This window comes from Monodelphis domestica, chromosome 7 (genome assembly GCF_027887165.1).
Source record: "Monodelphis domestica isolate mMonDom1 chromosome 7, mMonDom1.pri, whole genome shotgun sequence".
Classification (NCBI taxonomy): domain Eukaryota; kingdom Metazoa; phylum Chordata; class Mammalia; order Didelphimorphia; family Didelphidae; genus Monodelphis; species Monodelphis domestica.
In genome coordinates this window covers 180,719,468-180,861,501 of record NC_077233.1, presented here as the reverse complement: position 1 = coordinate 180,861,501, position 142,034 = coordinate 180,719,468, and the positions used below count along the sequence as shown (strand labels likewise).

The 142,034-nt window shown below is 37.5% G+C and overlaps 1 pseudogene; it reads left to right on the top strand.

The window, feature by feature from the left end:
• Positions 1–36,737: 36,737 nt before the first annotated feature.
• Positions 36,738–131,516, top strand: LOC100619411 (polyadenylate-binding protein-interacting protein 1-like; annotated as a pseudogene).
• The last annotated feature ends 10,518 nt before the right edge of the window (positions 131,517–142,034 follow it).

Here is a 142,034-nt window from a genome sequence, read left to right as displayed (position 1 = left end):
GAAGCCGTTTGTGATTCTCCACTTCCCAAATTTATGCTATGGTTATAATACACACACACACACACACACACACACACACACACACACACACACACACACACCACACATCTGTGGTCTCCCCCAATAGAATGAAAGACCCCAGTCTCTAGGACAGTGTCTGGAACATAGCAGGTGCTTAATAGATTCTTATTCAGTGATGAATTGGCTTTAGTTGCCATTTTGTCTAACATCATTTTGACTCACCCTTACATTCTTTTTCCATCTCCATATGCATTCATTTTGTCAATTTCTTTGTTATGTTATATGATCTTTGAGATATGCTTCAATCAGAGGCAAACACACTCCTTTGATCTGACAATCATGCTTAACTAAAGCAAATTCAGATTATATCATTTTGAGGGACTGAGGGACTATTTCATTATATTAAGCTTGCAGTCCACTAAAACTCAGGTATTTTCCCACAAAAACAGTTGTGATGTTATATAGCCCCCATTATCTACTTATAAAACTTTTTAAATATAATGGTAGGACTATAAATTTATTCTTTTTAAGATTCATTTTTCTGGATTGGACCTATCTTTTTAATATGTAAATTTCTTTTTGAATCCTGATTCTGGCAATCAGTATCTTAGTTAGCCCCCTAAACTCTGTGTCATCTCAAAAATTTGCCAAGCCTGCTAGGATGGGCTGGGAACTGAATTAGATCTTATTTCAAATGGCATATTTCAAGTTAATCAGGATCTCTGCCCAGGTTAATGATCTAGGATATCAGTGCATGCTTTCAGATGAGCAATTATCCTGCAGGAAGAGGTGTCCCAAGGAATACCTAAAATCTGGAGTTTCTAATGAAACCTCGAGCTACACATTTTTCACTTGGAAGGGGGAGGTAGGGGATATCCACCAAGATTATTTTCTCAAGATGATGTCAACATTCATTGAAAGGAGCCTCACTATGGATCCTTCCCTGTTTGAAAAATCTTATCATCTTTCAAATTTTGTAGTATTTTTATAAAAGAAAATCAAGCAATAACTAATAAAATGAAAAGGGAGATTATATCATCTCTCAATAAAGCAAATGCTTACTTGCATACTTAGGCTCTAATTATTATATCATGACCGATTAGAACTTTGCCTATAGCACACACCATCTCTGCCTTCTTTCAAGTCACTGATTTTTTTTAAATGTCCAAGTTGACATCTTTAATAACAATGATATCAATTACACCAATTGATGTCATTAAAAACTGTTCTTTGTTCTAGCCAGTTCCAAATCCATCTAATTATATTATTTATTGCCTGACCCACATACCTCCACAAGAATAACATAAGGGACTTTGTAAACTGCTTTGCTAAGGTAGGGAAGGAGTTCGTAACCTTTTTTTGTGTATCATAATCCCCTTTAGCAATCTGGTGAAGCCTATGGACCTCTCCTCAAAATTTTCTTAAATGCATAAATGTATAGGAGTAAAAAGAAAAACTTTCAAAATAATTAGCAAAATTTAAGAAATAAATTTTGATTCAATAATATACATTCTTCTTTATTAATGCATTAAATAACAAGAAAATACATTTTTAAAATAAGCAAGTAAAAGTTACACCTTATTTTTAAGATATCACCATTAAGGTCGTTGCTCAGCTCAAAAAATAACTTCCAATTATGAGGTCTTCTTTGACAAGGCAACACACATGTCACATTGAACATCCAATAGATTTTTACCTATAATGTGATATAAATCTATAGGTGACAAAGTCACTATTGCTAAAACTACTATGGTCAGTTATTTAGATTCATAATTAAAGGAAATGCTAAAGCTCAGTTAGAGGTTGGTGAAAATCAAGAATTTTTCCCCATCCAATTTTACAAACTCCTTAAGGCCAATCCATGGAGACCTCAAAGGTTCATGGATTCCAAGTAAGGTGTTTATGAACACCTGATATAGAGGGAATTTGCATAGATGAATGAGGCAAACTTACTTCAGATGACTGAGGCTTCTTCTGTACAAAAGAAACTGTGAAGGTAGAGATGGAAAAGATGAACAGCCCATTGACCCGGAGGCCATAAAGATGAGATAAAGATGAGAATAGGTGCCGCACAGAAAGAGGGACACCATGCCACATTAGGAGAGATGGATATGCTAAAAACAGCTCTAGTCATGCAACCAAAGAGAAGACAGAGCCTCAGCAACAGAAAGAAGCAAAGGAAACATCTTTAATGACAGTAACATAGCAGAGAACTAAATCTGAGAGAGACCTATACAAGCAAGGAACCTTTGTGAAGCAAGGAAACACTAAGCCTCAAGGTGAAGAAGCAAATACATAGAGCTTGTCCTAGTAGCCTACTGTGAATCACATAAGACTATATAGTTTATTGAAGGTGGGACTTCTGAGGTGAATTGGGGGGTGGGGGGGGCTGTTTAACATTCCAGAAAGAGGAAAATAATTTACCAAATTGTTGATGGACATGAAGCTAAACCTTTCTCTACTTTATGTCAGGTTAAATGAAATATGGTGGAGAGTTTATGTATTTTTATCTTGAGTATATACAGAAGTGAGAATCTTTTTTCTAAGGAGAGCAAAAAAAGCAAGATATTCCTGGAATTTCTTTGACTGCGAATGCAAGCCTGAAAATGTTTGTGAGGGACCTCCTCTGAAAATAAATCTATATCCTGATCTGTTAAAAGTCATGAGCTGGTTCCTGACACAAAATCCTAGGGAAACAATATAGCATGCCCTTGGTAGTGATATAGTAAATATCAAAAAAGGAAATAAGGTTAGCCTAGCATTACCTAATCTTGATGAAGCCATGTGGGATCTTTGTAACCATGGTTTCCTTCCTTAGATGTGTACTATCCCTTTAGTGATGTGTCCTAGAATTTTGTCCCAAATCAAAATTAAACTCACTCAAGTCCATCTTGCACTCCGCTATCAAACTGATCTTGAGGTCCAACCATATCAGCTCCCTATTCAATAAATTCCATTAGCCCCTTACACTTCCAGGATCAAATATAAAACTCTATTTGTCCCTTCATCACCTGGTCCTATCCAACTGTCCAATCCTCTTACTTAGCAATTGAGAAACTCTGACCATCTTGCAGTTTCTCACACAAGATATCCCATCTCCTCTGTACATTTTCACTAGCTACCCCCACTCCATGCCCGGAAATCTCTCCCTCCTCATTCCCACATCCTGACTTCCCTAAAGTTCTAGCTGAAATTTCATCTTCTACAAGAAGCCTTTTCCAATACCTCTTCATTTGAGTGTCATCTTCCTGTGATTATTTTCAATTTTATCCTGTATTTATCTTATTTCTACATAGTTGCTTACATGTCTGTGAGCTTGAGAACAGTGACTATCTTTTGCCTTTCTTTGTATCTCTATTACTTAGGACAGTTCCCAGCACATAGTAGGTCTTTAATAAATACTTATTGGCTAACTGAAAAGACATTTCCCCTTCTCCACCCCTACCTCATCTCTCTAGTTCTGAATGATCTTTCAAAAATCACCAAGAATGACTCAGTGATCCGAGCTACCAGTTCTCTTCATATCCTAGAATCCGGAACCTGCTGGTTTAAAAGTTCTCAATCTAAATGATTGTGTTATTTTACTTGCTCCTTACTTATCTTGGTTGTCAGTGCCCTATTTGCCATTTTTATTAAAATCCAAAGATCATTCTCCTTGGCAGACAAAATAACCAAAGTATGAGTTGAGCAGCTCTGCCTTCTGCCATTAATTATCATCGTCCTATTCACCCCCAAGCAAGAATTTCAACCCTTCTTTGATCCTCTTCTTTTCCCCAATGTAGCTAAAGAAAACTTTTTTGTTGTCCTTATCTTCCCTCACCAGCTGCCTCTCATTCTGAGCTATAGTACTTTAGACACTATTCTCTTAGGACTATGCCTCTGTATTATCTGTGCCTTCCTTTCCTACACTTGTTTCCATCTTCTCACCCAGCAATAGAACTACTTATATTTGTAACTCAAAGAGGACAAGGAAAGAGGAAAAGGACACATATGTAGAAAAATATAGACATCTTTTAAAAATAAAAAAGTAGTCAATGAGTTCCATGTGCATCCACATCCCCTTTTCTTCCTCCCTGGGATAGAGTTCAAATTTTCATTCTTATGAAATTTCATCCCTCTTGTCTATTTTCCCCTTTTGGAATTTAATGTCAATTCTATCCTTCCTCTGAATCTGGTCTTTCAAAATTTTGGCTGGATACCAAATTATACTTAACTTTTCTTTTTCCTATATAAAATAAGTAGAAGATAGAATAGTCACCTTTCCATTAGATTCTCATTACTTCCATTCCAAACTATTAATAAAAATCAGATCCAGACTAGAAATTTCCTCTGTTGGTTCTTTCACATTTTGACCAGTGAAATTATCACTAAAGCAAAACAAGAAACATTGGTCATTTTCTTTTTGGCAGAGGGAAAACTTTAAAAGATATCTGTATTATTTTAGCCCCTTCCTATCACCACTGTCACCATTTCCTATTGTGCAAGGACTGTGATCTGTTTTCCAAATTCTCCATCTCTTTGCTATCTCTGTCCAGGGCATTTGAAGTATAGTACATATATTTCGATGATGAGAACTTCTACGTCCATTGACCTTTAGTCACATGTTCTCCCCCTACCACTCTCTTTTACTTTATGATTGCCTTACATAATTAGATCTTTTTAATATACAATATTGTGCTACTTCTGCTTCATGCCTATTAACTTACTCTGTTCCTTCTCAAAGAGATATACCCCTCCACAGTCATATTTTAGTCATGGATGCCTTCCCACCGAGTCTCAGTATTATCAGTGAGGTCCGATATGTTTTCTTACATTAGGATGTCTAGTTTTCTTCTTTCCTTTTCCCCATTCTTGGCATGTTTATACAAGGATATCTAGAATCATGGCTTTTTATTGTCAAATCATTGCTTGGGTCTTTTCTCTTATAAATTTTACAGCTTTTCATCTTCCTGTCTCATAGATGCTCACTAAATGTATGCCTATGCCCAAGCAGTTTTCTCCTTCTCTCTTCCTTTTCAGTTCAAATCTGTTTGGGTTAAATTTGCTAAACTTCAGATAAATGCATTTTTGCAAATCTTTGCTTAATTGCCTACCACTTCTGGCCAAGAGTTCATTATTCTTATATTCTGAAGTTGTGGTCCAGAAAACAGAATTCCATTCTCAAACACCATCTTCTTAACTAACTATTCACTTTCCAGATATGTCTTTCTCTTCTGGTAGCTGTGATAAAAATTTCATCTATGTTCTTAAAATACAGTTTCTTAGTTAAAGCTTCAAAATCTTAAGAAACTCTTCTAGATTCCCTCTGGAACTGTTATTTGTAGCCATGTGCATCACCAAAACTGGACAGTAGTCATTAGGTTTTCTGGAAAGACCACCATAGAGAGCTTCATCAATGACATGTATCTGGTGAATATTAGGACATTAGAGAGTCTACTCTATCCTAACTATTATACATATTACAAGATGAGAGATAGTTTTCCACATGTAGCCTATATATTATGGGCTATGATTATACTGTATCATAATATTTTAGACATATCTTTATATATACCATGCTAACTCTTTGAATGAGCTAAAGGAAAGGTGAATAAGCCCTTAGCTCTCTCTAACTGCTACTTTCATTTTAAAATTAGTTTTCTACCTAGGTTCTTTTTTCATTTTCCTTTGTTTTTTTCTATTTTATTTGTTTGGTTCTCAATTTAATAAACAACTAGTTTCTAAAGCAGTTGAGGTATATAGTCTGTTCTTTACATAATAAATTAATAGAGGAGAACAGGTTTTCATTATTTCCTCAATTAACTCTGAAGGTCATCCCAGTCTATAAATGAACCAGAAAACTGTTTCCCCATAAACTCTTTCTTTGTCTGTCTATCTTTCTGTCTCTCTGCTCTTCCTTTCATAGGTTTTAGTAAGTATCAATGGGGAAGCTAGGTAGCACAGTGGATAGAATGCCAGGCATGGAGTCAGGAGGACCTGGGTTCAAATCTGATCTCACATACTTCCTAGCTATGTGATCCTAGGCAAGTCACTTAACCCTGATAGCCTCGCCTTTGTTGCTCTTTTTGTCTTAGAATTGATACTAAGGCAGAAAATAAGGATTTTTTTTAAAAATTATAAGATTCAGTACTTTTAACCACATAGTTTATTTAACCATTCAAAAAATAATATGAAGATATAGCTGAATAATATCAGCTGTGAGAAAGATTATAGTCCGGGTCTTCTCCAACTATTAATTACAACTGCTGACTTCAATACTAGAACCAGAGCCCCACCATTCAATTCAGCTCTCTCAGGATGGCAGCCAGGCTCTGAAGCACTGTTTTTAGGATTTCTTATCTACATCATATCTTTCCCACAAGATAGAGATTAAAGTAGCTTCTCTCAAAATATCTTTAGTTTTTCTCAAAGGTGATAATTGACTCAAAACAGAAGTTCTCCTTGTCCTTTCTATCCCTCAGTATTTCTCAGCAGGATAGTTCACTACCTCCAGAAGATGGATCTTTCCAAGATTCCTTTTTTTTCTCTTAAAGACAGAGTAAGAAAAATCAAAGTCTCTATGACTTGGGCTATTTAATCTAGAGTTACAGATAGATAGAACCAGTCTTTTTGGAAACTGATAGATCAGATCATGGTAGAGGTATCAAATAAAATATTAAGCAAATTTAGGTATGAAAGGAACCTAGATCATTTCATCATTGTCTGCACCCTTGCCATAGTGAGCAAATCCAGTGGTTGACAATCCAGAATCAAAAGGAGCTATCATAAATTTCATTGAACTTGTAGAGGAACTCTTCCTTATTCTCCAATCAAAAAGTCTTTTCTATGAGGCATAAGGTGTGGTCCAGTGGGCAGGCTGACCCACCAAGAGAGATATAACAAAGGCTACTTCAGCCTGGCATGTAGGAATAAGCTCAACACTGAAGGCCCACAGAAGACTTGCACTGGACAAGTGATGCTGGCAGTCCCTCTGCCTGACTGGGAAGAGACTAGGGAATTCATGGTGATACCATTAGAAAGGCTACTTGTGGGGACAGCTGAGTAGCTCAGTGGATTGAGATCAAGACCAGAGATGGAAGGGCCTGGGTTCAAATCGACCTTAGACACTTCTTAGCTGTGTGACCCTGGGCAAGTAAGTTAACCCCCATTGCTTAGCCCTTACCACTCTTCTGCCCTGGAACCAATACTCAGCATTTATTCCAAGCCAGAAGCTAAGGGAGAAGAAAGAAAGAAAGAAAGAAAGAAAGAAAGAAAGAAAGAAAGAAAGAAAGAAAGAAAGAAAGAAAGAAAGAAAGAAAGAAAGAAAGAAAGAAAGAAAGAAAGAAAGAAAGAAAGAAAGAAAGAAAGAAAGAAAGAAAGAAAGAAAGAAAGAAAGAAAGAAAGAAAGAAAGAAAGAAAGAAAGGAAGGAAGGAAGGAAGGAAGGAAGGAAGGAAGGAAGGAAGGAAGGAAGGAAGGAAGGAAGGAAGGAAGGAAGGAAGGAAGGAAGGAAGGAAGGAAGGAAGGAAGGAAGGAAGGAAGGAAGGAAGGAAGGAAGGAAGGAAGGAAGGAAGGAAGGAAGGAAGGAAGGAAGGAAGGAAGGAAGGAAGGAAGGAAGGAAGGAAGGAAGGAAGAAGGAAGAAAGGAAGAAAGGAAGAAAGGAAGAAAGAAAGAAAGAAAGAAAGAAAGAAAGAAAGAAAGAAAGAAAGAAAGAAAGAAAAGAAAGAAAGAAAGAAAAGAAAAGAAAAGAAAAGAAAAGAAAAGAAAAGAAAAGAAAAGAAAAGAAAAGAAAAGAAGTACTTGATTTTATGCACTGTGAGGGCCACCTATTTATTTCTTCTAAGGTGCTATATGTTAATGAGATCATAGTTTACAGAATCTGGTCCCTCTATTCCCTTAGTTGCAAGGTCTTTTGGTTCCCCTGCCCTTTATCCGACCCCTATAAATCAGTAAATCTCAGGGCAGTCAGTAGCTCAGTCATCATTTAAGACACAAATTAGGAGAAAGATAAAGGTTGTACTATAAATTAGTAATGTGGACTTCCACCCCTCATAGTGACAGGGTAAATAGATTTCAATGATTATGGGAAATCATCAGAACTGGATGACACAGACCCATTCAAACGAATACCCTTGGTTTGGGGCTCTGGCTCTTGTGGTTCCCTCCCTCTTCTCTCTGAGTATTTTTTAGTTATACGGGCAGACTACAGCTCTTTCAGAACTCTGCTGAACAATTATCTCCTATCTTTAAGGATTCTGTTATCATAGCTCTCCAGATACTGAAAATATTCTTGAAATATCATAACTAGGATCCAAAACTGCACAATATCTCTAGCCAGCTATACATGCAGGGAATATCTACCTCTCTTACCTCTAGAACTTGGTTTCCAAATGCATGCATACTTCAAAATTCATCCAATCTGAACACAGAATAAACCCTGAGAATTTACATTCAAATGTCCTTCTTCCTTTACACTCAATGCCAAATATGCTTTTAAGAATTATCTTCAGAAGGCCACCCTTGGATGCCATTCCTCTTTTCCACTCATTTCCTATCAATCTATTTTCATTCTGCAGATACCCAGTGACTGATCCACACTAAATTACCTCTTGTACTTCCCACTCCCCACTAACCCTACTTCATTCACTGGGCAGCCACTTCAAAACTCTGTCATGACGATTCCTAAGATAGATCTTAGACCCTCTTACCAAAAAATGATGAACTTCAGCAAAAAGCACTGAGAATAATCACCAAATATGAGCAGCTATAAGATCTGTTTGCATTCTATGCATAGTAGAATATCTACAGAGGAACACTTAGAGAAAGAACTTAACCTGTGGGAAAAGGGCATAATCTAAAAGAGAGAAACCAGAGTCTGTGTGAGAGCAAACCAAAGTCCACCAGTAATAACCAATCTAATGAACCTACTGGTAAGGGATGGGGAGCAGAAAAAGGAATCCAAAGCAATATTCTAAAGCTGGGGAGCCTAGCTTAAAGAAGGGACTAAGAGAAAATGAATGTAATTTGGGTAATGTCTACTATGTCATAAACATCATGCTAAGTGTTTTTCACAATTATTTCATTTGATCCTTATGCAACAGCCCATTTTGCAGCTGAGGAAACTGAGGCAAACAGAGGTTAAGGATTTGCCTAAGGTCACACTTCTGCTAAGTGTTTGAGGCTAGATTTTGAAATTAAGTCTTCCTGACTGCAGGAAGGACATTCCATAGAGAGCAATAATATGGTCCAACAAAATAATTATGCTTTTCTTGCTCAAGACATTCTTTTATGGCAGTGGCATATTTACTGAATTGACTCCATAAGTTAGTGCTCACAATACCATTTCTTTGTTCTTCCAAGAATGTATTTCCATGGGCCTAAAAGGCAATTCTTAGATCCTTAACTCTATTGAGCTCAATTCAATTCATTTTAGTAATGAATACTAACAAATATATTATTGAATGAAACATGTATTTAATGAAACTTTATTTTCTGCTCTTTAATTATTAGAACATTGTGTAGGAATCAAATAAATATTTTAAATAAGAGTATATATTTTGACAACCTACTGTTTTTAGAATGCAGGTGTTGGTTTTCCCCACTCCAATAGCCCTCCCAACAGTTCATATAATACAATCAGATGTCGTTTCACAAAGGTAGCTGAAAAATGCAGTTTGGGCATAGAAGAGGGTAGTGAAATGAAATTCCCCATTGGAGGGGCACCTGAAAGGAATATACCAAAGAGAGAGTTTTTTTTTTCATGGTAGTAGGGAAAAATAAAGATGAGGGTGAAATGGCAGGTTTCTGGACTGTGGCAGAGAAAATAGAAGAGAGGAAATCAAGAATAATATCAATAAACTGTCAGGGTACCACAGAGATCCAAACACTGAGGAATTTTAAGATAAAGAAGCCTAGCTTAGAAAAGAACAGTCTAAAATAAAAAGGTTTCATTTGTGGCTTTAAATTTTATATTCAATTGTTCCTACTCCTTTTTAAAGAGTACTGCACTGCCTAGATGTGATCATAAACATAGTCTTATAAAAAGAAGAATGTTGCATGGTCCCATACTGGGGGACTGAATCCAAAGTGCTCTTTTATATTGATGAATGGAATGAATTTTAAAGAAAACACTAAAAGAATCAATATACCCGTGTTTCAGCCTAGAGTAATAATTGCATTTATTTGCATCAATGGAACATGAATCTTAATTTAGATTATTTATGGAATCAATGTATTATAGGGTTACAGTAATGGAATCTTAGTGCATCATAATGAGGTGGTTAAGTAGAATTCATCATTCAGCTAACCAATAAATTCCTTTTTCTCCTTAGCAACTATTGACTTGAATTTTTTTTTCAGAATATGTCCATCGAAAATCCTAAAGATGATTTTAAGTCCTTGTTAGTGGGCAGTTCATTTCAATTCAATAAGTATTTATTGGGCGTTTACCCTTGAATGAGGTCTGTGCTAGGTATAGGAAGGGGGGTTGTAAAAGGACAAAACTGAAGTAGTGCCTTCCCTCAAGGAGTTTATATTTTCTTACAGAAGATGTGGAACAAACATAGAGAAATGATACAAGTTATTTTAAGATGGAGATTTCACCAGAAACTGAAGTTTTGCATAGAAGCTCTATACTTTGATCTTTGTGATTTGAAAGAGGCTAGGGATTCCAAGGAGCAAAGGTGAAGAAATAATTCCTTCCATTCACAGAGGACCTCTACTAAGTCATGGAGGTGGGAAATTAAATAGTACCTACAGGGAACCCCTAGTAGTCCTATTTGTCAGGAAATAAGAGTATGTGAAGAGAAGTATTATTGAAGGGAGTGGAACTAAAAGAAGTAAACATTTATTAAGCTCCTATTATATTAAGAAAGATAACTGGGAGGAATACTACAATAGGCTTAAAATGCCAGGTTCAGAGTTTTATATTTTATCCTAGTGGAAATAGAGAAGTACTGAAGTTTTCTGAATACAGGGTTACTATAGTCAGAGCTATGTCTTAAATATATCAATTTAGATGAATAATCTTTTCATTTATAAAAACTCCCAAGTAATTAGCCTTTCCTTTAGGAACTTTGTATAGAGACTTATCCTAATGTGGGTATTTTATGATTGAGTGATAGTGTCACAGTGATTCCCCAAGTAAAGGTTCACCTAATGCTTGACTGTCATTTAAAGGTTTCATTGATACAACTTCAATTACTTTTCTTCTTTAAAAACCTCTTAATTTCTGTCTTATAATTGATACTGACTTTCAGTTCCAAGACAGGAAAGCAGTAAGGGCTAGGCAATTGGGGTTAAGTGACTGACCCAGGATATATCTAAAGCCAGATTTGAACCTAGGATCTCTCATCATGAAGGCATGATTTCAATTACTTTTCTACTCTTTTGTCATACATTTATTTCCTCTTTGACACTGTGTTCCAATAATAAGGGAATAGACAACTTGAGATTCACAAAATAATATTCATTTAACAATGTATTTATTGCTATTAATTATTGAGATAATACCAATTTACTTTGGTGAGCACAATCTAGCTAGCCCTCTCTATTCCAGGCTTCTCTGGGTGTTTTTTTTTTCTTAATAGCTCTTTATTCCTACACAGGTTCATATTTAAACAAAACTTTGCAGTAAGTGAATTCTCTCCTTAGGGTCCTCCCATCTGTTTAGTCCCTAAGCTTGGGTAGCTTCAATGTCCCTGCTCTCTCCAACTCCTTTCTATCAAAATCTTTAGTCATATAACTTTAAGGTTACAAATATTGTGTTAAATTCACTTATATCATTTGTTAGTGTATGACAAGTTGATGTGTTACTCCTCCTGAGTGTCACTCATTTTAACATGGAATGATGCTTAACCAAAAGGAATGATCTCAAACAATGGAACTGCAAGCATCAGCAAAGACTAGGGAGGAGCTATCTTTGGGTAGCAAGGAGGCATTCTGGGCACTCCTCGTAACCAAAGTATGTAAGCAGCCTCCTATTCTATGTACTCATCAAGCCAATCCTACCTACTAGATAGTAAGTATAACTTGTATCACTTACTATGTCTAGATGTTTAATAGTTAATATTTATCCTGAGTCCAAAAAGAAATAGGATAAGTTACAGGCAATAGAAGAGCCAGTAGAAAATGCTAATTTAAATAACAATTGTATTTAAGATGCAGAATCCAATTATTAGAGGCTTTTTAAAGTTATTTATTAATTTTGAAAACTTGTAACCCAAAGCAGAATTTACCCTAACATGATTTGTTCAGAGCATCCTGTAAAGCAGCTGCTTTACTTTCTGGGGAATTAAATCAAAATGAGATAATTTGGGAAAGTAGATGAAGAGTTAGCCCTGGAGAGACCCCTCCAGACAGAGCCAGTGATCTGTTTCCAAGTGACAACATTATGCAGCCTGTTCCAAAGATCATGCAGGTCCCAAGAGCCTTGGTTTTATGAAAAAGACACTGGAGTCTAGAAAGTCTAGAAAGGAGTTTCAGTAAGATCAGTGCTTTATGGAACTAAATCTGGAGAGGAACTCAGCAGTCATCTATTAGAACCCTCTTTTTTACAAATAAGGAAACTGGGATCCTAAGAAAAGTGATTTTCTTAAGATCACAAAAGAAGTAAGCCTCAGGGACAAGTCTAGAACCCAAGTCTTTGATCCCAGAGCCAGTGCAAGTTGTAGCTATCATTTTGATAATTTCCCAGTCATCTATTCCAGTGATTTCAAGTAACATCTCTATGCAATTGTCTAAGCTATTAAAGTTTAAAACTGCACTAAGATTTTTGAGACACCCTGTATATACAGACTATTTCTCCTGTAATATGCAGTCCTGCATTTTCAACTGCCTGAGAGAAGCGCTAGATGCTAGGATGTTAATCCCACATGCCCCAAACTTAACTCATTCTTCCCCCTGGGATCTTGACCATTCTCCACACTTCTATATTTCTATTGATGACAACACCATCCCACCAAAAACCCAGACCAAAAATCTCAGGCATATTTGACTCTCTCCTTTCCCTTATCTACACAGGTCCTAATGTTTCTCTTTCTGTAATATTTCTCACTTTCATCCACTTTTTCCACTTGTGTCATCGCCCTGTTCAACTTAGCTTAAGCTTTTAAGTTTCCTCATTTGTAAAATGAAGATTATAGTAACACCATGTTGTGACAATCAAATGAGATAATATCTATCTATCTCTCTATATATATATATACACATCTTCAACTCTTATTTTAATATAGAATATGTATGAAATATAATATGTGCTTTATATACATATATATACATATAATTTTAACCCTTTCTTTCTGTCTTAGGATCTACACTAAGTATTGGGTCCAAGGCAGAAGAGTGGTAAGGACTAGACAATTGGGGTTAAGTGAATTGCCCAGGATCCCAGGGCTAGGAAGTGTCTGAGGATAAATTTGAATCCAGGACCTCTTATCTCCACGTGTGGCTCTCTATCCACTGAATCATTTAGTTGCTCCAAATGTAATATATTATGTACATCTGTATGTATATATATATATATATGCATGTGTATGAGTATGTATATAATATGTGATACATATATTAGCTATTTTTATTATTTCCTAGGAATCTTCCCTCATTTTCCCTCAAACTCCAGGGGAAAGTGATTGTTCACTTTTCATACTTTCTTAGTTCTTTCATATGCTATCTTCTGTCACTTACCTGCATTTGTCTATAGGGTTAATCCCTTCTATCAGATCCTTAAAGACAGGGAATGTATTATTTTTCAACTTTGTATCCCCATCACCTAGTCCAATACTTCCTTGTAGGTACTTAATGATTGCTTGCTTAATTGAACTAGCTTAATTAACCTAGTTGAAGATGAGTTTTGATTTTACAGGTAGTCTATTTCTTCTTCTGTTAATATCTCTCCTTAAAGTAGCAACTTGCTGAGCCTTAACAGCTGGAGTTTCTGTATCATTTACCCTTTTTAAATAATAATGATGTCTTCTATATACATAGCATTCTGAACTTTTCAAAGAATATTTTACATTTGCTACCATTAACTCCTCACAGCAATCCCACAAAGAAAGCAAAACAAAAATTCCTGTCCCATTTTACAGATGCACACCTAAATCCCTGGGAGATAAGATGAGGAGTCTATCCAAAGCATTATAACCTAGGTGCCTCATGGGGCTGTTATGAATATCAAATGAAAGAATGGGAGTGAGAATCTTCTGTAAACTGCATTGCCCCAAGGAAAATTTGGGGTTATTGTTGGAAGAGAAAGAATAATATTTATGCATTACCTCTGTGCCAGGCATTTTGCTAAATGCTTTTTACAAATACAAAACAATACAATACAAATACAAATTTGATTCTTACAACAATTCTACAAGGTAAGCACTATTATTTAGCCCCATTTTACAACTGAGGAAACTAAGGCAAACAGTCACAGTTGCACAGTTAGGGTCTGAAGTTGGATTTGAATTCAGGTCTTGCTGACTCTAAGCCCAGAGTTCTATTTTACTGTGATACCAAATTAAAAATTCATCTCCCCTTAAAAGGGTTCATCCCTAAAATTAAGTGAAAAGGAGTTGGGAGGAAGAGGAGAATTCAAGAAAAAATGAAGAAGATGATGCTAAAAGGGGAATACTAGAACACCAAAGATAAAAACTGTATTTTGTCCTTTAGTGTGGCATTTCTAATTCTTCCTGTGTCCCCCTACACACACACACACACACACACACACACACACACACACACACACAATTCCAACCTGATTAAGATTACTTTTAAGAAACCAAAGTCACTGAAACCTATGTAATCATATAGAAAGAACCCCCGGCTCAGAGTTAAAAGAGAACTGAAGACAAATCCCAGCTCTAAAATTGATTAACTATATAGCTTAAGATGAAGGACTTTGCTTCAGCATATTCATCTGTAGAATGAGTATTCTTAGACAATCACTCTCAGGATATTGTAAATACTATACTTCACAGGTCTCAAAGAACTCTGTTAATGGGAACTACTATTATCTTTGTATGAAATCATATATTGCATATTATTTTATATAATTTAACAAATATATTATTATATCACATGAACTATTATATTAATTATTATAATTTTATTTTATAACATTATTTAATAAATGTAATATTATGATAAAATACTACATAAACATGAATTATTATATAAATATCCCATGCATGCCTCAGAAGTACTGACTGGATTACATTCTAAACAGAAGATTCAGCTGGCAAGAATATATCAGCTACAGAGTTTTTTAATTTGGGAACTATCCTAATGCAGTTTCAGAGGCCCAGTTTCCAGTCCCAGCTCTGTCACTCATTAGCTTCATGACCTTGAGCAAATCACTCTCTGGGCTTCAAGTTCCTCATCTATAAAAGACATTCCTCTTCAGGCTGCTCTAGCCATTTTATATCATGTTCTTTATCCTAAAAGCACTCCCCAGCTCCAGAATTCACACACTGGAAGTACCCTGTACCCCTGAGGCTTCTCTATCTGATTGCCTCCTCCTAGTATCTCCATTTAAGGAAAGTTGGCCAGGCCAAGCTAATCTCTCATTCCTCTACTGGCTACAGTAATAACTCTCTCTACAACACCTTTGCCACACTTTCCTTTTTCAGTTCCCTGTGATATTGTCTTCTTCCCTTAAGAACATAAGCTTCGGGAGGGTAGGGACTCTTCATTCTGCTTTCATTTCTACAGTATTCCTAGAATTTAACACAGTTCCTAAAATACAGTAACCACTTTTTCATGCCTTTTGATAAATAGACTGAACTAAACTGTCTCTCTTCTAGATTCAAAATTCTTGGATTTTATGATTCTTTTAGTATGAAAAAGTCAATATAGTGTGAATTGAAGGGTATCATAAATACTATGCCTATGCCAGAAGAGCTCTTCCACCCAAATTCTATGCAGTTTTTCACCATTAATCATTTGTCCCTTTGGACTAGGTTTTGCCCTTTCCAGATGTCTTCCTTTAAAAAAAAAAACTGCACACACCTCTGAGAAGGTATTAATTCTTCACTATAATGTAGTTTCCTAGATGTTTTCCTCTTTAAAAGAGAGTGATCAGAGAGGAAGCAAGAGAAAACCAAGTAGAAAGGGCAGAAGAAGGGGAAGGTAAAAGTATTGAAGGCAAACTTTAGCAACTATTCACCTTTGTGGAATGTCACCCCTTTGCTCCTGAGTGCCATTTTTGTAAGTTGGACACCTTTCAACCCTGCCAGGTAAATATATTAGAAATTCTTTCTATGCTATTGCTTTGTAAGAAACCATTTTCTCTTATTGGTGATCTCTTAATTTTGCCATATATTTGAATAGGCCAACTTTGATCTCTGCCTTTGTTTACAAAAACCCCTCTGCAGAGTCCTGATGAGATATGTGCTATTCACTAAAAGGGTAGAGAAAGACCTGAATGCATAATAGGGAATGAATGTGCCCATCCTTTGTTCAATAATACAATATTTTTCTGAATAATGCATGAGTTGCTTTTCATTTAGGAAATGAGAGAGGATATAATCCCCACTGTGCATCGAGTGAGTATTTTTAAACATTTATAAGCAGGAACCAAAGACAGTGGTAAGAAGCTTAGTGACAACAGAAATAAATGTACCTTGGGATCAGAACAGGTGATAGATGGCTCTTCCATTGCGCTGATCTCTAAGTGGCAGTGGTTAAGTTTGAGGTAGAAGTTGGGCACCCTTCAGTAGGCTTGTCTGGGTACTGAGACTACATTATAATTGTCATCTGTACTACAGCTAAACTCATAGAATGGGAGAAAATGGTCATAAAATGTTAAAGCGGAAATAAACCTCAGAAACATCTAGTCCAAACAGAGAGTCTTTGTTGGAAAGTAGAAAGTGATAAAGTTGAATAGGGAAGGTATTTAGGGCACTCTCAAATTTAATCTCTCCACCAAAGTTTGATATGGTCTCAAAAATCAGTCCCTGTGGTCATACTGGTGAGATCTTAAAGCCCCCAGAAACTCACTAAAAGTTTTCTCTAATGGCAAAAGGAAAGCAAGAGAGGATCCTTGGGTTCTTAGTGCTAACTCTAAGGCTTTAGATGTTTGTTTGTTTTTTTTTTGTCAGGAAGACAACATCTGGGTATGTTTTATGGAAATGTGTTGGCTTCCAGGATTTCCTCAGTTTTTCTCTAGACAGTAATAACCATGGAGGATTAATTTCATTCTCTTATATAAATGCCTCTTCCTCCTGTATGGGATTTTGTCTTTTCTAACAAACCCTGAGATTTCATTACCACCTGCCTTCTAATTACCATACAAAATACAGATTCTAATTTCCCTAGTATGCAGTCCTTCCATACCCTGTTCATTTACACTCTTTCTAAGATAAATAATAGAGAGTAGCTCACATGAGGAAATGCTACCTCCAGAGCCCATGAATAGTTTGAAATTGGCCCTGAGTTCAGTCAATTGGTAAACTTGGGTATTCTTAACATTTCAGTTTCCACCCTTATAACTTGCTTATTAAAGGAATCGTGTTGGAAGATGGATGAGTAGGGTGTGAAGCTTTTTTGCCCTTTTAATGCCCTCCACAAATGATAAAGAAGAACTCCACATATTCAATGCTAAAATTGGAAAAAGCAGACAGGGGTTGGGAATGAAGCTGAACAGCCAGAGGCAACTAGGGAAGAAGGTTTCTGGTTTCCCAGTCTCAATCCCACTACTACAAGTCTTGGTGGCAGATCCAGAGCAAAAAAAAAAAAACATGGAATCAGCAAGTCAGCCTCTCAGAGAAGGAGCTGCTAGCAATCTCACCTTGTTCACTGACCCCAAGTTTACAGCCCAGACTGCCACTGGGTTCTACAAGTGGAGAGTTCTAGGAGCAGCTGTATTAACTGAAGCCTCAGCTCTGGAGGACCCTGCTGGCCCACAGCTAGGAACTGTGGGAGTAGACAACACAGAATTAGCAGGTGCCACTTCCTGAGACCTCACTTCTAACAAATGAGGGACTCTGAGAGCGCAACAAACATGGACTAGACACCTGCTCTGTGCTAGGCTGAGGCAATAGGAGAGATGAAAGTGGGAAGGAATGCACACTAATGAGAGACTTCAGCTGTGTTCACTCCCAGAAGAGTGGAGTCCCTGGTTACTTCCATGAGGGGAGGTTGACCAGAAGTGGCTAATGATTCCTAAGAAAAAAAGAAATAATAAAATAATATCAAAAGAATGAAATAATAGAAAAGATATGTAACATCTAATCACAAAAACAATCAATTTGGAAAATAGGAGAGACAATATAAAAATTCTTGTCTTCCCAGAAAGTTATGATAAAAAAAAAGGAGTTTAGACACCATTTTTCAAGAAATTATCCAGGAAAATTGCCCAGGAATTCTAGAACTAGAGGTCAAAATAGAAATTAAAAGAAACCACAATCACTACCTAAAAGAGACCAAAGGATGAAAATCCACAGGAACATCACTGTTAAATTCCATATCTCCCAGGTTAAGGAGAAAATACTATAAGCAATAAAGGAAAAAAATTAAATATTATGGAGCTACAGTTAGAACAACACAAGATTTAGCAGCTACAACTTTAAAAGAATACATGTCATAGAACACAATATTTCATAGAGCAAAAGAACTGAACAATGATAACATACCCAGCAGAGCTGAGAATAATTATTCAAAATAAAAAAGTGGATATTTAATGAACTAAAGGAGTTTCAACTCTTCCTGAGGAAAAACCCAGATCTTGGTAGAAAATTTGATCTGTAAGAAACATATAAAGGTAATAATGAAAGATTAATTATAAGCAACCAAAAGGTATGAGAAAATGTCATCTATGGCTCCTGAGAATGGCATCATTGTCTGGGTATTTTGAAGCAATCTGTATGGATGGAAGACTCAAGGTCAAGGTAAAAGTAATAGAATGAGTTAAAATGATAGTCAAGTATACCAGGGGAGAAGGTAAGGTGGAACAAATTCCTCATATGAAGGAGGAAGGAGTAGGAGACCTGCTATGGAAAAGAGAAGGGGGGAGTGGAGGGCTGGTAGTACTCTCTCATCAGATCTGGGATAAAGAGAAAACAACATTGAAAATACAAGGGTAAAAATCTTCTTAATATACAGAGAAACAAGAGGGAAGTGGGTTTGGATAAGGGACTAGGAGTTCCGTTGGCAGATACTTAGGGAATAAGAGAAGGGAGGGTGGGTTTATAGCAAGGAAGGTGAGGGGATAAGAAAAGGGACGGATACCTATAGGGGAGCACATTTGGAGAAGTACAGGTATAAGGTGAGGGGGACTAACTTTTAGAACAAGTTAGGTGAAGGATTTTTTAGAAATGAAATCATATCAAGAAATAGGAGGGCACAGTTGGGGGATAAGGAAGGGTTTTTTGTTTTTTTTGTTTTTGAAAGCTTTATTTAATTAATCAATTTGGAACATTTTTCCTTGGTTACAAGAATCATATATTTTCCGTCCCCTCCCCCAATCCCATCCTATAGCTGACACACAATTCCAATGGATTTTACAAATATCCTTGATCAAAACCTATTTCCATGTTGTTGATGTTTGCACTAGGATGATCATTTAGAGTCTTTATCCCCAATCATATCCCCATCCACCCATGTAACCAAGCAGTTGTTTTTCTTCTGTGTTTCTACTCCCACAGTTTTTCCTCTATAAATGTGGATAGTGTTCTTTCACTTAAATCCTTCTGAGTTGTTCTGGATCACTGCATTGCCACTAGTGGAGAAGTCCATTACATTTGATTGTACCTCAGTGTATCACTCTTTGTTCTCCTGGTTCTGCTCCTTTCACTCTGCATCAATTCCTAGAGGTCATTCCAGTTCACATGGAATTCCTCCAGTTCATTATTCCTTTGAGCACAATAGTATTCCATCACCAACATATACCACAATTTGTTCAGCCATGCCCCAATTGGAGGCGTCCCCTCATTTTCCAATTTTTTGCCACCATGAAGAGCACAGCTATGAATATTCTTGTACAAGTCTTTTTCCTTATTATCTCTTTGAGGTACAAACCCAGCAGCGCTATGGCTGGATCAAAGGACAGACAGTTTTTTAGTACCCTTTGGGCATAGTTCCAAATTGTCCTCCAGAATGGTTGGATCAATTCACAACTCCATCAGCAGTGCATTAATGTCTCAACTTTGCCATATCCCCTCCAACATTCATTACTTTCCTTTGCTGTCATGTTAGCCAATCTACTAGGTGTGACATGGTACCTCAGAGTTGTTTTGATTTGCATTTCTCTGATTATAAGAGATTTAGAACACTTTTTCATGTGCTTATTAATAGTTTTGATTTCTTTATCTGAAAATTGCCTATTCATGTCCCTTGCCCATTTGTCAATTGGAAAATGGCTTGATTTTTTGTACCATTGATTTATCCATGAATTTGAATAATTAGACCTCTGTCAGAGGTTTTTGTTATAAAGATTGTTGCCCCAATTTGTTGCTTCCCTTCTAATTTTGGTTGCATTGGTTTTGTTTGTACAAAAAAAAGTTTTAATTTAATGTAATCAAAATTATTTATTTTACATTTTGTAATTTTTTCTCTTGCTTGGTCTTAAAAACTTTCCTTTCCCAGAGGTCTGATATGTATACTATTCTGTGTTCACCTAATTTACTTATAGTTTCCTTCCTTATATTCAAGTAATTCACCCATTCTGAGTTTATCTTGGTGGAAGGTGTGAGATGTTGATCCAAACCCAATCTCTCCCACACTGTCTTCCAATTTTCCCAGCACTTTCTATCAAATAGTGGATTTTTATCCCAAAAGTTGGGTTCTTTGGGCTTATCATGGACTGTCTTGCTGGAGTCACTTACTCCAAGTCTATTCCACTGATCCTTCCTTCTGTTTTGCAGTCAATATCATATTGTTTTGATGACCACTGCTTTACAGTATAGTTTGAGATCTGATACTGCAAGGCCACCTTCCTTCACTTTTTTTCAATTATTTCCCTGAATATCATTTCTATGATTTCTTCTTTAACTAACTGATTTTGGAGTATCCTATTATTTAATTTCCAATTAATTTTTGATTTGCCTCTCCATGTACCCTTACTAATTGTTGTTTTTATTGCATTGTGATCTGAATAGGTTGCATTTATTATTTCTGCTCTTTTGCACTTGTTTGCAATGTTTTTATACCCTAGTGTATGGTGTACCATGTGCTGCTGAAAAGAAGGTGTATTCCCTTGTGTCCCTATTTATTTTTCTCCACATATCTACTAACTCTAATTTTTCTAAGATTTCATTCACTTCTCTTACCTCTTTCTTATTTATTTTTTAGTTTGATTTATCTAGTTCTGATAGAGGAAGGTTCAGGTCTCCAACTAGTATAGTTTTTCTATCTATTTCATCCTTGAGCTCCACTAGTTTCTCCTTTAGAAATTTGGATGCTATGTCATTTGGTGCATACATGTTGAATACTGATATTTCTTCATTGTCTATACTGGCTTTTATCAGGATGTAATTACCTTCCCTATCTCTTTTAACTAGATCTATTTTTAGTTTGGCTTTGTCAGATATCATGATTGTGACTCCTGCCTTCTTCAGTGTAGATGTAGGCAGATCCTGTGTTATCCTAACTATCTTTCCATGGTATCTTAATGACTTCTTCTTAGCAGCTAGTAATATTTTTTCCCTTGGTCTGGTAGTCCTGGAATTTTGCTATAACATTCCTGGCTATTGTCAGTTGGTGATTAAGTATAGGAGGTGCTCTGTGGATTCTTTCAATCTTCACTTTTCCCTCTTGCTCTGGAATGTAGGGGAAGTTTTCTTGGATAATTTCCTGTAGAATGATGTCCAGTCTTTTTCTGTTGTCATGATCTTCCAGTAGACCAATGATTCTTAAGTTGTCTCTCCTGGATCTGTTTTCTAAATCTTCCATTTTGTGGATGAAATATTTTATATTTTCCTCATTTTTTTCATTCTTTTAATTTTGTTTTATAGTTTCCTGCTGCCTTGTAAAATCATTTGCTTCTAGTTGTTGGATTCTAGTTTTTAAAGACTGGATTTTGTCCCTAGCTTTTTGGTCATCCTTTTCCTTCTGATCATTCATCTCCTTTGCCTCATTTTCAAGCTGATTAATTTTCTGTTTCTAGATGATTCATTTTGCTTTTTAAGTTCTTTTCCCAGTTGTTTTCAGACTCTCTTAATTGCATTTTAAGTTCTGCCAAACCCTGTGTCCAATTCAATGGAGTTTCTGTGTTTATGCTTGGTATTCCTTGATCTTCCTCTGTTTCATTTGCTCTTTGTTCATTGCCTAGATAGAAGCTGTCAATTGTAATTTCTTTTTTCTTTTTCTGTTGTTTACTCATATTTTACCCTTCTCCCCCTGCCCCACCCCATAGTTGCCTCTAGTCTTGTTCCTTTCATTATGTGCTGGATCTGTGGGTTTGGGCTGTTCTGTCCTAAAGGGGCTTCTTCTCTGTTCTGCTGATTGATTGTGTTATCAGATCTTCCCAGGCTGACAACAGAATCCAAAAAGGAGCTGGGCTTCCTGCCCTGTTGTCAAGGTTGTTGCCTTTGGTGTGTTGTAGCTTTTGCCCTTGGGGCTTAGTCAGCAAGGCTCTCAGATCAGTCTGTAGGGGAGGGGTGTTGGTTCTTGAGTTTCCCTGCCTCCTAAAGGCTTCTTATCTGCCCTATTGATGAGATTGAGCCAGGGCAGAGGATCTGATCTGCAAAGCTAGATGTGCCCTGAGGCCAAAACCTCCAGAAAGGGAGGGGGGGGAAAGATGGAGTATCTTGGCTGTGACTGGGCTGCCTTCTCTATACTTCTCCTCAAGCTGCCTCTATGCCACCTGTGCTCTATGCCCTGAGAATGGCACAGCTTTGCCGGCACAGTACTCCCTCCAGACTAATACTCTTGTTAGCCCAGAGATTCCAGCCACCACTAGAGGCTCAGTGCTGTAGGTGGTAGAGGGGTCCTGGGACCTTCCTTTTTCCTTCCTCTTAAACCCATGTGTTCTAGAGTTCAGGTTTTTTTTTGGGGGGGTGCCTTTTAAGTTGGGTCCAGGAATTCCCTAGCTCCATCCTGTTGTGAAATTTGGTTTTCAGTCCCCAGGAAGCATTGTGTTTTTGACTGGCGAGAAAGGGTTTATGAAGGTCTGAGTTGTTGCTGTCTCTAAGCTGCCATCTTGACTCTGCCTCCATATCTCTGTCAGGAAGAGTTTTTTTTAAAGATGAATAAAATAAGAATTAAAAGGTAAAGGAGAGAGGATGAGGGACTTTTGGAAAGGTGGACCAATTTGGAACCAGGTTAGCAAAAGGAGAAAGGATTTCAAGGAAGGGATGCCAATTAGAGAGCTACTAATCAAGGTAACAGGACATCTGAAGAAAGATACAACAGAAAGAAAGGAAAAGGGGGACAAAGAGTGAGGAGGAATGAAGTAGTTGGAAATGCAGATAGTAACTATGATACTGACTGTGAATGGGATAAATAGGCTAACTATATCATATTGGGGAGTGGAGGGGAACCATGAATAGTGAAGCATTATCAATAATGGGCCTGTGTGTACCAAGTGTTATAGCATTTAGATGTTTAAAGGAAGTAGCAAATGAGTTACAGATGTAAATAGATAACAAAATAATAGTAATGGGGAAAATAAAGCATAGCTTTCATATTATCCCCATATTCAACAAACTTTAGTAGCTCCCCACCACCGCCTGTATCAAATGTTAAATCTCTGTTTGTCTTTTTAAATCCTTCATAGCCAGTTCCTTCCTATTTCTAGTCTTCTTACTACTTATTCCCCTCTCCATGATCCTGGCACTGACATCCTTCCTGTTCCTTGCACAAGATACTCCATCTCCAGACTCTGGACATTTTTCCTGGTTGTTCCACATCCTGAAATTTTCTCTCTTTTTATCTTTACCTCCTGGCTTCCCTAACTTCATTCACATGTTACCAAGGTTCCTCTTTCTGCAGGAAGACTTGCTTGATCCTCCTTAACTTTAATACCTTCCTTTTATTGATTGCCTCCAACTTTATCTTGTTTATACCTTTTTTTCCATAGTTGTTTATATGTTGTCTCCCCCAGTGGACTGTGAGCCCTTCAAGAGCAGGAACTATTTATACCTTTCTTCATAACCCTAGCACAGCATTGGCAAAGGCGTGGCACCCATGTGGAGCTGGCACCCAAGTTGCTGCTCTGTTCCCCCTCTTCCCAGTCCTCAAGGCATTTTTGCATTCCCCACCCCTCTGTCCTGCTGTTGAAAGCAAGCATTTCCTCCCTCAGCTCTCTTCAGTAATGCAGGGGCTCACAGAGAGCTTGAATTTGCCTTCTAGGCACTGGGGGAAAGTTTGCCAAAGCTGCACCTGGCACATATATGGAAGGAGCTTAATAAATGCTTCTTGACTTAAAAAAAAAAAGAGCCATGTTGTCTCCTTCCTTGAGAGCCATTATTAAGATGCTGTCATAATATTTGTAAAGTTGGACAAAGAAAAAAATTATACTTGTGTTTACCTTCTGGTTCATAAAGCTAATCATTGGGTTGTATTTATGTTTGTCTGTTTGTATATTAACATCCTTTGTGTGATCACTAGACATTTCAACAGGTTTACTGATACAAATAATCTTTTAGATCTAGCCCTCTAAAGTGGAGAGGAAGGAGGTCAATTGCTATTAAGGATCCACAATTGACTATAGCCTAGACTAATTGCTTGCTTGAGAAAACATGGTACTCCCATATAATTGCCAAGAACCACTTTTTATTCAACACCTAAATGAAAAATCAAAACACAAATTCTGAGTCATTGGCTTAGAGTACTAGTTGTCAGTAGTACTAGACTTCTCTTTTTAGACTGGCCAAGCCGAAAGGGACCAGCCACTAGTGACTGTTATTTCCGATTTTGTGCTAATTTTATCTGCCTCATTCTTACTGCCACTGGGTATCTTCTAAAATATATTTCAGCCTTTTAATTAATGTTGTTTTATTATTCACACACCCTGCGGCAGGCTGTAGTTGTAGACATCCAAAAGACAAATAGTGAAAAAAAGGAAAAAATCAATGGGGATGATTAATTTTCATTTTTAAAAAGCCAAATCTCATTGCCTAGTCATATGCTTCTGGCTTAATTATCCTAAATGGAATACTGCAAGTGAAGAAAGAGCTGTTCTCCTCCTTTCCCAAAACAGACTGGCCTTTTCCAGGCTATTGGCCCAATGTCATCCTCCCTCTGGCTTTCTCTGAGAGAGTGACCTATAAAAGCCACTCTCCCAGGCTCTCTTGAGCTCACTGCTGTGGTGTATAGTTGGCAAGAGCCTAGGCAGTAGGTTCTGTGCGGATACTACCCTTGTGGATTTCATGTAAGGGGATGAAGCTGGACCTGAACAAGCTCATGAACTTGGACAAACTTTTACACCCCCATCCCATCCCCATCGTTCACTCCCCTTGTTCTTCCCTCCCTCCCTTTATGCCTATTTTTGTCACATTAGCACCCAATACCTTTATCTGTACTCCTACATAGATGGAAAAGGGATCTAAGAACTTTATTGACTCTAAAATGTTTATTAATCCCACCACCTGCCAGTGCCCTGCCTTCTGAGAGATGAATTTAATCACTTTTTTATGTGTATTAATTCTCTTTTTATTTGTTCTGTTTGTACTTATCTAAGTAAATTTTATGTCCCCCATTAGAATGTACACTCCTTTAGAGTAGGTATTTTTACATTCTCTCTATTTGTATCTCTAGTGCCTAGTAGAGTGCCTGGCACACCATAGGAACTTAATAAATGCTTGCTGAAAGGCAGCTAGGTCTCCACACTTCCTGGCTGTGGTGACCCTGGGCAAATCATTGAACCCAAACTGCCTAACCCTTACTACTCTTCTGCCTTGGAACCAATATTTAGTATGATTCTAAGACAGAAAGTATTTTAATTTTTTTTTAATTTAAAAAATAAATGCTTATTGAATGAATGTTAGTTCAGTGTTTTGAATTGATTTTTTTATCCTTCCTATTCATGATCTGTTTCTAATAGTCAACAATCTTTTATTTCTTGGTATATGTTAACCCAGAGAACATGCCTTTTATCTCCCCTCTAATTTGTGCAGTCAAAACATAGAGAACCTGACTAACCTCTTTATAACAGCCAGAAAAATAGAAATCGAACTCGAAGAATACACAGGAAGAGGCATAAGATGGAGAGGCACACAAATGTTAACATAAATACAGATTCAAAGTTTGCCCTATCCTTTGAAAAAATTAGTGGACACTTGCATAATTGGATTTAAGGGATACTAAAAATATCCAAACTCTCCTTCTCTGCTTTCCTGACCAGACTTATCATAATACCTGAAATTCCTACTCTTAGACACTGAAATTCTCAAAATTGCTCATTATTTGAGTTTAAGGAATAATTTCTAAAAGACGTTAAAATTCAATGTTACTTAGGAAGGGAAATGGTCCTGCAAAGTAAGTAGGAAAGATCTTGACAGTTGCCTGTATGTCAGTTGGGTATGATGTAGATTTTTTAACAAGAAGACTAAAAATGTATTGAGTAGCCTCTAAAATCTATTGGCCTGGGGCAGCCTCACAAAAGAACAAAAACACACCCCTGAGGAAGAAGAAGCCAGGTCAATAAACAAGTATTTTTTTTTAAATGCCTTTTAAATTCCATCCTATGTGTTAGATCAGGGACAAATGATAGCAATAGCATATGCCAGATGCATTTGCATTTTAACAGTGCATTAGAAACAATTCCTTACACTCAAATAATGAGCAATTTTGAGAATTTCAGTAACTAATAGTAGGAATGTCAGATATTATGATGAGTCTGGTCAGGAAAGAAGAGAGGGAGATATTTGGATACTTTTAGAGTATCCCTTAAATCTAACTATTCAAGATATCTACTTATTTTTTCAAAGGACAGAGCCAATTCTGTCTGTATTTATGTGAACATCTGTGTGTGAGGCTTGTCAGTCTGGCTTCTCCTTGTTTGACTATACAAATAAGAGGGTAGGCAAGAGTTGGCAGAAATTCAGTAAATGGCCACTTCTAGGGAAAGGGGAATTCTCTGTCCACAGTAAAGGAACTGAGAGGTAGAGTCAAAAAGCAGACCCACAAGGCACAGCCAGCTTCCAGGGTTACGGACACGGAATGTGTTTCAACCATAGTGCAAACCTAACTCAGAACATGAAATATCCATGGAATGCTGTATTTTCGCCTAGTGTAGAAGATTGTGTTCCTTCATGAATTGGGAATTAGAGACTTGTTCTGTAGCTTATATTCTGATACTTTTTCCACTATTCTTTTTCAATAGATGCTTTGCTATTTCAATGGAAAAATACCCATGAAATTAGTAACAAATCCTCATCTCAATTTTTCACTTGAATCATTGAAAGGGCTAGCCTTGGACAAAATTGTAAAGCAGGCAGAATTGGTTTTCTGTATCTTTCTATTTCTTTGTAGATGCCCCTTCTACTCTTTAGGAGCCATTCAATGAACTCCCATACAATATCTCAAGTTCTCCCTATGTTTTTCTTTCCTTTCCCCACAAAAGCTTTCCTGTTCCTTGATACATTCTCTTAGTTATCATATTCCCTGATATGTCCCTGCTGTACCACCAACCTATCTGAAAAAAAATAATTATGGGCAACGATATCTTAATACATCTTCTCTACTAAGAGCATATGTGCAATTTAGAAGTACTTTTCAACTACACAATAGAATGGGGTGACTAATGGAGGGGAGAGGGGATAGAAGATAGGGAGGAAAAGGATACATAATTTTAGACAAAGTAAGCTTTAGGGAACCATAAATTATACCTCACCCATCAACACCTGGCTTCAACTACCTTATCTGGATCTTGTAAGAAAAGAGGGTTACAAACCTTATGACAGTATATAAGTATGAATACAATAACAGCAATCATAATGATGATCGTGATATAATCATGAAACAGTGTCAACTTGAATATTAGTATAAAACGAGTCTCCACAGTGTTCATTGTAAGGGTTAAAAAATTAATTCTTGCATCATGTAAGAGGAGACATGCATACTTGCCGAAGAAAAGAACAAAAAGAACAGGTTTGAAAGATGGTTTTCTGACCAACATCTAAATCCTTTATTTTGGTTACTGAAATCGAGCAAGAGATATCCCTGTGCAGATAATCTGATTCATCCTATCTGAGATATCTGAAGGAAGTTAACTTCCAAGGAACTGAGTTCACTGGAGCAGCAGCAGCAACAGGAGAATTCAGCCCCGGAGGGAATTGGAGAGCCACCAACTACCTGAACCTTTGATCCTTGTCAAAATACATGCAATACATTGTATGGACATGTGAATATGTATGTGTACATATGTCTATCTGGACATCTATGTGTGTATATGAATATGTGTATGTATAATTGTGAGTACAATGATCCTTCTCCTTTTGCAGGAGTTACATTTCAGAGACTTCTGCAATAGGTAAAAATCCACGAAGTAGCAGGAGAGCAAACAGACTGATGCTATAGTCACTGAGCCAATCAGCACCCAAGATAGAGAACACAGTGCTGTCAGGGGCAGCTGGGTAGCTCAGTAGATTGAGAGCCAAGCTTAGAGATGGGAGGTCCTAGGTTCAAATCTGGCCTCAGACACTTCCCAGCTATGTGACCCTGGGCAAGTCACTTGCCCTTACCCTGGGCAAGTCACTTGCCGAGCCCTTACCACTCTTCTGCCTTGGAACCAATGCACAGTATTGATTCCAAGATGGAAGGTAAGGGTTTAAAAAAACAAAACAGCACTGTGGTTGGCCACTTTTCATAGTGTACAATCTCAGATTGGTAAACTTGTACAAGCAGTAGTGGCATACTGCATTTCCATTGTGTACAGTATGGTATTTGTCCACAAAAATGCCGCCATATAGTGAAGCCACAATAAGTGAACCGCGATAATAATGAGGGACGACTGTATAGTCAAAGAGCTTCCCCTCCTTATAGATAGAGATATCTCGCCACCCATGACTTCTCACCCAAGTCTTTCCATACGTTCTCTAGAAAAGGAAAACAATGGAATACACTGATTCTTTAATGTGCTTATTATTCCAGCAGAGTACTCGGGTGGTTCATTGCCTCTCATCCTTTCTGCATGACTAGTCATACCTATCCTCCAAGGTATATTTCATATGACTTCTCTCAGTCAGGTCATCATTATTACTGTGCTAAGGTGTATTTACTACCTTCTCCATGGGTGTGTATGGGTATGGGTATGGGCATAAAATACGCATATGTGAGTTTTTAGTATATGTGTATAGAAATATGGACATACGTGTGTTTGTTCCAAGTGCCAAAAAAATTTAATAGCTTCTGACTATACTAAGACATTTGGGATATATACATGCACATATATACACATAAATATGTATATTTGTATGTATATGTGTATTTATATATATGTATTGATACATGTGTGAATATATGTAGATGTGTATGTTCTTGTGTGTTTGCATGTATGTATACAAATATGCACACTGAATTTTATATAAAATATATTTACCTGTCTGTATGTTTATTATTTCCATAATATGTTTATATGTGTTTGCATATCTACAGAATATATGCATGTATTTGAGATAGACATAGGAACTATACTAAGACATTTGATATATAAATACACACACATATACCTATCTACATATATTCTATAGATATACATATATACACATACACCTTTATATACTAGGTAAACCTATATATTCTCTATAGACCTATATATTCTCTATAAATCTATGTATTATATATATGTATATATATATATATATATTTGTCAGCATGGAATCTAGAAACCCCAGACTTGGAGCCTAGTAAGATCTGATGAATCCCAAGTTTTAGGACTAGCTTGTAAGTTGGAGACCCCAAAGCTTGTCCTTGTTCCCTGTTCCTCTGAGAATCCACCCTGAAGGGAATCTCAGGCTAGCAGTTTCAGACTGAATAATGGACCCTATGGTAAAAGACAATCCCAGCTAGGTGGGGCTAAGCATAAGCTGAGTGACTCTATTTGCCTTAGAAGCTTCCCCATTGTACCACACACCCCTTTGTTGGGGGGGGGGATCAAACTTAAGACCTTCAGCTTATAAGACTAATGCACTGCCTACTGCACTAAAGAGTCAGTTGGCTTATGAGAGAGAGAGAGAGAGAAAGAGAGAAAGAGAGAGAGAGAGAGAAAGAGAGAGAGAGAGAGAGAGAGAGAGAAAGAGAGAAAGAGAGAAAGAGAGAAAGAGAGAAAGAGAGAAAGAGAGAAAGAGAGAAAGAGAGAAAGAGAGAAAGAGAGAAAGAGAGAAAGAGAGAAAGAGAGAAAGAGAGAAAGAGAGAAAGAGAGAAAGAGAGAAAGAGAAGAAAGAAAGAAAGAAAGAAAGAAAGAAAGAAAGAAAGAAAGAAAGAAAGAAAGAAAGAAAGAAAGAAAGAAAGAAAGAAAGAAAGAAAGAAAGAAAGAAAGAAAGAAAGAAAGAAAGAAAGAAAGAAAGAAAGAATAGATGATTTGCTAAAGGATTTAGAAGTTATCCTCATTTACCATAAAATCACAAATTTAGCTCAGGAAGGGATTTTAGAGGCCATCTAATGCAACCTTTTCATTTCACAGATGAGGAAACTAAGGCCCAGAGATCATGTCTGAGGCCAAACAGCTAGGAAATAGCAGAATCAATATTAAAATCCAGAGCTTCTGTTTCCAAATCAGGTGCTCTTTCTGTTATACCTCACTGCAAAGACTGTTGTCTGCACCAATGCAGAAAGAACCCACATGGATAAATTCAGAGTTGGAGCAATTTCCATTGAAGCACACTCGTGTGTGTGTGCGTGTGTGTGTGCATGCACCTGCAAATACGTGTGTTTAGAAATCAATCATAATGTGATGGAGATAAGAGACAGAGATGTATGTTTTGTGAATTATTCCTTTTCCTGCATCAGAATCTAAAGAAGACAATTGATTGCAGGTGTGCAGCAAAGCTCCCCGGATTTGCTGTACAAACGCACAACAGGGACGCCGGTAGTTTCTTGGTGTGCTCATAGATAGGATTTGTCTGCTGGGGCTTGGGGGTGGGAACCATACCTGGTGACTTATTAGTAACAACTTGCTGCAGTGCAACCCAACATTCCAGGAAGAGATTTTTCCAATCCGAAACCCAAACTGAGGCAATGCCTTTTTTGTATGAGGCAGTCATATTGCAGGCATTTGCAGCAAGCTGATTTCTGCAGAGTTCAGGATTTTGGTTTCTTTGGTGTATTTTTGTGTATTTTTTCTTTTCCCTTAACCTGCCTGCTGTTTTCTGCTTGCAATTCTAATTGCCATTTATTTATGTCCATTCTTTGTCCTGGTGAAAAGACAAAATAAGGACCCATTGGCATCATCCCAGCTGCAGAATCCATACCTGGTTTGGTTTCTGGGCAGGGGCTAGAGAAGCTGGATGCCAGTTACTGGAGACTGGGTTGGGCTTGGAGAAGTTGCCCAACTACCAAGAAAACAAGGCATTTGCAAGATTTTTTTAACCCTTATCTTCCAACTTAGAATCAATGCTGTGTATTGATTCCAAGTCAGAAGAGTAGTAAGGGCTAGGCAATGGGGGTCAAGTGACTTGCCCAGGGTCACACAGGCAGTAAGGATTTGCCAGATTTCTGAAGAAGATGCAATGTGCTCCCTCATTGTCAATCTAAGGAATTTCCAGGCTAAACAACCTTTTTTTAAGGGCAGGCCAATACTCTCATATAGATCATCTTCAATCACCCTCGTGGCAGGATCACTAAGCACTAGCCCAAGGTTTTGCTTTGGCCTTTTGACCTGCTAGGGACACAGCTGACATTTGGGATGGAGGGAGGAATAAGGCTCTTATTTCATTCCTTTCTAGAGGAATAAAGTAGGCAAGGTGCCCCACTGCCTAAACATTAGGACTTATCAGTTATACTGAGTTATACAACTGAGTATATATACTGAGTTGATAGTGTAAAAAAAAATTTGAGTCAAAAGTCAAGCCTTGCTTATACCATTGACTAGCTATATGACCTTGGACAAGCCACCCTCATTCTCCCAGTTTCCTTTAACATCTATAAATTGAGAGGATTGGAGACCCAAAGGGCGCTAAAAGACTGTCTGCCCTTTGATCCAGCCATAGCACTGCTGGGTTTGTACCCCAAAGAGATAATGGGGAAAAAGACTTGTACAAGAATATTCATAGCTGTGCTCTTTGTGGTGGCCAAAAATTGGAAAAATGAAGGGATGCCCTCCAATTGGGGAATGGCTGAAGTTGGTGATGGAATACTATTGTGCTCAAAGGAACAATAAAGTGGAGGAATTCCATGGAGACTGGAAGAACCTCCAGGAAGTGATGCAGAGTGAAAGGAGCAGAACCAGGAGAACATTGTACACAGAGACTGAAACACTGTAGTACAATCAAATGTAATGACTTCTCCATTAGTGTCAATGCAGTGATCTTGAACAACCAGGAGGGAACTATGAGAAAGAACACTATCCACATTTATAGAGGGAAAATTGTGGGACTAGAAACACCGAAGAAAAACAATTGCTTAATTACATGGGTCAGGGGGATATGATTGGGGATGAAGACTAAATCAACATCCTAGTGCAAACATCAGCAATATGGAAACATGTTTTGATCAAGGACACATGTAAAACCCAGTGGAATTGGCATGGGGAGGGCTGGGGGAAAGGAGGGAAAGAATATGATTCTTGAAACCAAGGAAAAATATTCTAAATTAACTAATTAAATAAAATTTTCCCCAAAAAAATAATAATACTGCAAAAAATGAATTAATTAATTGAGCGGATTGGGTGAGATGATCTCTAGGATTCCTTCCCATTCCACCTCTGATTCTGTAAGGGAGAGATGGTGAGGCATATCTCTACCATGGAGGGAAAAGGGGGGGATATGGAATCAGAGGACCTGGGATCTAATCCTACCCCTGCAACCCACCTATTGGGTAACCTCACAGTGCATTAATTTTTCATCCATAAAATGAGTGTTGGGATAAGATGATCTTTGAGATCCTTTCAGTACTGAATCTAGGATCTTATGAATGCTGGATTTACAGGCACAAGATGACCTCAGTTCAAATCCAAACTAATATTTTCTAGCGTGTGACCCTGGGTCACTTAATTTCTATATATGTCAATCAACTCCCTCAAAAGGATATTGAACTACTTTTTGTGGGGTAGGAACCATGACAATAGATTATGAAACAAAACAGACTGAATCCTCAGTGATCTACTGTTCACCTCCTGAGACTTACAATGCTCATCGCTATTATGGGGAGGGAAGGGGTGAATCCAACTCCCCTCAGTTCTTCTGTATTTATATGACTTTTCAGACTGTAAGGGCAGAAATTCTCATGTTCTCTCTCTCTCTCTCTCTCTCTCTCTCTCTCTCTCTCTCTCTCTCTCTCTCTCAGTCTCTGTCTCTCCTCCCCTTCTTCTCTCTGTCTCTGTCTGTCTCTGTCTCTCTATCCCTCTCTCTTCTCCTTCTCTCTCTGTCTTTCTCTCCTCCCCCTTCTTCTCTCTCTCTGCCTCTATCTCTCTCTATCTTTGTCTCTCTATCCTTCTCTCTCCTCCCCCTTATTCTCTCTTTCTCTCTCTGTCTCTCTCTCCTTCCCCTTCTCTCTGTCTCTCTCTCCTCCCCTTCTTCTCTCTGTCTCGCTCTCTCCCTCTCTCTCCTCCCCTTCTCCTCTGTCTCTCTCCCTCTTTCTCTCCTCCCTCCTTCTCTCTGTCTCTGTCTCTGTCTCTCTGTCTTTGTCTCTCTATCCCTCTCTCTCCTCCCCCCTTCTCTCTCTCTGTCTCTCTCCTCCTTCTCTCTCTCTGTCTTGGTCTCTCTCTGTCTCTATCTCTCTCTCCCCCCTCCTCCCTCCTTCTTCTCTCTCTCTGTCTCTCTCTCCTCCTCCTTCTCTCTCTCTCTGTCTTGGTCTCTCTATCCTTCTCTCTCTTCCCCCCTTCTCTCTGTCTCTGTCTTTCTCCCTCTTTCTGTCTGTCTGTCTGTCTGTCTGTCTGTCTGTCTCTCTCTCTCTCTCTCTCTCTCTCTCTATATATATATATATATATATATATATATATAATAGTATATGTACATGCAAATACCCACATGTATCTACATATACACAGATTCAGTTATCTGTCTCTCTCTCCCTCCTCTCCCTTTTTCTTTATCTCTCTACCCCATTTATTCAGTGTGCATAAGAAGGTACCCCCATCCTCAGATACCCAATGTCCTTTATTCCCACCACACTGCTCTTCCCGTGTTCCATACTCTGAACTCTCCTGGGACTTCATCCAAACTGCCTAGTCATATGCTCTCTCCTCTTTTACCCCTACTCTTTGCTTAGGGACATAGAGCTGACTGGATAAACCCATCCTCCAAATAGGATGAATAGGAATGAGTTAACACACTTGGCATTCCTGATTCAAAAGTTTTAACAGAAAAGATGCACAACCACTTTCTGTACTAACTACCCACAGTCATTGTGAAACTTCTCATTGCTGACATCTTGGCAGATCTTAAATTAGACCAAAGCAGCTTCACACATATAAACATGTCCTTGGGATCCTGGGGGAGTCATGCCTGCAAACTAATGAGCAGAATTACAGGATCTCAGAGTGGGAAGGATCTGGAGTAGCCATCGTGTCCAACCCATACCTAAGTAAAATTTCCTTCTCCCATATTCCTGATAAGTGATCATCTGGACTTGGAGACCCCAGACCCCACCAGGGAGGGGACACATGCTACCTCTGATCTTGCTGGCTTCCAGGTATCCCATTCCATTTTGGGTTAACTATCATAATTAGAAAGTTTATCCTAACATTAAATCTAAACTTGCATTTTTATTACTTCACTCATTGTTCCTACTTCCATTTCCTGGTGCCAAGCGAAAAATGAGTTAATTAACTTTATTAATAAAAAATCATTTCTAAATGCTTACTTTATGCCAAGCATTGTACTAAACACTGAGAACACAAATGTAAAAAGCAAAATAATCTCTTCCCTTGAGTACTTTTTATTCTAAGAGAGGGATTATAACACGTATGTGTTGGGTGGCAGGTAGTGGGGTTTTGTTCTGAAAAATTCCAAGGATTAGGAATGGCTGGGCAGCTAGGTGGTTTAGTGGATGGAGAACCAGGCCCCAAAATGAGAGGTCTTCTGTTCGAATGTAGCCTCAGACATTTCCTATCTAAGTGACTCTGAGTAAGTCATTTAACCCCCGATACCTGACCCTTACCAGTCTTCTGCCTTAGAACCAACACATAATATTGATTCTACGTCAGAAAGTAAGGGTTTAAAAAAAAAAAGAATGACTACAGGGAAGAGTTGCTACTTTTTAGGATCAATAGCAGTATTGATTAAACAGGAGAATGAGAAGGGAGCAACATGACTAGAGTAGAATATGAAGTATGACTGGGACAAGCTAGGTATAATACTCACACACTCACCAGTTAGGATGGGGGGGGTGGAGTTTCCTGGGGCCTGAATTCTAAAACTGAATGTGCAGAATTCAGTTCCCCATGGCATGGCCTCTGGAGGTTTGATAGTCTAGAAGTTTCAGCATCATGGTGGAGGACCAGAAGACGTCTGGGGTGAAATATCCCCAGTCCTTCATATATATGACAATTCTTCAAGTATCAGTAGACAGCTACCATCTCCTTCCCCCATTTTCTCTTCTCTAAGTTAAATATTCCTATCCACCTAGACTGGTCCCCCCAAGTCATCATTTCTAACTCCTTCATTATCCTGTTTGCTCCCTACCACATAAATTCCCTTCCAAAAATATAGTACTTAGTTGGGGGCAGCTAGGAAGCTCTAGGCTTCAGAGCCAAGCCCAGAGCTGGAGAGTCTTGGGTTCAAATGTGGCCTGAGACACTAACTAGTTGTGTGACCCTGGGCAAGTTACTTAACCCCCATTGCCTAGCCCTTACTAGTCTCCTGCCTAAGAACCATTACACAGTATTTATTCTAACATGCAAAGGGAGGATTAGGGCAAACAGGATTAAGGGACTTGCCCACAGTCAAATAGCTTATAAGTGTATGAGACTAGAAGTCCAGCACTCTATCCACTGCACCACTTTATTATCTATATCCAAACATTGTAAAGAGCATAAACTATTAAACAGAAGGGTTCTTATTTAACAATGAAGATAACAGGAAGCCTTTAGGTACAGACACTTAAGAAAGGTCATTTCACACAGAAAGAATGGAATGAGCCCATTATAGAGAAGATAGGTTCAAAAAACTAGCAAATGATCTAGTTTTTTCAAAGTAAATTTTATTGATATTTATTTTTTTAAATATTACCTTCTGTCTTAGAATCAATACTAAGAATTGGTTCCAAGGCAGAAGAAAGGGCTAGGCAATTGGGATTAAGTAACTTGCCAAAAACCACAAAACGAGGACGTGTCTGAGATCATATTTGAACCCAGAACCTCCCATCTCCAGCCTGGCTCTCTATCCACTCAGCCACCTAACTGTCCCTTGTTGATATGTTTTCAAGTAGTCTTATATTATAAGTACATGGGTATAAGAGGGGAAGAAATATAAACAAAGATTTGAAAATTTGATTGGAACCAGCTTCTAAAGGACCTTGAATGGGTTCTATAATATTCTAGGCTGCAAAATGCCAAACTATGCAATTTTTACCTTAATAGTTAGACAGGAAGGACTCTTATTTTTAACTGAATTGAATTTGAACAGGCAACAATACCTTTAACCTAAAGAATATATCTCTAATGGTATTTCAGTTATCATTGACAGGCCAGCAGGGAAGATATTTGAGGCTAGGTAGGATGGCTCAGAGGATTGAGGCAACTCTCACGTTCACAGAGGCTGGACTTTACGAAGCTGCCCTGTATGAAGGTCCCATCCCAGGTTGGTAAATTCAGCTACTTTGCCCTTGATGGGAAGGAACTATTTTCTTCCCTTTCAGACAAATATCTCATCTCAGCAGAGAGAATTTGTGTTTGGTCTGGTGTAGGATTGCTGTGAGGATCAAATAAGATAATCTACATGAGATGCTTTGCAAATCTTAAAGTGCTTTCTAAATGCTACTATTATTAAAAAGAAAGACAAACAGTCCCTCTACCCTCAATGAGCTCACAATCTAACGACAGGAGATACCATGAAAATAACTGCATGCAAACAAGGTATGGACGGGATGAATTTGGAGATAATCTCATACAGAAGGCACTAATATTAATAAGTTTTGAAAGAGTTCTTGCAGAAGTTGGATCTTTTGCTGAATCTTTTTTTTTAACCCCTTACCTTCCATCTTGGAATCAATACTGTGTATTGGTTCCAAGGCAGAAGAGTGGTAAGGGCTAGGCAATGGAGGTTAAGTGACTTACCCAGGGTCACACAGCTAGGAAGCATCTGAGGTCACATTTGAACCTAGGACCTCCCTTCTCTAGGCATGGCTTTCAATCCACTGAGCTCCCCAGCTGCCTCCACTTTTGCTGACTCTTAAAGGAAGCCAGCAGGTGTAAATTGAGAAAGAGCTTTTGAGGCATAGAGGATAGCCAGTAAAACTGGTTCCACTTTTCTGGACCTGTATCTTCATCTACAAAAAGAGAGGGTTAGACAAGATCATTCATCTTGAACTTAAGTTTCATGCTAATTAAGTTTAGGCTTGATGTAAGAAAAAAATTTCTAACAATTAGTGCTGAGTAGAAATGGATAGACTGCCTCAGTGGGAGTGAATGACCTCTCCCTGGAGGTCTTCAAACCAAGGCTGGATGCCCACTCCTCTGGTGTATTTTAGAGGAGATTCCTGATCTGGTAGAAGTTGGACTTCATGGTTTCTTTGGTCCTTTCAACCAATCGATAAACCTTTATTAAGGGTTTATTCTATCTCAGGGCACTATGCTAAGTGCTGGGGATACAAAAGGAAGCAAAAGACAGCCCCTTGCCCTCAAGAAGCTTACAATCTAAAAGGGAAGACAACATGAAAACAAATAAAAATTAATATTACATACAGGGCAAAAAGGAAATAATTTAAATAAATAAACAAACAAATAAATGAATGAATGAATGAATGAAATAAAAATAAAGAAGAATTCATCTCTAAGAATTTGCCAGGCTGTGGTACTTTCACAAGACCAGGAGGCAAGCAGAGCAGATATTATTACTAGGCTTGTTTTACATATAGGAAATTGAGATGCAAAGAAATAATGTGACTTTTCTAAGGTAAACCACATGGTTGGAGAGCATGATTTCAATAGTGCTTCAATACGTGGAGTTCTCTACTGAAAATCAGTTGCATGCAACAATCAATTAATTACATCATCTTTTTCAAAAAGAAAAAAACCACTATGGTGCTTGGATGTAGATGGCAACTACAGATCTCCTTTAATACAGTCAGTGAACTGGGTAATTAAAATCTTGCCTCAATAATTCAGGATCTAATTGCAAGGAATGTTTAAGTATTATAGCAACATGCAGAATGCTGTGTCATCACTTCTGATCAGTAAACTATTTTTTTTCAAGAGATTATAATGAATGTAAGGTGGAAGGGGGGGATAAAATAAATCTGTCAGGGCCAAGATGAGGTGTTCCTGGGATGAAATTCATAGACTTAGAGCTAGAAATACCCTTAGTCATCATCAAATTCCATTCCCTCATTTTGCATTGCAAATAATAGGACCAGAGAGGTAAAGTTGCTCAAGGTCACCCAGATAATCCAAGAGCCAGAAATGGAATCAAAGTCCACAGACTAAGAATCCAGTCATGAATTTTCACCATGATTTGGATAGTTTTCCACTTTAAAAAAAAGGCAACACAGGAGAACATGAAAACAGAAAAGTCTTTATAGATGAGCCTGCATTCTGTCTTAAGTCTAAAATGGCCATCAAAGAATATTCAATAATTTAAACACTGTCGAAAATGATAATAATCACAATGATCTGTGTCTCTATGGTACTTTTTCCTCTAATAAAGCACTTCTGCATTTTTTATCTCACCAGACCTACCTCCTACCCAAAGCAGGATACCCAGCTGCAAAATTCCCAACAAAAGGACAGTCTCTGCCTTGACACTCCCAGTAAATACATGAAGTATTTACTGTCTCATTATTAGGCAGTTCATTTCATTTTGGATGTAGTTTGGGATAGTGGGAAAAGTACAGTGACCTTGGACTGGGTTAAAGTATGACTTTGCTTCTTAATAAATGTACATCCACAGGCATCTTTGCTTCTGTAAGCCTCAGTCTTTCAAACTGTAAAAATGGGGAAAAGGTGCTGGAAATAACTACAAAAGGCTGTTGTGATGGAAAGTGCTCTATAAATTGTAAAGCTCTGAAAATGTGAAGAGTTCATTATTCAATAGCTCTAATTAGCTATCCAATAAAATAAAAAAAACTGTTATGGGGCAGCCAAGTGGCAGAGGGGCCAAATGGCTGGACCTGGAATCAGGAAGATCAGAGTCCAAATCCAACTTCAGACACTTTCTAGCTGTGTGACCCTAGACAAGTCACTTAACACTGTTTACCTCAGTTTTCTCATCTATAAAATGAGCTGGAGAAGGAAAGAGCAAACCAATTCAGTATCTTTGCCAAGAAAATCTCAAATGGGGTCCCAAAGGATCTGAGAAAACTATATAACAATTGTTTGAATGTTTATCCTTTATATAGAACTGAGTTTTGTCACCTTTCAGTAAGTTCTAACATCAGTTCTAGATTCTGTGTTCCAAAGATATTTAGAAATGCCTCTGCTACCTAACAAATCTTTCATTAGTCGGCAGTCAAACAATAAGGCATTTATTAAATGCTGCATGCCTACCTACTCCATATTTTCTCTTCTCCAAGTTTATATACATATATATTTATATATATATATGTGTGTGTGTGTGTGTTTATATTTATATATATATTTATACCTGAAAAAGAGAAAATGCATGTATATGTATTTAAACACATAGTTAAACCTTTATCTTCTGTCTTAGAATTAATATTATCTGTTACAAGGCAGAAGAGCAATAAGGACTGGGCAATTAGGGTTAAGTAACTTGGCTAGGATCCTATATCTAGGAAGTGTCAGAGGCCATATTTGAACCCAGGACCTCCCAGCTTCAGGCCTGACTATCCATCTACTGAGCCACCTATCTGTCCCTTTTCCCAGATTATATTATCAGTTCCATCATTCCTTCTATTAATTCCTTCTAATAACCTATTCTAATTAAAATTAAATGAAAATGAAAATAACCTATTCTAATTTTAAAAAATTTTTTAAAATATAAAATAAAATTTGGAAATTTTAGACCATAGCCATACATACAGATACAAACTCTGTGCATCAGCTTGGGGGGAACAAGGCTGGGGGAAGGGGTGTAAAAGAAAGGGAAAAGGGTATTAGGACAGTGGATATAAAGAGAGCAATATCTAAACAAGCTCCCAGAAACTGACTTGAATGTCCTAGTCAATTATAAATAGAAGAAGCCCGAGGTGTCCTTGAGAAAGCTGCTTTCACTTATTTTCTCCACAGTTACCAAAGTTATAGTTCCAGGAACCCTTCTCACTGTTATCAAGTGAGATGATCCCATATTAGCCTAAGCCCTTTAATATTCCCTAGACATAACTGAGTGCACTAAACACACACTGGAAACCATAACAGGATTTTCTCATTCAGAGTAGAATTTGTATATGTCAAGCTCTAGTTTGCTTTTGCTTTGAATTTATATTCCGAGCTTAAGCTATTCCTAAGGGCTGTATAGGATCATAGATCTAGAGAAGGAAAGGGTTTCAAAAGCCATCTAGTCTATCCCCTCCCTTCTTATTTTACAGCTGAGGAAAACAAGGTCCAGGGAGGTTAAACAACTGCATGGTACTCTGGGGAAAACACTCATTTGGAGTCAGCAAATCTGAGTTCAAAAACTGACTTTGCTACTATATTCTGTGTGTGTGCCTCCAGACTTGTAACTTATCATCTACGGACCTCATTGTCCTCATCTGTAAAAGGAGGGGGTTGAGTTAGCCTAAGAACAAGGTAAGCAGGAGGATAGAAAAATGAATCAATGAATGAACATAGGAATGGATTAAAATTTTAAAAATGGCCACGTGTTCACTATGCACACGGCACTGTGCTTTTGTGGCAGGGGAGGTGGCAAGATGATGATTCATGACTTGAGATGACTTGATGGCAAGATGACTTCTGTAGGATTCGAGGTCTAGATAAGTTTACAGTCATTCCATCACCAATAAAGACACTTAAGTCCCAGATCAAGAATTCAAAAGATCCATCCACTAGCAAGGAAAAGAGTGAACTGCTAAGCACAAAAACTTCTCTGAGAAGTTTCACATGGGGATCCATGCTGGTGGAGGTGAATCTTGTTTAAATAAAGCATTAGCAGCAATAGGTCAGTGAGGATCCACAAAGTGAGCCCTAGCACTCTTCAACCAAAGGATGAAAGTCAGGGACAATAGTGAGTGGATATGTCATCAGGACACAGTGTACAGTTAAATTGATGATAGAATAAGCCCCATCTCCCAGATGGCTATCAAAGAGAGTGTCCTTGGTGTGTTAAGCTGAGACTGGTCTTTTCTGTCTGTAGCCTGAGAAGCAAGTATCTTCAGGATTTGGGCAAAGCAAGCTTCCAAAAAAACTGACTTATTTTAAAAAATGGATGCCCAAAAGCCTAGGTAAGTCCAGTGGAACACTTTCTAGAACTCCTCTCCCTAAAGGCATTTCTAACTGGTAGCCAAGAGAACCCTGACAACCTAAATGTCTACTGGCTTTACTTTAGGATCACATTTTAGATCCAAGCAAGAGCTTGTAACTAAGAAGATATGACTGGGGCTTTGTTCTAAGGTTCCAGAATTTAGAAATGGCAGCACTAGTGCCCCTTATTCTAGTAGAAACAGAAGAGATTAGGACCTGGTTAGCAAAAATAATTAGTTATCAGATGAGCCTCTTCACCATTTTTGTTCCTCAAGACCTTAAAGGAATCTCAGACCAGCTCTCCTCTAGGCCTGCTTCATGTATATTTTCCTTTCATGATGGACCCTGATTCACCTGACTATATCTAACTACTTGTCTTGGGAAGTCAAGTTTTCTTATATTTACCCTGATGCAAGGATTTCTGGTTTCAACATTGACCAAACCATCTTTTCTCTTCCTTGATTAGGACTTCGAGTTTTGTTTTATATGTTGCCTTTGTTAACCAGAGTCTCATGCTAGTCATTCTTCTTCCATTCTGTGACTATGATGTTAAATGGCCTGCCTAAGTATCACACAGTGGGTTTGTCTTTCCTAAGCCTTGAAACTAGAAGTCTAGGGCTCAGAATTTATGGAAGGAAGGAAGAGAAAAAAAGAAAGAGACAGGAGGGATCATGAGAGGGTGGGAGGGAGGAAGGAAGGAAGGAAGGAAGGAAGGAAGGAAGGAAGGAAGGAAGGGAGGAAGGAAGGAAGGGAGGAAGGGAGGAAGGGAGGAAGGAAGGAAGGGAGGAAGGGAGGAAGGAAGGAAGGAAGGAAGGAAGGAAGGAAGGAAGGAAGGAAGGAAGGAAGGAAGGAAGGAAGGAAGGAAGGAAGGAAGGAAGGAAGGAAGGAAGGAAGGAAGGAAGGAAGGAAGGAAGGAAGGAAGGAAGGAAGGAAGGAAGGAAGGAAGGAAGGAAGGAAGGAAGGAAGGAAGGAAGGAAGAATTGATGTAATTCTCATCTAGAAAATGCTCCACTTGTGTTGTAACTTCTATTTTTTCCCAGGCATTGACTACCACATCTCTGAGCCAAGAAATGAGTCTCCACAAAAGTCAACAAAACTGCAGACTGTGGCTTGCTCTCAGGCTCTGTTTAGTAAATTTGTTAAAATTACACAAAAATATTTAAATTAGTATAAAAATCTCCCAGTCAATAACGAGCACCTTCTATGCACTTGGGCCATACCAGGTGCTAGAAATAGAGGAAGAGGGACAAGAATCAGTAGTGAGCAACAGAAGCATCAGAAGACTTGGGTCCCTACCTTCAAGGATTTTGCAAAGAGATCATAAAATATTGGTGTCTGAAAGGATCTTAGAGATTACCTAGACCAATCCCCTTTTTACAGATGAGGAAACCAAGGCCCAGAGAGAGTAAGCAATTTGGCCATAGAAGATACAGTGAGTGAGCAACACAGCTAGGACTAAGCTGAAGACCTCTTGACTCCCAGACTTTTTTCACCATAGTACAATACCCTGATGTTCATCTGTAACTTTCAATGGCTACACAGAATGTGGCCAACCACTAAATTTTGCAAAATTAATAATTTCAGCATAAAACACTGCTTTTCAGTGCAGGCAAACTGTGCAAAAGGAATTAGAGGACAAAAAGAATAGAATGAGTTTCTGCTCTCCTAGAGAGCTTCTCAGATGGAGTTAAGAAATACTCTCATTTTCTCCCCATCCCCTCATCAGGCAGAAGTCTCAAATCCATGTTTACTAACATTGATGCAGTTGAAATAAAATATTTAAGGTTAGAGTTATCAACTATCAGATTTGAAAAGGACTTTGAAAGCTATCTAGTCTAGCCTTCACAAGAAAAATATCTACAATATCCTTAGGGTTAATTCTGGGTCATATTTCACTGAATTGGTTCCCACCTTGGACTCTGTTACTGGTGGGCTATATTCGAGGGGTTACTAAAGTAGCTGGAAAACAGATTGTTAAACTTTCATTGTGAACATTTGCACCCCAAAATTCAGCAAATACTATGAAATCAAGGCATGATTTGTTGTTCTGTTTATTGTCTTGATTATGAAAATGTTGAAGAAAATGCTAACAATGCAAGTTAAATTTAAGAGTGTCATACATACATTTTTGTTGGAGAGTCAGTCATTAAACATTTACCAGCATCCCACTGACTCATCTATAAATGGAAAGCAAAAAGGATTGGAAGATCCAGAAGACTAGTAGCAAAGGTTCCAGTAGGTATGCTGGACGTGGAATCAGGAAGACCTCAGTTCAAATTCAACCTCAGTAACTTGCTATCTGTACATTCCTAGAAAAGTCACATAACCTCTGTCTACCTCACTCTCTTCATCTGGAAAATAAGGATAATAATAGCAGCTAACTCCCAAGGTTGTTGTGAGGATAAAATGAAATGCAAGGCATTTTGCAAATCTAAAAGTGCTATATAAAGGCTAACTCTTATCAGTATTATTAAAAACTTGTGCCACATTAATCAGAGAAATTCATTTACCCTAGCATGAAGAAGATGAAGATAGAACTCAGAAGCAGAAATGCTGAGTGTCTCAGGTTTCTTATCTAGGTGCCATGGAAGGAGTGCTGGATTTAGAATCAGGAACTGCATTTGAATCTCTGCTCCGTCCCTTACTAGCAATATGACTTTGGGTAAATCACTTCCCTTCCCTTGACCTCAGTTTCCTTATCCATAAAATGATAGGCTTGGTTGGATTAGATGGAAAGGAAAGGAATAAGCACTGATTTAGCACCTACTAAGTGCCAGATACAGTGTTAAGTGCTTTACAAACAGCTTATTTAATCCTCACAACAAGCCTGCAAGATAGGTGCTATTCTATTTGATAGTGGAGGAAATGAAGCAAACCCAGGTTAAGTAACTTCCCCAGGATCACACGTCTGATGAGTGTCAGGCTGCAGCTGAACTTGGATCTTCTTGGCTCTCTCCACTAGGTCACTATCCATTCAGCTCTAAATCTATGGCTTTTCCTGCCCACACTATATTTTTTTTCCCTATTCTCTTCAGTGCACTGTGGGACCAGTCAGTTTCAACCCAAGAGCAACGATCCAGCTTACAAACTTTGGGGCCACGTTACAATAGGCACCTGCAGGGGAAAAATATTTAAAAGCAAGTGCCAGGTTGGCAGGGCTTTCAGCATCCACCCTCTCTGTCTCGGCTTCTATCCAGGCTCCTTCTTCCATTGTCTCTGATTATCCTGAAGACTAGTTTGTTTGAGTGATATATTGAGAATAAGCCTGGAACTAGCTTTGGAGTCAAAGGACCTGAGCTTGAATCTCAGCACTAACTGTGCAACTATCTGTGTGACTTTGAGAAAGTCACTTAAACTCTCTGTGAACCTCCCAATTCCTCATCTATAAAATGAGAGGGTTGGATCAGATAGTCTCAGAGGTCCCTTTCATTTCTGGTTCTCTGGTTCTATAATGCTTTCTGGCACTAAATTTATGATTGATCAGCCTACAGTTACTTTGGCTGAAAGCACTGATTAAAAACTTTGGCTTGCTACCGCGTGCCTGTGGAATTAACTCTCTTAGATAAACTTGCTCGGTGGCATCCCCCCAACTCTAAAGGCTGAGCGTCAGAGATTAAGATGCCAGGTCATCTGCCTGGGCTAACAGGACCCTCAGCCAGGAAGACCATTTCAGCTCAGTGGCATCTGTTTTTCCCTGTAGAGAAATATAGTATTATCAGAATACTAGAGGAGACAGAGAACTTGAGTCCAAATCCTGACTTTGTCACTGCTGCCTTATGGGACTTGGAGTTCTGACAAGTATTGTCAGACTCCAGGCCTGGGGACTACAAATAAGAAAATGAAACTGGGGTCCTCTGTTTCCTTCCTGTTCTGTCTGTGATCCTCTGAACAATCACGCTGGGAAAGTAGCTGTCACTAATTCTGGCATCCAGATGCGGCAATGACAGGCAGATCAGAGGAGAACATTTGTCAAGGTCAATGTTCGGGAAAAGAGGGAGGAGTAGAACTTGCATTTCATTAAGGACATTTTTATGAATGTAGCACCAGCCCAGAAGACAATGGGCAGGCACTGATATCAACTGCTGTGGAAGATCTCAATTGCTTTAAATCACAAGCCCAACTCCTGGATTGTCATGGATAGAGACACACACAAAACAATCTGACATTGATGAAACACCTAGAATAATATCTAAAGATTCCCAAAGCTAGCATTTTCTATCCTTGTAAGATTCAATTAGGAATCCCAAAATGTGTAAATCTTGGCATTCTTATTGCTCCATAAAAAACAACAAAGTATTAAACACAGACAAATTTCCCCAAATGATCTAGGCTGTGTTTCAGTTGGCAATGGAGATGATACATTTTTTACCATCATAATCATCACTTTGCTGGTGGCATACAACTGCCTAAAGTAATTTCTGCAGAGACCATTCTGTTGGCTGCAAGGCTATAGGATGGGCATTGTACACCTGGGCCAAAGGTCCCATGATCACTTTCTGAAGACAGATGATGGATGACAGCAACAGCTCTCTAGCTAATCTCCTCTCCTCCTGTTTTTCCTTACTCCCACCTATCCTATATAATGCTATTTCAAATAGCATCCAAAGGATGATGGCCAGGATAAAGAAGCAACCAGAGGTGATGCCCCATAAGGTTCACTTTAAGGCACTGGGATGCTCAGAGTAGGGAAAAGACTTATGGAGAAGGTGACAAATGCCCATACAAATTGGAAGGGTCATCATGTGGGAAAGGGAGTAGATTGGTTCTCTCTGGTCCCAGAAAACCAATGGATTAAAGCTAGAATCCCAGGCTCTAAATCACCAGAGATCTCAAAATTTAATCCACACCTGAGCAGAAAGAAGTCCCTTCAACCATATCATCTCCAAGAAATCTCTTACCTCTACTTGAAGATCTCCTGAAACAGCACTTTTTAAAAATGATATTTTATTTTCCCCTGTTACATATTAAAACAGTCTTTGAACATTCACTTTAGGTTCCAAATTCTCCCCTTTCTTGTGACCCTCCCTCCTCCTCCTCTCCCTGAGATCATAAGCAATCTGATATGGATTTTTCATGTGGAATTATGAAATAGCATTTTTAGAGAGCCTTAAATGTAAAAAAAAAAAGGTTTTGTTTGCATCAAACTGAGATCTGCTTTCTTCAACCTCCAATCCTTGTTCCCAGCTTTGCCTTCTAAAACCAAGCAAAGCACATCTAATTCTCTTTCCACAGTAATGGAAATCTGAAGATGGGCCCTGTTAAACCTTCTCTTCTTTAGGCTAAATATCCTCAGTTCCTTCAAATAAACCATCTATGGCATTGTTTTCAGTCCTTTCCTTCTATTAGTCACTCTTCTTTGCATACATTAGTTTGGCAGTGTCTTGCCTAAAACATGGCCCCAAAATAGAACACAATAAACTAAAATACCATTGGAGAATGAATCAGATCTTTTGGTCTGGACACTGATTTTATTACTACAGATAATACATACAACATTAATATAATAATATTATATATATAATAATATAATATAAAATAATTATAATACATTATTACAGAGAATAACATTTCTATAGAAATTTGGGCTTTGAAAAGTGCTTTACAAATATTACTTATCATCACAACAGAGAGGGAAGATGCTGTTGTTGCTTCTGTTTTCCAGATAAGAAAACTCAGGCAAACAGAAATGAAGCAATTTGCCCAGTTACAAAACCAGCAAGTATCTAAGACTGCATTTAATTTCAGACCTTTCTGACTATGGGTCCAACATTCTATCTACTGTACCATCTAGGTACTTCCAGATGAAGATGGAGTTGAGATAGAGTGTCATAGTGGCTAAAGAGCTGGCCTTAAAATCAAGAAAATCTAGGTTCAAGAATTAGTTGTGATAGAGAGTAACTTTGTGACTATGGATAAATCAGTGCCACAAACAAACCTTTAATACCACAAGTTGTTCATTGGCAGTAGAAGAAATTCTCCATTCAAATTCAGTTTAAAAAAAAAAAATCAAAGGGGCAGTCAGGTAGCACAGTGGATAGAAAGCCAGGTCTGGAGACAAGATGATCTGGATTCAAATCTGACATTAGACACTAGCTTTGTGACCCTGGATAAATCACTTAACCCCCATTGCCTCACTCTTGTTGCTTTTATCTTAGAACTGATACTAAGACAGAGGTTAAGGGTTGTTGTTTTTTTTTTTATTAAATCAGATTTTTGACTACTAAAGCAACATATTGACTTGCATTGAGCTTACAGTCTGCTAAAACCTCCAGACATTTTTTCATATAAGCTATTGTTAGCTATATCTCCCTTGGCCTATTCTTAGTTGATTTTTTAAATTATCTGGATATGGCCAAGGCCATCAACACATCGTAAATAAGATCCTAGATTTTTTTAAAAAAAACCTTATCTACTATCTTAGAATTAATACTATGCATTAGTTCCAAGGCAGAAAAGTTGTAAAGGCTAAGCAATTGGGGTTTAGTGACTTGTCCAGGGTCACACAGCTAGGAAGTATCTGAGACCAGATTTGAACCCACATTCTCCTGACTCTAGGCCTTACTCTCAATTCACTGAGCTGCCTAGAATTAATTTTTAAAGAAAGAAGAATGAGGAAAATATGTGGTATATAACTAAAAAGATTTAACTCTCAATTATTTAAATAAGGAATTGAAATTTAAAATAAGTGGATAACAGAAATGACATTAACAATTACAATAACAGTTTCATACAGAAGTTTAACAAGCATAAATTAATTGCCACAACGAGATCAAAAGAGCTCAGAAAGTCTTTTACTGTATAAACATCTTATTTTATTGCCAGAGAGAAAGGAGTGCCAAAAACAACATCAGGTTAAAATATAAACTTACTTGTAAAATCTTATGAAGAAGGATGATGGAAAATGATGAGCAGCATAATTTCGTTAAAAAAGAAAGAGAGAGAGAGGGAAGCAGGGGCAAATAAAACCAGTTTAAAGTAAGCTTGGCAAAATCTCCAAGTAAGCAGGATCATCCCAAGGCATTTGAGGATGAGAATGGAGAGAGAGAGACAAATAGAAGAAAAAAGATTTGTGAAAACCATTTCAACAAAATTTTCTCATGAAAAATGACAATGGACAATTACAAGCAACAGCATCTCAAAACAGAGAATCCATGGAGAGTAAAACCAGCTTAAAGAAAGCTTAGCAAGCTATCCAGCTAAGCAGTTATCCCAAGGGCATAGAAGAATGAAAATGGAAGGAGGACTACAAACAGAAGCAAAATGGAAATGATTTGTGAAAACCATTAAGCAAAGTTTTCTCCATCGAGGACAGTGGAAGCATCATATTTGAATGCTAACATGAAGTCCCAGATATGCTTATGAAGGAAGTAGATATGGCACCCAAAAAAAAAGAACAAAGACAGAAAAAAGAGCTTGAAATTCATCATGAATACAGAGATAGGGACAAAGATAGAAACAGAAATAGCTACTATATATATATATATATATATATATATATATATAAAATATATACCTTGTGTGTGTATGTATATATATTATATATAGCTACAAATAAAATTACAAATAAAATTATCTCGAGACTGAAGTAAGAATATGTTTGTTGATTATATCAGGTTTATTGGTTAGGCCAGCATCATAATTAATAAAATGATATAGCTCTCCATGGCTCTTTCAGAACTAAGGATGACCTAACTGAATCACACAACCTAATAAATAGATTTTTAGGAGGTGATTATTCAGCTCCTCCCTTAAGTAGCCCAAGACATCTTTAATTGGAGATAATTAATTAAGAGGTGGTTCATCAACCTATCCACCTCCCCCTATCCCTACTAGTGGGCAGATCACTTACACTGGAAAAGTCTCATTGTAGAACTTTTCTATTAACCAGAGTCTATAAAAAGACCACATTCCTCAAGACAAAAAAGATGCAAAAATTCATAGCCTGAAATGAAGCCAGGTCTCAGGAATTCTCCCTAATTAATGTATATATATACATATGAAGTGATTTGGGGTATTTATGATCCAGGACCCTGATATAAAAATAATACAGTAAATAAAAAAAATAAATTCCCACAATATATCATGTGGGTGTATGTGGATAAAGAGAGAGAGATAGAGACAGAGACAGACACAGAAGAGATCTATACTGGAGGTGATATAATTTGAGAGTACTGAAGAACCCAAGTTTCTTAATGAAGAAAATATAACAAAGGTGTGGGGGGAAATCTTAAATCATATAAAACAATCAACAAGTATTTAAGTGCCAGGCACTAAGATAAATTCTTATTACAAAGCAAAGCTTACATTCTAATTGGGAAAAGAATAGATAGAAATTAGATAAGATTAAGATAAATACCCATAGATAAGATAAATATAGCAGATGGAAAGTAACCCTAGAAGGAATGACACCAATATCTAGAGGGAACAGAAAAGGTATCCTGAATAAAGTGGTGCTTGAGCTCAATCTTAAGGGAAGACAAAGATTTGAAGAAAAAAGAAGAAAAAAGGAAAAAGAGAACAGTCCGTGCTTGGGGAAAAGTCAAAGGAAAGGAACGTGAACAGGAGTTAGAATGTTGTGGTTCATGAGCAAAAAATAAAATAAAATGGGGAGAATATAGTTAGCTATGTTGGGAGGTGGGTAGAATGTAAGAAGAGAGGAAAGAGAGGAAGGGACCAGGTTGTTAAGGGATGTTGTATTTGATTCTGGAGATAATAGAGATGTTAGAGTTTATGTAGTCAAGACACAATTTAAGGAAATCAGTTTAACAACTAAATAGAGGTTGAGTTGAAGCAGGGAGAGATTTTGACAAAGGAAAACCAATTAGGAAGATAAACAATAGTCCAGAAAAGAGGTGAGGAGGAACTGAACTTGGATGCTGGTTATGTAAATAGAAGGGAGCATATGTGAGAGATGTGGTGGAAAAAGAAATTATAAGATTTGACAGCTGATTTATGTATATGAAGTAAGCAAGAGAGAGGAATTTTAAAAAATGATACTGAGGTTACAATGTTTGGCAACAGAAAGAACAATATTCCCATAAATTATAATAGAAAAGTTTGGAGGAAAAGAAGATTTATGGGAACAGACAAGTTCTTTTTTTTAATACATCTTTGGGCTTAAGAAACTTATAAGGGAGTCAAGATGGCAGCCTAGAGGGAGCAGAAGTTCAGATCTCTGAATACTCTTCCTAACTGATCACAAAGTGAATGCTCCCAGGGGACTAAAAATCAAACTTAAGAACAAGACAGAGCCAAGGAACCCCCCCTGCTGGACTTAATTCAAAAGGTACGCCCCCCCCCCCCAAATAAGCCAGAATCCGAGAACACTTGGGTTTAAGGGGAAGACAGAAGGAAGGTCCCAGGACCCAACCCCCCTCCCACCCAGAGCTCTGAGACTCCAGCAGCAGTGGGAACTTCTGGGCAGGCAAAGATGCTGGTACCTTGCAAGCAAGACAGTGCCAAGTTCAGAGCATCCAACACAGAGGGCAGGAAAGGAGCTAGAGAGGGAGCACAGACATGGCAGCTTGGCCAGAGCTGTGGAGATCCTCCATATTTGCTCCAGCCTTCCAGGAAGTTTTAGACTCAGAGCACACCCAGCCCAAATAAACTGAACTTAATCCCATAAAAAGTCTCCAGAATTCAGGGAAGCCCAGGCTCCACACCCATCCTCTGACTGTTGGACTTTAATCCAATCAAAAGCCTCCAGAGGACAGGGAAGCTCAAACCCCAACAAACCTCCACCAGAGATTATACTGAGAGATCTCCTGTTAAAGCTCCAAGAGGGGAGACTGACAGAAGCCCCCAAAACAAAAAAAAAAATGATAGGAACAAGAGCACAGACAAATACAGGAAGTAAAAAAGGGGTGAAATTGAGCAAATAACAGAAAAAGAAGAAAGAAACTAAAATATACAGATTCTACTCAGCAAACAGAACAGAGGGGGAGAGATCACCAAACAATAAATCAGAAATCCCAGTGAATTGGATACAGGCTGTGGAAGAACTCAAAACACAATTAAGAGAGGCTGAAGACAATTGGGAAAAAAAACTTAAAAATTAAGATAAGTCATCTGGAAACAGAGGCACTTGAACTAAAATGATAAAATAGTGTCTTGAAAGCCAAAATCAACCAACTGGAAAATGAGGCAAAGGAGATGAAAGATGAGGCAAAGGAGATGAAAGACAAGGTAAAGAGGATGAAAGATGACCTTCAAAGAAAATCAGACCAGAAGGAAAAGGATGACCAAAAATCCAGGGATGAAATCCAGTCTTTAAGAAGGAGAATACAACAACTGGAATTAAGTGACCTCACAAGGCAGTAGGACACTATAAAACAAAATGAAAAGAATGAAAAAATTGAGGAAAATATGAGGCATCTCATTCACAAAACAGACGATTTAGAAAATTGTTCAAGAAGAGACAATTTAAGAAACATTGGTCTACCAGAAGACCATGACAAAAGAAAAAGCCTGGACATAATACTACAGGAAATTATTCAGGAAAACTGCCCCAATATCCTAGAACAGGAGGGGAAAGTGGAGATTGAAAGAATCCACAGATCACTTCCTGTATTTAATCCCCAACTGACAACACCCAGGAATGTTATAGCCGAATTAAAAAACTATCAGACCAAAGAAAAGATATTACAAGCTGCCAAGAAGAAACCATTCAGATATCATGGAACAACTGTGAGAATAACACAGAATCTGGCTGCATCCACACTGAGGGACTGAAAGGCATGGAATATGATATTCTGGAAAGCAAGGGAACTAGGTCTACAACCAAGAATCAAATACCCATCAAAACTGACTATATTCTTATAGGAGAAAGTATGAGCATTCAACACAATAGAAGAATTCCAAGCATTCATAAAGAAAAGACCAGACCTGAACAGAAAATTTGATGTCCAAGCACAGAACTCAAGAGAATCATAAAAAGGTAATTTTAAAAAGAGGGAAAAAAGAAAAACAAAACAAAACAACAACAAAAAAAATTTAAGAGACTCAATAAGTTAAAATGATATGTATCCCTATAAGAAAAGAGGTCATTGGTAACTCTTAAAAACTGTTGCTATCACCTGGGCAGCTAGAAATATTACACTTAGAGGGAACAGTGACAAATTGTATAGGATGAAAGGACAAGACATAAATAGGTATACAGATGTTGGTTGTCTCTCGAACCGAGGATGACGATTGTCTTTGTGCGTTTTTGTGCACAAAGACACCTGTGCATGAAGATTTAAGTGGAAAAGTCGACGCACAGAGACAGTCCCACTCTCTCTGCGTTGGAAGCCTGGGTCCATTGGCATGAAAAGTCATTACACATGGAGACTTCCTCAGCTGCATTGGATGGCCGTGTTGTCTTTTGTGCTGCATCACGCCCTAAGCACTCCACAGTGCCTTGCTGCATCACTATCTCAGCCGTTGAACCTTCTTGTTGGTTTCTTCCGCCTGTTCTACCAAAGCAGTCTTCACATGCTGGGTGAGCAAAGCCCTAGTTCACCAGGGGTTGATGTCGACCCGATGGCTACCCTCACAAGGTTTAGCCGGCCTGTCGAAGCCGTTGCCCGGGGTGTGGCCGCTGCCGCATGCTAGAAGCTACTAGGAGCCACAAGTGAGAGCTGGGTGTCAGGTGAGGGTCAGTGGCTGGAGAGCTGCCCTAGAAGGGCACGACAAGCCCTCCATACCAGAGATATTACCCCTCCCTGAGCACCCCATACACCATGGTATACAGATATATATATGCATAAATATATATATATATGTGTGTGTATATATACATATGTATGTGTATATATATATATATATATATATATATATATATATATATATATATATATATATATATATACAACCAGAGTTTTAAAAAAAGAGGTTAATACTAAAAGAAATAGGAAAAGAAACAAATGGGGTAAAGTTATATGTCACAAAGAAGCTCATGGCGGGAGGGGGGAGAACATTGATATACTGTAAGGGTAAAGAGGTTGAAGATAGGAAATACTCAACACTTATGTGCTTTGAAACTAACCCAAAGAGGGAAGAACAATCCAATCCATTGGGGCAGAGAATAGATTTGCACCCTATAAGGGAGTAGAAGGGTAAAAAAATGGACTGGTGGGGAGGGAAGCAGTACAAGGGAGGGAGGGGGAGATTTTAAAAAGACTACAGGGGAAAATAAGGGGGGAATAAGAAGTGAGGGGGGTAGAAAGAGAAGTAAAATAATGGTGGGAACTAAAGGGACTGATTATAAACAAACATTGGTGTAGAAGGAAATAGTGAAAGAAGAAAAGGCAGGACCAGGAGCTGAAATCAAAATGCTGGGAAATACACAGCTAGTAATCATAACTCTGAATGTGAATGGAATGAACTCACCCATAAAATGCAAGTGATAGCAGAGTGGATTAGAATCAAAAACTTTACCATATGCTGTCTGCAAGAAACACACATGAGGAAGGTAGATACACAGAGGGTGAAAGTAAGAGGATGGAGCAAAATCTATTGGGCATCAACTGATAAGAAGAAGTCAGGAGTCACAATCATGATATCTGACAAAGCCAAGTAAAAATAAATCTACTTAAAAGAGATAGGGAAGGTAATTACATCCTGATAAAAGCCAGTATAGACAATGAGGAAATATCTGTACTTAACAGGTATGCACCAAATGGCATAGTATCCAAATTTCTAAAGGAGAAACTAGAGGAGCTCAAGGATGAAATAGGCAGAAAAACTATACTAGTGGGAGATCTGAACCTTCCTGTATCTGAACTAGATAATTAAAACCAAAAAATAAATAAGAAAGAGGTGAGAGAAGCAAATGAAATCTTAGAAAAATTAGAGTTAGTAGACATGTGGAGAAAAATAAATAGGGACAAAAAGGAATACACCTTCTTTTCAGCAATACATAGTACATTCACAAAAATTGACCATGTATTAGGGCACAAAAAAATTGCAAACAAGTGCAAAAGGGCAGAAATAATAAATGCAACCTTCTCAGACCACAATGCAATGAAAATAATAATTAGCAAGGGTATATGGAGAGATAAATCAAAAATTAATTGGAAATTAAACAATATGATTCTCTAAAACTGACTAGTTAAATAACAAATCATAGAAACAATTAATAACTTCATTGAAGAGAATGACAATGGTGAGACATCCTTTCAAAACCTATGGGATACAGCCAAAGCAGTACTCAGGGGGAAATTTATATCCTTGAGTTCATATATAAACAAATTAAGAAGGGCAGAGGTCAATGAATTGGGCATGCAAATTAAAAAACCAGAAAGTGAACAAATTAAAAATCCTCAGATGAAGACTAAATTAGAGATCCTAAAAATCAAAGGAGAAATCAATAAAATTGAAAGTCAAAGAACGATTGATTTAATAAATAAGACTAGAAGCTGGTACTTTGAAAAAACAAAGAAAATAGACAAAGTACTAGTCAGTCTAATTTAAAAAAGGAAAGAATAAAACCAAATTGACAGTATCCAAGATGAAAAGGGAGACCTCACCTCTAATGAAGAGGAAATTAAGGCAATCATTAAAATTACTATGTCCAATTATATGGCAACAAATATGGCAATCTAGGAGATATGGATGAATACTTACAAAAATATAAATTGCCTAGACTAAAATTACCAAAACAACCCCATATCAGAAAAAGAAATTCAACAAGCCATCAAAGAACTCCCTAAGAAACAATCCCCAGGACCAGATGGATTCACAAATAAATTCTATCAAACATTCAAAGAACAACTAATCCCAATATTATACAAACTATTTGACAGGATAAGCCGAAAAGGGGTTCTACCAAATTCTTTTCATGACACAAACAAGGTACTGATCCCAAAGCTAGGCAGATTAAAAATAGAGAAAGAAAACTAGGCGAATCTCCCTAATGAATATAGATGCAAAAATCTTAAATAGGATACTAGCAAAAAGAGTCCAGCAAGTCCTCACAAGGGTTATCCACTATGATCAGGTAGGATTAATACCAAGAATGCAAGTATGGTTCAATATTAGGAAAACTATCCACATAATTGACCATATTAACAAGCAAACTTACAAAAATCACATGATTATCTCAATAGCTGCAGAAAAAGCCTTTCATAAAATACAACATCCATTTCTATTGAAAACACTAGAAAGTATAGGAATAGAAGGGCCTTTCCTAAAAATATTAAACAGTATATATCTAAAACCATCAGCAAACATCATCTGCAATGGGGATAAACTAGAAGCCTTTCCAATAAGATCAGGAGTCAAACAAGGATGCCCATTATCACCTCTATTATTTAATATTGTACTAGAAACACTAGCAGTAGCAATTAGAGAAGAAAAAGAAGTTGAAGGTATTAAAATTGGCAATGAGGAGACCAAGCTGTCACTCTTTGCAGATGATATGATGATTTACTTAAAGAATCCTAGAGAATCAACAAAAAGCTAGTTGAAATAATCAACAACTTTAGCAAAGTTGCAGGATACAAAATAAACCTGCATAAGTCATCAGGATTTCTATGTATCTCCAACCCAGTTCAGCAGCAAGAATTAGAAAGAAAAATTCCATTTAAAGTCACCTGAGACAATATAAAATACTTCAGAATCTATATGCCAAGACAAACACAGGAACTATATGAACACAACTACAAAACACTTTCCACACAGCTAAAATTAGATCTCAACAATTGAAAAAACATTGATTGCTCATGGGTGGGTCGTAAGATCAGGAGTCAAACAAGGATGCCCATTATCACCTTTATTATTTGAGAAAGAAAGAAAGAAAGAAGAAAGAAAGAAAGAAAGAAAGAAAGAAAGAAAGAAAGAAAGAAAGAAAGAAAGAAAGAAAGAAAGAAAGAAAGAAAGAAAGAAAGAAAGAAAGAAAGAAAGAAAGAAAGAAAGAAAGAAAGAAAGAAAGAAAGAAAGAAAGAAAGAAAGAAAGAAAGAAAGAAAGAAAGAAAGAAAGAAAGAAAGAAAGAAAGAAAGAAAGAAAGAAAGAAAGGAAGAAAGGAAGAAAGAGAAAGGAAGGAAGGAAGGAAGGAAGGAAGGAAGGAAGGAAGGAAGGAAGGAAGGAAGGAAGGAAGGAAGGAAGGAAGGAAGGAAGGAAGGAAGGAAGGAAGGAAGGAAGGAAGGAAGGAAGGAAGGAAGGAAGGAAGGAGGGAATTAAAAGGTTATAGAAGCATTGTTTAAAAATTTTTTAAATATATTTATAATTTTTTTTAAGTAACATAAAGAACTTCAGAAGGGGAATAAGACAAGCAGGATAGCCTTGAAAGTAACATGTCGAACTTATTATGTTTTTTTTTTAATCATTAGCCTAATATTGTCAAAGAGGGCTCTCTTCTATACTTTAGTGAATATAGTACGTGCCTTTTATAAGACAGTGACCTGGGGTAAAAGAGAATGAGTTGATGTCAAGGAAATGGCCTGGGATTGAAAAATGTAGACAAGAGCCATAGACCAAGAAACCAAATGGGGTATTGGTAAGAATTCATTCTTAACAAAGTTGCTTATTAATTGTTTGAGTCAAGAGTTGAGAGAGAAGTTTCAGATTAGAATCAATTCAGTCAAATTGTGAATCATAGAATCAACCTGGCAGGAAGGTTAAAAAAAAAAAAGTATAATTTTTCAAAAGACTAGGAACAGACTGAGAAGCCTAATCAGCTTTGCACTGACATCAGTTCTCAATAAATGTCATCTCTGAGATACGTCACTCTGAAAACAGGTCCCTCCTCTTTTGCAATAAACTCTCTAAATTTGTGTCCCTAAAATCTCACCAGAGTTTCAGTCCAATATTATTATCTGTATTATGAGAAATCTTCATTAATACACCTCAGAGGTAACTAGATTTCCTTTGAAGTAGAACTCATTGTCTTCTTCTACATCTGCTTTATTGTAAAAATTCCCTATTTCTGCTAAGGATATTACAATCCTTCTAGTCACTCAGATTCAAAATCTTGAATTCATCCTTAATTCTTCACTCTTTCTTTCCCTACAATAAAATCAGATGCCAAGACTCATACATTCTAACATCATAATATGTCTTAAAATCTATCCCCTTCTTTCCATTCATAGGACCACTACCCTAATGGGCTTCATCCCCTTTAGACTACACTATTATTATTTTCTTTTAAAACCCTTATCTTCTATGTTAGAATTGATAGAATCAGTTCTAAGACAGAAGATCAGCAAGGGTTAAGCAATTGGCATCAAGTGACTTACCCAGGATCACATAACTAGAAAGTGTATGAGGCCAGACTTAGACCCAGGTCCTCCTAACCTCAGACCTAACACTCTATCTTATGTGCTACCTAGCTGCTCCTAGCCTATTCTATTATAATAGTCTCCTAATCAAACTCCTGACTTCCATTCTCTCCTTTCCAATCAATACTTCACACAGTTGCCAAAATAGTCTTCTTAAAGCAAAATTTTAACCATGTCATTTCCTTGCTTAATATGCCTTTCATCTTCTACATATAGTCTACCTTTCCAGACTTTTTTCTTTGTTAAAAATATTTTTTGTCATTAGATATTTCCAAATTATATTTTTTTAAATTTTCAAGTTCCAGATTCTTTCCCTGCTATCTGCTCTTCCCTCAGTCCTTGAGAAGGCAAGCAATAGGATATGATTATAGCTGTGAAGTTACTAAAAACACATTGCAACATTAGCCATGTTGCAAAAGAAAATACACAAAGCAAAACAAGAAACAACAAAGTAGGGAAAAGTTTGCTTCAGTCTACCCCTGATTAGAATTCATCATTCCTCTCAGAAGGGAGATAGCATTTTTCATGGGGTACTTCAGAATTGTCTTGGATAACTGTCTTGATCAGAGTTGCTAAGTCTTTGCAGCTGATCATGATTACAATACTGCTGTAACTGTGTACAGTGTTCTCTCCTGGTTCTGCTCACTTCACTGTATTCATTCATATAAGGATTCTTGGGGGGTTTTCTGAAACCATTCTGCTCATCATTTCTTATAGCACAAAAGTATTTTCTCACAATCATACTCCACAACATTTTCAGTCATTCCTCAACTGATAGGTATCCCTTCAAATTCCAATTCTTTGCTACACACACACACATACACACACACACAAAACCTACTACAACACCCATTCCTATTAAAAACACTAGAAAATAGAGGAATAGAAGGGATAGATAGAAAGGATAGAAGGAATAGAAGGATCCCCAAAATAATAAACAATATTTAAAGCCATCCACAAGTATCATCTGCAATGGGGACAAGTAAGAAGCCTTCCCAATAAGATCAGGAGTGAAACAAGGATGTCCATTATCACCTCTATTATTTAATATTGTACTAGAAATGCTAGCAGTAGCAATTAGAGAAGAAAAAGAAATTAAGGGGATTAAAGTAGGCAGTAAGGAAACTAAACTATCACACTTTGTAGATGATATGATGTTATACTTAAAGAATCCTAGAGAGAGAACAGCTAGATGGCTGAGAGTCAGGCCCAGAGACAGGAGGTCCTAGGTTCAAATGTAACCTCAGATACTGCCTGGCTGTGTGACCCTGGGCAAGTCACTTAACCCCTATTGCCTAGCCCTTACCACTCTTCTGCCTTGGAACCAATACACAGTATTGATTCCAAGACAGAACTTAAGAGTTAAAAAAAAAAAAAGGGAATCCTAGAAAATCAACTAAAAGGCTAGTAGAAATAATTAACAACTTTACCAAAGTTGCAGGGTACAAGAGAAACACATATAAATCATCAGCATTTTCATATATTTCCAACAAAACTCAGTAGCAAGAGTTAGAAAGAGAAACTCCATTTAAAACCACTCTAGACAATATAAAATATTTATCAATCTATGTACCAAGACAAACACAGGAATTATATGATCACAACTATAAAATACTTGTCACATAATTAAAATTGGATCTAAATAAGTGGAAGAACAATAATTGTTCATGGGTAGAACAAGCTAATAAAATAAAAATGACAATCCTATCCAAATTAATTTATTCAGTGCCATACCTATCAAGCTACCAAAAAACTTTTTTTTATAGAATTAGAAAAAATTATTTTAAAGTTCATCTGGAAGAACAAAAGATCAAAAATATCAAGGGAAATAATGGGAAAAAATGTAAAGGATGGGGGCCTAGCAGTACCATATCTTAAACTGTACTATAAAGCAGTGGTCATCAAAACAATATGGTACTGGCTAAGTGAAAGAAGGGTAGATCAATGGAATGCACTAGTGGTATGACTTCAGCAAGTTAGTGTTCAATAAACCCAAAGATCCCAGCTTCAGGGACAAGAACTCACTCTTTGACAGAAACTGCTGGGAAAATTGAAAACATTATGGGAAAAATCAGTTCTAGATCAATATCTCACACTGTATACCAAGATAAATTGAAAATGGGTAAATGACTTAAAAACAGAGAATGAAATGATAAATAAATTAGGTGAACATAGAACCGCATACCTGTCAGATCTATGGGAAAGGAAGGAATTTAAGGCCAAGCAAGAAATAGAGAACATTACAAAATGTAAAATGAATGATTTTGATTACATCAAATTAAAAAGGTTTTGTACAAACAAAACCACCAAATGCAACCAAAATTGGAAGGAAAGCCAAACTAGGAAAAAATCTTTATAACAAAACTCTCTGACAAAGGTTTAATTTCCCAAAAATATAAAGAACTAAGTCAAATTTACACACACACACACACAATCAAGTCATTCTCCAATTGACAAATGTTCAAGGGATATGAATAAGCAGTTCTCAGATGAAGAAATCAAAACTATCAATCAGCACATGAAAAAGTGTTCCAAATCCTTCCTAATTAGAGAAATACAGCTAAAAGCAACTCTGTGGTACCACCTTACACTTAGCAGATTGGCCAATATGCCAGCAAAGGAAAGTTATAAATGTTGGAGGGGATGTGGCAAAATTGGGACACTGATGCATTGCTGGTGGATTTGTGAATTAATCCAACCATTCTGGAAAGCAATTTGGAACTATACCCAAAGGGCTTTAAAAGAATGCCTGCCCTTTGATCCAGTCAAACAACTGCTAGGTTTGTAACCCAAAGAGATAATAAGGAAAAAGACTTGTACAAAAATATTTATAACTATACACTTGGTAGTGACAAAAAATTAGAAAATGAGGGGGTGTCCCTCGATTGGGGAATAACTGAACAAATTGTGGCACCTGATGGTGATGGAATACTATTGTATTGTAAGGAATAATGAACTGGAGGAATTCCATGGGAACTGGACCAACTTCCAGGAATTGATGCAGAGTGAAAGCAGCAGAACCAGGAGAACATTGTACACAGAGGCTGATACACTGTGGTATAATCAAATGTAATGGACTTCTCTACTAGCAGCAATGCAATGATCCAGGACAATTCAGAGGAACTCATGAGAAAGAATGGTATCCACTTACAGAGAAAGAACTGTGGGAACAGAAACACAGAAGAAAAACATATGCTTGATCTAGTAGTTCAATGGGGATATGATTGGGGTTTTGGAATTCAAAGATCACTCTACTGCAAATATGAATAACATCGAAATAGGTCAGCTTCGGGAGGGAAGAGTGGTGGGAAAATTCATGAATCATATAACCATGGGAAAATATTCTAAACAAATAAATAAATTTTTTAACTGCTATAAATATTTTTGTACCTATGGAGGTCCTTTTCCATTTCTTTTTATTTCTTTGGGATATAGACCTTGTAGCAGTTTTACTGGTTAAAGGGAAGGCACAATTTTACAGCCTTTTGGGTTTACTTTCAAATTGTTCTCCAGAAGGCTGGACCAAGTCGCAATTCTAACAGTTTATTAGTGTACCTATTTTCTCACATTTCTTCCAATATTTATCATTTTCCTGTTCTCAAACTTTTTTTTCTTAATACTGACTCTATTTATCTCTTCAAATTTTAAAATGCAGGAACTATTCATGCATACTTTGATCTGTTGTTTTCTCACCTGGGGTTGTTAGTCCTTCTTTAAATAATCTGATGACCCCCATTCCCTGGTTCATCATATTAATGCTGACCTTAATGAAGACACCCAATCATCTTAACCCACTACAGCTTACAATTCCAGAATTCAAGAAATCTCCCAGAGACCTCTTCTCACACAGCAAGCATTAAAGAAATGTACCACCACACCTGGACATTTCCACGCTTAATTTGATATGACTCTTCTTCATTTTTTGTTCTAATCAAAATGACTTACTTGCTATTCTTCAAATCTGATATTCATTTTCCCACTTTTCTGCCTACACACAGTTTTTACATTCCACCTTTAAAATACCGTCTTCTCTCACCTCTGTCTCCTAAACTCCTTACCTTCCTTCATCAAGCAATTTCCCCTATTGCAGGAATACTTTCCAGATGCCCCTCAATGTCAGTATTCTTACTCCTCTCAAATCTCGTTGTATGCTTAATATGTAAGCTACAGGGAAGTAAATATATTTCATTTTGTCTTCATGTCCTAAGGGACAGTGGCTTGAATATAACTAGTATTTAATAACTTTTTCTTTGTTGAAAGGATGAATGAATTCCCTCCAGTTTTCTGACATCTGTAAATTTGATAAAACCAAGAGTATATTACTCAGTGGTTATTTTTGTTGTTTTCCCATGGTTAATCTTGCCCTCTTACAGCTAGGCTGAAAATCATGATGCCTTACAATTCTTTATGGTCCCACAACAGTGCTAGGCACAAAGGAGACACTGAACAAATGTTCAATGATTAATTGAATCACTGTAGTATGATTTTCCATAAGAGAGTTGAATTTTTGATGCTACTAAGATGATGTAAGATGTCTAATTAATCTCCAAAGATAAGGGGCCACCCTCTTCTGGCATGAAATCAGCATTCATTTCATATCCTGCCTGCAAAGCAAATTAGTCAACCAGTGCAGACAAGGTCAGTGAAGATTTACTGGAGGTGTTTATCAGCAGGAAATGATCATCCAAACACAGCAAGCTCCTCTGTGCTTCCACTTGGCAGGTTTGCATTTCCTGCAATGATGGAGCCATCAAAGTTAAAGAGCCTGAAGCCAGAATCAACAAGGTAGGACAAGGGTCTCACTATTTGAATACATCAGTGGCTGTCCTCATCTGTGCTCTAATGATGTCAGTAATATAGGCAGCAATAATGGTGCTACACATGTCCAAAGTATCTAGAACTTTCTCAAAGCATTTTCACATACATGTTCTCATTTAATTCAGTCATTCATCAAAAATTTAGGATATTCATTTATTAAGTACAAGACATTGTACCAGGTACAGTAGAAGATAATCTACAATCTACAACATTCCTACTCTCAAAGAGTTTACAATCATTTGGCCTTCAAAGGATATGCACAGTCTGATTGTCTTTTGGGTGTCCTTCTGATGTGGAGTAAGATCATTGAATTAGAGCTAGATGGAATCTTTAAAATCTTCCAGTGGAGACTCCTTATTTAGAGAGAAGGAAACTGAGACATTGTGAGATGAAGTGACTTGTGAAGGGTGAAACAAGTAGTCTGATCCTGTGGCAGGCACTGGAGATATAAAGATAAAACAAATCCTGCCACCATGGAGCTTACACTCTACTTGGAGAGGGGTTGGATACAATATATATATATATATATATATATATATATATATATATATATATATATACACACACACACACAAGTAAGTAATTATAAGTATGTATAAAGTTGACCACAAAACTCTTGTTTTGTGGTTTGGCTGCATTCTGTAGTTTATTCATAAGCACAGAAACAAAAGGATTTAAATCAAGTATATTAAGCAACTACCACAAGACCACACAGTTGAAGCTCCACCAAGACTTACAACTTATAAGCATATTATTTTGTCATACCCAAACCTAAGTATTTAGGATACCATTCATGTTCTTACTGAGCCTACTGAAAGCTAAAGAGCATCCTCAATTTTTATTCCACTTGTGTCCTAAAACCCTCATTTGGTTTTCCTCAATTACTAATCCCAAAGTTCAAGGTACCATTGGTAGGGGAAACTCAAGGATTAGGGCATTAATGCTTCCTGTGACCATTTTTCCTCATTCTTTCAATGACTGTGACCTCTAATCCTCCCCTATGACTGATTTCCCCCCCAGTGTATTCATCAGCTTGGCAATCTATGACTCCAATTGTTCCTCATCCTCATTGCTTATTCATTGCTAATAAAACAGTGGAGAAAAAAATGAAGGCCAGATGCCAGCATGAAGAAAGACCTCTCTGGCTTCCATTCTCTTCTCCATGAACCATCACTTCTTCATTGTCTACCTAGCCTCATTCTGTGTCATTTCCAATGTATTTGCTACATGTACCTCCTAGGAAACCCGAGCTTTGATGGCATACTTACCTTCAGTGCCAGACTGTAGCAGCTGAGGTCCAGGTCTGAAGTCAAGAAGACCTGAGTTCAAATTCAGCCTCAGATGCTAGCTATGTATGTAGCCCCAGACAGGAAACTTACCCCAGTTTCCTTATCTGGAAAATGTGGATAACAGTAGCAACTACTTCCCAGTATTGCTGTGAGATCAAATGAGATATTTAAAAGTACAATCACAACCTGGCACATAGTAAGCATTAAATAAATGTTATCTATTATTATTAAGAGATTTGAAGGAAGAAAAAGGGCAGAAGAGTATTTCTACCAAGCATATCTGGTCTTATTTTCTACACAAAACATTTATCTAAGCTAGAACAGACTACTCATTATCCCTGGAACAGACTTCCTATATCCATACCTTTGTTCACACTATCTCCTTCTACCTGGACCTAAAAAATACTTTCCCTATCTATTTGAGTCCTATCTTTCTTTCATGTTCCAGATTAGATCCCACCTCTTTTGTAAAGTTTTACCTGAATCACACACACACACACACACACACACACACACACACACACACACCTCATCTTCCTCCTTCTTGCTCATATTTTCTTGGGTTATCTTTCCTGTGTGTATGTTTTGAGGGATATGACAGTTCTTTGTTTTTGCTTTGTTTTGTTTTGGTAGGAGGATTCACAAAGGCAGTTGAAGATTAAATTAATTATTTCTACTTCCTCTGTAAACACAAAGAACAAGTTGACTCTTTTCCTCTTGACAACCCTTCAAATATTGAAAACAGTTATCATTTCTCCAAGCATCTACCATAATTTTTGAAAGCAGCTGAAGGACTGTTCATATGTAATTTATCTACAGTTCTACTGACAGACAAGGTTTGGGAGTTCATTGTCAATAACTGTCTCCTTCTGGAATCATGATAGTTCCAAGAAGGTCCTTGATCAAATTAAGTAATAGTGAGATAAAAGAGTTTCTCTTCCTCCTTGATTTCTTTGATGTTTGGCCCAACTCCAACCCAGCTCTACCTTTCTTCATTGTTTCATCTTGATTGAGACTAACTTCAATTCTTAATCAAGAGGTTAAAGATTCTAAACACATAAGAAGAAAAGGGGGGGGGGAGCTGGGTAGCTCAGTGGATTGAGAGCCAGGCCTAGAGATGGGAGGTCTTAGGTTCAAATCTGAACTCAGACTTCCCAGCTGTGTGACCCTGGGCAAGTCACTTGACCCCCATTGCCTAACCCTTACCACTCTTCTGCCTTGGAGCCAATACACAGTATTGACAAAGAAAAAAAGAAAAGGAGAAAACTGCTACCATGAAGATACTATGATGTAATCATCACTACCAAAATTATTTAGCCTAGAGTTGCAAAGTCAAAGAACCATAGAAACTTAGAGCTAAAAAATATGGACCTTAGAGATTCTACCCAGCTGCCTCATTTTAAAAATTAGGAAAATGATCTCTAAGGAGGTAATGTGACTTGCCCTAGGTTTGCACCTTTTATTTGCTAGGGCAGGGAATCATTTCGGACTCTTTTAAATAATGGAGAAGTTGAGTGAAATATGCTTATTTTGGATTTCTGGTAGACATAAAATAATATTGCCTCAAACCTAGTTTATGAGAAATTCCAATTAGTTATTTATAGCTTGGTACTTTAATTTGTTCTTTATAAGGAAGGTTTCAGAATCTTTAGAAAGATGCAAAACCATCAAGGCTATATACAAAAACAATCAATTCCTTGATTAAAATCTGACAGTTTAATTAATTAGTACTTAATCACTCAACCTTAATTACAATCTACATGGTTATTTGATAATATTCCTAGATTTTCCACTTTGTTGTACACACATGTATTTTATCAGCTGATTACAAAGAGATGAACTTGACCTCAAAACAATGAAAAATGTCAAGAACATGAAAAACTTAATTAACACCCAATTTCTTCTCTGCCGGGATTTTCTCATACTTAATAATTTTGTGACTTAAAAGTTCTTTGAGATCCCCAAGTGAAAAAGACTATTTGCTACCTCCCACCTCAATGATTTTGGCAATTTTCTGAAGTGTTGAATTAATATTCCTGTAATTAACTGGTTCATTAACAAACTCAAGCTCTGAGCTGGTATTTTCAAGATTTCTTTTATCGGAAGGTTAGAGATGAGGGAAAAGGGAAAAGTTTCCAGAATTATGTGGATTGTTGCTAGATTCCAAGAATGACATTGAAGAAAATGAGGTATAAAATTGAAGAATTCCAAAGACAAAAAAGAAAGACTATGATTAAATTCTAAGATTAAAAAGGAACTCAAAATATCATTATGTTAATCTCCTTACCTTCCATCTAATCCAACCTAATTCTTGCAAAATAGACCAGAAGTTAATTCAGCACAATTCAATTCAACATCTATTCATTAAGCATCTCCTCTGTACAAGACACTGTAATAGACAAAAATTAAACAATGCTTGCCCTCAAAATATTTTTCTTATATACTACCGAGGGGCAGAATAAATACAAATACAAGTAGATAAATACAAATATTTACAAAATTATATTAAGTAATTTCAAGAGAGGAAGATCTTTCAGAAAAGGATACATTTTATCACAAGATAGCCCTACTCAAAATCTTTCCAAGGCTTTCTATTGCCTAGAAATTCAAGATCAAATTGCTAAGCCAGAGATATTCAGAGCCCTCAATTGGCTACAACTTATAATAAATTGCTCTGGGCTGGGTATGATAAGGTAGTCCTCTGGTAATTTAGGTCCAATACTGGAACAAACAAGATACTCATACATAATTCATCAATTAACAAAACAAGATTTACTTAGCCAAAACAGGAGGTGATATTTAATAAGGATAGGCAGTGAGAACCCCTTCCATGGATTCAGCTGAGCAATTATCTTATGGGAATTCACCATCAAAACATCTAGAGCCCTTCTAGATCCTTGCAGTTGCGTTGTAGTTAAGGGATGAAGAAATGATGTCAACATTCTGAACATTTAAGTCTCCTTGTGAAGTTTTAACACTTGCTTATCAAGACAATTTTGAATTTCAAAGCAAAGAATCTTACTTTTGAACCTCTGAATCATAGCTCTCTATGGTGATGCAGGATTTTCAAGGGAAAAAAAAAACTAAAAAGAAAAAGACTAACCTATATGGAGAGTTGGGATGAGGGGAGAGGGGAGAAAAGTCTAGGATCCTACCACACATATCTAATTTAACTTACTACATAAAATGGCTACCCAAGCAAGGTTGATCTCTACTCATTGTCCCTGAAACATTTTATCCATTTTACATCCATAAATTTATTCAGAGTTTTTCCATGTCTTTTCCTTTGAAATGCCCTCCCCACCTATTGGTTTACTACTCTTCCATTGGAAGGGATAACTAATAATGTTGGTCTCCAAGGATCTTTGATGACTTCTGGTGATGATCTTGATGTGATCTACCCCAGAGGTGGAAAATATGGGACACATTTGCGTGCTCCTGGTTATTACACCCTGCTACAATATTCTGCACTCATTTCTTCAAGGCTAACCATATAATCTCAACTTCAGTCTGCTAGGGCAGTAGTTTTCAAGTTTGATTATTTATCCCATTGATTATTCATTTATTTATCATATGCAACTATGTTATTACAGGCATCTAGTTCACATTGTGACTGTCGTGGTTTCTATATATTGTAGTTTTAATATTTCACAGGTTGGCATAAGAAATTAAATGAGAATTTGGGGGGGAGGGTTGCAGAACCCACAGATGACACACAAAGGCCAGCAAACAATACAGAAAAAGCTTAGAAACTCAGAAGTATATAAAATATATGTATAGTGTTCTATAATATCAACATATTTTATCTCTTAATGCCATAAATATACACAATTTCCTTTATGGTAAACACCTCATAAGAGAAAAAGAAAAAATTCAAACTTCTCTGGTACAAAGGAAAGGTCAAAAACTTTTACGCAGATTTTCCAGATCACAGGAGTACTAGATCCCTAACCCCTGAGATGTGGAAGGGATACTTATACTTACATTATAAGACATATTAAAAGTAGACATTTTAAAAAAATGAGGCATAGATTAAATGATATTAAGTTTCAATTCATGAAGAGATCATTGGAGTTAATTGAGTAGAGATAAAACAGTTAGATCTGCATTTTAAGATTACCAATTTGGAAGCAATATGGAGTATGGATTGGCATGAAGACAGACAGACTTGAGGCTGGAAGGCCAATTAGGAAGGTATTGAAATAATCTAGGCAAGAGGTGATGAGGACCTCAAGGAGATTGAGAGTTATATGTGTGAAGAGAAAGCTATGAATGTGAAAGATGCTGTAGAAGAAGGAATTTTTAAAAATTTGGCAATGTGGGCTGAGGAAGAATGAGGAATCGAAGATAATATCAAAACTGTGAGCCTGGGCAACTGGAAGAATAGTGGTATTTTTGATAATAATAGGGAAATGAGAAAAGATGATTAATATTGATTAATAACAGGTGAAGGAGGCAGGATAATTTCACTCAGTAACGTCTCCAATTGTCTATCATGGTAAGAGTAGGGTACCATCTTTGAATAGTCCAACTGGTTGATTGAATATCCCTTGGGTCATACTGGACCCCTAATAACAGTTATTTCCCTTTCCCACACCCCAGAGTTACATAACCTTCACTTTAGAGACCACTCTCCTGTATTATAGCAGTTAGAACATTTCCCTGATAAGGTCAGGCTAATGATAAACATGCCTTATTCACAGATGCCATACATGGCTAATAAAGCCAAGCAGAATGCTCCCAGCTTAAGACTTTTTTCCTTCTAAAGTATTTCACAGTCATCAAAACCTTTCCAAGTTGAAATTCCTTCATACTCTCAAGGTGCTCTCTGACGTAGATACCATTTTAAATTAAGACAGAACAAAAGATAGGCTAAAGAGGTTAGTTTAGTATCCTCTATCCCTCTAACCCAAATTCCTGTAATCATTATGCATATCTTTCAGCAACAAGGTTGCAAGCTTTTGTCACATATACTGTCCTTCAAAAAAAACCTCAGTGTCCCTACATTTTAATCTTTTTATTGGATTATTTCAGGGATTCATCCAAATCATTCCACATCAGAGATGTGGTCCACAAGACTATATATAGCCAGCATTATTGAACACTACATTGAGGTCTTGAGCTTTCCTCACAAGGAAAAGTACTTGGAGCTATTAGAGAAACAGATCTGTAATGGGAGCATAACATAAAGTAATGGTAGAAGGTAAGGTCCAAGTCTTTTGTTTCCCCCATGTTATGACTCTAGGTCCTTGAAGCTTGGGGATCATGTAAGTAATCTTCTCTCCACAAAAATCGGTACCACTCCAGAAATTTCCAGGCTTTTTATACTTAACTCCTCCATACATATTATATAATCTATAAAAAGTGACCTACTTGTGGTCTTTTCTTTCTATGTGTTTGCTTTGCCTATCCCCCAAACCTGTAATGTTTTCCTCCTCGCCTCTGTTTATTAGTTTTCCTGGCTTCCTCTAAAGCAAAATTCAAATCCCACCTTCTACAGGACACCTATTGTGATAGCCTGAGTTGCTAGTTCTATCCCTTCTCAGATTACCTTCTTTCTACTCTGTAGGCTTCTAGTAGGTACCTAGCTATTTATTGATCTCTACTAGACTGTGACTCCTTGAAGGCAGGAACTATTTTTTTCCTTTTTTTTTGTTCTAGTGCTTAGTACAGTACCAGACACATAGGAGGTACAGTCACTTGTCATGGCTTCACTGTATCATGGATTTTTTAAAAATATAACTAATTCTATATCTGGGAGTTTTCACTATATGGCGGGATTTTGCAGATGATGGCATACTATTGGCTAATGGAATGAAAGGCAACCAACCACAGCACTGTGTTCTGTATCCGGCACTGATTGGCTCAGTGATTGTAACCTCTGTCTCTTTGCTCTCCAGCAACATCCCAATATCTGATCACTGCAGATAGTGTTGCTCTGCAGTGTTATGTTTTTGTGAAGTTTTCATAAAAGTTTGAATTTATTTCAAGCCCTATGCCACCCAAACATTTTGCGCCTTCTAAGGCTTCTGAAAGAAAATTGTTAAGAGGGAAGGAAGGAAGGAAGGAAGGAAGGAAGGAAGGAAGGAAGGAAGGAAGGAAGGAAGGAAGGAAGGAAGGAAGGAAGGAAGGAAGGAAGGAAGGAAGGAAGGAAGGAAGGAAGGAAGGAAGGAAGGAAGGAAGGAAGGAAGGAAGGAAGGAAGGAAGGAAGGAAGGAAGGAAGGAAGGGAGGGAGGGAGGGAGGGAGGAAGGAAGGGAGGGAGGGAGGGAGGGAGGGAGGGAGGGAGGGAGGGAGCGAGGGAGCGAGGGAGCGAGGGAGCGAGGAAGCGAGGAAGCGAGGAAGCGAGGAAGCGAGGAAGCGAGGAAGCGAGGAAGCGAGGAAGCGAGGAAGCGAGGAAGCGAGGAAGCGAGGAAGCGAGAAAGCGAGAAAGCGAGAAAGCGAGAAAGCGAGAAAGCGAGAAAGCGAGAAAGCGAGAAAGCGAGAAAGCGAGAAAGCGAGAAAGCGAGAAAGCGAGAAAGCGAGAAAGCGAGAAAGCGAGAAAGCGAGAAAGCGAGAAAGCGAGAAAGCGAGAAAGCGAGAAAGCGAGAAAGCGAGAAAGCGAGAAAGCGAGAAAGCGAGAAAGCGAGAAAGCGAGAAAGCGAGAAAGCGAGAAAGCGAGAAAGCGAGAAAGCGAGAAAGCGAGAAAGCGAGAAAGCGAGAAAGCGAGAAAGCGAGAAAGCGAGAAAGCGAGAAAGCGAGAAAGCGAGAAAGCGAGAAAGCGAGAAAGCGAGAAAGCGAGAAAGCGAGAAAGCGAGAAAGCGAGAAAGCGAGAAAGAAAGAAAGAAAGAAAGAAAGAAAGAAAGAAAGAAAGAAAGAAAGAAAGAGTCAGGAGTAAAAAGTCTTCAAAAGTCAAAGCTTTATGAAGAAACTAATAACATCCAGCAAATTCTCTGTTTCCACACTTTCAAAAAGGGAAGAGCAACTATCAACAAAAGAAACTCCCAGATAAGGCAAAGATCCTTGTGACCAGGCCTCTCTCCTTCATTACTCCACTAGACTCATATCCACAGCCAACCACTTCTTTCTATGAGGTTTAATGATCCCATTTCTATTTGACAGCCACTGTTCTATACCTACTGCAGCAAGTAATATGTGAATTCATATATTCCATATACATTCATATGGGCCTAGAGTCAGAAAAATCTGTGTTGGAATGTGATCTCACACATTTAATAGCTATATGACTCTTGGCAAGTCACTTAACCTTTATCTGCTTCATTTTTCTCAACTACAAATTGGATATAATAATAACCTCTTGTAATTGTTATGAAATAATATTTATAAAGCATTTACCACAGAGTTTGAAATGTAGTATACCCGTAATAAATACATATTTCTTTGTTTCTTTCCTTTCTTTTCCCCCCTTTTTATCCTTCCTTCTTTCCTTTCTTCCTTCCTTCCTTCCATGTGTGTTTACCTATACTTTTATTTCATGTTGAACTATTTGACTAAGCTCCTTGAATAAAGAAGGCATTAGACTACTGATTGTGTTAACTCTCCATTTTACTATCAACACCAGTCATTTTAATTACCCAAATTATGGAAATCATACAAACATGATGGGCTCTTACAATAGAAGGGATTTGAACATTTCTTTCCTGGGAAACTTTTTCTCTCCAATATTATTTTCCATTAATTTTGAGATGCATTTTTACAGGATTTTTCATTATTTTCCCAGCATGAATCTAATAGGAACCAAGAAGTACTTTTTAAAAACCCTATTAATGTTATCTAATGGAAATTCTCCCAATATCACAATTGCTTTAGGTTTTTATTTTAGAGTTAACCTTGGGGAGCATTTAGATACTCTTTGGGACATATACAGAAGACTAAGGAAATCTTTCATTTCCACTTCATCGGAGAGCTTTACACGCTTGGCTAGGCTTGGAACTGCTTATTCCTAATTTGTTTCTCTGCTTGGATATTGATTTGACTCACATTGTATATCACAAATGCATATTAATATCAAGCTGTGGAGCCATGGGGAGAATGTGGTTTAATAGTTAATTTTTAGCTCCTGAAGTCCATATACTTTTTTGCTTTTGGCTACTCAACTTGTTGTTGCTGCTCATATTTGAATTTTGTGATTTTTGCAGCAAGAAATTGCTTTCCAAGAAGAAAAGTTTTCAAATGAAGAAGAAACAAAGATGCTAATAATCAATAGAAAAACTTCACCAATAATCAAAGATATGCAAAGTAAAACAAATTTAAAGAACTACTTTGTATTCATCAATTTGGTAAATGTAATTAAAACCATTGAAACTTGATGTTGGCCATTCTGTGGAGATATAGATAGACTTATTCATAGCTATTGGAATTACAAACTTGTAGAAATGTTTGAAAAACTCATGTTAAGTATGCAACAAAGTACAAAGATATGCATGTTGTTTGAACAAAAAATCCACACATATATTCCACCGAGAGGAGGGCAATATGTGACTCAAGTCATTTAGTCCTACTCTACCAGTCAAAATAAATTTGGACAGAATAGCAAAGTAAAAAGCAGGAGGGAAAATCAAGCAACAGAACCAGTGTCACCTCCAGAGACAATTGAGTGAAGACATATGTGCCACTAAGAAGGATATGTGGTCTCTTCTCTGAGCAAATCCCTGGAAAAACTCACCTTTTAAGGTGAGAGAGAGTTTAGACATCAGTGCCTGCTGTTTGAAGACTTCTCCTGCCTAAATCCAACTTGTTTACTGGCATGATCTAAGAAAAATTTTGCTTCTCCTTGCCACATCCTTTCCCTTTGAGGCTTGAAAGATTGCCTCCCTGATACCATTCTCTCTACTTCTATAAATGCTATCAGATTCTAATAGAAGTTCCTGCTGCTTTTCTTCAAGGTTGCTACAACCCCCTGCTTTTTTTTTTCATTTAGAATAAGACAAATACTTGAATTAGTTTGATCTTTTTTAAAACCCATGAAAAACACCAATCTACATAAGCAATATTCACTGCCTTTCATCTTATGGCAATGCTTACATCTGAAAGGGAACAACTTTGTTTAATGAAACCCCAAATTTACCCAAGATAACTTGTCTTGGAGAAACCACCTCCCTTGTCCCAGACTGAACAATAAAGCATGTCTTGCTCACTAGAATCAAATCTTAAGTATCCTTTTTGTCTTCTTAGTTTCTCTTATTATATTACGTATCTGGCTATATCCTCTTTTTCAAGCCTATATGTGACTAGTCAGTTGTTCCTCCTTGTCTAAATTTCCTAGGATATATATAATAGATATAATGTTATTTATATATTATGCATAATATATAAACTAGTTTATATATATATATATATATCCAAGTTCTTTATTTCTATGGAAATTCCCATTATTGATGTCTTTCTTGGAGACTGTTCCCAGAGTCCCAGAGCAATGGCTCTGTGTGGTGGCCATAAGAGCATTGTCTCTCGTCCTAATTAAAGACATGTCTAGTATAACTGCTTTGGCAAGTTCTGCATTTTTTCAGATTGACAAAGAAATGATGTCTGTCCAAACATTTAGAAGAACACGCTCTTATTCAGATTTTTACCTTTGTTAACTCAACTTACCAGCACGAGTGCTCACAAACAAAAGAACTTCTCAGGAAGCTGGAAAACTTCAATGTTTTAGCCCTCAACAGAAAATCCTCAGTCCTTACTCCTAGCTAAGTTAGAGCAAATGAATCTCATATACTCTATTCCTTCCACAGCATTATACAGTGCGCCTCCCACAAGACCAGCACCTCCCACTCATCCTTTTTTTTTAATCTGAGGAGACACACTCACATCCTTTTCCATTTGCTTTTCCAATTCCTTTTATATCTCTCACCCCCAATTTGTTTACCATGAAGCTTTGATAAGTCTAGAAAAGGGAGGAAAAGAATGGAAGCAGTGACAAAGCTAATAGCTTCTCTCAGTGTTCCTTGTTCAGGGCCAACATCATGTGATACCTGTTCAAAAATATTTATAGGAACACTATTTCTAAGTGTCAAAAACTAACCAGGCAACCAAAAAACTTAAAGTTCAAATCTGAATGTCTAACAATAGGAGGATGGTTAAGAAAAAAAAAAGTCTGGTGCATTCATTAATGAAATACTACAATGTGATTAAGATTGAAAAATATGATGACTAGAAAGAAATCTGAAAAGATCTTCATTAAATAATGAAATAGACAATAAAAAAGTAACAAGACATATGCAACCTTAAGAGTAATGGCATCAAAAAATAATCAAAAAATAAATGCTTATGAAAATTTATAGGGATTAACTTAAAGGTCATTATGACCTTTAAGTCAATTATCTAAAAGCATATAGGTGCATAGAAAGTTTAATCTTGATATTTAATTATAAATTTACAATGAAACATTATTAAATAAAAACTGTTGACCATAGATGCTGAAAAAAAAAATACTCCTAGGCCCTGATCTAAATCTTCAAAAAAACCACTAAAGTTAAAATTTTTTCATCTATTTTTGAGGCAGGAAAGGCCAAATATTGCCATTATCCAAAAGTATACAGGCATGAAACAAAAAATGAGCACTAGGAAGCAGATAAGCGTAGGAAAGTTGAGTGGGCTTAGGAAAACCCAAAGGAGTTATTTCTACATGGAAAGGAGTAGGAAAATAATTTTGAGGAGGCATAATAAAGACAACTCTGACTCTAGCCTCTATTTTAACTTAATAAATAGAAAGGAGGCTATCTCCCCTATGCTTGAGGTAATCAGCATAAATTTGGGTAAATATAAAATGAACTGTTTGGTTCACCAGTTGGAGAGAGGATACAGGAGAAAGGAAACCAGAAAGAAAAATGGAAGACCCAGGCAGGACAAAGCTATAATGTTAGTAGAGTGTCCTCTCACATCTTCAATAGAAGATGACTTCTCCTAGAGTCCAACTTCTAGAATACAATTTAGTATAGGATCATGGATCTAGAGAAGCAGCTAGGTAGCACAGTGCCAGGGCTAGAGTCAGGAACTCCTGAACCAGATGCTGCCTCAGCAACTTAATAGTTGTATGACCTTGAACAATCCATTTAGCCCTATTTGCCTCAGTTTCCTCATTTATAAAATGAGCTGGAGAAGGAAATGGTAAACCATTCAAGTATCTTTGCCAAGAAAACCCCAAATAAGGTTATGAAGAGTCAGACATGACTGAACAATAACATAGATACAGAATTAAAAGGGATCTTAAACATCATCTACTCCAACCCCTTTATCTTACTTATGAGAAAATTGAGACTAATGAAGATTGAGTGACTTGTCCAAATGAAATTTAAACTATGAATTCAGTTTCAATGCTTTTCCCCAGTATACCACACTGCTTCCTTAAAGGCTCTGTAAAAAGCCCTAACTGCTCTCCAACCAAAATAAAAATTATTATTTATCATCACTCTCAGGTGTCTGCATGAAAGTTCTTTTAGATCTTTATCCCTTTGTCACTATGAAAAAGATAATTCTCTGAGAAAGAGTGATATATAAACTATTCTCAATATGAATGAAAGTCCCGAGATTAGATTTTATGTTCAGGGGTTAAGAGTATGCCTGGCCTGTGTCAATGGGACAAGAAACACTGAGATGAGAAGAGAGTTTAGTGCAAGGAGTCTGAGAGATTTCAAAATAAATTTCATCTATCATACAATTTTTCTGGAGTTGATATTTGTTCTTCTTCTCTCTTTTTACCTCCTCTCAACTTTCTTTACTAGTCTGTCTGCCTAGGTGATAGTTGCAATCTGGTATCTCCTGGCTACTCAAGATCCTCCAGTTCTATTATTCTCCTGGAAGTTCCTTGTTCTCCATCCTCCACTATGTCGCATAAAAACTTATCTGAGTAATATATGGTAAAATAGGGTAAATAGAGTAAAAATTGGCTCTTTAGTGCAGAGTAGTAATGCATAAGAGAAAAATACAATAAATTAACTCATGAAAACCTAATTAATAACTGATGGGATGGTGTTTTAGAGACATCCCTAAATGTATGGTTACATTAACATGGGACTACTAAAAAACGCAATAATATAGTCTAAAAGAATGAAGACTAAAGAATCTATCCTTTTCAAACCCTCTACTCCTTTCTCGTGAGTTGTTGTAAGAATCAAATGAGATAATATTTGTAAAAAGTGCTTTACACGGTGCCTGGGATATAGTGAGAATTATATAAATATAGATTTGGCAGTTACATGGCATATTGGATTGAGCACTGGGCTTGGAATCAGGGATATTCATCTTCCTGAGTTCTAATCTGGCCTCAGACACTTAACTAGCTTTGTGACCCTAAGCAAGTCACTTAACCCTATTTGCCTTGACTTACCTCATCTGTAAAATGAGCTGGCAAAGGAAATGGCAAACCACTCCAATATCTTTGCCAAGAAAAATCCTAAACCCTCAGAGTCGGACACAAATGAACAACCACTATATAAATAATTATCCTTTTTCCTTACCCTTCTTTCTTCCACTTCTCTCATCTTCTGTAACCACCATCCTACTTTTGGCCATCATCCCTCTTGCTAGATTTTTGAAATAGTATCCTAATCAGCTCTACAGTCCATAACCAACCAATATTGGTCATGATTTCCAAAGTAATCCTCCAAATACACAGCACTAGTCTTGCTGTATCCCATTGCCTAAAGAATGAATTTCAAATTCTTAAGTCTGGCATTATAAACCCTCTACAGTCTGCCTCAATTTACATTTTCTGCCTTATTTCACATGATTCCTCTTCACACTACTTCCTAGAATCTAGACATGTTGGGTTTCCCTCTATTCTTATAGAAAACACCAGTTTCCTTTACTTAGAATGTTCCCCCATGGGATCCCCTCATTTCTGTTTTAGGAAAGCCTGTGTTGAGTCCTGCCTCTAGCACATGATTGCTGTGGAACCCTGGACAAGTCACTTAACCCCTCAAGAGTATCCCAGGAAACTCTCTAAGACTAAAAATTACTTACCAAAGAAGATAAGAGTCTATATTCATAGAGGGAATTTCTCATCTGAAAGTCCTTACACTAATTAAATAGGTTTCATTTTTTAAATACTTTATGTAACATATACTTACACATAAACATAAATTCACATTTATGCATAAACTATGTATGATTCAGAGAGAGAGTCAGAAACCAAAGACTGATGGGAGACTAATTTGGAGGTAAGATGTACTTTCTTTACTATACCCTTTAAATCCCAGTTGTAGGTTATGACACTACCTTACATATACAATTTTAATTCAGGAAGATGAATTGTTCTTTTTTTTTTATTTTTGTGAATAATTTAAATGAACCCCTAAAGGTATCCCCCGATCTGAACTCTAGAGACACCCAGCTTTCAGTTACCTTTCCAAGCTTGGACTTGTCAAAGCCTGAGTTAGTTAATATAATAGGGAATAAAGCTGTACACTCTGCCAGGAAATTATCGGCCCTGGAAGAATGTAGACGAATGTTAAGCCTCATAAAAGGAGGAAACAGTATTGAAAACAAAGCAAGATGTGGGAATAAGCAAAGCTGGAGTTGCTGAAAGAGAGATTCACGGAAGATAAACAAAGCATATTTGATAAAATGGAAAATGAAATTGCAGGCGCCTGGTGGAGTGGTACCAATAATAGGTAAATAGACTCTCCCTCAAAGACTGCTAAATTGCTTGGCAGAGTTTCAAGAACCTCTGAATATGCATTTTCCATTGTATTCAGTTACTCTACATACAAATAATTGGGTAGGTAAGGGAGTTAAATCTTCTTCTCATTGGTAATGTGGCACTTCCTTTCCAATAAATCTCTGAAACAATAGCCTTTCACATTCCAACTCCAAAAAAAGGGGTACAGGGGAGCCTTTATAGAGATGCTGAGGCTGCTCTTTAGCCAGGACCTGGGCTTGGGGCTTTGGAGTGGGGCACGAAGGAGGATGGGGTACACCAACATCTGTTTATATAGATTTTGTGCTTTGATCCCTATAGTGACAGACAGGGCTGCCCTCCATGCATCCTTAGCAGACTGCATTTGCAGGTTGGTATGCATTTATGGACAAGAAAAATGAGCAAGATAACCAGACGCCTGGCCCACATAGATCAGTGACCTCAGCTTAAATCAACTATAAGAATTCTCAATCATAAGGTCATAGATTTAAAGCTAGAAGGCCCTTAAAGACTAGCTAGTGGGAGAATTCTTAACCTTTTTTGTATCAGAGGCCCCTTTGGGCAGTCATCTCAGAATAGCATTGATGTGGGACTCTAGGTTTACCTTGAACCCCCAAATTATAGAAGTGTTTCAGGCCAAATTATAAGCAAGAAAATTAATTTGCTCCCTTGCATTCTTGTGACTAACCCTAAAACATCAAAGAATACCTGATAAGGCCCCCAACATCCAATGGAAAGTCCCTTGAGAGAATTATTCTCCTTGGATTCTTCCTTAGGTTTCAAGAAGGACACAGAGATACACCTCCAGGCTATGCTTTGAAACCATCCTGTTGTATCTAAGACATCTATTTGCCCCCTAAACTATGAGGGTCACGGCCTATGTCTTCAGGACATAAGACACCACTGTGACCTCAATCAAGTGACAAACAACCCCCCCCCATGTGTGCCTGAGTTCAAAGTATCCTCAAGTTACATATTACCTGATGTAAAGTGTATAAAAACTCCAGAGCTGATCTCTTGGAGGAGGCAGCTTTCCATCGATGCTACCCTCCCAGCCAAATTCAACATAATTACAAATTAATAAACTTCTCTTTTTATATTTAAACTAAGTTTTGGAGTCTTGCATTTTTGTGTCTACTTGGAAAAACACAGAACTACTAAAGTAGTCAGAAAAACCAAGTCTTTAATTAGGAAAGAGATAGCTCCAGTAATTGGCCACTATCACAGAAGCAAGTACCAAAAACGACATAGAGTCAAAACCCTGGGGCTCAGAGGACATTATCTCCAGGAGGAATGAAGGCTCTAGACTATTCTCCAAGGAACAATAGAACTGGGGATGTTTTATATCCTTTGGGGAACTCAGGACATTAAACCTACACTGATAGGTTATAAGTAAGCAGGCTAGGGAAAGAGACTAGCCAAAGGCCAGAGAATCATCTACTTACAATGGATACCAAAAGGATGGTTCTTGCACAGGTATTGGTGTTCTTGGGAAAGGATCTCTGATACAATGGGGAAACATCTAAGACTAAGAGGGTAATTAACATTCTATTAGATCTGCTAGCCCCACCTAAGCTGAAATCATCAAGAACTTTAAGGTCTATTGTTCAGTCTGAAATGGGTGAGTCTGGGACTTCCCTAAGGGTGAGTTCTAAGGGAAGCATGGCAAAATTGGGGACTTTAGATTTCAAGGTGACACTTTCAAAGGGTACTCATTCCAAACCCAAAGGGTTCACCTCAAGCCCCCCACAACAGCATGTTTAATAGTTGAAGGAAATGTTAATTTCCAAATAAAGGATTAGTAAAAATAAAGATGCAACTTTTCAGAATCCAAATTCATGGAACCCCAAAATCTTGCTTTCATAAGCAATTCAGTACAATGCAAGAAAGAGAATGGTGAGTTAGATATGGGGGACCTGTTCTCAAGAAGCTGATAGTTAATTAGGCAAAGTAAGACAAATTCCCAGATAATTCTAATGCAAAGTAGAGGGTGAAGAGGCAAGTATTTGTGAGATTTCAAAATGGGGTCCTAATCCACTGTGAATCCCTTTTTGCTTTCATTGTGATAATGTCAAAGTGGTGACAAAGGAAACAAAATGTGATAAGAAAGTTTTAAAACTGTCTAAAATGTTATGGGGTGCAGATGTGTACCCCTGGGGTTTGGTAAGGATACCTTTTGCAAGAATGCAACACTCCAAAACTTAGCTTAAAAACAAAAAGAGAAATTTATTAATTTAGAAAGCAATATTGAGAATGGCCAGGAGGAGAGCAAGATTGAACAGCAAGATGGAGAGCAGTTCCTTGGGAGGACAGCATGAATGGAAAGGCCATTCCCCATGAGGACAGCTTGGACGGAAAGGCTGTCCCCCAGGGGACATCAGTTTTGGGGATCTTATACTCTTTACAACAGATGCTATGTCATGGTGTGGATGTGACCTAGAGTGCTTGTCACTCAGGCATTTGGTGGAGTGAGGTGGTCATCTGACTGGGGTCTGCCTGGAGGCATAAAGATTCCTTAACAAACAGATATCTAGAGATGTAGCCTGATAGACTCAAGGTGTAGCCTGGAGGTGCATCTCTCTGTCCATAATAGTTTGCCTGAGTTTCTGGGAGTACAATGCCCATGTCATCTCCCCCCTCTCCAATTATATAAGGGAAAGGGGGCAATGGTCTCAGTGTTCTGTAACTTCTTCAGAGCTGAGAATGGACATAGAGTTGCCCCTGCCTAACATCCCTGCCTAGGAGAGAGAGGTATTGACTGTAGGCCATGTCCAGAGCATCAGGTAGTTAAGAGCTAAAGTAAAAGGGGTTAAGATAACAGGTAGGGAAAGGCTGTGGGCACAGGATCTTAGGGACATGTCCTCAGTGAATGCCTAGGTCCTAGGTAGCTGGGAACCTGCTTGGAGATATGAAGGATGTCCAGCAACTGCTTCCCCTGATTGGCAGACAGGTCACAAGGGGGAGAGTCAGTCACTAAGATAGAAGTATAGAAACCAGGACTAGGGCAAATACTAGAACACCAGATAGAAACAGAGAAAAATAATACAATAGCAATTGATATTAAACATTTGCATTTGGGTATCTTAGCCAACAGACTTCATCTTCAGAAATCATCTTCTAAAATTGGATTCCTGAGTTGTTTACAGAGTTAGTATGTGATGTTTCTGTTAAAGAATATCCTTTTGCAAAGTACACATTAACTATAAACATCTATAAACACTTGAGTAACAATATTTTACAGATGAATTTCTTTTACACCTGATTCTAGGGGAAATTAAGAAAGTTTTGAGTTATATTTCCAAGCTCAAGATCCAAACTTCAATTAAGGCTGCAAATACAAGCCATCAATTAATAAATTTCACCTACTTCTCAAAGTATGTTCCCTAACATTTTGATAATTTTCAATTATTAACCTAATAGGTGGTTTGGGGAAATGGAAACTTTAATTTTACAATTTGCATTGTGCTGATTATGGGAATTTGTCATGAAGGAAGAGGCCCAAAGGAAAATATTTCCTCAAGTCACAAAGGACACAGTGAGTAGCTTCGTGTACCAAGGCTGTCACTGACTCATGCCATTATTGCTTCACTCAAGGATTAGCAGCCTAGATGGTCAGAAGAGGTCCATTCCCAGGTGAGCCCAGAATATGCCTCTGTAACCATCCCAGGACGTTCTCTCTCCTTTGTGTACTTTGTCACCATTAGATCCCAGAAGCCTTCTTTTTCCTTAAAGGGCAATTCTCACCCATTACAGCTCAGAGAAATTCTGCTTATCAGCAGTCCAGAAACAATTTTCCATACCCTCAAACAAGCTTTTCTGACCATTTCACCTCTCTAAGGATTCCTTAAAGCCTATGGGTCTACATTATAGCAATTATTCTTACATATTTTGTCAATAATTAATTTATCACAAATTAGTCACAAAACTTGAACAGGAATGTTGAATTCATTAGATCTACAGTAAATACAAATTGGGGCTAGATAAAATCCTCACCTTAGACCATCTAAAGAAACTAAGACAAGATCAGTCAGGAATCTTTCTAAAGAATTTTCAGAGAAATTCCAAAATTATTTGTGATTTTACTAAACTACATCAATTCTAGAAATTATCCCTAAGTTAAAGATCCAATTACGAGAACAGAACATCTATCTGGTCGCTTCACCTTCTCTCTCTCTCTCTCTCTCTCTCTCTCTCTATCTATCTATCTATCTATTTATCTATCTAACTATCTGTCTGTCTCTCTCTCTCTCTTTTCCTTCAAAACCCTCTGCTTAAAAAGCAGAACACAACTTCCATTCTTCCCTCACAAACCTGCATACTCAAGCTTTATGGACTTTAGATCGAAGTCCCTCCTTCTTCTGAATTCAAATCCAACATACCTTCTCCACCTTCTCTGACTTGCTTTTACCATCATAAGTCAAACAAACATTCCATTGGTATCACTTCAATTGCTAATCGGTAACCAAAAGAATTCTGATTTAAAGGATCATTGAAATAGTGTATCTTTAGCATAGTACTCATCAGTTATGAATTTCAGTTCATAGTACAAATTGGTAAACTGAGGTAACCACTGAGTATTGAACAAAATCTATAGCACAGTCCAGTTTATAAGGAGCTTTTGTTTACATCCAAACAATACCTAAATTACATATTTTAGCAGCAACTCACATAACATTTCAAAAAAATTTTTCATAAAACATTTGGTATTACAGGATCTATTTTAAATTTAGAGATTTGAAACCTTTTAAGGACCATAAACATTAAAGGAAGCCTTTTGACAAGCAGGCTAATTATCTATTTTTGAGACCAAGAAGTTAAATGTAATAATAAAGTTAGTCCAACTTTAATACATTGGCATGAAAACCATTGAGATGAAAACCATTTGATAATTATAAACAAAAACCCATTTTTTGTAAGTTTAAGGACTTAAACCCATTTTTTTTCCTTTAAACCTCTTATGATAGAAAGATAGATAAGGATGGAATGCAGTCTTCTTGAGGCTATACTGTTAAAACCTATTTTATAAAACTGATCCGTGGCTTTTCTATACAAACTGAAATTTCACTGTCTGACAAAATTAAAATTAGAATGTTATTTTCCAAACCCACATATATACATGATCACAATTTTGAAATGAAATACCAATAAATAACTCTAATAGACAGATTTAAGCATTACTTCCTTCTGGCTAGCAGACTGGGAAAGGAGATCGCTCCCTGTTTACCTTAAAACAGAAGATAATTAATAGGTTGTTCTACAAGTTGGAAAAAAAAAACCTTAGCTTTAAAAGTGTAAGACATTTAAAAATCCCAAAATAGGGTTGTCTTACCAGTTATCTTTCTGTTCAGAATCAACCCTCTTCCTCTCTGCAGAAGAGGAGGATGGCAGATCTGATCAGTGAACTGATAGCTTCCCAGTTTCCTTTTCCCCATTGCCACCTGGATTTCTCAGCGGGCCCTTGCCTTAAAATCCAAGTAAAGAGTAGATTTTGGAGAACTGGGAGCCTAGAGAGGGGATAAAGCTAAAAGGTAAGGAGCTTCTGTCCATAAAATATTTCCAATTGCCACCTGGTATTAGAATTTTAGGGTATCAAAAAGCCAATTTCCTCTTTTTTTGTTTTTTTTTTCCTTGATGTTGCTCAGCTATTTAACATGAGAGAAAACAAATAAACAAACACACAAAATCCAACTGAATTTTCTCTCAGGCTGCTTAGATTTGATCTCTTCCCAACAGGAGAAGCTTGCAGGCATGCTTCTCCCTTTGTCTTAATTGGGTTGGTTAATCCCTATCTGGTTTGACCTCAGGCTGAAAATTTTAGGGTGCCATGGATAGGCCATGGCTCTTGCTTACCAAGGATGTAACATGGTCATTCCACATTTCAAAAAGAAATTGGTTGCTTTTTCTTTAAGCTGCTTAGTGACAATTTTTTTTTCCAATTTTTAAGTATATACCCCAAAGGGGAATCTCGGGGTATGCTCTGTCTCTGTCCCATGTAGATACAGAATGGCCAATTCCACACCGGAGGGTCAACAACTGTGCATGCACAGAGGTTGCCCGACCAAGAGCACTCACTTTAACCCTGAGGTGAGACTTCCCACACACCAGAACGTCTTCTAGTATCAGAAAGGGAAGCCAATACATAGACTCCAAAATCCAGCAGCCAGACTGATCTGGGGCCAATGGGAGAGAGAGCACAAAAGAGGTCCCACAAAGATATCACCCAAAAGATGGGGGTTTGGGGAGTCAAAGAAAAGGATCCTTCCTACCTAAGAAGCTGTGTCCTCATGGATGATCCGGGGTACAGGAGTAGCTTTCAGGAGAGCCAAAAATGTTGGGTGCCAAGATGTTATCGGGGTGTAGATGTGTACCCCTGGGGTTCGGGAAGGATACCTTTTGCAAGAATGCAACACTCCAAAACTTAGCTTAAAAACAAAAAGAGAAATTTATTAATTTAGAAAGCAATGTTGAGAATGGCCAGGAAGAGAGCAAGAAGGAACAGCAAGATGGGGAGCAGTTCCTTGGGAGGACAACAGGAATGGAAAGACTGTTCCCCAGAGGACAGGCTCTGTTTTGGGGATCTTATACTCTTTACAACAGATGCTATGTCATGGTGTGGATGTGACCTAGAGTGCTTGTCACTCAACTCAGGCATTTGGTAGGGTGAGGTGGTCATCTGACTGGGGTCTGCCTGGAGGCATAAAGATTCTTTAACAAACAGATATCTTGAGATGTAGCCTGATAGGATCAAGGTGTAGCCTGGAGGTGCATCTCTCTGTCCATAATAGTTTGCCTGAGTTTCTGGGAGTACAATGCCCATGTCATAAAACATTAACAGATATTGTGCTAAATATAGGATCTTTGTCCAATAACTGATAAATCAGCATAGTATTAAAAGAAATGAACTCTAACAATAATAAGGTGCTCCCTCTAAATTAAACCAGAATATATAAGAGGAGGAGTCACTGTGGAAAGGGAGTCCATCTTCCTCATCAATTCTAACAACCACTGTTGGCCAAATACCTTCCATGGTCCCAGGAATCTTGAGAGTCATAGGACCTCCTATACCACCAGTTCTGCTTCACAGCAAGCAAAACCTGTAAAGAAAACAGTCATCCCCATTAACCAGCAATCAACTGCTACACAAAAGGGGGGGAAAGCCAATCTAACTGATGCAATGGAGCAAACCAGAGGAAGAGACAGGAAGCAACAACGTCAAACCAAAACTACAACCTTAACCACCACCAGTAGTGGTAGTCTCTCGTTGATCGAGAATGACTATTGTCTTTGTGCAGTTTCATCTACGCTATACCCTCATGTGGCTTTGGAGTCCAAAGGCTGAGGCGCAAAGTTTGTGGCACATGGGGCATGGGATGCCAGTTGTTACGGGAGATGCAGGTGTGGCCTGGTGTCGGCGTTCATGCGCAGCGGCAAGATGTCGACATAGACGTCGCTCATCTTCAAAGGTGGTGGCGGCATGGTTAATGTGGGTTCGCCAGCTGCTTCTATCAGAGGCAGCGAGTTCTAGTTGCTTTGGTGTGATGCCAGCCCACTTCAAGTTGGACTTTAGCTGATCCTTGAATCTTTTCTTTGGTCGGCCGTGTTTCCTGAGTCCAGCTGACAGTTCACCATAGAATACCTGTCTTGGTATTTGCTGTGGGTCCATGCAGATGACGTGTCCAGACCATCGTAGCTGGGTTTTGAGGACCATGACTTCGATGCTGGTGGAGTTGGCTCTGTCGAGGACTTCCTAATTGGTGATTCGGTCCTGCCATCGGATCCTCATGATTGACTGGAGGGAGCCTTGGTGGAATTGCTCCAGCTGTTTCATGTGCTTCCGGTACAGTGTCCATGTCTCACAACCATACAGGAGTGAGCTGAGGACCACTGCATTATACACTTTGAGCTTCATCGCAGTGCTTACACCGCTGTGTTGGAGGACTTTGGAGCGCAGCCGCCCACGTGCCTGGCTGGCCCTTTGGATCCTAGAATTGATCTCATGGTCTAGGGACCCGTCGTTGGCAATGATGCTGCCCAGGTACTTGAAAGTGTTGGCATTAGAAAGCTTCGTGCTGTCAATTGTATTGCATGGCTAGTTAGTTGGCCTCCCTGGTGCAGGCTGGACCAGCACCTCTATTTTGCTGAGGCTGATAGTCAGGCCAAACAGTTTTGTTGCAGTGGAGAACCTGTCCACAATGGTTTGGAGATGATTTTCTTGGTGGGCCATGAGAGCACAGTCATCTGCAAAGAGAGCTTCCAGGATGAGTCTCTCTGTTGTCTTTGTTTTTGCAGTCAGGTGGCAAAGGTCAAATAGTGAGCCATCCTGTCGGTATTTGATGTAGACACCCAGGTCTAGATCCATCACAGCATGTCATAATACTTGTGTAAAAAATAGGTTGAATAGTACCAGAGCGAGGACACAGCCTTGTTTCACGCCATTGGAGATGTTGAAGCGATCGGAAGTCTCTCCACCAGATAGGACTTCCCCTGTCATGTCGACATGAAGGAGCTGGATCAGTTTGACGAATTTTGCTGGGCAATCGAGCTTGCTAAGGATCACCCACAATGCGTCCCTGTTCACTGTGTTGAATGCCTTTGTCACCCCTCTCATATCCCAATGATAACTATGGAGGACACTAAACTTCCAAGCCTGGGGAATAGCAAATGCTTCTATTCCATTGCCTAAAGCCTTACATTCTAGAAGCAACTCCTATGAAGATGCAGTTTGGTAACTGCTCCTACAGGTGCTAGAGTCACAGGTCCTGAAGATGCAGAAAGGAAAGTTCTTGTTGCCAAAATCCTTCACATTTTCAACTGGTTCAATCCCAGAAAAGGATTTTATTTTATCATAGGAAATTACATTGAAGAAGCATTAACCTCTTTATTGTTTCACTCAAAGGCCCATAAGACCTATAGCTGAAACCTTCCAGGTATTATTTCCCCAATTAGAATGTAAACTCTCTGAGAACAAAAACTTGCTTTTCAACCTGTATCCGCCCCCAGCATCCTGCACAGTGCTTTGCATAAAATAAGAGCTTAATAAATGTCTTATTCTTCCCTAAATTCATTCATAATTCACAACTTCTCTTGTAAGAAATAATTTGAGAAGTTGGCAGAGTTGGTTTGATCTTGGGCCCAAAGGCAACACGAATCATGTTGAGAGTAAACAAAAAGATTTCCATGAAGTTAATCTTAGACTATGCATAAAATTCTATTGTAGAAATTTAGGAAGTAGAGAACTTCTACAAAGGACACAATAAAAAACTGACAGTATATACCTTAATTCTCAGTAACTTTCACACAAAGGTGGATATAGAGAAGGACTGCTAAAAATGTCAGAAAATTTGGCTCATAATTAAGAAGCAAAAGATTATCAGCAGTAATCATCTCATAAAAAAGTGATGGAAGAAAAAAATTTTCAGAAAGCTCAGCACAAAACACAATTAAGCCAGAGCATTCCAAGATCATTTGAAGATGAAAATTGAAAGTCAGTAGAGAGGAAAACAACAAATTTCTCAACATTCCCCTAACAAAAAAACAAAAAATTGAAAGTCAATAGAGAGGAAAACAACAAATTTCTCAACATTCCCCTAAAAAAAACCAAAAAACAAAAAACACCTTGAGAAAATAACTTAATCTCCCTGACCCTCAGTTTCCTCCTCTGTAAAATGAAGTTAATGGACAATATAACTTCAAGGACCCTTCCAATTTTAAATCTACATTTCTATTATCTTCCGTGTTCAATTGGACCATCTGGACTGATAGCTTCATCACCAATGAACTAAATGAAGAAAAGTAAAAGGCATTGAAATAGAAAACAGCTGGATCATAACACACATAAAGTACATGAATTACATAATCATGGAAAAATACTGGAAAAATGATGGATAGACTCAGCCTGGCTAACAACCTTTAGAGAATTTAATTGTAATGTTAAGGAGTCTTTAGAAATAATTTTAATTAACTAATGGTTTCTGAATGGATGAGGTTTTTTTATATTTATATTTTAAAGAATGTTGTATTAAAGGTAGAGAAACAAAGAAATGTTCTTATCAAGGTATTTCTATGAAGCAGGAAGCCAAAAAGAGATCCTGCAAAATTCTTCAGTTTAATTTACTTCCACCAGAACAATCTAGATTTCTTGGTGATATTCTAGACCCAAATAAGTTTTACTTAAAAATATATTTGCCAAGGTTGGAAGATTCGCTGCATCTGTAAAAATAGTGACAAATATCCATCAGTTCATAGTTTATTTTTTTTCATATAGCAATTTATATGAAATATGATAGTGGGCTTGTTTGCTATTGTAATTAAATGGGCTATTATAACTCTGGGGATATTGATACTTTTTGAATGTGCATTACATATTGTACTATTGTTCTTTATAAAAAAACTGTTACTTTGTGAAAATCATTTGCTTTGCACTCACAATGGATCAAGGCCAGGTATAAAGAGGAAATGGATTTCATTTTTGGTGAGAAACCTTGTATTCTACATTTCCTTAGCTGACACAATGTGTCAATGATTTTAAGTTATATATATTTTTTATTCTTAAAACTCTTTTATTATTGCTTTTGTTTGCATGTGCAATATACTATTTCAGTTTTATTTTTTCTTTCCTTTTTGTATTTGAAGCACATGTCACCAGTATTGAGATTTTCTTTAACTTTTTTGATTTTACAGTAATATAAATTTAAAATATATTTGCCATAATATCAATGCATATCCAAAAGGCTTTAGATTATAAAAATGATGCCACTGATTGTTTAAAAAAATTATGGGACTTTGCTTAATGATTTTGTCTGATTGCAGGACAAGATAATACAAAAAAGCCACTGCACAGTGCCACAGAAGCATAAAGCTAAATTGCATAGTGCCAATGGAGCACAAAGTCAAAGAGAACAACCAATCCCAATGGGATTGATGAAAATTTTGAGCCAAGACAAGAAGACTTGAACTTGTTTGGTGTTCAAGTTTGCAGCTGTTTAACATGATTTAAAGTCAGGTCTTCCTTGTCCCACATTCTTCCAAGTACCTCAAATTTTTCTCCTACTTGGTTCCTATAATCTAGTCCCTTTTCTGTCTTAAATGGTGTGGCAAACTTCCTATAGTCCTGGCTACTGATTGGGTAAATGCATAATTGCTTAAATAATTTTAATTGGGCCCTGATTCAAAGACCTGTTATGGATTTATTTTTCCTTAGAATTTTTACACATAAGACTTTGTAGTCTATATTTCATCCAGAACTCATTCTTTTTATTTGGATTTTTAAAATAGTTTTTATTTCTCTTGCCAATTGATTCATATACATCATAACTCAACCATGCATCCCTAAGTGATCCCCGTGTTTTTCAACACCCTCTTCAGGGGGGAATGTATTATTATTATTATTTTAAATTGCAAATTTTAAATTCTTTTTTATAGTAATTTTAGGTTAAGAAACATGCTACCTCTCCAAATCGAGAAAATGAATTCTTCTTAGAAGGCACCATGAAGATGCCTCCACAGACCACAACCTATATCAAGAAGATCCAGAATGAACTTTGGGTGTGGTTGATTGAACTGAAGGTTGATTGAACATTTAATTTGAATGTATACTCTTATGCCAAAAGGGGACTGCCCCTAACTGGCTTTTTGTCAATGTGCCTAGCAATTATTGGTTTTGTTCTCTTTTTCTCTTATCCTCAAATTATTGCAATTTCAAAGTTGGTATGTTTACAAGACCCCCTGGAGTGTAGTCTTCCATGGGTCTCAGGGGGTATGATTGAAAATCTGTTACCCTAAAAAAGAACTACATATGCCAAGGGCCCACTGACTTCCTGTCATTACATTCTTCCTATAGACAGAGGATAAATGGCATGGGCTTTGGAGGCTTCTCCTCTCTGATGTAGAATCAGCAGTGATGGTGGTGAGTGGGGATGGATAAAAATGACTAACCAGCCATGGGCACATGGTCTTTATTTTGTATCTTCTTTATTCTTTGATTTCTAATGACCATTAATAAATCTCTTAAAATAGAATATTATTATTGAGATTTAATTTTAACTTTTACAACATATTGATCTAATCTAATATATTCTCTTACATTGAATCATTTTAAGTTACTATGCTTTGGCCATTAGCTATATGTGCTGTTACATTGTTTTTATTTGTACCAACCCTATGACTGAACCAGAGAAAATATTGTAAAAGTCCATAAACAATTTGCACAAATCATTTTTCATAGCAAAACCATAGTTCCTTATGGATGCTGGGTTTGGCACCAGATCCATCAAGATCACATGTTCCCTTAACAGCCTTTTGTTCCTTTTTGTCTTTGTTAATTGTCAAATAGATGATGATGGATGAACTCCATCAAACTGGTTACAACCTTTATACAACCTTTAGAGAATTTAATGACTTTAAAAGTTTAATTGATTTAAGGGGTCTTCATAAATGATTTTTTTAGATATCTAGGAGCACCATTACCTCTGAATAATCATTTTCCTACCTTTGAGTTGTTTATAACAAGAGGTAAGGGTCCATTGAGTAGTTGAAGTTAAGTGCAAAGACACCATTGTATTCCCCACCTTTACATTTATAAAAATGTAATGGATGAGACATTAGAAGTGGTTTTCACCATTGTATTCCTTGCCTCCGCCTTGTAATGGATGGGACATATAAAGACATGCCTTTTATGGTTATAGTTTCGTACCAAAGGAGGGAGGGTTTCCTAAAGGGCTTGGTTACTCCGTGATGGGTTATAATCTCATCCGGGAGCTGGGTAGAGTTTTCCCAGGGGACTTTGTTACTACTAAACAGGTTGTTTTTTTAAATTTATAATTCTTCAGCTTACTCTACCCTTCCACCAGAATGATCTAGATTCTTGGTGACATTTTAGACCCAAAAGGTTTTGTCAACAGTACAGAAGGTTTTTGTTTTCTGTTGGGTTTTTTCCCCCCTGGGCTCTTCTGCCACATTTTGGAATGATGGTAGTAATAGTGTAAGGGGAAAAGGGGATTTTTCATTTAAAAAAAAAAAGTTGGCCTGGATTATTTAAAATAGGGTCACCAAGAATTTTATGAAATTCCAAAGAGATTTGTTTAATAATTTTTTTACAAAATATAGAGATAGTGAAGTTAGAAAATCAGAGAGAAGATAGGGTAAGATATCTAGCCTAAGCACTAGGTATTTTGCTCTGGCCCCTGGCTCAACCCAGGCAGGGGAGAGTTAGTCCTTAGCCGGAGGGGCCTCCACCCTTGTAGCTGAGGACCTGGGGATACAGGGAGCCTCTCTCACAAGGATAAGTCTCTCCTGAGGCTAGTCTCTTCAGAAAATCCAGGAAAGGAATCAGCTCTTTTCATTCACTACATGTCAGTAGAAAGGAAGAAATTTAAGAACAGTCACACCAAGTGTGATCTCAAGTCCAGTAAGCTGATTCTTCACCAGCCTCAAACTCAAACTCAAAATTCCAGAAGAAGTCAAAAGTTCTCTCTGATGATCTCAGACAAAGATCTCACAAATCTCAAATTCTCCTCCATAGGAAGTTGTAACTCCCTTTTAAAAACACTTTCTTTTGCATCACTTCCTGTGCCTTCCTCCAATTTTTATGTATACCAATTACTGTATTTGCTTTAGGACTTTGCTTTGCTTTAGGACTGCCCAGGGGGCAGTCAATTTGATTCTGATGTCACCCACTATTGCACATGTGGGTCACAGACCTTCCCTACTCAAGTGTAAATGAGGAGTTTACACTTCTGGTGATTAAATCTAAAAATGGGCAGGGGAGTTAACTTCATTTTCACAATTAGGGGAGAGATTTAATTTAATCTTCACAAATAGACTTTGTTAAAAATATCTCAGCCAAAGTTGAAAGATTGTATAGATCTGGAGAACTTGTGACAAATATCCATGAGCTTCAAAGGTTTTTTTTTGGGGGGGAGGGGTGTTTTTAAATGTCACACAGTAACTTGTGTGAATCCTATATGATAGTGGGTTTCTTTGCTATTGTCATTAAATGGGCTCTTGTGACTTGAGGATTTTGATACTTCTTTGAATATGTATTACCTGTTATATTACTGTGTAATAAAGCTGTTAGTTAGTGAAAATCATTTGCACTCACACTGTGGATCATAGCAAAGTTAAAAAGGAAATGTATCTCAGTTGGGGATGAGAAACCTTTGTATTTTGCCTCTACTTAGCTGACATTTTTTCACTGATTGTGAACTATATGTTTTTTACTTATTTATTATTATTATTATTTTTCCTTGTATGTGCAATATAGTATTTGAGTTTTCTTTTTTCTCTTATTTTGTGTGCTTGAAGCACATGTTACCAGTGTTAATGATTTTTTAAATTTTGCACTAGGATAAGTTTAAAATATCCATTAGCCCTAATGCCAATGCATACCCAAAAGCTTTAGATTATGGAAAACTGCCATTGATTGTTAAATATTACGGGACTTTGATCAATGATTGTGTCTGATTCCAGTAGAAGAGATCACAAAAGAGCCATTATACAGTGCCAAGAAGCACAAAGCTAAATGAAACCAACCAATCCTGATGGAATTGATGAGAATCTGCACCAAGACAAAGGACTTGCTTTTGATTTTGATGAAGCAACTGTTTGACAATGTCAGATGAAGGATTTCCTCATGTCAGTTTCAGACAAAATACCTTAACTTAGCTATAATTCTGGTTCCCCTATTCCTGAGAGTGAAGGTAAAATCAGAACAACGAATGATATTTCCCATTTACTGAAAAAAATCTAGTCCTTTTTCTGTCTCTCATAAGGGGTAATTTTCTGCAGTCCTGGCTGATGCTTGGGTAAGTGCATATTGCTGCAATGGTCCTACAGGCACTTCATTAGGCCCTGATTCTAGGAGCTGTTACAGTCTTATTCTTGCTTACTTGGAATTTTTATATACTATTTAATTTTGATTTTTTTGTCTTCTTCTATTTGATTTTCTTTATGTTTTTTACTTCCTTTTCACAATTGACTCACATACCTCATTATTCAGCCATGTATCTCATGGTGATTTGTGTATTGGTCAACAGCCTCCTCAGGGAAGATTATATAACTGTCATATAATTCTAGCTTTATAAAATTTTTTCTTGTTTAAGAGTAATTTTAGGATAAGAAACTTGCTACCTCCCTAAATCCAGAAAGTTAACTGTTTGAAGAAAGCACCATGAAGATGCCTATAGAAACCACACACTGCACCAAAAAGATCCAGAGTAAACTTTGGAATGTAGTGATTTGAACTGTAAGGGGATTGAATGAATTTATTTTGAACGTACACTCTTATGACAAAGGGGACTGCTCCTAATTGGCTTTTTGTCGATGTAGCAATCATTGGTTTTGTTTTTCTCTTTTATTTCACTCTTATCCCCAAATTACTGTAATTTCCCCTTAGGGAGTTCAATATTGTATGTACCTCTAGTTAAAGATTTTTTAGAGATATAAGTTGGTTATATGTTCTGATTCCATGGGGAAACTAGGTTTGTAAATCCAGGATATTTCTATATGCTCATTTTCCATTGAAATCACAAAGGGGATTGTGTAATTACAATTTTGTATCCCTGGACTCCATTTCCCAGAACACCACTTTTGTCCTCCCTTATGTTTTGGAAATAAAAGTTTCTGTAACCTTGCCTCTCTCTCTCTTCTTCCACTAAAGCAGTGAGGAAAACTTCTCTTCAGTCAGGCTTTTACTTTCATTCTTTTTATTTCCTCTATTTGAAGTGATTATTAATAAATCTTATAAAATATAATACTTGGAGTTACTAGATATTAATTATAATCTTTCAAGTATTCTTGATTTTTAAAATCTATGATAATGAAACAGTTTTATTGTGTTTGTTGTTTTGTTAAGTTTTCTAAGGCAAAATATATCTTTACAGTTACCATTTGACTAAAAGATATCAAAAATACAAGTTCCCAGGTTGTTGATTATTGCCTGTAATAAAGCATTTAAGTATGAAGAACAGAACATAGCCTTAAAGATTTTCATCCAGCAAAGCAGTCCCCATGCAACCTTATTATATATCTTAAGATCACACTAGATTTCTTAGGAGAGACAATAGGATAGGAACTGGAACTAGGATTTCATTGGTCAGAGGAAATATCAGCTGAGGAAATTTCATTTGCCAAGAAGGTCAGCATCTTCTTCACAAATTAGAATCTTAGAGAGTTGACTAGAATACTGAGAAGCTATATGACCATAAGCTATAATCAGTGTGTGAACTTGAACCAGGAAGAATTTGACCCATGTCTTCTTGGCTCTGAAGCCAGCTCTTTACCCATTATCACATGTTGCCACTCAATATAATAATAGTCATAATAAAAATAAGCAATTTTGTTGTTCAGTCATTTCAGTTGTGTCTGACTCTGTATGACCCTATTTGGGTTTTCTTCACAAAAAATACTGAAACAGTTTGCTAGTTCCTTCTCTAGCTCATTTTACAGATGATGAACTAACACAGGGTTAAATGACATGCCCAGACCTACCGAGCAAGTAAGTGTCTGAAGACAGTTCTGAACTCAGGAAAATGAGTTTTTCTGAATTCAAGACCAGTGCTCTATCCATTGCTTCACCTAACTAGCTAATAATAATATTTATAATAAATTGTTCAAATTATAATGTTTAGTAATTATGAAATGTTTTGTATCTATTCTCTTATTTGATCCAACAGAGATAATATGATTTGATATCTTTTGATAATGAGTTTTAAGCAAGATATACAATAGGAAGATAGTTATATACCTGAGATGTTTTCTATTAGCATGAAGGAGACAGCACAAAGTCTAAATGAAAGAGGGATTCCCAATTAAAGGTGAGGTTCTCTACATGCTCCATTTATTGATGACATTATACCAATTGCTTCAAGATGAGCAATACTGTAGAGCCTCCCAAATGACATCTACAGTAATTCAAGTGAGTTCAACCTAATAATTCACACAGAGTGGGAAAAAATAGTTTCATTAAGATTTTCTTACTCTAAGGGTTTAGAATCAGAAAACCTTCTAAGAAAAAGGAACATGGCAATATTACACAGAAAATGGTTCTACTGAAGTTTGGTTTCCAGAGTTTATGAAATGGAAACTGTCCAATGATTGGCAGTCAAGTTTTCTGGAAGGTCAGAGCCCTTTGACCCATAAGTCCAAGAAACATGAGCCCACATTACTTCAGTTTGGACAATACTCATCTACACATTTCCTTGAGCTTTTGAAACACTGAATCTTCTGTGTTTCTGTATCTTTCTTTTCTCAGTACTTTTAGTGGGCTGTCCCAGAACCTGAAATGTTCTTCTTCAGTTTTTCTTGGAATCTCTAGATTCTTTCAAATCTCAGGTTAAATGCTGTCCTCTAGATAACGTGTTTCCTTATCTCTCCAGCTGGTATTATCTTCCTCCCCAAATGACCTTATATCTATTTTGTATGTGGTTATATTGTAAGGGTGTGCCTCATTTGGATTTCAATAGCTCATAGGCTGTAAAAGCCAAGAACTGAAACAAAGAAATGTAAGGATAAGATGTTTCATATGATTGAATCACTCTCTACTTTATAGGGGATCTGAATTATCTAGTAGATTTACATATGAAAAATGCCAGCAAAAACAATGCCTTCATAACATTTCCCCAGTTATTCCTTTTCATTAATCAATAAAAAGAACATTAGAGCTTCATTCTAAATTCCAGAAATGTTTAGCCATGGTTGCACAAATGACCATTGTCTAGTTATGACCAATCTTAAAGAGATGAAAATTTGAATAAGGTATCATGTGATCACTGTAAGTCTATCTATCACTGAGTGTGTCTGTCCCTGAGCCAGGATGAAGAATTATACCTTGCTTTTACTACCTCTTGCCTATTAGGTGACAAACTTCAGCTTCAAGGTCTTCAGGAAGAGCAACTAAAGAAATGGAAAGGCTGTTGCTGATCCCAGGAGAAGGGTCTCTACTCTTTCTGAAAGAACACAGCAGTACCCAAGCTAAGGGTTATTGATGACCCACAAGCTTGAAGTGTTGAAGATTGTAGCTACCCATCAAGCAGCAGACTCAGGAATTAAAGTGAATCAAAACAACCAAAAGGAATGCCCATCTAGAACAGAGAGAAGTCCAGCCACATGTGTTCCTGACCCAAGTTTTACTATCACTGTTCTTTAAATTTGTTCCCACCTTTCCTGACTCCCCACTTCCAAACAGATTGTGTGTATGTAGGAGAATTTGCCTCAGGTTTTTGAAGCAAACAGTTTCTATTGACTATTCTTGTTTGAATAACTGTCTCTGATGGTTATAATTTCGTTTACAGGCTAGTTGTTATTGGGAAATGCACTCCTGGGTAAGCAGAAACTACAGTAGTAGGAGCAGCCACCCAGAGGATTCTCCCTAAAATCCTGAAAGTAGTAGTCAGCCACCATCTGGGAATTTAAATTCTGAGTAAAGTATCTGGGAGGAGGGAGAGAGCTACACACATATGTCCATGTTGTCTCCCCTGTCTAGATTGTGAACTCCTTGAGAGCAAAATCATTTCACTTTAGCCTTTGTATTACCAGGTCCTAGAACAGATTATGGTTGTTTCTTTCCTTCCAACTACATATTTCTAAAAAGAAAGCAATTTCCACTCCTGGAAACCAGGGTTGAACCACCAAAAAATTATTTATTCATTTATCTGCCATAGAAAACTCACAGAGGACAAAAGGAGGGGATTTTTTCTAGGTTAGTATGCTAAAGCCATCTAATTTTTCTGTCTTGGGATATATTTTTAGCTTTTCAAATATGAAAGACAAAAGAGCTAAAAGTAAGGCAGGCTATGGTTCCTGGAGTACTGTACTTGTAATTAGGAGATCTGAATTCCAATTCTCCCTTGGACATGTTTTAGCAGGGTGGCCCTGGACAAGTTACTTCATCTCTCAGTCTAAGTTTCTCCATTTGTTAAATGAGGAAAATATGCTTGTACCATCTATAGAATTAAGTGTTACGAGGAAAATACTTTGCAATCTTTAAAGTATTATTTAAATGCATAATCCTTATTCATAATTTATGGTTATAAACATCTCACTGGATCATCCACCTTTTCTTTAAATATGTACATTCAAGAGATTTTTGCTACATTTAAAAATGTTTTTCTTTAGAGAAAAATATCTCCAATTACTACAATGAAAGTCATTAGGGAAAACAGGAATTTATGCATCAGAATTTTTTGGCAACTTTTCAAGAATGTTTCTCTACTGAATTAATATAAATCTGAATTCTGTTGCTTCATGGGCCAGGACCTCACATTCAAGAAGACCTTGTATTTGAGGGCATAGACAATGCTCCAATAGATAGTATATTTTTCCATGAAGAAACTGTCAAATAAATCCATATTCTTAACTTTGTATGATATTTGAACAGTGACAAAATGTGAGATTTTATTCCCAATGATGCCAGCATTCAGAACAAAGAACTCCAACTGAATCAAGGGTAAGGGAATAGATAGGAACAATAATACTTCCCCATTTTGAAATTTCTATACAAAAATTACAAAAGTGGAAATAATAACGTCCTAAGCACAAAATGCAATACTTTCTAACCTGGAAACATTTGGTAAATATTTGGAAACTTAGAGAATATCCATCAGTTGAGGAATGGCTGAACAAGTTACGGTATAGGATTGGGATAGACTCTTATTGTACTATAAGAAATTATGAAGAGGAAGGTTTCAGAAAAACCTGGAAGATATATGAACTGATACAAAAAAGGGGAGTGAGCAGACCCCAGGAGAACAATGCACATAATAATAGTAGTATTGTAATGATAACCAACTGTGAAAGACTTAGCAACTTTGATCAATAATCGTGATCTACAAGATTTATGATTTTTAAACATTATATCCAAATCCAGATAGAGAACTCAATACAGATTGAAGCATAATTTTTTCTTTAGTTTTCTTGTTTCTTTTTTTCCACAACATGGCTAATGGAGAAATAGGTTTTGTATGATTTCATATTTGTAATGGATATCATATTTTTCATATTCCCAATAAGTAGGGAAAGAAGTGATGGGAAAGAGAACATTTGGAACCAAAAATAAAAATTAAAAAGAAAATGTAAATAAATAACAATAAGCTGAGACCATGACTCTAAACAACAAACAACAATTAAGACCATAAAAATTTGTTAGTTCAAAGAATAATAAGGTTCTTGTTTGTTCTTCTACTCTAACCTATAATCATACTGTTTGAATTGAGGCCTCCTAAGTTTGTTATAGTCATTAGTGTTTGTTAATAAGACGCACTTATATTTTACAAGTAGATATGAATGAAATTATGAATAATGAAGGTCCTGTTTACACTTATCACCTATAATCACAGCTAATATTTCTAGGAGTGGGGGCAGACTCTGTCAATATTTTCCAAAAATTATATCACTAAGTAAAGTCCTAGGCTTAATAAAAGCTAAGAAATGGTTCAAATACTTGATAGAAGATGTATTAATGGACTTTAATGATGAGGATTAACTTAAGTAATTAATTCTGTGGTTATTTGAGGAGTGCTAATAAAGGTAACTCATTCCAAGATATCTACTCCCTCCCATGGTGCCTGAAATTATACTCAACTATAAAGCAGCCATTCTTAACCTGTGATCTGTGGATAGATCTCATAAAGTTCATGAACTTGGATAGAAAAAAAAAATTACAGCTTTATTTTCACTAACTGGAATTTGGCATTTCTTTTAATTATTTAAATACATTGTTCTGAGAAGAGATCAATAGGTTTCATCAAACTTGAAAAGGGGTTCCTAACACAAAAAAAGTTAAGAATTCCTTGTAGAAAAGTTATATCTAGACATGCTCTGATAAGCCTATCCTAAAATTTTCTTGTATAACCTTAACATTGTCGATGTGAGATTCCCTCATCAAAGTCAACTCCCTAGTAACTTCTATGTTACAAACCTTTGCTCTGTCTTTGAAAGCTCCTTGACAAGTTATGAATTCTGGAAATCACTGAAATAATACCACCTTGATAATTAATTTCATGGTCAGTTAATACTACATTGCTGATGAATTTCATACTTGAGCTATACCCTTAGACCTGACCTTTAGAAAGGATAGAGCAAGAGATCTGGAAATAGTGAAAACCAGAACTGAAAATGGAGAGAAGGAAACCTATCAGATATGTATATATTCTGGCTCCTTGAAGGGAAATCTACATAGTTACATGACCCTTTGGCCATGATAGAATAATATAAATAAGAGAATTCACTATTCTAGTTTATGGTCCCAGAGGTACTAGTTGATATAGTCAATAGTAGAACAATGAGGAATTCCTTGACTACCATGGAAATTACAGAAATACAAGCCAGAAGGAATGCACTTATAGTATGAGAATGACCTGGTGGGGGGAGACAGGGGAAAGGGTAGTTTGGTTAAGCAGTAATTCCAAAACATTTAAAAAAATTTTTTTTTCTTTAATTCCATGTACCTGGACCAAGTGGAATAAATCATAGGATTACAGATTTAGAACTAAAAAGAATGTCAGAGGTAATCCAGTCCAACTTCCTCCTTGTACAAATGAGGAAAGTGAGGTCACAGGAGGATAAGTGAATTACACAAAAGTCACACAGGAAGTATTAAAGAAATGAAAGAAATGCAGGTCCTTTGTCTCCAGAAATAACATTCTTTCTACTTTATTACTCTGCCTTTTGTGGGAGAGCTTTAATGTAAAACCCTGAATCTGGACAGTTTGCCCTTGTTAAGAATGAAAGACTCCAATAACTAGCCTGAAAAAAAAAAGATATTTATTAATTTGGAAGCAGTGTTGAAAGGTCAGGACAAGCAAGAATGGACACTGCCTCCTAGAGGAGATGGATTCTGGGTTTCTTATACCTTTTAGACAACAAGGGCTATGTGACCAGAGATGTGGAGGTGGGATTAGGTTAGTTATTAGTGGGGGATGTTTGTCAGTCACCTGGCCAGGGATGAAGTGATGTTTTGTGTCCCAAAGATACAAGAGGGTGACCTAGAATAGTTTAGGGGATGAGTAGATGTCCTAGATACAGCCCAGTGGTATCAGAGCATAACTGAGAGAGAGATATATGTGTCTATCTCAAAATCTAGGGGAGAATTTAAGGGGAATATTTCTCTCAGGGGTCTTTCCTTATCATGGGTCGCTGATGCTCAAGGTCACATTTCCCTTAGCACTACAAGAATGCATGGAAGGAAAGAATTTTCCTCCTTTCCTTTTGACCTAGAAAATTTCTAGATTTTGGAGTGTCCAAAGGAAATCCAGGGTCCCATACCATGCCAACCAGGAGCAAAGGAACGGAGTATTGTATAGAAAAGCCAATTCAGACCTTGCCTTTCACAGGTGTTGTGATTTGTAAAGATCATACAGGTCCTAGGAAATTAGCAAATCTGAATGTTTTACCTTGGTTGGGGGGGAATAAGGCTCAACTCAAGGGTAATACCATAAAGATCATTGATGATTTAGTCATTGTATATAACAAAAATAAGTTTCACTGGAAGGACGAGTTGCTTGACTCTATCAACTATGAACACATTCTCCTTTTGAAGGAATATGAATAAGGTAAAAATTAAAAAAAAAAAGAGCTACAGATGTCTAGCCAAAATGACTGACCAAACAGAGGCAGACTGCATGAGTATTACATACCTTCCCTAGCAAAAGCCTGAAATTCAGAACAGACAATAATGATCCAAAAATGCAATGAAAAAGTAGATCAAGTAGAAGCTCTGAGTAATACAAAAGAGGACTCCCAGCAGGGCTAGTGCCAGTACAACCATGCCTTCAGAGACCCATCAAAGATGGCCCAAAGGCTTAAGGACACATTGTGCATGGGGTTTTATGACTGGAGGTAGCAAGATCTACGGATTAACCCCCAGCTAGAACAGAAAATCTCAGAAAGTCTCAGAATTGGGAACTAGGAAGTCCTAAGAGAGGTAATTGTGACCAGGAGATTCAACACTCTGAACTTCAAAGAGATAGAAGGAATAACCCAGGAGACAGAAGTTAGTGAAGTTGCACAGGTGATTACAGGAGAGTAGTACCACACAGGGACTACCATCCCACCCAAAAACATATCAAGGGCAACACAAAGCCCCAATTCAGGAACAAAATTATTATTTAAAACCTCAGTCAGTATAAGAAATAGTTGCAGATCGATAGATTCCTAAAATATAAAGAGAAACATCTGAAACAACTGAAAGTAGAAATTCAAAGGGGAAAATGGATTTTTCTTCAAGAACTACATGAATACTTTGAAGTAATTAACCAAAAGTTTAAAAAAGCAAAAGAAATAAAAGTTATGACAAAAAGAATTGAAAAGAGAAAAAATCATTTAGGACAGAAAATTGTGAAACTTAGCTGAGAAAAACAGATTCGCTATAAATTAGAATAGGCTCAAAAGAGACCATTTACTCCAGGAATTTTTTTTTAAGGAAAAAATTAAAAGGTTGGAAGGAATGGAAGATTCAAGATATCTGATATATAAAACAACTGACTTGGAAAAGACCTTAAGGAGACATAATTTAAGAATCACCATATTCTCTAAAAATGATGATTTAAAATATAAGCCTAGATACTATATTTCAAGAAATCATAAAGGAAAAACTGCCCAGATCTACTAAAATCAGAAAGTAAATTTAGGAAAAAGTCCTCTACTGAAAGAAATGCCCAAAGGAAAAATCCCAGGAATGTCACTGCCAAAATTCTCAGCTCTCACTCCCAAAATCTTCAGCTATTATCTTGTGACTCAGAGCCATCAATGCCCAGCCCTCTGATAACTGAAATGCTCTCCCTGCTCCACTCCTACTACTGATCTCCCTGGCTTCCTTTAAGTCACAATTAAAATCTCACCTGTAGGAAGCCCTCTCCAATTACTCTTAATTCCATACCTTTCTTCTGTTAAATTTTTTTATGATAAAAAAGTGTCTTTTGCATATATGTGTTTGCCTATTGTCTCTCCCTTTAGATTGTAAGCTCATTTAGAACAGACATATTTTTTGCCTCTTTTTGTATCCATAGAAGTTAGCACAGTGCCTAGCATATAGTAGGAACTCAATAAATATTGAATTTAAATATTGAATTATTCTATGCCTAAAACCTCAAGCAGTCCATAGTATAACCTAGTGCACAAAGGACACACACAATACAAAATGTAGATATACTATGGGGAAGTCATAGAGTTAACCAGAATTCTAAGAGCTATACTATTCTATCTGATTCTTCTGATCTCCTCCTATCAACAAACAATTCTATAATCACAGTATAATGTCAAGTTCAGAAATACCAGAGGCATGAGCAAGCTCTGCTATGAGTCAGCCTTAGCGTGAGAGAGGCTGATGCCCTAAGGGTTGTTATCAGTAGATACTACCTTCCTGCTCTCACCACTCAGTAGCCTCTTTTTGATAATATGGTCCTACAGATTAATGAATTTGCTAATAATCATTCCAAAATGCCCAAGTTCTTTAGCTGTGGCAGATGTGCAATTAATCTTTATATATTGGAGCAACATGAGACATAGGGACACAACCTATTTTCCTCATCATTAGAGTTCCTTCTCTATCTTACCCCTGACCCAAAGAAAGTTGTTGATGATCTTACTTTGCTCCAATGGTCCCATAGTTTTAAGATAAAGGGTTGCCTTGAACTAGCCAAGTTCCTGAATCAAGGAAATTTATATTTAAGACTTTTTAGGTCACCATCCTCTTCTCTGAGAACCCAGACCAAGGACAAACTTCCTTATTTTGGCAAATGCAGAAACAGCCACTCAGCAGGAATTGATTTGTCATGTGATATTAATAACATCATGTAGCAGCTCTTCTTTGCAGTGTTTAGCATATGGATTATCTGTATGCTCTCTCCTACCAACTATTAATTCTTAGATGTTTTCTTTCAGTTACATAATGAAAAAATTCATTTTAGCAAGTGATTGTATTACTAAGGCCAAACAAAAACAACTTTGGCATTTCCATTTAATTTCACATCTGTCAGTTAAGGCAAAATTTACAAAGGGCAAAAGAGGTGAGAGAATTACCATAGCTAGTAAAATATTCATCCAAATAAACAGAATCCTGAATTATCAGAATTTTTCAAATTACAATCCACTATTCAGACAGATAAACACCAATGAAACAAGCCCAAGGGAGTGATTGGATGGGATAGGAGGAGGGTAGCATTATAGGAACTTCCCTGGGGATAGATATCTGTTTAGTGCAACTCCCTACACCTTCTACATCTCTAGCCATTGCAATGAGAACAGATGTACCAAATAGTGATTCAGAGACCCTAAAAGGTTGTTAGTCAAACTCTTTTTTAAAAAGATGGAATTACATTCAACATCTGTACTTACTAAAGTAAGAAAAGGACCACTTTCATTTTAGAAAAACATTCAGCATCACCAGAAGCACAGAATTTTAGAGTTGGAAGTGACTTCAGCAGCTATCTGGCCCAAAATATTCAAAAAGAAGAATCCTCCCTACAAAATGTGTGATAAATGGTCATCTGCCCTCTAATATGAAGGAAACTACTCTATCCTGGGATAGCCCAGTTCACATTTCACTTAGGATAGCTCTGATAGTTAGGAAGCTTTTCTTGACATTAAGCTGAAATTTGCTTCTTTGTAATTTACACCCATTACTCCTGGTTTTCCCTTTGGGTGCCAAGAACAACTAGAATCTCAAATGCACATGGTGGCCCTTCAAATATAGTTAACATCTCCTCTTTGTCACCACATGAAAAAAATATATATCAGCCCTCAGTTACCCAAAGGAATTGCACAAAAAAAGAACTTCCCATTCCTCAAGTGTGCTAGTTTATATGTATATAATACTTTAAAATACATTAATTTATTCATTCCTTTTTTTTTCGATAAACTCTAAGTGCCTACTATGTGCAGATCACTATGCTGGGGGAGAAACAAAACAAATAAAACATGAAGCATATACTCTATTAGGGAAATAAGAACCAGATATTGACAATACATAATGTTATATGATAAATGTGGAAACAAGTGTGGACTGGGTTTTTGGAAACACCAATTTTGCCCCATCCCCTGAGAACTCCCCTCTAGGGAATCCCAGACTGACCCTCTTCAGACTGAACAATAGACTCTAAAGTACTTAATGATCCCAGTTTAGGTGGGACTAGTATAGATCACTGTCAAATGTTAAGTACCCTTTTTGCCCTAGGAGTTTCTCCCATTGTATCAGAGATCTATTCCCAACAAGACCAACACCTGTGCAGGAACCATCCTTTTAGTATCCATTGTAGTAAACCACTCTCTGCTATCCCAGCCTCTGGCTACAGCCTCTTTCCTAAGCCTGCTTACAACTGTCAGTGTATATTTGATGTCCTGAGTTCCCCAAAAGGTATGTAAGATTCCTGTGTTTTATTGTTCTTTGGAGAATCATCTCACATGGTGATTCTCACAGAGATATTTTTCCCAGAGTCCCAGAGTCCCAAAGCCCTTGGCTCTGTGTGGTTTTTAGGCTCCTGACTCTATGTGGTGGCCAAATATTCAACACCCTTTCTTGACTGAAGACTTGGTTGTGCTGACTAATTTGGTAATTCTGTGTTTTTCCAGGTTGACACGAGTTTTACACAACCAAGGGCTTTGTGAGATCCAGAAGATAATTTCCTAAAGCATAGGTCTAATGTCACCATCATGTTCCATAAGTTCCAGGGTTCCCTATTACATCTAGGATAAAATGTAAAGCTTATCTGTTTCCCATTTAAAGCTCTTTAAAATCAGGTACTTTGAGGCAGATAGGTGGCTCAATAGAATATGCTATGTGTCCTTGGACCAGTCATTTACCATAATGTCCTAACCCTTGCCACTTTTCTTCCTTGGAATTGATATTTAGTATGGATTCTAAGAGAGAAGATAAGGGTTTAAAAATAAATATATGACTGTCAATTTGGAAAAATACAAAACCACTGTAGTCATAAAAACCAATTCTTTAATCAGGATAAGAGACAAGTCCTTAATATTCAGCTGCCTCATGGACTCAAGTGCTAAATACCACACTGAGCCAAAGCTCTGGGGCTCTGGGGACAATGTCTCAGAAATCCACCATCAAAGATGATTTTCCAAAGAATACTAGAACTTAGGGACTTATATACTTTTTGGAGAATTAAGTGCAGCAAACATCCACTGACAGTTTACAAGCAGGCTTGGGAAAGAGGCTATAGAGAGGCTGGGGTATCAGGGAGTGGTATCCTACAATGGATACAAAAGGAGGGTTCTGGTCAGGGGTCAGCTATCTGGGAGAGGTCTCTGATACAATGGGAGAAACTTCTAGGACAAAAAGGGTCCTTAAGATTTGATTACTGTCTATTAGTCTCACCTAAACTGAGATCATTAAGTACTTTAAAGTTTATTGTTCATTCAGGTATAAGATCAGTCTGGGATTTCCCCCAAAGTAAGGTTCTCAAGAGATGGGGCAAACTTTGGGTTTCCAGAAATAAAGTTGATATGATCAAAATAAATGAGGGGGCAGCTGGGTAGCTCAGTGGATTGAGAGTCAGGCCTAGATATAGGAGGTCCTGGGTTCAAATCTGGCCTCAGACACTTCCTAGCTGTGTGACCCTGAGCAAGTCACTTAACCCCCATTGCCTAGCCCTCACCACTCTTCTGCCTTGGAGCTAATATTGGCTCCAAGACAGAAGATAAGGGTTTTTATAAATAATCAAACAAACAAATAAATAAATGAATGAATGAATGAACAAGCAAACAAATAAATGATTAGATAGATAAATAAATAAATGAATGAATAATTGTTGATTGATTAATTCAATCTAACCTCTATCTGAGCTTCTGCTACTATCACTTTTACTCTCTACCCCTTTCTTCTTCCTCCTCTTATTTTATATATATATGTTTCAACATCTTTTGCCTTGTTGCTTCTCTTGACTTCTCAGGTCATGCACCAAATGGCTTCTTGTAAACATCAGCAACGAATCAGAGCACTCCTTTCCTGCTCATTGATGAACCAGTGCATTGAAGAGCATATTGGGTATTCCTTAGGGTGTTTTTTTGCTATGACTGAGACTATACATTCTTAAAGTCTCTTCTCCTTCCTCTAAATCTTCTCTCCACTTTTTGGTGTGAGAACATTCTGTAAGCAAGGAAACCAAACTACTTTTCAGATAACTGGGTTTACTTTTTTTTTTTTTTAAGAATTGAAGGACAAAGGAAATGTACCATGAGAAGTTTCTGATTTGATGGAGGCTGATAAAGTTAAAATACTTGACAGCCAAGTTAGCTTTTTTAATTAGGATGCAAGTAATAAAGCTCAAAAGTCAATCAGTCAGCCCTGAAGAAAGTGAGTCTGTCTTCCAATCAATGGTTGTTCAAGCCTCTTTGATTAAAGGCTGGATCTGTCATTTTCTATTGTCTGAAGTTAATGAGTCACTTTGAATTAGCCCCTCTATAGATTGTTTTTGAAGTTCTGGGAAGGTAGGATATAGGGAGTTTTAAACAATGGAGCTACTTCCTCCCAGATAGGTCTTTAAATATACTTCCCTAGAGGAGCATTTATAAAGCCCTCCATTAACTCTCCCCCAATACTAACCTCTGCGCTAGTAGAGATCTGTGTCTTTATTCCTCTTTCAAATAATCAATATTTACTTGGCACCAAAACCAAGGTTCTCGAGGCTCAGTTTGGGGAGGAGTTACAGAGAGAAAATACAAAAATGCATAAGACAATTTCATAGATATCACACAGCTTCCTATATGGTCGGGAGAAAAGATACCCGTTAAAAGATAACCAACAATAAAATACAACATATAATATAAATAAGTCCCCTCTCTCTTCCAAATAAAAACAACTGAAGTTGTAGGGATTGGATGAGTTCTTTAGAGAGAGGAATAATTTCATTGCTGACCTGGTTGGTCTGGGAGGACTCTCAGAATAAGCTGTCAAGACTTGGTCCTGAGTTGTGAAATGACCCAACCGCAACTAAGTTATTGCACCTGTGAGCTTGGCTAATGAGGAAAGGAGAGGACAAACTGACTCATAATCCTCTTAGCTTCTTTCCTAAGGGAAGCTGGGAAACCATTGAAGCCTGGTGCTCATGATAAACTCAACAGGGTTTTATTAGACTGGAATCAGTAGCCTAATCTTAAAATGATCTTTGAAGTTAATTCTGTTATCTGCAAACACTTCAACTGAATAACTCTCGCTGGCCAAGCCCAGGGGGTTAGAGACTCAGGTTAGGGAGGTCAATATTATATGTTCAATTCCCTGAATGAGTCAGTCAGCCTCTGTTTCTTTCATGGGTAATCCTTTTTCCAGTGGTTCTTATAGAATATTAAAGCCAAGGTTTGCTTTGGGGCATCTCACTTTTCTAGGTCATTGCCTTCTCCAAGATAACCTGGTAATTTGTTATCTGAGATCATGAAATACATTGTCACTAACCCTTCTCATAAACAGTTCACAAGGCTCAGAGAATGAATATTTACCCAACAGATTTGTTACTGATTGTATTTTTCTTAGGTAAGGTTTGACAAAGGAGTACACAGAGTTACTTCTCCATGTTCACATTCTCTGGCTGTCCCTCATACCTGAATTCCACTCCTTTCTCACCTTAACCTCTCAAAATTCTTGGCAACAAAGCTCTTTTCTATGTCTTTCCTTGACCTCCCCAATTATTAGTGTCTGCAACCCTAACAACAACAACAACAACAAAAAAGACTAACTAAAGTACTTTCCCTTTATTATATGGACATTTTATTTACTGAGAGGGGCACAGAGAAAAAAAAAACTGTGTGAAACAGAAAATCTGTTTAAGGAGAAGCAAATAATTCTGAGAAAATATGAGAGAAAATTCATTCCTTAGATGAAATTGCTTGAAGAAAAATACATAAAGTTCTGAAAAGACTGAGTGAAAGCTTGACCTTCAGAGGCAAAATACTGACTAATTGTAACTGTAATGCAATGTTTCCAAGCAACTAATTTATGCTACATTCTTTATAGGTCTTGGAAGTTTATTACTTAGAATTCTTAATCAAAGAGATGTTTAGGGACTGAGGATTTATCATATATTAGAATAGCAATGATAATATAACCATATCATACTTTAAGGTTTACAAATATTTTAATTCATTTTAATAATTTGTTATAATTACCTTAATATCTCATTTTAATAGTTTGTTAACTATATGTATCATATCTGACGGAAATATGGATTTGTTTAATGTTAAAACAGTCAGTTTATGTCAGAAACAGAACTTAAACCCAAGTCTTCCTGACTCTGAAGTCATCTATCTATTTACTATAATATTCTACTAATATCGGACACAATTCAGAGTCATCAAAAAGTCCCATATGATAGGGGTCACGTGAAGACCATAAACAAATAAATCAGTACTCTGCAGTCAGAAGGGTGAGAAAGCACTCTACTTCACATTACTGGACTAGAGCAAGGGTTTTCAAACTGTTTTATCTCAGGATCCTTGAGCTGGGCCTTTAAGGATGGATAGAATTTGCATTTTTCTAAAAAATTGGATTTTTAATAGTGTAATAGGATCCTGATAGAATTTGGAGAGAGTCACCTGCCTAATCCACATGCCTGTTCACTTTAAATCTCCCACAATATCTTAAAACAAACAAACAAAAAATCAGCATAAGGTGGATACAGCTAAAAACCTCAAAATAGAGCCTCGGTGTGGTGAATACCAAGCTTGTGAGATGTGAGGGGGTGATAAGGAGAAATGAAAGCATGAGAAAGCTCTGTTAGTTATTATACTGGACTTCTACATAAGAAAATGATCCTGAACCTTCTGACCTTGCAGTACAACCACTGCTAAGCTAGCATGTAAGCCAGCTTTCTGAGCAGCTTTCCACCTAGAAATGATTCCCTAACAACTGGTGAAGTACTGCTTAAGTATACTCTGTTATTCTAAGAAAAAAGAAAGTTCTCTATATAACAAGAGCAACCAGGAAAGACGTATATGAAGTGATGAAAAGTAAAGTGAGCAGGACAAGAACACTGTACACAGTAAGAACAATAATTTTGATAATCAACTGAGAATGACTTAATTATTATCAACAAGGCAATGATCCAGGACAACTAGAAGGGACTTGTGAGGAAAAAGAATATCCACCATGGTAGAAGGAACAGATGGAATACAAATACAGATTGAAATATACCATTCTTCACTTTATTTCCACCATGAATTTTCCTATAGTGTAGGTAATATGTGTCTTGTTTTACAACATGGCAAACAGGGAAATATGTATTATGTGATAATATATATACAATCTATATCATATCACCTGCTCTTGGGGGGAGCAGGGAAGGGTGGAAGGAACAGGGGGGAAAAGAATGAAACAGATTTTTGGACATAACTAATGTGAGAATTTGATTGTCTTTGAAAACATATTAGTTATAATTTATTACATATTTATAACAAATCATATATTTTATTTTCATTATATATATTATTACATGCATATGTATATAAAGAAATAGTAACTCAAAAAAAAAGAGCAGGATATTCAATACTTCTGAAGAAAAAAATACCCTGAAAGACTAGTTAAGCGTGAAATATAATAGTATACAGTACGGTAACCATGAAAACATAACAGTAGCTAGCCATTTGTATAACACTTCAGATTTGTGAAGCAATTTGATTCTCACAACAATCCTTAGAGGTAGGTGCGATTATTATCACCATTTACCCATCAGGAAACTGAAGGAGAGAGAAATTAAGTGATTTGCCCAGAGTTACTTAGCTAGTAACTGTTTAAAGCTGGATTTTAATTCAATCTTCCTCTTTTGGGTTTTATCCATTGTGCTACTCATTATAAGAACAATGGACTGCATATGGGTATGATCTTTTCTTATGTGCTCAGGGTTATCCATTGGATTTCAAGTGACAGGGGAAGAAGAAAAGAAAAGGGCATAGATTTTAGAGGAGGAAAAAAAGGAAGAGATAAAGAAATAGTATTTACATTTCTTTCAATTGATTGGAGTGTTAAATTCTGAGTGTTCTATTTTAAGAAGGACTTTGATATGCAAAAATATGTCCAAAAGAGTGTGATAAAGATGGTGAGGGCCCTCAAAACTTTGTCATATGGAAGAACAATTGAAGAAACTATTGCTATTTAACCTTAGTTAAATAATAAAAGTTTAAGTGAGACATGTTGTCTCTTAATTTTCTTAAGGTATGTCATGTGAATGAAGAATTAGACTGCATTACTTGGTCCCAAGACAAAACTAGGAATAAGAAATAAAAGTGTTGAAGAGGCAGATTTCATTGTAATACAAGATAAAATTTCATAATAATAACTAGGGCTATCCCCTCAAAAAATGGAATAGACTCAATGATTACTTTTTAGAGATATTGTAGAGATGATCCCTATTCAGTTATAGATTGGACTAGAACAGTGATGGCAAACTTTTTAGAGATGGAATGCCAGGACCGGCCCCCACCCCACCTCCCCAGACTGAGTGCCATGTCCCTCCAAGAGACCACCCCTCCACCAAGTGCCAGGTGTACCCTGCCCTCTACCTTATCTGACATAGGAAAGGGAGAAAGTGCTCCCATTGGGCTGCTGACAAAGGGTTGAATGAAGTGAGGAATGTCCTCAGTGAGTGTAGGGGGAGGGAGTTACCTGAGAACTCTGTTCCCCTCCAGCTCTGTCACCTGTGAGCTGCCCACATTACCTCCTGAGCTGCCATTGAGCTATTGGGCAGAGAGGCAGGTGATGTGAAAAAATGTTATCAAATATGGTGGAGAGGGGGAGGGAAATAACTCCACCTGAGTCCCTCTGCCTTTCTAGTAATGAACTCTTAGGGGAAGGGAGCCACATGGCCATAGAGAGTTCTTTGCATGCCATCTTTGGCACCCATACCATAGGTTCACCATTACTGGACTAGAGCAAGGGTTTTCAAACTGTTTTATCTTAGGATCCTATTACACTATTAAAAAATTTTTAAAACCCCAAAAGAGTTTTTGTTTATAATGGGTTAGATCTATCAATAGTTACTCAATTGGAAATTAGAATAAATATGTTTTAAATATTTGTTGACATTTGAAATAGCAATAAGATCAATTCCACAATTCTATGAAAATAATTGTATCAATGGGATCCGGGAAGGCTGGATATTTTAGAGGTGACACAAATCAATGATTCTCAGATTATTTCAGTAAACAGACTACTTTGGCAAGGTCAAAACCCAACAAAGATTGACTAATAAACCTATCATCTGCTACTCAGTACAAAATACATTCCTATAGTGTTTCAGTGAAATGCATACTTTCTTTGAATACTGACTCCAAATTTACAAATGTAGGTAGAAATAGAATGATTTATGGGATTATAATGAAAACTGTAATTGTTGTCAGTGACAGCTCATAAAATCATTGATCTAGAAATAGATTCAATCTGTAAAGCCATCAAATACAACCCCCTCTTCTATTAATAAGGAAACAGAGGTTAAATGACCTCCTCAACATGATATATGTAGTGTTAAAGGCAGGATTTGAACACAAGCCAAAACTAGTGCTCTTTCCACCATACCAAGCTCCCTTTCAGTATCATTCTGTAAATATATAATATTATCTGATATTCAAGTGTTACTAAAAAATTGCTAAGTATCAGAGTAAATAGAGATCAGGACTTAGAGCCCAGAAGAATAATAGGTTGAACTCCTCCCTCAGATACTTAATCTCTGTGTGACCCTGGTCAAGTTTCTTAAACTCTCTGTGTCTCAGTTTCCTCATTTATAAAATATCTCCTACCTTACAGGGTTGTTGTGACAATCAAATACTAAAAGTTGTGGTAGAGACTTGAAGAGAGAGGTTTTTCAGGACAAGCCAAGATGCAAGAGTCAAGGATGGGGACCTATCTGTCAATCAAGAAGAAGGTTCCAAAGGGATTGTTCCCAGGAGGAGAGGCAGTTGAGCTGGCCAGGGGGAGAAACTTGGGACTTTGTTTCCCTCTCTGGAGTTGAGGTTGGCTAAGGACACTTGTGGGGCTGACTTGGTTTTGGGGACTTTCTGATCAAGGGAGAACCCTCTGCTCTCTCTAAGATTTTGTCTGACCAACATTTGGAGGAAAGCAAGGCTGAAGGAGAGATTTTTGAACTTTGTTTTTCTCTGGGGTTAAGCTGAGAGACCTTGCTGACTTTGTGAAGAAGAAGAAAGAAGATTTTAAACAGCTATCGTCCTCCATCTCTCTAACTGTCTTAGAGTCAAAATTTGTGACTGGACTACTTGCTCAAACCCTCAAAGCCTCTCCCATTTTAGATTAGGGACAACCTCATCCCTCTTACCTCAGTTTCCCATCCTGTTATCCCAATAAACCCCTTGACTTGAAAAGGAAAAGAAAAAGAATATCTTTATAGGTCACTAGGGGGAGAGAAGAAGCCAAAGGCTTCAAGAAGAACTGGGAGGAGAGGGAGACAGGAGGGAGAGGGTTGGAGAAGGAAGGGAGTGAAGGGGGGAGGAGATTAGAAAGATATACTGATCCATCAGCCATCAGTAAGGATCAGTAGGCAAACCCCAGAGCATTCCCCAGAGCAGTTTCCCTGTGTGGCAGAATCCCTGTACTAGAATATCTCAGCATTTCTCATTCCTATCTCTATTACAACCAAGCAGTTTCAGGTTCCCCCCTTAGCAGTTCTCTCTAGTCACAGCCAGAGTACAGCAGTCATTGCAACCAGAAACAGTTTCTTCAGTTTACCTTTATTCTGTTTCAAAGTGTATGTGCTGTCCTAAAAGTTTTGGTTTGGTTTTAAGCTAGTCTCATACTTATTCTATATATAATATGTAATAGATAACTATATTTTCACTATATACATCAGAATCATTGTAAAGAAAGCAATATGTGAATCTTGAAGTGCAATAGAAATTAAGAGCATTATTGTTATTGTTATTATTATTATCCATACAGCTTTTTCAAGGTCAAAATTTTCCCCAAAATAGGTATAGTCTTCATGGTTCATGATCCAAATTCATTTGGTTTTCTAATGGCCAGCGTTTCTAGCCTTAAGACTATCTTCAAGAAAACAATGAAATAAGAGAAAAAAACTCCTTTCCCACCAGGTCAGTTCCCTATTTGAATAGGAAAAAAAGTCAATTCATTCACTCATTCATTCATCCACTCACTCATCCATTCAACAATTACACATTGAGCACATATTGTCTAGTGTAGTAGTCTCTAGGTAACCGAGGATGACGATTGTCTTTGTGCCTGAAGACTTAAGTGGAAAAGTCGATGCACAGAGACAGTCCCACTCTCTCGGCATTGGAAGTCTGGGTCCAGTGGCACGAAAAGTCATTACACCTGAAGACTTCCTCAGCTGGATTGGATAGCCGTGTTGTCTTTTGTGCTCCAACATGCCCTAAGCACTCCACAGTGCTTTGCTGTGTTGCCCTCTCAGCCGTTGAACCTTCTTGTTAGTTTCTTCCTCCTGTTCTGCCGAAACAGTCTTCACATGCTGGGTGAGCAAAGCCCTAGTTCACCAGAGGTCCACGACAACGACCCAATGGCTTACCCTCACAAGGTTTAGCCGGCCTGTCGAAGCCGTTGCCCCGGGGTGTGGCCGCTGCTGCATGCTAGCAGCTCCTGGGAGCCACAAGTGAGATCTGGGTGTTAGGTGAGGGTCAGAGGCTGGAGAGCTGCCCTAGAAGGGCACAACAAGACCTCCATACCAAAGATATTACTCCTCCCTGAGCACCCCATACACCCCACATATCGTCTAGAAAACCGTAAATAATACAGAAAGAAGACTAAATGCAATATATGGTCCTTACTCTTAAGAAGAGTATTGTGGGCAAGCTGGGAAGGCAAAATGATATAAACATTGTATTAAGTCTGATCAAGAAGTATGGATAAAGTACTATAGGATGGTAGATTTAGAACTATTTTTTATTGTAATCATTTCAGTCATGTCCAAACTTTGTGATCCTATTTAGGGCAATGATGCTGGAATTGTCTGCCAGTTCCTTTTCCATCTCATTTGACAGATGATGAAACTGAGGCAAAAAAGGATAAGTGACTTGCCCAGGGTTACCCAACTAGTAAGAGTGTGAAGGCAGATCTGAACTCAGGAAGATTAATAATCCTGACTCCAAGTCTGGCACTCTCTCCATTGAGCCACCTAGCCACTCCTTTTAGAAATATAACTTCAGACTTCCGGTTAAGATGGCGGCTTAGAGAAAGCTAAAGCTCAGATCTCCGGAAAACCCTTCCCGACCAATCTCAAACGATAAGCTCCTAAGGCGCCGAAATTCAAAACGATCAACAGCACAGACCCTGGGAACCCTCCTCCTGGACCTGGACCCGGTTCAAAAGGTACGGCTCCCCTTAAAAGCCAGAACCCGAGATCACTCGGACCTCAGGGGTAGGAGCGCAGAGTCCAAGGCTCCGGGAAGCCGCAGCCCGGCCGGCTCAGAGAGCAGGGTCCTCGGAAACAACAACCCTCAGGGCCTTCTACAGTCCCGGTGAAAGTTACTGCCTGGGGCCTCCGCTGCAGAGAGCTGGTCAAAACAACAGCAACCCTCAGGGCGGGCAAGACAGCCTCACGGGCTGGATCCTGCTATCCAAGTCTCAGTGAAAGTCTGTGCTCTCGGAGCTTGGGGAAGCGGCAGCCCATCCCCCCGCAGGCCGAGGAAACAGCCTCACAGCCAGCGATTCTGAAGGCAACTTCCGGAAAGCGAGCCGGGGGGAGAGTGTGGCCTCGTGGTCCGACCCTTCCATTCCAGTTCCAGTGAGGCATATTCAGTTTAACCCAGGGAAAGCCCATAGAACTATCTGCCCAGGACTGCCTCTGAACACCAGAAAGAGACAAGAAAAACTAATCCTCCACATTCAGAGATGACAAACTCCACAGAACCACAGAAGCCCCAAAATACCAAGAAAAATAAGAAGAAAGGGGCGACTTTGGACACATTCTATGGAGCCAAAATACAAAATACAGAGCAGACAGAAGATAATATAAAAGAAAATGCTCCAAAACCTTCCAAAGGAAATGGAAACTCTCCACAAACCTATGAAGAATTTGAAGCAAGAAATGACCAAAAAGATGGAAGCCTTCTGGGAGGAAAAGTTGGAAATAATGCAAAAGAAATTCACGCATCTACAAAACCAGTTTGACCAAACTGTAAAAGAAAACCAGGCTTTAAAGGCCAGAATCAGGCAGCTGGAAGACAACGATCGTGTAAAAGAGCAAGAATCAATAAAGCAAAGCCAAAATACCAAGAAATTAGAAGAGAACATAAAATATCTCACCGACAAGGTGATAGATCTGGAAAATAGGGGGAGAAGGGATAATTTAAGAATAATTGGACTCCCAGATAAGCCAGAAATAAACACCAAACTGGACATGGTGATACAAGATATAATCAAAGAAAATTGCCCAGAGATTCTAGAACAAGGGGGCAATACAGCCACTGACAGAGCTCACAGAACACCTTCTACACTAAACCCCCAAAAGACAACTCCCAGGAATGTAATTGCCAAATTCCAAAGCTATCAAACAAAAGAAAAAATCCTACAGGAAGCCAGAAAAAGACAATTTAGATATAAAGGAATGCCAATCAGGGTCACCCAAGACCTTGCAAGTTCTACTCTGAATGATCGTAAGGCATGGAACATGATCTTCAGAAAGGCAAGAGAGCTGGGTCTCCAACCAAGAATCAGCTACCCAGCAAAACTGACTATATACTTCCAAGGGAAAGTATGGGCATTCAACAAAATAGAAGACTTCCAACTTTTTGCAAAGAAAAGACCAGAGCTCTGTGGAAAGTTTGATACCGAAAATCAAAGAGCAAGGAATACCTGAAAAGGTAAATATTAAGGAAAGGGGAAAATGTTATCTTCTTCTTTTACTCAAACTCTCTTCTATAAGGACTACATTTATATCAACCTATGTATACTAACATGTGGGGGAAATGTAATGTATAAATAGGGGGTAAAGAAAGACCAAATAGAATAATCATTCTCACACAAAGATTCACATGGGAAGGGGAGGGGAAGAAAAATCCTATAAGAAGGAGAGGAAGAGAGGGGGGGGGGGGGTTACTTAAACCTCAATCTCAGGGAAATCAGCTCTGAGAGGGAAAAACATCCAGATCCATTGGGATCTTGAATTCTATCTTACCCAACAAGGGTAAGGAGAAGGGAAAACCAAGGGGGGGAGGGGGAGAGGGAGAACAAAAAGGGAGGGTAAGAGAGGGGGGAGGGGGAGGGAACAAAAAGGGAGGGACTAAAAAGGGAAACATCAAGGGAGGGGACAAGGGGGACTGTTTCAAAGTAAATCACTGGACTAAAAGGTAGAGCCGAAGAAGAAAAGGTTAGAATTAGGGAAGGCAATCAAAATGCCAGGGAGTCCACAAATGACAATCATAACTTTGAACGTGAATGGGATGAACTCACCCATAAAACGTAGACGAATAGCAGAATGGATTAGAATCCAAAACCCTACCATATGTTGTCTTCAAGAAACACACATGAGGCGGGTTGACACCCACAAGGTCAGAATTAAAGGATGGAGTAAGACCTTCTGGGCTTCAACTGATAGAAAGAAGGCAGGAGTGGTAATCATGATATCTGATAAAGCCAATGCAAAAATAGACCTGATCAAAAGGGATAGGGAAGGTAATTATATTTTGTTAAAAGGGACTATAGACAATGAGGAAATATCATTAATCAATATGTATGCACCAAATAATATAGCACCCAAATTTCTAATGGAGAAACTAGGAGAATTGAAGGAAGAAATAGACAATAAAACCATACTAGTGGGAGACTTAAACCAACCATTATCAAATTTAGATAAATCAAATCAAAAAATAAATAAGAAAGAGGTAAAAGAAGTGAATGAAATCTTAGAAAAATTAGAATTAATAGACATATGGAGAAAAATAAATAGGGATAAAAAGGAATACACCTTCTTCTCAGCACCACATGGCACATTCACAAAAATTGACCATACATTAGGTCACAGAAACATAGCACACAAATGCAGAAAAGCAGAAATAATGAATGCAGCCTTCTCAGATCACAAGGCAATAAAAATAATGATTAGTAATGGTACATGGAAAACCAAATCTAAAACCAATTGGAAATTAAACAATATGATACTCCAAAACCGTTTAGTTAAAGAAGAAATCATAGAAACAATTAATAATTTCATCGAGGAAAATGACAATGGCGAAACATCCTTCCAAACCTTTTGGGATGCAGCCAAAGCGGTAATCAGAGGTAAATTCATATCCCTGAATGCTTATATTAACAAACAAGGGAGAGCAGAGATCAATCAATTGGAAATGCAAATGAAAAAACTGGAAAGCGATCAAATTAAAAACCCCCAGCAGAAAACCAAATTAGAAATCCTAAAAATTAAGGGAGAAATTAATAAAATCGAAAGTGATAGAACTATTGATTTAATAAATGAGACAAGAAGCTGGTACTTTGAAAAAACAAACAAAATAGACAAGGTACTGGTCAATCTAGTTAAAAAAAGGAAGGAAGAAAAGCAAATTCACAGCATTAAAGATGAAAAGGGGGACAGCACCTCCAATGAGGAGGAAATTAAGGCAATCATTAGAAATTACTTTGCCCAATTATATGGCAATAAATACACCAATTTAGGAGAAATGGATGAATATATACAAAAATACAAACTGCCTAGACTAACAGAAGAGGAAATAGAATTCCTAAATAATCCCATATCAGAAATTGAAATCCAACAAGCCATCAAAGAACTTCCAAAGAAAAAGTCCCCAGGGCCTGATGGATTCACCTGTGAATTCTATCAAACATTCAGAGAACAGTTAATCCCAATACTATACAAACTATTTGACATAATAAGCAAAGAGGGAGTTCTACCAAACTCCTTTTACGACACAAACATGGTACTGATTCCAAAACCAGGCAGGTCAAAAACAGAGAAAGAAAACTATAGGCCAATCTCCCTAATGAATATAGATGCAAAAATCTTAAATAGGATACTAGCAAAAAGACTCCAGCAAGTGATCAGAAGGATCATTCACCATGATCAAGTAGGATTCATACCAGGGATGCAGGGCTGGTTCAACATTAGGAAAACCATCCACATAATTGACCACATCAACAAGCAAACTAGCAAGAATCACATGATTATTTCAATAGATGCAGAAAAAGCCTTTGATAAAATACAACACCCATTCCTATTAAAAACACTAGAAAGCATAGGAATAGAAGGGTCATTCCTAAAAATAATAAACAGTATATATCTAAAACCAACAGCTAATATCATCTGCAATGGGGATAAACTAGATGCATTCCCAATAAGATCAGGAGTGAAACAAGGATGCCCATTATCACCTCTACTATTTGACATTGTACTAGAAACACTAGCAGTAGCAATTAGAGAAGATAAAGGAATTGAAGGCATCAAAATAGGCAAGGAGGAGACCAAGTTATCACTCTTTGCGGATGACATGATGGTCTACTTAAAGAATCCTAGAGATTCAACCAAAAAGCTAATTGAAATAATCAACAACTTTAGCAAAGTTGCAGGATACAAAATAAACCCACATAAATCATCAGCTTTTCTATATATCTCCAACACAGCTCAGCAGCAAGAACTAGAAAGAGAAATCCCATTCAAAATCACCTTAGACAAAATAAAATACCTAGGAATCTACCTCCCAAGACAAACACAGGAACTATATGAACACAACTACAAAACACTCGCCACACAACTAAAACTAGACTTGAACAAATGGAAAAACATTAACTGCTCATGGATAGGACGAGCCAATATAATAAAAATGACCATCCTACCCAAACTTATTTATCTATTTAGTGCCATACCCATTGAACTACCAAAATACTTCTTCACTGATTTAGAAAAAACCATAACAAAGTTCATTTGGAAGAACAAAAGATCAAGGATATCCAGGGAAATAATGAAAAAAAACACATATGATGGGGGCCTTGCAGTCCCTGACCTAAAACTATATTACAAAGCAGCAGTCATCAAAACAATTTGGTACTGGCTAAGAAATAGAAAGGAAGATCAGTGGAATAGACTGGGGGAAAGCGACCTCAGCAAGACAGTATACGATAAACCCAAAGATCCCAGCTTTTGGGACAAAAATCCACTATTTCATAAAAACTGCTGGGAAAATTGGATGACAGTGTGGGAGAGACTAGGAATAGATCAACACCTCACACCCTACACCAAGATAAATTCAAAATGGGTGAGTGACTTAAACATAAAGAAGGAAACCATAAGTAAATTGGGTAAACACAGAATAGTATACATGTCAGACCTTTGGGAGGGGAAAGGCTTTAAAACCAAGCAAGATATAAAAAGAATCACAAAATGTAAAATAAATAATTTTGACTACATCAAACTAAAAAGCTTTTGTACAAACAAAACCAATATAACTAAAATCAGAAGGGAAACAACAAATTGGGAAAAAATCTTCATAGAAACCTCTGACAAAGGTTTAATTACTCATATTTATAAAGAGCTAAATCAATTGTACACAAAATCAAGCCATTCTCCAATTGATAAATGGGCAAGGGAAATGGATAGGCAGTTCTCAGATAAAGAAATCAAAACTATTAACAAGCACATGAAGAAGTGTTCTACATCTCTTATAATCAGAGAGATGCAAATCAAAACAACTCTGAGGTATCACCTCACACCTAGCAGATTGGCTAACATAACAGCAAAGGAAAGTAATGAATGCTGGAGGGGATGTGGCAAAGTAGGGACATTAATTCATTGCTGGTGGAGCTGTGAACTGATCCAACCATTCTGGAGGGCAATTTGGAACTATGCCCAAAGGGCGACAAAAGAATATCTACCCTTTGATCCAGCCATAGCACTGCTGGGTCTGTACCCCAAAGAGATAATGGACACAAAGACTTGTACAAAAATATTCATAGCTGCGCTCTTTGTGGTGGCCCAAAACTGGAAAATGAGGGGATGCCCATCAATTGGGGAATGGCTGAACAAACTGTGGTATATGTTGGTGATGGAGTACTATTGCGCTAAAAGGAATAATAAAGTGGAGAAGTTCCATGGAGACTGGAACAACCTCCAGGAAGTGATGCAGAGCGAGAGGAGCAGAACCAGGAGAACATTGTACACAGAGACAAACACACTGTGGTATCATCGAATGTAATGGACTTCTCCATTAGTGGTGGTGTAATGTCCCTGAACAACTTGCAGGGACCCAGGAGAAAAAAACACCATTCATAAGCAAAGGATAAACTATGGGAGTGGAAACACCGAGAAAAAGCAACTGCCTGAATACAAAGATTGAGGGGACATGACAGAGGATAGACTCTAAATGAACACTCTAATGCAAATACTATCAACAAAGCAATGGGTTCAAATCAAGAAAACATCTAATGCCCAGTGGACTTACGCGTCGGCTATGGGGGGTTGGGGGGGGGAGGAAAAGAAAATGATCTATGTCTTTAACGAATAATGCTTGGAAATGACCAAATAAAATATATTTAAAAAAAAAAACAAAAAAAAAAAGAAATATAACTTCAGATTTTATACTACAAGATGAGAGATTTAGAGGCAAAAGGGACTTTAGAGGTCATAGAATCTAATCCTTCCATTTTACATAAGAAGAAACTGAGATACAAAGACTTTTCCAGTCATCCAGCTAGTAAATGTCTGAGGAAGAATTTGAAACTTTCTCTTGATTCTTGACTCTAATATTCTAACCACTAGACCATGCTACCTCTCTTGGAGGATTTTAGAGGAGCAAGACATAATTTCTGGTTAGATTAATGAGAAAAGGCTTAATAGACAAGGTAGGATCTAAACTGGGTCTTATAGGATAGATGGGTTTTCAAGAGGCAGACAGACAACAGAGTTGAAACAGCCTTTGCGAAGAGAGAGAGAGTGGCATATGATCAAAAATGGAAGAATGGGATGTATATTTGGGGAATACAAAGGAAATTAATTTGGAAGGAATTGAGATTTTATGAAAGGAAATAGGAAAAGAAAACAAGCCTGAAACCAGAAGATAAAGTATTTTGAATACAAAGTCCAGGAGTATAGATCTTATCTAAAAGTTTTGCCATCAAGATAGTGGATAACATGACCAAAACTGGGCATTAGGACATTTCATTTGAAAGTGGAAGACAGTGTGGAACAATAGGAACAGAGCTGACTGAGAAGTGAGCAAATTCTGAATTCAAAACCCATCTCTGACAGCATTTCATCAAGATGATGGTGTGCTTCTGAGCAATTCACTTAACTTCTCAGTGCTTCAAGTAACTCTCTAAGTGTATTGAGTTGCAGAATAGTTCCTCTCCACTGGTAGAGAGTTGTTCTTCTGCACCAATGAAATCATGTATTCTTCCCTCAAAAAAAAAATCTATCAACAATGTAGAGATATTTTGAAGTTAGGAAAACAGGAAACAGGAAATCTAGTAAGGTGACTATTACAAGGGTTGAGACAATAGGTACAATAATGACAGCCTAAATTTTAAAGGTCCTTTTGTCACTAAAAGCAAATCTCTGATTTGATGGGGAAATTTTTTCCTTTTACTTTTATAATTCTGTAGAAAATTTGAAGCTCAATTCTTCATGGAATGTTCATGAAGCAAGAGTAGTAGGACTAGGAAAGGGAGATTTAGTAGATTGATGAAAATAGGGATAAGTATAATGAAATTGAGAGTAGTGCTTTTTTCTTAATAGTTGATGTTTTCCCAATAATTAAAGTGTTACTTTCAAAACTTTTTGTTAAAAAAAAAAATGACCCAGTCTAGACCGGTGGCAGTGTGTGGAGAGAGGAGGAAGTAAAAAACAAAACCTGTTATAAAGCATGATTCAACCCAATTTGAGGGTTAACAGGAAAAAGGTAGAGATGACAGTGTGTGAGGAACAGGAAGGAGCCCAGAATGGCTGTAGGGTTGGGTGAATGGAAAGCTAGTAGTGCCAATAACAGAAAGAAGAAAGTCTAGAAGAGGACTAGTTTCAGGCAGAGGAAAGATGAGTTCCATTTCCAAAGATCCGCCAGCTGCTTTCTTTTCTTTTTGCTTGTCTGTTCCAAATTGTTACCCTAAAGATTCCTTCCTTTTCCCTTTTGAGAACAGCATTTGGTTCCAGTGGTGTACGGGGATAATAAATAGCAGACTCTGTGCTATAATTGATTGAGACGCACCATAAAAAGCATGGTAATTTCAATCAGTGGAAACACCTATTATAACCCAGCAAATATTGCTAGGCTATGGGCAAGATTTCTGCCACAGGGGATAAAGAGCCTAGTCCCCGAAAAATAAAGTCTTATGTTTTAATAGTCAAAGCTGCCAGAACTCAAATTTTTTCCCTTTCTTAACATCCCTCCTTGTTGTCCCAGCTCTTTTGAAGACTTTCTTCTCCCTTTTCTTCTATCAAAATTCTTCCTTTTCTTTCTTCCCTCTCTCTTTTCCTTACTTCCCTTCCTCCTTCTTCTCCTTTAACCTTACAGGGAGCACTCTGTCTAATTTCCTGACACTGTAGACCCAGGTACCTGCAAGCCCAAGCTCCCTCTGACAGTTGTATGTGCCCCTCCATATATGAGAAAACAAAAACCTTTGATTCTTAGGGGACCATTATCCTTATCTCAAGACTGCCTTTTCATGGGAGGTAGTTGCTTACTATGTTAGTTAGAAGGGATGCATACTTTCTCTCTAGTCAACTATATTTCAGGGACCACTAATCATGTGAAAGTGGCATAATAAAGTTGAATGCAAACATGGCTTGATTTTGACTCATTTTAATTCATCACCAAAGAAGTAAAAATAGAATATACCTGGAATCTCTCAAACCAATGTTTTCCCCAAAAGTCTAGATATTTCCCAAACCCAAGAGTTCTTAGAGTCAGTTAAGATACTTATGCATAACCTCACCTATGTGAGTGGCCCAAAGTTGGATTTAGCAAAGTCTCCAAAACCTTCCCATTAACAACCTACACATCCCCCCATCAGATTTCCTTCTAGGAGAGTTCCATCAAATCAAGCTGGAGACTTGCTCTTGAAACTAGCTCTTGACCACAATGATTTTCTCTTCACAGCCTGTGCCTGGCAGTCACTTCCAATTCTACTTTTTAACCATCTTATTACTGGTAGAATAGCATGGTATGATCAAGAGCAGGTGAGATATAGAGAAAAATTCCTTCAGTTACCATTGTGTCTTTTTGATCTTGAACCAGTACTCCTCAAAAAGAAAAATCTCCCGTCTGCCAACATTTTCATTGCTTCTATATCTGAGCCCGTCTTCAACTCTTTTCATCTCGACTCAGCTTTAGGTGTTAGTATGATCCAAGACACCATGTCAACCTCTTACTCAATAAATTCCAGTGGCTCTCTCTTACTTCCAGGATTGATTTCACATGAAAATTTCCTTCCTATATTTCTGGTCTTCTTACTCTTTACTTTCCACCAGCCTACCCACTCTATAATACAGCTTCACTGACCCCATAGGGTGTTCAGAGAACTCTAGAACTTCTGGTATGAGGGCTTGCTGAGCCCTTTTCAGGGCTGTTCCTTCACCTTTGTTGTCCACCCTTCACCCAACTCTCACCTATAGTTCCAAAAAATTGTAGTATGAACAGTGGCCACAGCCTGGTAGAACTGTCTCAGCAGATGGGCTAAATCAGATTGAGGATTACATACAGACAGGAAAAATAGCAATTTACCTATTATTTATTCCTTGTACACCAGACTCTGCCACCTGCCTCTTACTAGGAGGTTGCTCCTAGGTGCTTTACTTTCAGATTACCTTCTAATTACTCTGTATATATTATTGCCTAATTATTTATTTGCTGTCTCCTCCATAGAATTTAAGCTCCTTGAACATAGGATTGTTTTTTTGTTTTCCCTTCTATCTCTACTGCATAGTATAGTGGCTGGCACACACTAAGCACTTAATAAATGGCTAATTAATGTGTTGAGATGGGAAACAGATATATTTGGTTACTATTACTAGGTCTCCTTTCTCTCCTTGATCTTTCTTCTCTATATCTCTAAATTTACAAATGTGATGGGAAGTGAACAAAGAGAGCAGAGACTTAATATGGTGGGAGATCTGAGCTAAGTATAGAGATTTTTTTGAGCAATATCTCACTTTATGCTCTGATTAATATTGGATCTGACCAGCCAGGGATTAGCTCAAAGTACTTAGTGCCTTCAGGCTTGATTGTAAGGGGATCAGCCTAGGCATTTTCAGACTAAGTGCCCAATGGTGGACAGTGGTAACACTGCCACCTCTTAGAAAGGGCATGAACTAGAGTAACTTACCATCCCAATGCCATTGGCTCAAATAGAGTATCTAAAGGTGATTTATGCCCCTATAACATTCCTATTGAATAATTAATACAAATACAATGTCTTCTGTTAGGCTTTATAGAGGGCAGCCCTCAAGACATTCAACTAAAGTGCTCCATGTGGGCACCAGTGTCACACTATAATTTCCCGTTATCTACTTTTCTATTTTTCTTTTTTCTCTTCCTCCTCCTCCTTTTCCTTTTTCTCTCTCCTCCCTATTATTTTCTCTTCTCTTAGGTAGCTGTTTAACTAGCTGACCTTCAAGGTCCCTTCCAGCTCAGATCCTTTGATTCTCCTCTAAGCTCTCCTTTTGTTTGACTTACTATTTCCTTCTCTCCACCTACTATGGCACCAGGTTGAAATCTAATTGGTTTAGGGTTTTTTGTTATGTTTGTTTCTTACTTTTTGTTGAATTGCTTCACATGTGCTATAACACTTTCACTTTGGGAGAGGTAAAAGATAAAACCATTTGTTTGAGATTTTCTACTAGATTAGAATTTCAGGCTCAATGCCTGCTCTATTGAATAGGCTGAGATAAGCAACAAGGGAAATACCATTTCATTTTCTAGACAAGAATATTCCATTGTGTTGTGATCATTCTTTATTTTTCTTAATTAGTTTTCATGGATGAAATATTCCCATTTCCACAGATACTTCAATTTTCTTCTCTTCCCTGGAAATGGCCAGTAATATTTGTTTCAAATTTTCAGGCTATTTAAATTTAGCTTTCAGGAAAATGATTACAAGATGCATTGTTTTTTTTGAGACACAGTAAAATGCAAAGGAGAGTGACAGTTTGGTGGTAAGTGGATTAAGAGCCAGGCCTAGAGATAGCAGGGCTGGGTTCAAATCTGATCTCATATATTTCCTAGCTGTGTGACCCTGGGCAAGTTATTTAAACCTTGCCACCCCTTACCTCTCTTCTGCCTTGGAACCAATACACAGCATTGATTCTAAGATGCAAGGTAAGGATATTTGGGGGTTTTTTCTTGTAAACAAAGCAGCATGGTAAAGTGGAGAGATCCCTGGACTTACACACATAGAAGCCTCTAATCCTACTTTTTTCAATTACTTGTTTTGTGACTATGACAAGCAATTTAACTTCTCTCGGCCTCAATTTTGTTCTCATTAAAGGAAGATATTATAGTATGTAATCTCAGATGATTGTCATGAGGACCAATTCAATTCAACAATAAGCATTTATTAAGTACCCAATTAAAAAGAAAAATGAAAATAGTGTCTATCCTCAAGGACCTTATGGATATAAGCATATTCTTCTACCATCGTTGAAGAGTCTTCTATAGCTTAATAAATATCAGTTACCCTCAATCCAGGACCTTCTGCTGAGATGGTTCTACCAGGGCATGGCTGCTTCTCATGTTACAGCTTCTTAGAGCCATAGATGAGAATTGAGTGAGAGTTGGGTGACAGGTGAACATTAAAGGTGCCTGAGCAGTTATGAAAAAGGTTCAGTAAGTTCTCACACCAGAGGTACCCCTAAACACTCCATACACCCCAAACCCATCAATGACTTAGGTGGACGTCTACCCCAAGCATATTAACTTCCCCTAATGAAATGGATGGATGAGAACAATTTGTTCCCACAGCCAGGAAGGCAGCTAAATCAGGTTCTCTAGAGCTCTTAGAGCTTAGTCAAGACATCAGTAAGATTGCATAGCCATCAAGTGCCACCTAGGCCATAGCCAGTCATCTTGACTTTGTCTTGCCACTGAATTTCGATGACTCTGGAAGAATGAGTAAGGCCAACAACTTTTCACAACTCTGCCTCACTTAAATCTAATTCACATGCAAGTCAAAATATCACCCCATGATGTCACTGAACCTCTTTGTAAATGAAGGATGAAGGACGAACAATAAATATATAATATATGAAAATACAAATGTACAAAATAAATCCCAAGTAATTTGGGGGAGGCACAAAGAATATCAAGAAAGGCCTAAAAGATGGCACTTGAACTGAGCCTCAAAGTTAAGACAATGTTTGTTGGGTTTTTTTTAACTTTACCAAACATTTATTAAGCACCTACTATGTGTTGGGCACTATCCAAAGTAAGTACTTTAGAAATATTTTTTTGTCCTCCTTACATTGAGAGGTGGATGCTATTATCATCTCCATTTTACATATATGGAAACCAATGCAAACAAAAGATAAATGACTTGCCCAATGTCATATAGCTACAAAATGTTCAAGTTCAGATTTGATCTCAGGCCTTCTTGACAAAGTGCAGGTGGTCCAAATTCTAACTGATTGTGCCCCCCCCCCTTTTTTTTTTGATTTTGCAAGCTTTTGAGTTCTAAATAAATGACAATCATTACTAACTTCCTGAGGGAGATATATAAAACCTCAATGTTACTAGGTAGTGTGTTTCCTACATTTTCAAAGATATAGTTCACCATTTGTGTAGCTGAGTCATGATTCCATTCTAACAGAGCTTCCAGAGACATGAAGAATAGTATATAATGTGAATTATGGTCATCTCTATGTCTTATCCAAATCCTAGACTGTCAACTCCATGACTTTAGGATCCATGTATTAGCTAAACTTTCCATCTCCACCAGCACCTAGCATAATTCTCTGAACACAAATGGTACTAAATAAATGTCTGCTGGCTAATGGAGCATTTAAATCATTCTGGAAAAACAGTCTGAGCTGGAATAATACAAGAAAAATTCCTAAATTTTTCCTTTTCTTTGACCCAGCAATTCCTCTGCTCTTTATAAGCCACAAGGAAATAAAAAACCAAAAGGGAATCTATATAAATTGAAATATTCAGAACAACAGTTTTTATACTGGCAAAAAGAAAAACTGGAAGCAAAATGGATGGTCCTCATTTAGGAGGATACTGAATAAATTCTAGTAAATGCACGTGATTAAATTATACCCTAGGGAATGACAAATATGAGGAATTCAGAGAATTTGAGAAAACTTATATGAAAAGATACAGAGTGAAGATAGAAGAATTAGGAAGGAAATATACACAATGGCTCCAATAACATGAAAGATACAATCCATCAGAATTAAATAAAATATAATTTGCGATCTCACTTCCAAAGAACTAATAATGAAGCATACTCCAGCCTACTCAGTAAGAAAGTAATGGATTATGTAGACAGAATATGGCATGTACTGTCAGGCTGGTCAACTGTGAAAATGGTTTTGCTTAACTATTTTTCTTAGTGCATGGGAGAATTAAATGTTGTGAAGGATGAGCTACTGGAAAGTAACTGGTACATGTAACTGGACTTCTAATCAAGAGCTCTGAATGTTGTAGTGATTGCCCAGGAAAACTTAATTCCTAACTGGTAACAAGAATGCTGCCCTGATGTTGCTGACTTGCATGAGAAATAGTTAGAAGAGCTCCTCCAGGCCAGAATACTAAGCTTCAGTCAGGACCATAGTGTTATGCCAGCATCCTCTCTATATATGGAGTTATAACTCCTTTCACATGTGCAACAACACTCAAAACTCGTGGGCTTGAAAATGAAGTTATATTCCACAAACCAAAAAAAAAAACAAAACATAAAACGCCTGAAAATAAAACAATATTTATTAAATGAATTAATTTCTACCTCCAGAAGTCACATGGTTAATTTAGGCAGTATGTAGGATGAATTTTAACTTTCTGTTCTCACATTTCAGGAGAAGAGACTTTTAAACCTATTCTGTATAGTGCTTCACCAATCTTCTAGCCATGTTGATTGTCTTTATTATTTAACTTTGCTCCATTTCTATGCAATTTTCTATCCTTTTGTTTTGAGTAAATGAATAGCTTCTCTTTGCCTTGTAAACATTTTGGATTCATATACTTGACAACTGTTATTCAGAACAACCCAAATAATAGCACATATACACATACCTCTCAGCAGTCCTTTACTTTAGTTAAATCACCCTTAAGACCTTAAATATTTCTTGCCAGCCCCCCCCATCTTTTTTTGTCCTTCCATTGGTGCCATTACTCTTCTCTGAATAATTCCACATCTTACTGTGTCAGCATCTTCCTGTAACCAAAAGCTCCAGGAAAAGAACCAATGGCAGTTGTCTTTTCCTCTCAGGAATGGAGAGGAAGCTATTTGATCATTTATGATCAGGCTAATTAAAGCAAATGATTCTTCTTATGATTTGGGGGATAGGTTCCCCCATCCTTGTCCCTCCACCTAGTTGATAAGATAGAATGGTCTAGCTCACTGATTGTCCAATGTGGAAGGAAGGACTTTTCCCTGAAGTTTCTCTTCTTTATTTTAGGAATTATTATTTAAGCAGCACTGTCCAGTTTATTGTACCTTCCACAGACCTTCTGTTTATTTTTCTTCCCCTAAATTCCTCTTTCAGCCTCTAATCCTGACATAATGGATTAGAGAATTAGTCTTGGCATCAAGAAAATGGGTTCAAATTCAACAACAGATATTTATTAGCAGTGTGACCATTAACAAGTCACCTCTCTGTCTCAATTTTTCCTGTTATAAAAAGTAGAGGTAAACAATAGCATTTACTCTATACATGGTTGCTGTGAAGATTTAAAAAAACAAAAAGGGAAATTATTTTTCAAACCTTAAAGCACCATAGGAATTATAGTTATTCTCTTTCACATTCAGAATTGCACAGATGTCCAAGCTCCATAGAATCAATCCATTAATGAGTATTTATTAAGCACCTTCCAATATGCCACTATGTTAGGTATTAGGAATATAAAACAAACCCTGCCTGAAAGTAGCTGATAAATTTTTGTTTAGAATGGAGATTGTTTTGTTTTGTCATTATATCTCAAATACATTGCATAGTTTCTTTGAACACAGTAGGTGCTTAAGAAATACAACAAAATGATTGAATTGTACAGTAAACAGAAATAAAGAAGTCATGGGAAAGTACATGCTATGCAGCGTGATAATCAGTTCATTCTTTAAAATGTTTATTTTTGAGGAGCTGACAAGTATAATGGAGCTTTATATATGCCCAGATCACCCCACATGGAAGAATGTGGGAAAGAGCAGCGAGCTGATTCTAGGAAAAAACATCTCCTTACCAAATGAACAGCTTCTTTCCATTCTTTCCATTCTGTATCCTCAGAAATGACTACATCTTTAAACCTATCCAACTGAAGCACACTTACTCTCCTTCTTGTGGTACCAAATGGTGAAAGTCTTATTTACCCAACATTCTCCCTCTCCCTTTAAGGTACTGTAACCCCAAGAAATGGGTTTGAGGTTTAGATCTGTTTTAGACTAAAGTGCTTAAGTCCCTAAACTTGGGAGCTCAAACATGGTGACCTTGGAGCCAAGATTCTTTCTTTGTCAGCTGTTGCTGCCAATTTATAGGAAAGCCAGGAGGATTTTGGACTTAGAACCTGATGGGTCTTATACTATATAGGAATTGTGCTAAACTATGAGTCTAATCTCCTTCCCTTGCCTGGAAATCAAGTTGATGTAAGGGAAATTACATCCCAGGTGCTTGGAAAATATTTATATGTGTATTCTTGTTATAGTTTTAAAGAAATATTCATTTTTAAAAACCAATCTGACTGTTAAATGATTAAATAGACCTGGTGATTGGGAAAGGAGATTGGATTCCAGATATTAGTGAGGGAAACAGTTGGTGGGGGATTGAGCCAAAGATAGAGAATAAATACCACCAACTCTCCCTAAGTCATTAAGGATAACTGAGAACCCTAGGGAGAGGGTTAAATGCAAAAGATCTGGTCTCTAGGCCATGGGAAAAGTTTGCTGTAAAGATATGAAATTCAGTGTGATCCACATAGGTGCAATAATTAAAGCCATTGAAACAATGGGATCAACCGAGGGAGAAAGGAAAGAAACTGATAGTACTGGTGGACAAGTGAATTTTAGAAAAGAGGATGCCGCTTTATCCTCTGAGCCTACAAAGAAGAAAAAGCAGATGAATGGGTGAGGACCTTAACTGGTTAAGAACAAGGGTAGAATGAATCTGAGGAAGTTCACATTGGTCAATGTCATTTCTTTCCAACAAAGTAGAAGGCAAGATTATTTACTGAAGGTAAGGGAGTGAAATCAAAGTCTTCAGCCTTCTTCTTTCTAGGTGAGTGAGACAAGTCAACTTTCTTACCTGTCAAGGCACATCACCTCACCTGAAAAATGAGTGAAACTAGACAGGATGACCTCTAAAGTCCCTTACACCTCTCTGATTACATCGGATACAGTTGTGAAATAACTATCACTATGCGGTGGGGCGGTCCAAGATGAGAGCACAGCTCCGCAGACCTGGCTCTTTCCTCCTTCCCCTAACCCTACCTCCTCTCTCCCAGATGGGGCAGCGGAAGCAGTGGCCACTGGAGAAGGAGAAAGAGCATGGTGGAAGGTTTTGACTAGGAAAGCTCCACCTAGGTTGCAAGATAAAGTCTTCCAGAGTGCCATAGCAAAGACCAAACCCAAGTGGTTTTAGCACCTCTATTAATGTCGAAGTTGTCTCTGAATACTCCAGCACTGTGTCTGTCAAGTTACCCTCCTAATTATGGAGATTGCTCCATGAAAATGGGTGTGATGGTCATCCTTCTCTTACAGAATATGCATAGGAATTTTTCAACATCTTACAGAACAACCAGGAAGTTTTGAAACTAAAATTGATTCGTTTGCAGATTCTTTATTAATGGACGCTTAGAAGACCTTGTGGAACTCAGCTACCAACAGGTCACCACTGTACCACACTTCTCTTACATGGGAGCCTGGCTAAGTAATCATTTATCTCATCATCTATCCCTTAATCCACAAAGTGAAAATTTCCAGCAGTTACTATTTAAAGGATGTTGAACTGTGTATGGATACAAAAAAACAGGCTGCAAAAGTGAACAAAGCTACCAGAAAACACTCCTTTGCACCCTCCTTGGATGAATTTTACCTTAACCTGGAGATTAAGATAACAAAGTTACAAGGGCAGATATTCTTCAGGTTAGTCCTGGGGACCAATTATTGAATGCCCCTTTTTCTAATCCTGTGAGCAATAATTTAATCTGTGCATAAAACCACTGAAGTTGATAGCCTGTTTTAGAAGATACATGGAAGGAAAAGGAAAGGAAGAAAGAATTCAAAGAATTGAAAATGTTGTCTTGGTTGCAAATTGTAGCAAATGTAAACCAGCTACTTTTGAAACTAGTAGAAGCTAGTAAAAGTCCATGCCACGTCAACAAATAGAGAAGCACCACCAGAAAATGATCTTAATTATTTTATGAATGAGCCAACATTTTATAAATCTGATGGCCATTCCTTTTACTGCTGCTGATCCAGATTACCAAGAAAAGTATCAGGAGCTATTTGACAGAGAGAATTTCTTCCCAAATTATGAAGAAAATTGGATAAACAGATCAAGGGCTACTGGAGACCCATACTTGAATGACATTTTTTTTTAAACCCTTACCTTCGGTCTTGGAGTCTGTATTGGCTCCAAGGCAGAAGAGTGGTAAGGGCTAGGCAATGGAGGTTAAGTGACTTGCCCAGGGTCACACAGCTGGGAAGTGTCTGAGGCCAGATTTGAACCTAGGACCTCCTGCCTGACTCTCAATCCACTGAGCCACCCAGCTGCCCCCTTTGAATGACATGGATGATGAGATGGATCCCAAAATAGAAGCCTAGGAAAAAAATTTGTTTAGAATCAAAGCATAAGAGAAAACAATAAAATTAGATAAAAAGATATCTTTATAAAGAGCACTTTAGATATGGTGATTAGCAAAACAATGAAGGAAGGAAACATGTCACATTTAAACCAATTTAAGGATGTTGAGTTTGTTACAAAGGTGTGCAACTTTAATTCTGTCAAAAAAGTAAACTTATTTACTATAACTTAAATTATGATGCACGTATTTATTTCATAATTCATTACTTGTGTTATATACATTACATATTTAATTATAATTAAAATAATTTTTATTATGAACTGTTTTAGCTGCAATAAAATTTATTTGAATTAGGTGAGAAAAGGGGGAAGCTAGGTGATTCAGTGGATTGAGAGTCATGCCTAGAGATGAGAGGTCCTGGGTTTAAATTTGATCTCAAATATCGCCTAGCTGTGTGCTCTTGGGCAAGTCACTTATCCTGTTGCCTGGTCTTTACCACTCTTTTTCCTTGGAAAAAGAAAGAAGAGAGGAAAGAAAGGAGGAAAGAAAGAAAGAGTCACTGCTACCATTATTACCACTAATAATCATAATAATAATTATTATTATTTACACTATTAAACCTTAAAACTACATTAAGACTTTGGGGATATCCTGTCTAGTAGTTTGAGGTTCACAGAGTACTTTATATATATTATCTCATTTGATCCCCACAAAAAACCCCCAAAAAACCCATCAGGTACATCAGGAAGCACAGGTACATTTTATCCCTAACTTATAAATAATGAAGTTGAGGCTCAGAGAAGGTAAATTACTTACCTGCAAATACACATTAAGTAAATATCAGTGGTAGCATTTAAAACCAGCTCTTTCTGATTTCTGGTAACTTGTCCATCTTCGGCATGGAAATTGTGAATGGTGCTCTTGAACAACTCAGGTGAAACTGAAAATCAAGTGGAATAGAAAAGATCAAATGTCTTGCATCTAGAGCTCACTTGGAATTCATTTAGGTTGATTAGAGTTTTGATTATGATGCCTATCACATTTACTTTTGTGAGCAATTTTAATTGTGCATTCAATGGGCATTAGTTCGTGGAGATTTCAGAGAGATTGTTACCAAATCAGGATAAAGAGTAGCTATTTTCCCCCCTTTTGCTTATTTTAGCCTCAATTAAGAGTGACCCAGATTGATCTAGTGGTGCTTATGAGCCAAGATTGCTTCCCCTTCAGGATACTAAAAATTGCTGATTTCCCTCTAAAATCACAGAGACTAAAACAGATCTGTCTGAATCAAAAGCATAAAATATATCAGTTAATTTGACTTAGGATGGTAGATCTTATTCAAATCAAAACACATTCCAAGACCAATTGTCCTTCCCAATTGACCAAGGCAATAGCTAGGATTTCGATGTTTCCCAGTATATTATAGCTAGGACATTCCAGTGATTTTGCAAGGAAAACCAGGCTTTTTTGTTGGGGATCAAATGAAATAATGTATATAAAACATATGTAAAATACTTTGTGAACATCAAAATGTTATATAAATGTCATTATTATTTAGCAATAGAATCAGAGGTATTAGTAGTAATAATTATTATTAGTAATAGTTATTGTTATTATCATCATCATCCATACTATCTACATTCAATAAGTCAACTAACAGAATACCGTAAGTGTCTCAAGTTTCAAGGCAAAAGACAGTCATTGCTCTCATGGAGTTCCATAGTCTGATGGGGGAGATAACTTGCAATGACTGTGTACAAACAAGATTTAAAGAGGATACGTTAGAATAATCAATAGAGGGAAGGCTCAAGGACACCTTTATGTAGGTTTTTGACATGTAAATAAATAAAAACTACAAAGATGGTTATAACAAGTATCGCTAATTAGAACCTGAAGATTATAATCTGGGAAATCACATAGAACTACAGTCTTGGGACTCCTAATGTACTAACAAAGTGAGGAATTTATATAGAAAGTGAAGGCTTTAATCCAATTCTTTGAGTTTACTGGAGTTTGAATGCTTAAGATGTGCTTGAGGTTTGATTGTTTTCAGGTGAGTTCTGTCTTCAATGATTGACAGGTCCTCAAGTATTTAGTGTTTTATCTGGGACAAGGGTCAATCTGGAGACTTTTTAAAGACAAGATTGTCAAGTCATCTGTCATTATTTCTATTAATAATTACGTTTACATAGCACTTCAAGGCATACACAGGGCTTTCCATACAACTACCTTGTAAGATAGATAGTGCAAGTACTACTGACTTTATTTTATAGGCAAGAAAAACTGAGACTAAGTAATTTACTCATGGCAAATATCTGAAGTAGAATATAGACAGGTCTCCTTACTCCAAGTGCAGCACCTTTTTTCCAAAAGGTCATATTGCACATGTAATATGTTATAAATGTACACATGTACAGTATCTCCAGTCCAGCAGATTGCCCTCTCTGAGTTTTGTCATGGATGGAGCACTAGGCTTGGAGCCAGAAAGACCAGGGATCAAATTTGGCCTCAGATAAATCCTAATCCTACGACCCTGATTTCTGATTTTCTTAGTTTCTTCAATTATATAAAATGAGGATGATAATAGAACCTAACTCACAGAATTGTTGGGAGGATCAAATGAGATATTTAATTTTATAAAGCACTTAACACATAGATACAATTGGCACTACATAAATGCATATTCCTTTCTCCCTTTCCTTCCTCTTACCCTCCCATTAACTTTTAGTCTCTCCCTGTTTACTGGCTGCTTTCCTATTGCCTGGAAACTTCTAGTCTCTAAAAACCCTCAGTTGATGCATCCATTCCCACTAGCTATTATACACATGAGAGATAGAGAGAGACAGAGACAGAGACAGAGACAGAGAGACAGAGAGACAGAGAGATAGAGAGAGAAGGAGAGGGAGAGAGAAGGAGAGGGAGAGAGGGAGACAGACAGACAGAGACAGAGACAGAGACTTGAACAGGTTATTTATATTAATAACGCCATTGTCTTTCCTCTCACTTTCTTTTTGATAGTCTGGCTTCTGACTTTATCATTCAACTGAAACTATCTTCAAATTTATCAATAATCTCTTTCCCACCAAATCTAATGACATTTTTTCAGTTCTTATATTTTTTGACTTCTCAACAGTCTTTGATGCTGTTAATCATCCTTTCTTCCTTCACAGTCTCTCCTCTCTCGTTTCTGCCATTTTTATTTCCTGGTTCTCCTCTTGCTTGTCTTACCACTCTTCAGAATCTCTTTGGGAATCTTCATCTGGGTCACATCCACTAACTTGAGGTGACCCCAAGGATCTGTCCTGGATCCTCTTATTTACTCCCACACCCCTTGCTATTTGCTCTGTAAAGCACTTCACAGTCCTTGGCACATAATAAGCACCATATAAATGTTAGCTATTATTATTGGTGGTAGGTGGTGATCCTATCAGTTCTCATAGATTCAATTGTCTTGTCTCTGTAGACACTTCTTAAATCTTTTCATTCAGACCTAACCTTTCTGCTGACCTCCAGTCTTACAACTGCAACTGCCTATTAAACAATTTTAACTACAAGTCCCTTAGATATCTTAAATTCAGAATATCCCAAATGGAAATCATTATCATCCCCCCCAAACTCCTCCCTCTTTCCAACTTTCCTATTACTGTTAAGGGCACCACAATCCTTCCAGTTATCCAGGATCATAACCTAAATGTCCTCTTACATCCCCTGGACCATTCAATTTGTATCCACATCCCATAAATACTACCTATATAACATCTCTCATATATGACACCCCCTTCTTTTCTCTGACACTACTATCACCTTGGGCCTGGTCTTCATCATATCATGCCTAAAATATTGCAATGGCCTTCAAGTTAGTAAAAGGGAAGGAAGGAAGGAAGGAGGGAAGGAAGGAGGGAAGGAGGGAAGGAAGGAAGGAAGGAAGGAAGGAAGGAAGGAAGGAAGGAAGGAAGGAAGGAAGGAAGGAAGGAAGGAAGGAAGGAAGGAAGGAAGGAAGGAAGGAAGGAGGGAGGGAGGGAGGGAGGGAAGGAAGGAAGGAAGGAAAGGAAGGAAGGAAGGAAGGAAGGAAGGAAGGAAGGAAGGAAGGAAGGAAGGAAGGAAGGAAGGAAGGAAGGAAGGAAGGAAGGAAGGAAGGAAGGAAGGAAGGAAGGAAGGAAGGAAGGAAGGAAGGAAGGAGGGAGGGAGGGAGGGAGGGAGGGAGGGAGGGAAGGAAGGAAGGAAGGAAAGGAAGGAAGGAAGGAAGGAAGGAAGGAAGGAAGGAAGGAAGGAAGGAAGGAAGGAAGGAAGGAAGGAAGGAAGGAAGGAAGGAAGGAAGGAAGGAAGGAAGGAATGGAGGAAGGAAGGAAGGAAGGAAGGAAGGAAGGAAGGAAGGAAGGAAGGAAGGAAGGAAGGAAGGAAGGAAGGAAGGAAGGAAGGAAGGAAGGAAGGAAGGAAGAAAGGAAGGGAGGGAGGGAGGGAGGGAAGAAGGGAGGGAGGGAGGGAGGAAATTGAAATCTCAAAGCTAGTTTTATATGAGGTTTGTGGAGTTTTGTTGATATTTTTGTGGTTTATCCTTCATTTTCAAAGAGGACCAATGTAATTTATTGATTTGCCCTGAATTGGATTTAAGTGAGGCAGGGTTGCACAAAGTTGTCAGCCTTATTCTTTCTTCTGGAGTCATCAAAGTCCAATGGCAAGACAAAAGTCAGTATGATCAGCAATGGCCTGAGATGCAATGGATGTTCTTGGTATCTTTTATGTCTGGCTGGGCTCTAAGCATTCCACAGCACCTTCAGCCACCTTCATGACCATTGAAACAAATTGTTTTCATCTGACTATGTCTTCACATGCTTGGGGTAGAAATCCTCCCAACTTAAAAATGGGTTTGAGGCCCATCAGTTACCCTCATACTTACCTGCCAAGATAGTTTACCAGTATAGAACTGCTGCTCATGCTATAGCTTCTTGGAGTCACAGGTGAACATTCAGTGGCAGGTAGCCACCAAAGGTGGATAAGCAGTCATGAAAAAGATCTTGGCAAGCCCTCACACAGAGGTGTGAGTCCTCCAAGATCATCCAATATATCCCTATGAAGAGTAGAATTTAGGTCTAGGCCAAGGCCTGCCTGAGGAGCTAGCTAAAACCAGTGCCCTCCCAAGTAGTGATCCATAGATTAGCAAATGCACATCCATTCAACAGATCTGATTTTGCATCATGTATCTGAACCAACAGCAGTTCTGAGACTCTGTAGTGTCCATAAGACAATAATGTGTTTGAGGAAAAGAGAGCAAACCCAGATCTTGGATAGTGTTGGGGATTGGTGTGTGGGTGTCTATGTTTTAGTAACTAGGAATGGTTGAAATGAGAAATAAAATGGAGATCCAATGGCTATGGATTAAATTGTCTTTGCTTTCGACAGTTGAACATAATGTTCCTTTGGCACTTAGCTCTCAACCTTTAAACCTAATCTCCATCTTGGCTAGACTAAGAGAAATAATTAGAGAGATAACCTGAGTCATTTCTTTCTACCATCTTTATTTAGGAGAGTGGGGTACAAGGAAAAGAGCAGACTCAGAGAAAGTTCCAATTTTCCTTGCTCACTTATTACCTGTGTAACCTTAGATTAGTCATCTAACCTACAGGAGCCCTACTTTTTTATCTGGAAAAAAAAGTCACTTTAGATTGTCTGTATGGTCCCTTCTACCTTAAAATCTATGATTTTGTGATCCTATGAAAGGAAAGGGTCTACCATTCCCTCTCTTCTTTCTCTCCGCAGAGTTAAAATAGGTAATTATAGTCATATAGAGTGTCTATTCTACTAACAAAGAGTGAACCCCATAATTTTTTTTCCTGATCAGACAGTAGTAATTTTCCACTCCACTTAAAAATGGGAGAAACTTTCTTCCTTTTTACTGATCAATTCTTTAAAGCAAAAAGGATTGTTTACTAATTAAGTAGTACCCTTAGCGATATTGTGAACCTACTACAATATTTTAAGATTGCTAAAGACTATAAAAGGACCATCATTCTGTTAGCAGAATGTTAAAATTAGTTTTGACTGATGCTTTTTTCTTTTTATATCATATTCATTCTTAAAATGTCCTGTCCAGTAAGTGATTTTTCCCTCATATTCATGTTTTTTTAAAAAGAAGAAATTGAACAAAACTGACCAACACAGATATCCTGCCTAATGATATATACAATATTCCACACTCATAGTCTTCCCACCTCTGCGATGAAGAGACACTTGTTTTCTCATATTTGAGGTCAAACTTGTTCATTATCATTTCACAGCATTTCTTATTCATTATTGTGTTTTTGTTATTCTGGGCCATTTACAATGTATATTGTTTTTCTGTTTCTACTTATTTCACTTTGTATCAGTTCACATAAGTCTTCCCATACAAGAACATTGTCCTTAAAACCAACATTAAGTCACAATGGGAAAAAAAAAAGAACTTACTTAGCAATGGTCAGATGATGTTCAATGGAGAAGAAATGCAAAATAACTGATGAGCAGTCCTGTCACAAATGTCCCAATCAAGCTAACATGGTTCTAGGCTCTCTTCAGGCAGACTCATGGAAACCAAGAATGGATATATTGGGGGCAGGGGAGAACAGCTCTTCAATATTTCACAGATTTCTAATTTGTCTCCCTAAACTTTGGGAAATTTTCCCTTTGGTGAAAACTAAACCTCTTTTTCTTGGTTGATCTGAGATTTGTCACTCATAAAAATAGCCCGTTCATTCTGTGTATTGTCTGATGTATTCATATCTGTATAATGTCTGGTTTCTGTCTTAAGTTTTTGACTCAAGTAATTGTAATCCATTATTCTTTAGTGCTTATTCTTCCCTCTATGTGTGGAAATAAAATTTCCTGTTGCATGCCTAATTCATTGTTTTTGTTTTTCCTATGAGTACCTTTTAATCTTCCTCCTAAACTAGAACCAAAAATAAAGTTATTCCTCAGGAAGATGAGATAGGGTCAATGGAGCCAAGGAGGCAGGTGATTTCAAATCAATGAACCCTGAACAAATCATCAGGGCAGGTAAAGGAAAGGAATTGGTGATGGTGGATAGCCCCTGTGGCTTCAGCCTGCCTAGGTAGTCAAGTGCTATATAAATATGTACAATACAAATAAAACATAAATGCAAAATACTTTAAGGCAATCAGGCAACAGCACCTTGGAGAGGCAGGGGCAGTCCCCACAGATTAGAAAAGGCTTCATGCTGAAGGTAATATTTGAACTGAGGCTTGAATGGAGTTAAGAATTCTACGAGGTAGAGATTAAAAGAGTGGTTCAAACTGCAAAAGCGGGGTGATAGGAAATGGAATATACAACAAGGAGGCCAGTTTACTTCACTATGGAGTATGGAAAGGGGAATAATATAGAGAGAAACTAGAAAGGGAGGTTGAGGCAAAGTTGTAAAGGACTTTGAGAAAGAAACAAAAAAAAAGTTTATATTTAATCCTAGAGGAATAACCACTGGGATTTATTAGGTAGTGGAAGAGAGAAAAGACATAGAAAGTTATTGTAATGATCTCATTGAGAGGTGATGAGAGTCTAAACTAAAAGAGTGACTCAGTAATGAGAAAGGGAGTAATTAGAGAGATGTTGTAAAGCAAGATAAGGCAAGATTTGGGAATTGATTGGATATGTGAGGTGAGAGTGAGGTACTAAGAATGACATAGAAATCACAGACTTGGGAGACTGAAGTGATACCTTCATATAGAAAAGTTTTGAAGAAAGGTAGATCTAAGGAGAAAGGTAGTTCTGTCACAGGAAATCTGAACTACTCAAATATGTCTATCCTCAGCTGGAAATCTTTACTAAAGGCAGAGATGCTGATAAATATTTCATCTTCCAGATCACTAATAACAAACAGATGAATGTATGGATGAAAAAGCAATTATTGTTTGCTTATTGTGTACCCATTGAAGGGGATGAACAGAAAAATGAAGCAATGCCTTTTCTCAAGTACCCCACACTATTTGGAGAAGATAAAATATATCAAGGCATTCAGGTGCATGAAAAATGGTAAAGCTTAGGGATCTTTGGCATCATTAGCATCAGTAGGCAAAATAATAGTGTACAGGGATCTGGAAGGCATAGCAGCAATGAACATGGTAAAGCCAGGAAGACTTTAAAATGTGATGACAAGGCAAATGGTAAGACCTTGTACTTCATCATCTTACTAGAAGGCTTAAAGTTGGTGGCTTCCAGGCCATTCAAGTGAAATAAAGTCATAATATCTAGACAGGGTCATTGGGAGACAAAGAAGAAAGGGGAAAGCAACAAGCATTTATGTGTGTGTGTGTGTGTCCATGTGTGGGCATGCATGCCAGGTACTAGTGATTTATAATATTATCTCAGTTGATAACCAAGAAAAGAGAGGGGGAAGGGGACCTTCCCCAGCAGCCCTTCTTGCTATTCCACAGAAATGCTAAGGGGTGATATTATTTATGAACCTGATTCTAACAAATCATAATATGGAATTATTAATAAATATACATACATATATATACAGATAAAAATGCATAGATAGACAAGAATACCACCTCCACTCCTCTTTGCCCCACTCCTCACACGTACTAATCCAAAAAAAGATTTCTAAAACAAATGAATTTAAGTTTTAATTAGCCAACTCTCTTGGCACAAAGAAAAAGAAACATTTTCTAAGGAATGTTGTACTATGTCTAGATTTTTTAAATTGAAAATAAAACCTGTTCCATAATATCTGTTTTCCTTCAGTGAAAAAGGAATAACAAGTAAGCTTTAATAGGCATGGCACTGTATTGAAATGTCAAATAGTTGCTGACTTGGGTAATTCATCACTGAATTGAAAATATTACATATGGTAAGAGCTAGAATCTAATTTCAGCTTATTTCAATGTGAATTGATCTTTAGGGTTCATTATATGAAGTAATCTTTACTAACATAACTTTGAACATGTCCTAGAATGAGGATTAAAATTTCAGGCAATGTGTGGCTAATAAATAAATATATATATATATATATATATATATACATATATATATATGCATACATATATAAAAATATGTGTATATACACACACATATCTGGATTCGGATAATCTATTTGTTAGTTGCAGATTCCTGATTTTAAATTTTATGAAGATCATGTTGAAAGTAAACTTAATATTTTAAATCAGAGTAAGGGGAGTACCAGAATAAGTAATAAAACTTTGCCTAAGGCCAGACTTGGACTGATTGGCACCCAAACAAAGCAGATATTTTTGCCTTTAAAACAGATGATTTGGGGGCAACTATCACCTATTTAATCAGAGCTTTCCACCAGGATTGATATGGGGACAGTAAAAAAAGAGCTATGACCTGAAGAGTATTCATAGGAAGAACTACAAGAACAAGAACCAGAGAAGGCCATGGTGTACCTGACCTTGGATTTGCTTGGTAAAGCATAGCCTATACCTGTGTTGAAAAATCTATGACACTCATGCCAGAGGGGACTTCCCCTTCACCACACCTGAGGACATTTCTCACATCACCCACCTCTCTGCCCATCAGCCCAATGGGTTCTTCCTCCATCCCTTGTCTGAGGTAATGGAATGGCTCATATGCGACATGAGGTGATTGCAGTTTGGGCACTCCATCTCTAAATGGTTCACCATCACTGGCCTATCCTGTGAAACATAGGGTGTTAGAACTTGTGATATTTATGAATTATAGAGATCTAAAAGACTAGTCCAATAGACAAATTCATATCTTTAAACTTTCAGTTGTGGATCTTCTGAGCCTATGATCCTTAGGCAAAGGAAATTCTCATCTTGACAAGTTACCTTTCTATACTCAGAGAAGATTAGCAACACTAGTAATATTTCATATTTATAAGGAGCTTTACAGTTTACAAAGCAATTTCCTTATTATAACTATGAAATGGTATATTATTCTCATTTTACAAATTAAGAAACTGAGGATCAAAAAGGAAGTGAATTACCCAAGGCCATATGGTTATTAAGTATCAGATCCAGATGTCATTACTCTTTCTTCCTGTGTTTATTCTCTTACTCAAGGTGGAAACCAGACTGGGTATCTCATCAGGTCCCAAACTTTCCCCACTTCAGGTAAAAGAATATTGAAAAGACAGCTCCCAGAATAAAGGGAGTAAACAATGGGTCAGGGATGGGCTGATTTTAGCTTGTTTTCTTATCAAGTTATTTTTTTTTCTCTTAGGAGTAGGGTGTTTTTTAAAAGTCATGAGGTCAAGTTAATTCAATTCCAGGTTTTATTGTACTGTTTTTCAATGATAGAAGTATCATATTTTTTGGTTCAACTTGACAATTCAGTACACCAATTCTCCAAAGGACCTAGGATCTTAATGATATAGATATTCTACCCAACAACAAATATTATGACATATCCACACTTACCTAACCTAGGCAAGTCTTGGCTATGTCCTCTCTTAAGTATACTACCCAAAAAGGTTCACTTAAACAGGTGAGGGTTTTCTCATTCCCTTGCCATCTATCAAGTTCACTAATGTAGCATGTAGGTTGCCCAGTGATTAGCTATTGCTCTCAATTTATGACTGTTCTATCCTCTGTTTGATATACTTGTCT